The 144,179-nt window shown below is 35.7% G+C and overlaps 4 protein-coding genes across 4 annotated transcripts; 3 read left to right on the top strand and 1 right to left on the bottom strand.

Moving 5' to 3' along the window:
• The first annotated feature begins 10,021 nt into the window (after window positions 1–10,021).
• Window positions 10,022–26,219, top strand: LOC125652113 (uncharacterized). Its single transcript, XM_048881083.1, has 5 exons — window positions 10,022–10,273; window positions 12,699–12,881; window positions 15,133–15,252; window positions 16,376–16,523; window positions 26,089–26,219. The coding sequence occupies exons 1-5, from the start codon at window positions 10,022–10,024 to the stop codon at window positions 26,217–26,219; spliced, it is 834 nt and encodes a 277-aa protein (XP_048737040.1).
• A 2,670-nt stretch (window positions 26,220–28,889) lies between these two features.
• On the top strand, window positions 28,890–42,748 carry LOC125651118 (GATA zinc finger domain-containing protein 14-like). Its single transcript, XM_048879709.2, has 5 exons — window positions 28,890–30,740; window positions 35,218–35,400; window positions 36,422–36,568; window positions 40,344–40,494; window positions 42,543–42,748. The coding sequence occupies exons 1-5, from the start codon at window positions 28,890–28,892 to the stop codon at window positions 42,746–42,748; spliced, it is 2,538 nt and encodes an 845-aa protein (XP_048735666.2).
• Window positions 42,749–51,916: 9,168 nt separating this feature from the next.
• On the top strand, window positions 51,917–60,654 carry LOC125651119 (proton-coupled folate transporter-like). Its single transcript, XM_048879710.2, has 4 exons — window positions 51,917–53,012; window positions 53,105–53,188; window positions 60,000–60,156; window positions 60,567–60,654. Exons 1-4 carry the CDS (start codon window positions 51,917–51,919, stop codon window positions 60,652–60,654), a joined length of 1,425 nt encoding a protein of 474 aa, XP_048735667.1.
• A 13,504-nt stretch (window positions 60,655–74,158) lies between these two features.
• Window positions 74,159–137,157, bottom strand: LOC125652118 (uncharacterized). The gene is made up of 31 exons (XM_048881089.2): window positions 137,018–137,157; window positions 124,880–124,963; window positions 122,249–122,347; window positions 121,687–121,833; window positions 121,164–121,278; window positions 120,931–121,075; window positions 118,848–118,911; window positions 118,441–118,546; window positions 109,302–109,393; window positions 107,722–107,845; window positions 105,492–105,623; window positions 104,690–104,971; window positions 104,096–104,299; window positions 103,839–103,985; window positions 100,924–101,196; window positions 99,126–99,329; window positions 97,734–97,874; window positions 97,473–97,585; window positions 96,441–96,562; window positions 95,567–95,688; window positions 95,314–95,446; window positions 95,082–95,200; window positions 94,853–94,984; window positions 93,885–94,064; window positions 92,963–93,122; window positions 92,746–92,831; window positions 92,495–92,602; window positions 90,701–90,832; window positions 74,903–75,088; window positions 74,602–74,803; window positions 74,159–74,483 (listed from the first exon to the last, which is right to left on the bottom strand). Exons 1-31 carry the CDS (start codon window positions 137,135–137,137, stop codon window positions 74,180–74,182), a joined length of 4,578 nt encoding a protein of 1,525 aa, XP_048737046.2. The 5' UTR covers window positions 137,138–137,157; the 3' UTR covers window positions 74,159–74,179.
• Window positions 137,158–144,179: the final 7,022 nt, after the last annotated feature.

Genomic DNA, 144,179 nt, shown 5'->3' with positions numbered 1-144,179 from the left:
GATGGAAAATAATATTGTCATTCGGACCATACAGCTTTAAGTAATTTAGTACAATACCAATGTATGAATTATGGAGAAATATAGGAGTGATTGTAATATCAAAAAATTAGTTTACAATCAATCAAAGTAGACAACTAACGCGCTTTTGAAAAGGAACTGGGGGAATTGACAAAAGGGAATCCCAACATAAAGCCCACGTACACTCTGTCATCAGCAAAGGAGACCACAGCCAGTTCCTCATCCGACGAGTCCTTGCAAAAGGAAGCTGAGCAACCCAAGTGCTCCAAGGAACCAAGAAAACGCCCAAGGTCTGACATTACAGAGTTTTTGCGAGAGGAGTAAGATAGTCAGGACCAACGATTAAAAATGTTTATGGATCAAATGATGGCAATGCAGGAAAAGAAATTGGAGGCATTTAGGGACATTTTCGGTGCGAAAAAAGACTGAAAATTGTCTTGGATTTCTGAAAGTGTATCGTGTATAGGAATACTTTTGAAACTGTAATTTGTCTAAGACTTCCTGAAATCTTTTAGTTCATATTCAGACGGATAGTCTTACAGTGTATAGAAAGTTTGAAGACTAATTTTTATGCACCCGTATCGAAATATTGGGGGTATGTAGTTTTTGGTCGGTCCGTCTGTTTGTATGTCTGTCTGCAAAAACTTTAACATTGGCCATATCGTTTGACTGGTAAGTGATAGGGCTTTCATATTTCATATGTGTGTTTCTTGTGACAAGACCTTTCTATTGGTACCTTGATTTTTGACCTCCTGACCTTGACTTTGACCTACTTTTTAAAAACTTTAACATTGGCCATATCTTTTGACTGGTAAGTGTGATGGGCTTTCATATTTCACATATGTATTCCTTATGACAAGACTTTTCTAATGGTACCTTAATTTGATGCCAAGGTCTGTGACCCTTGTCACCTTGACTTTGGCTTTTATCCTAAAATGAGCGTTTTTGGACTTTGCTGCTTATGGGGACATCGGTGTTTCACAAACACATCTTGTTTTATGTGTGTATTGGAATGTATTTGATTTCAACAAAGATGCAGAGTTGAAAAGACAGAAAAAAATGTGCAGACTTGTACATTTGATATTTGTTTATATGCTTTCATTTACAAACAATGCAAATACAGATATTTAACTTGTTTATGAGTCTTCTTGATTTTGGTAAGAAAATTATTGGTCAGCCACACTGCTTTAAAATTTTTAACAGTTTAAGGTATACCCATTAATATAACTAATTATTTCCAGGATGCAATAAGCGATGTGCTATTTGATTTCTCTTGACCACTCCAGCAAGGTTCCCGATATCATTAGGCACAACTTGTTGTTGATCTTCATTGTCTTCAAAGTACTCGGGTAGTATGTCTCCTTGACGAATGCATATATTGTATAAAACACAACATGCCATTATCAGATCACATGTGTGCACAAGATCTAAAACAGTAATGTGCTGTAAGCGTTTAAAACGCCCTTTCAGAAGCCCAAAAGCTCTTTCAATTACGACCCTTGTACAAGACAGAGTGATATTATAATTTGTTTGTTCTCTTGTTAATAGTCCGACACGTTTAAATGGTGTAAGTAACCACTCTTGGAGTGGGTATGCTGAGTCAGCAATTATATGTTTGCCCTCACAGAGTTGTGGACCACTGTCCCACAAATCAGAGTTCTTTAAAACACGGGCATCATGGACACTTCCCGGCCACCCTACATAAGCATGTGTAAAAAGTAAATTGGAATCGCACTCGCACTGCAGCTGTAAAGAATGGAATCCATTACGATTAATATATTGTTCAGGGTGGCTTTTGGGAGGGGTAATGCGAATGTGAGTTCCGCCAAGGGCCCCAATTGCAACAGGAAAGCCTGCTTGAAAGTCTAGGACAGTGTTTGGGATTCCGTCTCTACTTGGCCATTTTATTACCCTGGGTCTTATAGATCGCATTGGGTCAAATGCTGTCTGACGTGTTTCATACCGATTGTTAAGCCGTTCTTGGCACACTGATTTTGACTGCGGATAACTCCGTTTACTTGATCAGGATATAGGGCTCACGGCGGGTGTGACCGGTCAACAGTGGATGCTTACTCCTCCTAGGCACCTGATCCCACCTCTGGTGTGTCCAGGGGTCCGTGTTTGCCCAACTATCTATTTTGTATTGCTTGTAGGAGTTATGAGATTGATCACTGTTCGTTATCTTCACCTTGCATATAAGGGCCGCTATCACATTTCGTCGTGCTCTAATCACACTAAAATCTATGACGCCAAATCGATCACCTGTCACAAGGATAGTTGATTGAGTGCCAAGATACCAAAGTGTGATCAAAAGCTGTTTTTCTGGAGAAAGAGGAGGTCTTCCTCTAAGGGGATCTTCGTATGCAAGTTGAACTCCAATTTCTTGTAAAATTGCATCAACTGAAGATCGTTGAAGTCTAAACATTCTTCTAAAGGTTGTGTCATCATACCCAGGAACTGCTGTCTCTATATATAAACTCACTCGTACTCTTGTTTGTCTCTCAGCACTTAGAAAATTAAAAACAAATGTGTATATTAAACGAAAGAACCAAATGAAATTTTAATACTGGGAAAATAATAAAGCACAAATATATGTGTACAAACTGTATATTACCTGCAGGCTGCCAAAGATAGAAATGGATTAATAAGGTGTTAAATGCAGCATATATTAGGTGCTCATCTCCAAAGAGGATATCTTCAGCTGCTGTTAGAGTTTGGGCGTCCATATTGTCAATTTACACTACACCAAAATTGCACTTGATTATGAGGTGTAAGTCGACTACACCGGGTGTACACCGGTGTAGACAAACCAAGCGCGCCCCTAGTCTCATGGTGATACACGCATGTCCTATGGTATGACTATGTTAAAACCCTATAATCAATTTTGACCTTGAGGTCAAAGTTCAAGGTCATATAGAGGTCATGAAGGTACCCGACACATCGTCTCATGGTGATACATGCATGTGTCAAATATGGTATGCCTATGTCAAAGAACAAAGAAGTCATGGCCCTGACACGAATCAATTGTAAAAACCTTTAATTTTGACCTTGAGGTCAAGGTCATAAAAGTACATGACACATTGTCTCATGGTGATACACTCATGTGTCAAATATGGTATGCCTATGTCAAAGAACAAAGAAGTTATGGTCCGGACACGAATCCATTGTAAAAAAAAAAACAACTTTAATTTTGACCTTAAGATCAAGGGTCAAGGCCATATAGAGGTCATGAAGGTACTCGACACATCGTCTCATTGTGATCCACCTGTGTGCCAAATATGGTATGCCTAAGTCAAAGAACAAAGAAGTTATGGCCCGGACACGAATCTGCACAGACAGATATCTTTAAACTATCTCTTATTTCCTACATGTAGTAATGTGCAGGATATGGTATGAACAAGCAGTGAAATAACAAGGTATAATACGCATTTACTTGTATTCAGTCCCCAAACGTAAAAGTTTTATTACTTACATTTTACTTAATTTGTGTATAAATCGAATTTGAGTGGTGAATCTGCGTAGCAAAAACTCACTGAGTACATTCACTTGTCTCACCCCCAGAATCACAGGGGCTAAGCCCGTTTTGGGCCCGAACATTGTGATACCATAAATATAGAAAGGGGTCTAACTCTGACCCAGATAAAAAAAAATCACTACTCGCTTTAAATGCATAAAAAGTCTTAAATTAGGTACATTATGCGTAATTTCCCGGTTTCCTTTCATAGATTAATGTTTTAAATACTTGCATGCCAAATTTCAACTCACAGGTTCTTAAAATAACAAAGATATACGTCATCGTTCTTTTGATTTCACTTGTTTACTTTTACTAGAACATTTACCGGTCCAGATCACGGAGTCGTTTCTCGCCAATGACAACAGCGAAATTCAGACTAGTGTGGAAGATTTCGGACCTGTCAATTAAAATTTCACATCAATTATACGCTACTTACTTTCTCATACCTTAATAAAGTTCTCTACGTTCGCTGTATCTGGGTCGCTTAATTTACAAAACATCAACTTCTGACTCTAACTGCCATTTTGAGAAACGCACCAAAGACCCGAAATATCTAAAACTTTAAAGAAGGGGGAAATGGGTAAAAATAATCTAAATGAAATAAAATACACAAACACAAAAAATTAAGAAAGCCAAAAAATAATGTTCAATTTCTTTCTTTAGGTGCAATTTCACAAGAACAATGTTTTAATCAATTTTAAGGTATTTAAGATTTTAAGTCTAGCGGGTATTTAGTGCTATCATTAAAATGGCAGATTTTGTCAACAGTTGATGCTGCTGAGGAAAAATAAGTCGTGGAACGTCTACACGAAGAACATTATTAAAATATGAGGAAGTAAGTAGCGTATAATTAATGACAGATGTGAAATTTTAATTGACAGGTCCGAAATCTTCCACATTAGTCAGAATTTCGCTGCTGTCATAGGCGAGAAACGCCTCCGTGACCTGGACCGGTAAATGTCCTAGTAAAAATAAACAAGTGAAATCGAGAGAACGATGACGTATATCATTGTTATTTTAAGAACCTGTGACTTGAAATTTGGCATGCAAGTAGTTAAAACATTAATCTATGCAAGGAGACCGGCAAATTACGCATAGCGTACCTAATTTAAGACTTTTTAGGCATTTGAAGCGAGTGGTTAGTTTTTTATCTGGGTCAGAGTTAGACCCCTTTCTATATTTATGGTATCGCAGGGTTCGGGCCCAAAACGGGCTTAGCCCCTTTGCCCAGATTGTCAACAAATTGATTCGTGCCTTATGTAAGAGCAGTCTCTAAAGGGAAATAACTCGGACACATCCAGAAAACATGCGTACAAGTGTAGCACCACGCGTACATGAGCACTAATATTTCAACAATGCGTATTGCATATCTTCATGTATAATGTATTAAGGTATTCAATGGACATGTATAACAAAAAGAAGATTGAACAATTTTGAACGATTTTAATCAAGATAAATGTTTATTGTAAATAAGGTTGAAAGTGAAAAAGTCCAAATTCATTTGAATAGTAATGGATTAGAAGCCGATTGTTTTAGACTTGTAACCTTTTGGAAGAGCTATAAAATTAAGAAATATCTAATTTTAAAAAAATGTCTTCGGGAAATGATTAATTTCATTTCATATTTCTATATAGTGAAAATTTATGTCACTTTTTACCAATATCTGAATGAAAATGCAATTTCTTTTAGAAATATTTTAATAAAACATGCTCTTCCTATACTTTCAATGTAGAATAAATTGAACAGTAAGAAAATTTTAGAAAATTCCTATGGTGGGTTATATTTATTTGATAAACCATGATTAAATCACACCATCCATTTATTAGATAGGCAATATAATTGTTATTTATCGAATACATTAATTTCATTAATGTATTTATTTCATTTTTACAGATGCATCGAGACGTATGTAGAGTGAGCCGATCTCAGTAAATCTGTATGCAACTTGTCGCGATTTCGTATAGTGATATGAAAGAGACAGTTTTCCGCAGACACTGGCAAAGTCTTTGTGAACCACCAAGAAAACTATCACTACCAACACGATCAAATTTCAACCCACATCTTTGCATATCCACACGTAATCGATTGAATATGTTGGTTATTGCAGGTAGATATCTTAGATCGACGCGTGATTTACAGCATACATGTATGTTACATAGTAACGTATAATCTGACAGTTAGGATTTGATAGCTACTGATGACCATAAGAGGACAGATGAGTTTGCCTTAATCACTTTTGATACATACGTATAAGAAATATTACACTAGTATAAACATTATTCAAATGTTACCTTGTATTACGTCAAGTGAAAAATACAACAATGAAGGGAACACCGTTTTTCTTTGTAGACGCTTTTTGTATGTTTCGAACAAGGATAAATTCAGTCGTGACACAACGTGTCGTAGATTTCGCGGGACGACTTAAACCGCAGAATTTCTTCGACGACAGCGTGCAGTAATAAATAAGTAGACATTGTCCATTAGGTATTCATAGTTGATCAGGGAGAAAAAAAATGCCGAAACATGATCCTGACACTTTATGGCAAAATATCGATATAAATAAATACACTAATATCCGCCCCGTGGTTCAAATCTATCATACGTATGACAAACAATGTTTCCTGTCCACATGTAATTAAGAAACGCATATGGTGCGAGGATGTGCTTAAAATTCCAAATAATTGTATTCTGAGAGTTTGAATGGTATCTCCAATCATGTTGATAACATGTTTCTTTCGTTTTATTCTTTTTGCTGTGGTGTGCTTTTGTATCAATGGGATTTCAACTGCCACAGCACCGTTAAAACCAGCAAAAAATAAGATTCACAGTGGAAGTAAAATGAAAAATTTCAAAGCATATAAAAGTGGTGATCTAAAGACCAATGTGGCAAATGATCAACATATGAACATAATGCCGGAAATTCTTGTTCTGGATTCTCCTCCTCAAGAATCATTTTCTAAACCGTCTCCACTGAACGAAGAAAAATCATTTACACGAGTAAAGAGACGGAAAGCGATTCGACATAAAGCAAATGAGGTGTATTCAAAGGAAATGATTGCCAATCAGAAGGTTAAAGATAATGATCTCGCCATTTCATATATACCCGACCGAGCACGGGCCTCTATTACCAGGAGCATGCATCAAATAGTGGTAGAAAAAGAACAAGGTTTGAAACCAAAAATTGAATACAAGAGTGTTAAATATACCATGATGCCAGAGGAAGGAGGAAACGAGATTCAGACATCACTGAGTAAGAAAGATCTCCAGACGAAGGAACAGGACTTTGCTTCTTCTGTTAGTAAGTTTTTAATTAAACGAAAATATCTAATTGGTTCTCTTGCTGGCATGGCGGCAGACAACAAGGCTGTTCAGTATATTCTAGACGGCCAAACAGTTTTTAACGATAAATATCTCACATCAACTGCTGATCCTATTGCTTTTAAACAAAAATCAAACCAAAAATCTGTGAACAAATTAGAAGAAGTAAAATTAATCAAGACTACATCAACGAAGAAAAAATATAAAAAGGTATACGACCCTTCGGTAAAGAAGTCGAAAAGAAGAAACATTGAAAAAACATCAGAGAAAAGAACAGACAGATACAATGTTGATATGAACACTCTTTTTGACAAGTCACCAGTCACTAGATACGACAAAATGTCAATGTTTGATAAACTAAAGTATTTACAACATGTAAACGAGAAGAAAGCGAAAAACAAAGACGATGCTGTCATTGATAAAATGAAAAAGAAAACAAAAAAAGTGAAGAAGGAAAAGAAGATGGAACAGATACCGGATGTTTTTGTCACTAGAAGAAAGAGTATAAGACCAAAACAAGAAGCAATACAATCCAAAGAAAAACATATATATCAGAGTCTTCCATTAAACATTGAAATTGACACCAAAGACTGGAAAACAAATTACCGTAGGAAGAAGGATAAGTTATTAAAATCGATGCTGGAGTCCACGAACAATATAGAAAACATTTCAAAAGATAAGAAAATCAAAGTTAAAACTGTTAAAGAGGTAATTCAACAAGGGAAAACACACAGTTTCATGATTAAACCGAATACTACCATTGGAGTTGGAAACACCGAAATTACTGTTGGTATCCCCTCGTATGCATCCATTAGACGGCCGAAGAAAGAGGGGAAAAGATTCGAGATTAAGACAACTGTACAAGTCAAAACATTAAAACCCCCATCAACATTGAAAGTGTTTCGTTCAGATGAAATCCAGAAAGTGGTGGACGCAGTTACAGTTTCAAATACAGCAAAATCTAGACTTTCAAAAGTCAAAATACCAAAGACCAAAAACGATTTTCCACCACGAAATGTAAAGTCCTTACCATCACCACCACCACCACCAACCCATTTTCCTTTAAAAATTGAATTCGTGACTGCAAAGCCGCCTTCAAAATCACGAATCAGTAGAAACGAAACTGTTCTAACGACAACAAAGGCTACTCGAAAGAAATTCATCACTAATGGTCTAATAGACGATCCTAAAAATAACCGAATAATCACTTCGTCTGAGAATTTAAATGTGAATTTAGACCATTATGCAGATTTCACAAGGACAGGAATAACAAATGGAGAAAACAATATTGTCGTGGGAACTTTATCGGGTATATCAGACAGTGCTAATGCGGGTATGCTAAATCTAAAGGTTGATACAGTTAAAAGGGAAAATTTTACTAAAACGACCCAAAGTAAAAGACTACAGAGAACCGGACAGTCATCGCCTAAATCAATCGTATCAGACGTAAAAACGAGTCTAGCTAAGATGAAGAAACATAGAAAAGGCATGCCAGATTTCTCAATATCACTTCTTGCGGCCCATGAGGTAGTAAGAACAACACCAGCTGAAGTCCGAACAATAAAGCCGACATTGAAAACTCCAATGAAGAAATCTCCCCGTTTCGTGTTAAATAATAATCAAAGTAGAGGAAAAAAATTCGTGTTTAGTTTCAAGACAAACAAAAAACCGAAAGTGAAGATACCAGAAGTACCGAGCATTCCTTTCCAACCTGCGTTTATTTACAAAGACACGGCTGAAATTCACAGGTCTGAAAATTCTTTGTATACGAATAGTATTCACGAGAAACCAGGAAAATCTCAAGACACTTACTTCAAGCATAACATCATGGGAGAAAAACAAAACGACTTTCGATGGCCCATGCCACCTCCGAACGATACCATTCAAGGGATTCCTGTCACACAACCTCCACCGGAAGTAACCACCCTCGGAATGATAATATCTGGGGATTTTGTTTCAAGTTTTGCTGAACAAGCTTTCAAAGACGTCAGCTCTTCTAATAACATACTTAAACAGATGCCAAAAAGATCCAAACTTCGGTCTGGTAAGTTTGTGAAAAATGACTTTCTTTTTTCAGATCAGTCTCTTTTTACACCACCTCCTAGAGCAATTACAACTATGGATGTTGCTTTGGCAATTAAAAGAAGAAACGGAGTATACAAAACTCCAGGTGTTTATTCTAGTGATATTCAGAAGGAAATCAAAGCATTGTTAAATTCCACGGAAACTGTTCAGCTTACAGATATACCGGGTAACGTAGAAATTCAGACCTCCACTGTGGCCTTGCCGAGAGGGAGAGATAATTTTGTTCCTAAAGGATCTGAAGATAGACAATTTGTATACAAAGCTGAGGCACAGGGAGGCAAAACCAAAAAGGAAAAATTAGTTAAAAAGAAGCCCCAAACACACGAATCAACAACATCTGTAAATAATATGGCGGCAAGTATAACTGGGTACGATATTGGGTTATCTCTAAAAAAAGACAAATCCAAGAAACCCGTTCTTTCGATGACCCAGGCCACAAGAGCTTTTGAAGTGACCTCACAGTCTCCAACACAATATGTCGTTGTAGCAAAGAAAGCAGTTAGTAACACAGACAGCGTGCATTCTCCTTCAAAAGAAATTAAAAATGTTATTCTTCCAACTACTGCGACAAAAGAAGTTGTATCCGATAAACCAACATCAACTACGACAGAGCCAACAGTAGACAGATTTACAACCGTATTGCCAACAGAAGCGCCAAAGCCAGCAGTCAAAATAACCTCAACACCAACGCCAACAAAACAAACCCTTTCCAAATTGTCCAATTTAAACCTCGTAACAAAAAGAACACAAGATGCATTCAGTAAAATAAATGAAGTATTCAAAGGTGCCCCAGAGGGCATATTAGCGGTTTCAAAAACAGACGCTTTCAAGAAATACAGGAAGGCTGCAACAGAAGTAATTGAATTAAAAAAATCTCCAACCATGGTCCCAGCTGTAGGAATTATTAAGCCTTTAAGGAAAAGTGAAGCAATTTACAAATTTTCTCAATATGGTAATCAACGTAAACAAGCGATTGTGGAGGATAACGCGATTAAAAGAGAGATTAAAAAATTATTAATCCAGCAGAATACTATTTATCCTGCTACCTTGCAGAACGGAATGACGTCCAATAAAAGGGTGACTCCTATGATGGACCAAAATATATTCAATAAAAACAATATAAATACAAACTCTCGGGGAATTCTATACAACACACCGGAAATGACATCAATGATTATCTCAACGGAGAGCATTCTTCCTGAACAAAATAATGCATATATTCAAAACTACAACTTCCCTGGAGCCAATCGGCAGTTGTATGCAAATTCAGCAAGATACCCTTCGTACCAGAACAAAAGTCCAGTTACCTTACCAACTCCTATAAATCCACAACCAAATGTAAGTTTTCATAAAGATTCTTTTATGTAAGGAATATATGCCTAGTTTGTTTTATTATGGGGGTATGAAAACAATTGAAGTTTGTATAATCAGCGAAGACATTTATTTCTTGTATCTATATTTTGTAATGTAACATGTTTTTTAAAGATAATTATGTAGTTTTTTTTATGTCCGCATGCAAGGTCACATACATATCAGTTTGCAAGGTCACATACATGCCAGTTTGAAACATTATAGATTTATTACTGACAAAACATCGATAAATATAAACATTCTTCACAGAAATTTTGGGGATCAAATGTTGCGTTCAGCAGAGTGAATTGATATAGCGAGGTTTTCTCTTGTGCATTAGCCATGTTTACGTAAGGAATGAAGGAACTTTATATTGTATTGAAATAACTTATGTCTTTCAAAACACATTCGAAGTAATTTGTCGAATAATTCTAAGGAATTTTTATATGACACAGAACAATATTGAGTAACAACAAAATTGGAATTGAGGATTAAAACGTATTCTAACGTCTTTTTCTAGACGCCGTATGGCGCGATATGACGCCAACACAGTTTATACGATATAAAGCAAAATGAACCAATGGAATTAGGTTTTATAAGTGAAATTAAAGAATTCGTGATTGATTGATTGATTTTATATTGTTTAACGTCCCTCTCGAGAATATTTCACTCATATGGAGACGTCACCATTGTCGGTGAAGGGCTGAACAATTTAGGCCTATGCTCTGCGCTTACGACCTTTGAGCAGGGAAAGATCTTTATCGTGCCACACCTGCTGTGACACGGGACCTCGTTTTTTATGGTCTCATCCGAAGGACCGACCCATTTAGTCGCCTCTTACGACAAGCAAGGGGGTACTGAGGACGTATTCTAACCCGGGTCCCCACATTTGTGAAATGAAAGTAATTTCTACTTATTTCATATGAAATAAAGTGCGATGGGACATGCATTTTAAATCGCCAAGCAATTACTAAAAATCACAGATAGTTCAAATTTTAGTCGTATCAGATAAGTAGAAATTATTTTCATTCCTCATAATTTTCTTTATGAAAAACACATTCAATGTTATTTGACAAATGATAATTTAAAAATGATTTTTCTTGCGGAGCAATATTACTACAACAATATAATTAGGCTCGTTCCTTTAATCTCCGACGAGCAGAGAGATTTGCGAGAGACAGCCGAGCGTCTTGTTGAACGAGACTACAACAGAATAGAAACAGGAGACAAATGTTATGTTTCGTCATACATGTTCTGTACCAAGGACGTCAAAATGCGCGATTTAGCATCAGCACTCAGTTTATAACGATAACCAAATTGCGTTTTACAAGTGAAATGAAAACCTTGTATAAATATTGCAAAAAGTACCTAGACACGATTTACAACAGGATTTAAAAAAAAAACACTAAAAAAAAAAAAACCCATTTAGAAGTAAACTGATCTAGATTAGAACATAACATCATACTATAATGAGGATTATGGTGATATATTCTTTCATACCATGGATTCAATCAAACAGAAATCTATTGAATAGAATGAAATGTACCTTTTGAAAAATCTTTTAGAAAAGACAGAATTATCAAGACAATTTTATTTTAAGTTTTTACATATATATGTGAGCCACCACGACAAAACCATGCTTTTTTCTTTCCGTTTTCCATTCCGCATTTTAGCAACACCCTTACCAGTGCAAACAATCGGTGGGAATAAGATTTAATAAAAATTTCACTTCTATTTGATGAAAAGAGTCTTTGAAATACGCTTACCATGAGTCAAGTATTATCAGTAAAGTACCAGGCGAAATAATCTGTAACCAAAACTTAATTAGTTTTAAAATCCGTTAATTGATTACGTTTCTGCACTTTTGTCCCAAAATTCATTAGAGCACCTAAGATGTGAAAATAGTACTCAGCGACTGTTATTAATTTGTTGTCATGAATATAATGAATTTATTGTAGAAGTAAATAATTTCTATTCTTATAGTGCTTTTTGTTCTTAAATTAAATAAAAGAAACAATAAACGTTATAAAATAGTACACACGTAACGTTACGTAAACGTAATGCAATTTTCAGAAGGAAGGTGTCAACTTTGCAATGTCATAACTCTATAAATATAAAGAGTTTCACTGAAATATTTCATATTTTTATTTGTTGATATAAAACCTATCAAAAAATGTTAAAATCTCATTTTGTTGAAAAAACTCAACAAGCCTGGTTTTCTGGTGGCTCATCACATATGCTTTACATATATATATTTATAACAGCGTATAGTTTTATTTTGACCACCAAATATTGTTGAAGTAACCGGAATGATTGTTGAAAACTACAGCCTCATTCGTTGTATGATGCTAAATGTGTTTATGCAGTTTATCTATTAAGTAAAACTTTATGCATATTTTACAATTTTATTCAGGTGTATCAGCCTGCACGTGACTTAAATCTCCGACTATCATGGACCACAATTTTACCTACCGGAAGTACGATGGATGAATTTGCTATCATAAAGGATAATGAAATGTTAATATATGTTATATCCGATCAAATTCCTCATCACAGTAACCTTGACAAGTCATCAACCCTTCTGGATTTCACTGTTGTAAGTACATGGATATTGTAAATTTGCTAATTTTGATATGTTTGTGTTTCGTAAACATACCGTTATGCATCTTGTGATAGAACTGTTGTCGCTCGTTATGATAGATGTAGCTATTATCAAAGGTATATCCATTCTAGGAAATTTCATCTGTAACAAACAATTAAATCCAATGTAGATGATAATGTAGTTCCACTCCAGCGGCGAAACTCGTATTGTACATTTATGTATTTGTATTCTTTACGTTTTATTTTCATCCTATTTCAGTTTCTACCGCATACCATCTAGCATCCATTAATAGCTTGCTTTATTTTCTGATTCATTCCACTTCCATTTGAGGTTCACTAATTCATGTTTCTTCTTTTCCAAATTGATCTAACACAAATCCCATATAATTATGAAAGAAATCGTTAGAACTCAATCACCAATATTTCGAAAACAAAACGAAAGCCAACATACAAGAAGGCAGTTAAGATAACAATACAGAACGAAATGTAAAGCACGTTACAAAACGAAAACGGAACCCAGCAAAGGCGAGAGAATTTTGGGCAAAGTAGCGATAATGAAGATTTGGCAGGATATATTGGATGCGTGACAAATTTTAAAATAATTTTTGATTTAATAATTAAGAATTTGCTATACTTTGGGAACATTTTCGTTTTTCGATCCGAATTTTTTTTCTATCGTCCAATTATACCGTAAAAAATGTTGTGTACAGAATCGAATGGGATTAAATACATGTGATATTAGCATTTCTAAGGGCTATCAGGATTTGGTCGATAAGATAAAAGTTATCCAATGGTAACGAAAGATTTAAGTACCAATAGATTAATATATGTGTAGAATTTGCTTAGAAATACTTCCGACTAAAATTGAGTCCGAACGAGCTCCTTGAAAAATGGCGTTTTGATGTAAGAGTACGAGGTAAATAAGGAGCGAAGGAACGTTAACCAGGGCTCTAACTTGTAAGAACTTAACCAGGGCTCTAACTTGTAAGAACGTTAACCAGGGCTCTAACTTGTAAGAACGTTAACCAGGGCTCTAACTTGTAAGAGTAATGCAATTCAAACACGCTTGTTGCTTGCAAATTAAGATAGCTTGAAGGTATGAACAGTTTCTGATCCAGTGAGAAGCTTTCCGTAAAATTTTGAATATTTGAACATAGTATAAGAAGGCATGCGTACGTTGTGATTTTGTACCTAGCGACTCCTCTTCCTATCTGCAAAGAATCCATGTTCGTTTTCCAATGAAATCTTGTCATAATATTATCAAGTACTTTATGATATTGTTATTTGACAAACATTTCCTGGATGTTACGAAAGCTATTGTCTTGTATTTGATTTATTAGAAAAACAACTTAATTTATTATGCTCTATCTCGACTCTATGATTGGTGCATTTTTCAAACATATTAACGCAACATTTTCAATGAGGAATTATATTATCGCCTTGATCATCCTTTACAGACAATTCATTATCAATTGATGATTAAATTCCAATAAATGTTCACGTGCATTATGCATGTTTTTCAAAGGGATTAGAATTCGTGATATGAGACATTTATCTTAACTTCCAAATTACAGTACTGAAAATTGCAGCTATAAAATGTTGTTAACATATTTGAATCCCAAATGTGAATTCATCGATATACTGGTTCTGATTAGATGTGTCAACGAACATTGAATTGTTGAATAGGGTGAATAGGGCGCTTTCTTCATCTGCGGAAAGTATTCGAAAGGACAAAATCACCTTCTTGCCAATCTATTATAAATAGATGACCTAAATTTTAAATGAATATACATTACCAAAATTATTATAGCAAACAACATTTAATTATAATACATTCCTTTTTACTATTGTAAATCAAAGTTTTAGTTCAGTAAAACAGGGTGTTTAAGGTATAATTTGTTGAGATATTAACTACTAAGACAAATCATCCAAACTATCACCAACCTAATTTCAAATATTTTCACTCAAATCAATCTGATTCTTCTACAATAAGAAAACGAATGAACGTGCTGCTTGCTGTAATTAATTGTAATATACATATTTTCTTATCATAGTAAATCAAACCACCATAAAATTGTCGACTTTTTTGTTAAGGTAATACCAACTGTTCGTATTTTTACGTTATATATCATAAAGTACTTTAAATGGCGAGTATCTTTTTGACTAATGCAATATCATTTTCTAGAATAGTTGATAAGATATGATATGACAATTTGCAGACTGCTAAACTTAATTCACTTTTTAAGGGTCACATGGCAATGAGATTTGATATTCTTGGAACCAACGGTCAGATATGTTTTGTGACGCATACATCAGCCAAATTCCAGAAAACAAAAGAAGCACTACAGAACAGAGCAGTGACGCAGGTAAGATTTTACAAACGAAATCAAGTAGTATATTCCCTAATTTTAACGTGTAAGTAAATTGTAATCAGTGAAACAAATGAACATAATAATGTGAAGAGATTTGTTAAATAATGAATTTGTAAATATATCTCCTCTCTAGAATCATGTAATATTAATACCAAACAGCCCTCCTAGACAACGAATCTAAATTCTGTAGCTGATTTCACACCATTAACACTGCCAAGATGCATGATTTCACGAACACAACGTAACTTGTGACTAGTAGACCAATCTGTTTAAAACAAAGTGATGCACCAATGGTAAATCATAGAGTTGTATTCTACCAACGAAACATGCAATCTTTGCCTGTGTATTCTATTGTAAAGAAGGAAATTTTGAAGTGCACGTCAAATGAAAATGTAAATCATAGAATTTTGTAATTACAATGAAGACAAGACAATATTATTGAACCCTATAGGTTTGTTTCTTGATGTTCATGTAGAAATTTTAACTGAATCTCCAAGATGAAAAAGTGAATATAACAAACAGTGATCAACCTCACAATTCCAATAAAAATACCAAATTAAGAATATGGTAAACATGACCTCTGGACGCACTAGAGGTGGGATAAGGTGTCAAGGAGGAGTAAGGATGATAATTATAGCTATTTAACCATTAAGCAAAATATCTAACTGAATAATTACATGTACGACCGGTAAATAGTGTCTTTCATAACAATGAAAACGACGACACAATTTGCCAACAAATATTTTTAAAATTCTGATAATAGTATAACCTGCATGTACAAAATGTAGCGGTACAATTTTTATTCGAATTAGAAAACATTTCCTTTAAACTACTGTAGTTTAATTGGTTTTCATGGGGATCAAAGTTAGTCGTTTTTTCATACATGTATAATGCATTTTAGTTGATGTACACCCGAGAACAAACACCTTTCCCTCTTTATTAGATATATTATCAATTTGATGAGTTGATTTAGTGGTATTAATCAACCACGAAAATTTATGTTCAACGAATAAAGATGAAACTCAATAATTAAATTATGGCCGTTATTTAAGTTGTTCAAAAAGAATGATATTTCAAACAACAAGATAAGTAAGATATTGCTTTGTCTTAATACCAGGTTGTGAGACTTGCAGATCCTATACAACTGTATGCAGAGCTAACAACTCACGTATCCCAACATGATCTTCATAGAGTAGGCGGACCGGCCTTCTACAAGTTCTGCAAGGCGGCAATCAAACAAGACAATGTTTATGAACTTGTGATGGGTAAGTGCTTGAACGAAATGAGGACAAATAGATACTGTTGGTAGATAATGTCATTTCACAGCGACTTGTAGATTTTTTCTCTCCACGATAATAATTATGCTACAGTGAAAAGAATCCTCTGCTTATTTGTGCATAGAACTCCACCTCGAAGTAAATTCCAGTATAATACAAGTTGTGAAACCAGATTTCTCACATATAATCCACAGCGGACAAATTTCATAAAATCTGCATACATTTTAGTTAATGAGGATAATAATGACTATCTATTGCTTGTCAAAAAGAAAAATAATCACCTTGTGTGTGAAGATGCGGATATTGGTACGTGTGGATGTATCAATAACCCATACATATGATCATGGTATAGATTTCAAGCAAAGGTAAAACCTCGTAATAGAGAGTCAGCGTTCCTTACTTTCATGATATTACGTAAAACAATTTTAAGTATTATACATGTTGTATATTAGAGGAACAATTCAACTTCATTTATTGCGACATCACACATAAAAAGGATGCACTTTGAAGTCGAATCTTATAGGTGAAATGAAATTACAAACCCTACCTTTCAATTATGAAACACATTGATCAGTCGCGGTTTCTCATTGGTTACAGCGTTCTTTTCGTAACCAGGGAAACGTTAGTACGAATCCCGCTGGTGCCATGACCGTGTCAAGCCTTACATTAGACGTAAACATAGGTAGTGATTGATCCTTCGCCAAAAGTTCGCCATTTAGAAGTGAGCGTCACGAGTCTCTATGACTTTGAAAGCGGAGGTCTCGTGTCGCGGCAGGCGTTGGCACAATAAAGAAGCCTCGATGCTACGGCCCAGAGCGCTTAGCATACATGTAGATCTAACTTTGTGGTACTTCACCTCGAGTTGATGACGTCTCAAAAGTGAAAAAATGGATGTAAAACAAACAAACGAAAAGAACATTGTATTGCAACTCTAAAAGAATCAGTACCTGTCACAGTATGGGAACAGTCGAATACAACCTATCATTGGGTCAGATGCTCACGTGTTTCATACTGATTGTTAGGCCGTTCTTGATACACTGATTTTGACTAGGATAACTCATATACCTAATCAAGATATAGGGCTCGCGGCGGATGTGACCGGTCGACCGGGGGTGCTTACTCCTCCTATGCACCTGATCCCACCTATGGTGTGTCCAGGGGTCCGTGTTTGCTTAGCTCTCTATTTTGTATTGCTTATAGGAGTTATGAGATTGATCACTTTTCGTTATCTTTACCTTTCACTGATAGAAATATACAACACACATAGGTATGTCTATACTAATTATTGGAGTTATTGATTTAACAACATTCTCCATAATTATCGTCTCTGTAATTCCACTGTCGGGTGAGATTAATTCATACAATGTAAGAACTTCACAGGTAAAATCTATATTGCTGTTGTATAATCAGAGGGATTTTACTTTTTATTCGTAATTGAAAACGTTGATTGTCCTCCAAAATTAATAAAAACAGGTTCATGTTATGGTCACATTAGAAAAAAACTTTCTATAAACATTCTTTATTCAAGATAATTCGATAAGTTACGTTGCTTTTCAACAGTATACTTAATGTACATATCTATATACGACTGGACATTGGATTTGGCAAATTCTTTATGAATTTATAAAAAGTCATGGTGCTCTCAAACAATGTTTTAACGTTTATTCAGATATATATATTTTTAATTTCTTTTATACGTTTTGTTAATGTTTTGACGTTGCTTTCAATACATAAACAGCAATTTTGTTTTATCCAATAAACTGTTTTTGAAAAAATCTAGGAACATTAAGACCTTTGTTTTTATCCAATATTTCCTAAAATTCTCATTGTATTCTTATGAGGTAGAATTCATTCAAAAGCTTCAAGAGAAGAAAAAATATCTTGCTGTGGCCTTCAACTCGACATTTACATGTAGATATATCGACGACGTTTTATTGATGAAAAAAGCAATTCCATTCATATATCGATTCGATATATCCCAGTAAACTCGATATAAAAGACACCACAGAGTCTTCCACATCTGCTTCGTACTTAGATATTTTATGTAACATCGATATTAACGGCATACTAACAACTCAATTTTATGACATACTGGATAATTTCAACATTTCCTTTATCAACTTCCCATATTCATGTAGCAATATTCCATTATCAATTTATCACTTGCATATGCTGTTCATATATTTTAACTGATTTGATACGTAAGAGCTTGCTCTGCGTACGATCAGTTTTTAAATCAAGGCAGGCTACTGACAAACAAGTTGATGGTACAGGGTTTCAACAGTCTCGTCTAAAATCAGCATTTCGCAAATTGTATGGTCGTTAAAACGATCTAGCTTGCCAATACAACAACCTGTCATTAGGTCAAATGCCGTCTGACGTGTTTCATACTAATTGTTAGGCCGTTCATGGCACACTGATTCTGATTAAGGATTACTCCGTGTATCTGGTCAAGATATAGGGTTCACGGCGGGTGTGACCGATCGACAGGGGATGCTAACGCCTCCTAGGCACCTGATCCCACCTCTGGTATGTCCAGGGGTCCGTGTTTTTTGTATTCTTTGTGGGGATTATCAGATTTGATCATTATCTTCACCTTGTCATACATGTTTTAGTAATCGTTGTACACAATTATCTGTAAATGATGTAGGAACTTATCTGTGCGGAATTAAAAAGAACTAACGCTGAATGGCACGAGAGGGGCTCGAACTCACGACCTCCCGGTTACAAAGCGAACGATCTACCACTGAACTACTGCTACTGGTATTATCGTCAAAATTTTCCTGACGTAATAACTAGATAATGACGACATTATATCATTAACTGTTTTGAAAAGAGTTAGTATTATATATTTCTATTTCCAAATGAATTCATGGGGCATAAAATAGTTACTATTAAACGTTTTTCTATATGAATGCTGAGTCAGGAATTGAGGCCCCTGGGCTTGTAAAAAAGTTCATATGCTGAAAATGAAAATTAATCTTTACCAATTCCCATCACTTCTGAACAACTTAAGCAGACTGGACTTTACGAGAACCCTCTCAAAAATCTCGAACCCTGGGTCTAGGTTTCTGTTACGGGATGGGGCTATACATGTATTGATCATCTAATTACAATGCAAAAAGATCTTCACTTTCGATTATCTAGCTGACAATATGTATGAGTAGTTACATTGAACAACTAGGGTAGTCCACAATTGTGAATTACATTATCCTTGATCACGGGTTCTGGATACATGAATGAATAAGGTGAAGATATGAATGATTGATCTCATCATTCTATAAAGAATTGTACAAAATCGAGAACATTTACAAACACGGACCCCAAGAACCACAAGAGTGCCTATGAATAAGTATCACTTGTTGACGGTCACACCAGCTGTAAACCTCCTATCTTGATCAACTCGTAGTCACAATCAGTTTGAAAAGGACGCCTTTACATTTGATATGAAATACATCAGACAATCTATAACACATTTTAAAAAATATGCAGCACATTGTGACACATCTTAAGGTCTTGAGGAAGAGTGGTAAGTTCACCAAGCGGAAGAATAAGAAAAAAGCTGGTCACGGTACATATCATTGAGAAAGTATGAAATAGCATACTTTAAAAATGTCATCCTCGTGAATTAGCGTAGGGCATAAGTTGATTATCGAGGAATCAACGGATTTTCAAATGGAAAAATTGGGGGTGTGGGGGGGGGGGTGTGCTGTACAATTCAAATGTTTGACTCTGGCTGTGGGGTTTGTATGACAAGGGATGTCTATTTAGAATGTAAGACGTCTAGTTGGAAAGAGGGAGTTATCACAATACATATTGTCTTCTGGTACGTATTGTTGCCGGCAGCACATATTTTCGCATGTGCTGAGGCAAGGCATATTTTTGCATCGTGGTACATATTGTCGTTGGCGACAATATTGTACAGTAGATATATTGCCATCCTTTAGAATATCTTGTCGCCAAACTTGATACATGGGAAAGAGCGGAGGGAACAACATAACTACATGTATAAGTATTTCTGTAGAGTTTATTTAGCCGTGGTTAAATGCGAATTTGGAAATTTTATGCTATTCCAATATCGATTTTTAATGGAGGCCGTGGTCACCATTTTGTCAGTATCAATAAATGATTACATGAATAAGTGAAGATAACGAACAATGATCAATCTCAAATCCTATCAAGAATAACAAAATTAAGAGAAGGGCAAGCATGGATCCCTGGACATACCAGCGGTGGGATCAGGAATAGTAAGCATCCCCTGTTGGCCAGTCACACCCGCCGTGAGTCCTATATATTTATTAGGAATCAGTAAATGAAGAACAATCGCAATAAAACACGTCATAAAGCATTCAACAGTGATAGCTTGTATTTGTAAATTAGATCGTTATAACGATCATAGAATTTGCAAAATGTCGACTTTAAACGAAACTGGTGAAACCGCAGACATATCAACTTCTTTGTAAGTAGCCTGTCTCGATTTTAAAATTGATCATAAACAGAACATGCTCTTGCGTATCGAATTAGTTGGTAGACATAGACACCATATGCAGATAATAGATGAATGCTGCTACACAAATATGGGACTTTTACGATGGAGAATCTGACGCCATAGCGTTTGTGATAAAACTGAGTTGTTAGTTTGCCGTTTACATCTATGTTTAATAAAATATCCAAATATGAAGCAGATATAGAAGATTCTGTTGTGTCTTTTATTTCAAGTTCACTGGAATACCGGTATAATGAATAGACATTTGAATGAAAACGAGTATTGTTACATTGTAACAGTTAAAACGTCGTCGATATATCTAAATATAGAATTGCAGGCCAAAGCAAGATTTTTTTTTCTATATACAATAAGTGGCAGAATATGTCTGAAGTTTCACCTTCATAGCAGTTAATATTTTCGTGAGGTTTGGCAGGAAATTTACATGTTTGAGTGTTAAAAACCTGTTTATTTAAAAAATGTATGATTTATGCGAAAATAGAATATTAAAATTCATTTTAAATAATTGGTGGTATTTCAATACACATGTAACATCCGTTTAATAGTTTGATATGAACATATTATTGTTTTAACAAACCTGTATCAAGAGTCAGGAAAATGCTTAAAGCGTTTTAGTACCATGCATGCACCATAGAACTCTCTCCCTTTCGTTCTTTTTCTCTCTCTTAAAATATCCAAACATGAATTAGATATGTAAGACTCTAAAGTGTCTTTTGTATCGAGTTCACTGGGATATATCGAATCAACATTTGAATGCAATACTGTAAATTGATAAAATGTATCTAATTGTCGAGTTCATGGTTACAGCAATTTTGCTTTCTCCTCGTGTAGAACCGTTTGAATAAATTCTGCCTCATAACAATACAAAAACAGGTTGGCTAACATAAGAGCACGATTCATGTCCACTGGAATTCCAACAGACTGTTATAAAACGTAATTAACAAAGACTACATAGCTATTGTCAATGAGGAAATACAGCGTCTTTTTCACCAAAATCAGCTTCAGAGTACTTGTATGTAAAATCAAAATGATGTTTAAGAAAAGATATTTTTTGGATGACTGATCACAAGATATGTATATTTCCCCAAGTTCCGTTTTTATGGAAGCAGCAGCTGTCTATGATGCCAAAAAGCCTAGTCTTTAATTTATCGTTATAAGTGGTAGTGTAAAGTATTGAAGAAAAAAAACGTACGTTTATAATGCTATTGATTTTGGAAAACTTATTCACTAGAATTTGAGAATCCACATTCGATTTACACAACTTCTCGCATGTCTTTGGGGAGAATACGACTATAGTTTCCTCTTCACAGCAGTTAATAGTAAAGATAGGGGCTTAGTAGAACATATACTGGATCCTGCAATGTACATACAATGTGCATCTTTGTAAGGGTTGCCGTAAAATTTTGGATTGCAGTATAGGTATTGTAACTCAAATTCATTCGTTTCATTGACTGAGTTATTAAAGGTCACTAGGTGTAATTTCGTCAATAAAACTTAAATTCAATGAAAATTGCTTTATAATATATATTTCAGTAATAACACCAGTATTTAATTATTTCAAACTTTTTATACCTCAAAACAGGCACATCAATATGTGATATTGGTGATTAAATAATAATTGCCCTGCAAGCCAATAATTCTTCCTTATATATTTTTTACACTAAAAGCATCTAACGTAGTTTTGTTAGGTTGTTTTGTACAATATAAATATTTTTATTAGTCATTAATATATATATTCCTTTGCCATTGAAAGATTTTGAAAAAAATGGTTGCCATCCCTTTCACAGCTAATGCCCGTTTGAATGTTTTTAAAACTGAAACGTGATTTTTACGAATTTCGTCTTTGGATAAGGAACTTGGTGTATACTTGATTTTTAAGAATTTCGTCTTTGGATAAGGAACTTGGTGTATATTTGAATTACCAAGTGTGGAATTAAAGTCAAAGATTTTTTTTAAAAAATACAGTTGTAATAATAAACCTTACAAAGAAATAGGTTTTTACTGCCTTTATCAAGTAACAAGCAAAGGCTACTTGGCAAGTCATATTAACTAAGGAACATAAAGCCATTTATCAGCTGGAACCAGTACACATTCCTCATGTAACCTATCTAATTCTTTCATCACTTTTGATTGACTAAATACAGAACAAAAGACGGTGTGCATGTTCGTTTTAACGTGTCTTATACGAGATTCTGATATTCCTCTTATACATTATGTACTTTTTATCCATTCTGACAAAGTTTAAAGTTCTTCCATTTCTAATTTAGCCTATCGTCTGGCATTATCTTTGACATAATTCATAAAAGAAATGAAGTTCTGTCTCCAATTGATAGACCGGTACTCTCTATATTTCAAACCTTTTAAAATTAATTAGTGACTTTAGGTCGTCATTTTCAACTAAATATACATCGCCAGTAATGACATGACCAGCTGTACTATAGTTAGATAAGAACATGAGGGATTATTTTGTATAAGGTCGCCTATTTCTAAGCACTGTAGAGATGTAATTGAAAAGTTTGGACGCAATGGTAGAAGTACATACATTTTCTAGGAAATACATGTTGTGGACTTGAGCTTGAAATTTAATGGAATTTTTTAATGTCCCAAGAATGACGGCATCAATTCCTTTGTTAGTAAATTTACATTTAGGGAACTGAAGGCGTGATTCTAAAGAATTATCATCCGTACCTTGCTTTGGTTTAAAGAGTATATGATGGATATCATACAATGAAAGGCGAAGATAACGAACACTGATCAATCTCATAATATCCCACAACTCTGTCTGTATTCTGGTGTTGAAAAATCCAAGTATAGACTAGTGGTTGGCTTCTTCAAATACCCTATTCAAAACTTTAAACCAGCAATTATAAGGTTTGTGCGAATATGATATAGATCTATCTGTCTGTTGACATAAGATACATGCAAAAGTTTATATCAAATGATACAGCGTTTATATTTTGTTTGATGTCCATTATGCGTCGTGTTCATAAATTTCTTAGTTTGATTCCATCAGAAATAAACGACTTTAAAATCTCTATTTCATCAATTGATATACATTTGACTTGATGAATTACAAAGAAACTGAATCAATAATGAATGATACAAAATAGAAAACTCAACAGATGAAAAATTTAAAAATCCTATCCTTGAGGAGATTACAGCATACACTGTCCCAAGAAGTTATACGGGAACGTAGAACCAGGGGGCGGCCTCCTCCCCTATTTATTTGGCAACTTAATTTTTCCGTTAATTTTTACATGCAAAATTATTTGCATATGCAGTGTAAGATATTTGATGACCCCCTCCCCCGAACCTTTTTTGAGAGTAGTACTGAATGGTAAGAATGTAGACTTGAACTCATGAATTGAACCCCCATATAATGGATGACAAATACTGACCGTACACCCAATATTTAGGATTTTAAGATTTGTTTAACTGCTCAAGAGTTTTACACAATTGTGAAGTCAAATTCTCTGTCCCCTCCCCCTCCACCACTTTGGAAAACGATGCTACGTGTCGTGTCTGGTAGATAAGACAGTATCTATTATATGGGTATCAAATGACATTGCAATGCATATTCTTTTTTTGTTATTGCCATGTATTTTAAAAGTAGTAGATAGTGATCAATCTCATAACTCCTGTAAGCAATACAAAATAGAGAGTTGGGCAAACACAGTCTCACGAATGTACTGGTTTTAGTTCTCTACTTATTCTTTTAGATTGTAGTTCTCTGTTGTACCTGTAATAATTTTCTTGGGATTTCAATTACTCATATTCCGATATATTTTTACATTGTATGATTAGGTCAATCTAAAATGATATTTTTAAAAAGAAAATTACCAGGGCAAAAAAGTCAATTGGCCAACCTATGTCTGATTCACCATTGGCCTCTTAAATTTTGTTTCAGTGTCATCTTTAAAATTTTGAAAAATGTTAATGTTTTGAGACAAATATATTACTTTTCTTCGATGGTTCATTGATATCATATACCATAAGCCGGAAGATATGAATTGCAACGGCTTTGTTCTAAATCACACAATGTAGTGAAAATACTTTACAAATGTTTGATTAGCTTTCACCATTCATTGTGAAAGGCAAACTCTCTAAGAGGGTAAACAACAAAGAGACAACATTTTAACAATCGTCCACTGGATATTTACTTTTATTTTTTACGTACTTGGTGTCAGATGGACATATTCCATTATTCAAAATAAGCACAGTAATTAAATGGTCACCAATAGCAGATACAACAAAAGAGTTCAGTTCTTCTAATTCCGATCACTGGACAAAAATATACCACAAGCGAACCCCCAAAACCACGAAGAGCAGCGTTGATCGTCCCCGTGACATGTTTATTGTTATCAAGTATAATGAAAACGGTTTTATAACAGCACGGGATATGCTGAGGTCTGGTATTACATGGTATTGGTGACCAGAGAACGAGCAAATGTCACAAAAGGATATTCTGAAAAGGTTTATTGTTGATAGTGAAAATTACTGCGTCAATATGTTTTGATCAAATGGTTTGGAAATCGAGATTATCTTTAGAACATTTGAAACAGTGTCCTCTCTCTCTCTCTCTCTCTCTCTCTCTCTCTGTATGTGTGAACACATCATATTAAAAAAAATTAATAAACAAAACACTTTACATAAATGATGGAGAGGATAAAGTTGGATTTAAAAATAATTATTTGAGTTTCAGATAATTTATTACAATGTATAGTGTATAGTTATTCCTAAAGTTTGTCTGACTACTCCAATGTGAATTTTCTTGTCCCTGAATCATTAAAAAAAAACGTGTTTCGTATTTCATTTAGTAAGGTACAGTTTAGTATGCTTTCCGCGCCACATATTACATGATAGTTTTCGTGTAATGTCGATCTGTCCAAAGATAACCACATATGTACATGGATGCTAATTTCATTTTTCTTTAATTATAGGACGAATGATATTAAGGTTAACTACAATTATGTTTCCATTGTAGTTATAATAGTAGATGTACGTTAATTTCAATTAGAATGGTCATCGAAATATAAATACTCTTTACAGAACCAACCGGAAATGTTGGTGGTACTTCATTCACCGGATCTGGACTAGTTTACCCTTCGGAACCCGGACTGTCAGTGCCAATTACTGTTAATGTAGAAAGCATGATTAATTTGAAAAATAAACGTTTTTAATATTATATTTGACTGTTTTGTTACAACAATCGTGAAAGAATTCCACTGTACATATTTTTGTCTATATATTTTCACAATCCGTGATCTTTGTTGTATATCATTATATCATTATAATGTTTTGTGTTTCTTGTATAATTATATGTAATCTCTGCAAATAACCACATGTAATGACTAGATTGGATTATGTGTTTGCGATTATTTATTGCATGTTTGTATAAATCATCTCTGAAAAATATTTTATTGTAAATACTTTGATTTAAACACGGACAAATTATATATTTTGCTGTTATTAGACATAGCATTGATTAAGCATGTACACCTCTATACATGTAACTGATTAATGCTTTTAAAGACTAAACGATTAATATCACTAACAGAGTGCTATATCAAAAAGCTGACGATTATTATCATTTCCAAAGTGCTATTTCAAAGATCTGGAAATTGCATTATAATTTTTGTCGTCCATGTCGTTTTCTATTTGCGATTTCCTTTTCATCACAGACATGACATGAACGTCTAAGACTGGCCCCAAGTACCAACAAATAAGTAAACAATGTAGACTTTGAAGACTGGTTCAGTACATGTAGTGCTAAGTAAATATTTAAGGAAAATTCGCTCATCAATTGCACTTGTTGTTCTATGTATCCTTGATTTCAATTTTTTGAATATCAAGATATCTTGATGTTAATTTCCATGAAGTTTGAGACTTCAGAGTTTGGGACTTCAGATTTTTTTTTTTTGCTAAAAAGAAATTCCATGTGTAAAATCCTTCAAACTGTAACGTGCAAAATAATCACAAATGATACAAAAAGTGATAAGATGAAACATTAAACTTTCGATTTGTTGAATCAGACTTTTTTACTTTAATTTATGGTACATTTATAATAGAAATTCAATAATGCTAATTATAACAAACGTACAAAATAAAAGAACATAGATTCCTAGTTTTTTCTTCGAGTTTTGTAAATAGCTACACGTACATGCATATGTGTAGCTTATAGAAATATACTTTGCGAAACTTTCTTAAGATTGCTATACTTTGGAGTGATTATCCGTTATACAATATATATATATATGTATATATATATATAATGAAAATCAGAATGACACATTCCATAAAAAACAATAATTCACTGCTAACGCTTTCTCCATGTCTACATGGTTCATCAGGCACTTCAAATATATATATAAATGTATATATATATATATATATATATATATATATATATATATATATATATATAACTTGGATTTTTTTTAATGAAATACTTGGAGATGATGTTTTCCCGGCCGAAAATTTTTTCTCGTCAAATGTTGACTTGTATTCACCTTGTTGCTAGCATTTAAACAGTCATGTGACAAAGTGAATCTCCTAATAAAATCTTCCCAACTATTTTATGTAGAAAACACATTTTCAAAAGAAAAAAACTATTCCGAAGAGGCTATTTCTTGGTGATTAATGAAATAAAAACAATTAATGTCAACTGTGTCTTGTTTTGATGTATAACCAACTAGAGAGAGAGATAAAATGATTGAATCAATAGCAAAGGTGAAGATAACGAACAGCGATCAATATCATAACTCCTATTAAGAATACATAATTACGAGGCAAACACGGACCCCTGGACAAACTAGAGGTACGACCCTTAAATTTGCGAAATGTATTGAATCGAAAATTACATATAACATTTACAGAAAATTGTTGCACTAAAATTTTAATTATTGGTCTTAGAATAGTTTTGGATTTTGCGAAATTCTTATTAATGAAATATTACTTCATAAGAAAATTGTATTTTGTAAACTCGTTTTGGCCAAGGTCTATTTTGATTCGTTCAACATACCAAAACCAATGAGACTGTCTCATTCTGTCTCCAATAAGAGATGTCATCGGTCAGTTCTGGTCGGACGTCAGTTGTGATCTGGCGATCGACCATATATCATTAACCCCTTGCCAAACTCACGACATCATAAAGGCATTATAAATGAGAATAGGAAACCAGAATGATATATCAAATTGTATGGTCCTTGCTTATAACGATAACACTTATTACAAGTGTATAGAGAGCGATATTTAAAAGATGTACATTTACTTATATACATGTATGATAAAAAGTGTGGCCCAAATGGCTCAATTATAAAATAATTCCAAACGACCAGAAAAGACAATTGTTCTCAAAAGCATTAGCTTATAGTTACGCGTGCACGTAATAGATGATAACACATAAATATGTACGTAAATCAATATAATGGGGTTTTCAAATGCTATTAGTAAAATCATAATGGTTTTTTTCATACTCTTAAAACACGTGATTATTTTGTTGAAAAAAAAACCCCATGAGAACACTGGTCTTGACCTCATAGTCATGATAAAGTAACTCTGACATATTTAAGACGATTGTAGTAGAGAGGAATTCATAAGAATGGGTCAAGACCTATAAAAGTCTGACGTGAAATGACAGTCTCTTTACTCATCTGTCAGTTGCTGTGACGCATGGGATGATCCATGAATCTGTAACTAGAATCAAGCACATTATATCATGAGCCAAAATTTATGCATTTTGTGAAGTTTCTATTGAGCACGTGTAGGAGTTTATATATCCTTTTCTTCTTTGATATTTGTATATGTATATTTTCTCACAAAACTGACGAAAAAGGATTAAATTTTCAAGAATGCCTCGGACGCTGTTGGTGTTGTGTGTGATATTTATCATCAAAAACTGTTACTCTCAAAACCAAAATAATTTTCGAAGTGGACCAAATTCAAATTCTAACAATGGAAAAGGAAATAATTTTGGACCAGGTGCTCAAGTAAGAAATAGCCCAACAAGGCAAGGAAATAACAATGCAAAACTGTCTGCGCAACAATTAGGAATGTTTAATGCACAAAACAGTGGAAATACTGGCGATCATCCTGGAAACCAACAAGCTCAGCAACCAAGGGGTAACAAAAATAATGGACCAATGTCGACTCCATTTCAAAACAACGGACCTCCCAACCAGTCTCCAAATCAAATAAACATTGAAAGTTTAAAACTTCATTTACGTAAAGCTCAAAATATGCAACAAAATTCAGGACGAAATTCTAAAATGAATCAGCCGAATGGACCCAATGGAGGCTTTAACCAAATGAATCAGCCGAATGGACCCAATGGAGGCTTTAACCAAATGAATCAGCCGAATGGACCCAATGGAAGCGCTAACCAAATGAATCAGCCCAATGGACCCAATCGAGGCTTTAACCAAATGATTAAGCCCAATGGACCCAATCAAGGAGCTAATCAAATGAATCAGCCCAATCAAGGCGCTAACCAAATGAATCAGCCCAATGGACCCAATCGAGGCTTTAACCAAATGATTAAGCCCAATGGACCCAATCAAGGAGCTAATCAAATGAATCAGCCCAATCAAGGCGCTAACCTAATGAATCAGCCCAACGGACCCAATCGAGGCTTTAACCAAATGAATCAGCCCAATGGACCCAACCAAGGCGCTAACCAAATGAATCAGCCCAATCAAGGCTCTAACCAAATGAATCAGCCCAACGGACCCAATCGAGGCTTTAACCAAATGAATCAGCCCAATGGACCCAACCAAGGCGCTAACCAAATGAATCAGCCCAATCAAGGCTCTAACCAAATGAATCAGCCCAATGGACCCAATCAAGGTGCTAATCAAATGAATCAGCCCAATGGACCCAATCGAGGATTTAACCAAATGAATCAGCCCAATAGACCCAATCGAGGCTTTAACCAAATGAATCAGCCCAATGGACCCAATCAAGGCTTTAACCAAATGAATCAGCCCAATGGACCCAATCTAGGCTTTAACCAAATGAATCAGCCCAATGGACCCAATGGAGGATTTAACCAAATAAATCAGCCCAATGGACCCAATGGAGGCGCTAACCAAATGAATCAGCCCAATGGACCCAATCGAGGCTTTAACCAAATGAATCAGCCCAATGGACCCAATCGAGGCGCTAATCAAATGAATCAACCCAATGGACCCAATCGAGGCTCTAATCAAATGAATCAGCCCAATGGACCCAATCGAGGCTCTAATCAAATGAATCAGCCCAATGGATCCAATCGAGGCTCTAATCAAATGAATCAGCCCAATGGACCCAATCGAGGCTCTAATCAAATGAATCAGCCCAATGGACCCAATCGAGGCTCTAATCAAATGAACCAGGCAAATGGACCCAATCGAGGCCTAAACAATGGGAATGTCAATAGTTTCAGTGAGCCCACGGTATCACAGAATACTGGAAACGGAAATGCGAATATGAAAAGAAACTTCAGAAACATGAAATCGTCTTTCCAATTCCGTGCCAATCAAAGGAATTCAATTCCAAATAATAATCAATCACAACAAACCATGCTAAAAAATACAACGAATCGTAATGCAGCAAACAAAAAGAAAAGTAACAAAGGAAATAAGAAAAACATGAAGAAATCACGTTCAAACAGCGGGAAGAAGATGACCAAGAAACAGACACAAACAAATCCAAACAGCGGAATGGTTAGTGGATTTAATTAAGTCGTATATGTGTAATGCAGTATTTATAGTCTAGATATTTTAAAGAACAATAATTTCTAGGGATTTTGCAGGTGCTTCGGGTTGATAAAAAAGATTTTCTTTTCATGAAGTACGAACTTGAGTTGTGTAGTATTGTGAAAAATAGGGGTCATAAAGCTTGTTATTGATCTAAAGTGTGTTAAAACATGATATTGTTGCACTTAAATTCTACTTTCGATTTATTTGCATAAAATAGCTATGTCTGTTGGTACAGAGTATATGAAAGTAAGTATACGAAAATAATCATTGCAGTGAAGAAATACAGTCATGTCTGCTAACATCATAAATGCGAAAATATTTTAAAACTTGTAGATTAAAAATAAATAATGAACGTTTTATACTTGAAATATGCAAAACTTCTTTAAAGGTTTGAGCTGGAAATTTTCAAATTTTATTTTTCTATTTTTATTGTTTGCAATGCTTAGCTAAAGTAATTCTAATGGTCAACCAAAATTTGAATATCAGTTGTTGAGTTAGAAGCGAGATACAGCACTAGCAATTCTTTGAAATGTAAACAAGGCTCGTGCCATGCTTTAGTTTACATATAAATGGCTTAATAGAAAATAGCATGTTTAAAAAGAATGAGATGTGCCAAATACTACAGACTATTTAATTGTATTTAGAATTAACATTTGAATTGAAAAAATCTGTTTTAAACGAACTTTTACTTGTATATTTAACCTATGTAAACAAAAACAAAGCAAGAGCCTTGTTTACATAACAAAGAATTGTGAGTTCTGTACCTCTCATGTACCTTGACAACTAATATTCAAATTTTTGCTAACCATTAGAAATACCTTAGTTAAGGATTCTAAACATTAAAAAATGGAAAAATAAAATTTTAAAATTTTTGGTTTAAATCGTGTCTATGTCCCTTTAAATATAAACTAAGAATTTAAACGAACAGTCTAGTAGTATTGTCAGTTTTTAAAATTCCACATAAATTTCAACGTTTTGCCTCAAAATCTGTGATGGAACATAAAATAATGGGCATTATAGTTTGAATATTTTATATAATTGGCAAATAACTCCAATTTTTTCGTACAAAATTTTGGGTAATTAATACAAACATTATTTTTTAGAATCGGTGTACTGTTAAAACATATATAAAAATCAAACCAATGAATCAACAACAGAATCGGTGTACTGTTAAAAATATATATATAAACACCCAACTAATGAATCAACAGCATTTGAATTACAATGTAGTTTCACGTTTCTATTCGTTGAACATGTACCACAAATAATAAAGCTGAAACACATTCAGGGACAACACTGTACTTCCTCTCTAAACCCTCTCTGCATTTGATGACATGCAAATTTTCAACCGAATAGGTAAAGTGATAAATATACATTTGGACTAATAAAATTAGCATCAAACTAGACTACGTACCTGCATAATTAAATTATCTGACGGAATTGTGCTCAAAAGCCATGGAGCTAACTTCCTTAACACAATAGTTTGTTACAACTATGTACTTTTACAGCCTTTTTACAGAGGTATCAGACAAAACGGGAGATAATTCATCAACCTTATATATACATGTATGATTATCTTTTTTGACTTTTAACTCCAAATTTCACTCAAGACCAGCAACATTACAAACACAAGGACTTTTCTTCATAAATTTAAATGTTCGATTTTTTTAAAAACAAAAATACTTTCAAACCCTATGTTTTCTCCACCTCAAATTAAATACATGTGTTTAATCCTTAGAGTGTGTTTTGCTGTTTTCCGCCATACTCAACAATTTTTCAGTTGTCTGGTGGCGTCCAGTTTTATTGGTGGAAGACAGAACCCAGATATAATGTACCTGGGAAGAGACCACCGACCTTCCGAAAGTAAACTGGGAAACTTTCTCACTTACTGGAGCAAGCGGGATTCGAACCCGCGCCGACCAGGGGTGTTAATCCTTAGATATAGCGGTATACATCTAAAGACAACAAATATGTACTTGTATTATTGAATGTCATAGACTAACAAGATCATGATAGTGATTCAAAATTCTTCGACTTTAATAGCATATTTCATAACAGTATGTAAAGGTCTTGGTACGTGTATGTACCTTTAGAGGTCTTTACGAACTCTATTCTAGAGCGTATGTATCATTCTAGTGTTATCAAGTTTTCCATTCACCAAACAAAAGTTTTGAGTACGTTATATTATCTAAACAAAGTCTAATAAAAGTAGTATAAATTAGACTGTCTCTCTTTTCCACTGGACTTTTGTTGTAGTATTATAATAAGTAGATAAAAATATGCAATGTATTAAATATTTCGAGGGACATATATTTAGATGTAATGGCGAAGTAATTACAAACAAATCTTCAGACAGAGTGTCTCTCAGGAGGAATCGCCATAATACACGTACACAGTGTACTCGTATACATCAGATTCCAACCTTGCATAAAATAACAAAGAGTCATAGAATTTCAATAAATGTTATCAAGAAAGATAGAAAACCCCAAAACTAACAAAGTCGTATTTTAGAAAAAGCACGCACCTAAAACTTCAAGCTTATTCTATTGTATCTTCAACATGTTAACTACGCGACGCTCTCTGTTAACGATAGTGTTACATGTATTTGGCCTAGAAAACTAACAAAGGTTATGCCTAAGGATATGGAATACATAGGTGATAACAATTAGTCCGGGCATGTTAATTATGACAAGGCATTTTCTGTCAGGGTTGTTACCTATTAGAGTTATTCGTCTGAAAACAATTAGTCATTAGCAAAATAAATGTTCGTCGCGGCAATCAAAGAATTAATGATATTCGTGGGAGGAACATAAAACAAATCAACAATTGATGGATTTTTAGAATTTGGAAGTATCGTGGATTAGTTCATGTATTGATAGTATATAATTATATATATATATATATATATATATATATATATATATATATATATGTGTGTGTGTGTGTGTGTTTGTGTATATATGTATATATATATATATATATATATATATATATGTGTGTGTGTGTGTTTGTGTATATATGTATATATATATATATATATATATATATATATATATAAAGCACATAAATAGCAATGAACTCTTAAATGAACATAACTGTCCTAAGTGAAGAAATATTTAATATAAAACACAGAAAATTTCACTTTATTTGGATACCCACTTCCGCCCCTACCCGGGGTTGAACTCACGACCTGCGGAACCAAATATCCTAGCAGCATGTAACCAGCGCGCTAGACCGCTCGAATACATCGAATACTTGCCTAGATGGTCGAGCGGTCTAGCGCGCTGGTTACATGCTGCTAGGAGATTTGGTTCCGCAGGTCGTGAGTTCAACCCCGGGTAGGGGCGGAAGTGGGTATCCAAATAAAGTGAAATTTTCTGTGCTTTATATATATATATATATATATATAATTCAAACAACTTTGATTTTAAAAGTACGCTGTATGTACAGTTTGAATAGCACTGATATCATGATTTTTATGAGAGATAGAGAGAAGACTAAGTACGGTCATTTATTCAAATAATGAGTTCCAGTTACTCCAGCAGGTATCGAAAAAATCCTTTTCACCATTTTTATAAAAGAGATACTTTTGAGTCTCATGAAAAGGTTTATGTGGGATACCACAAGTCGTTTATACATTTAGGCACTTTTTAGTACACCTTATTGAATAAATGTAATATTTAATATAGAGAAGAAGTATATTTTGGACTGCTTTATTTATGCCAAACAATCCAAAAATGGAATTACTTTTTGTTATAGGCATATGAAATTTTGTTTTATTCTGAACGTAATGCTCAAACTCTGATGAAAAATCCTGCACACAGTCACACTACCATAAAATGTGTATTAATGTTTCTTCTATTGTAATACAAAGGGTACAGTATTTAAATTCTGGGTTTTTAATCTTAAATAAAAACGAGTTTGTTGCGAATATCCTTTTTATAATCCTGAATTAGAACCACTGTAATTAATTTTTTGTTGTTGCGATTTTAAAAGGTAACTTTCCATTCTTCCTTACTTAGATCGAAAGTTTCATTCGACTTCTCTGTGCATGTTGCTCCAGGGTTGTTTTGATTTAGAATTTCATAAAATGGTTAAGATTTGTTGCGTTTTAGTAGAGTATACATGTGTATATACTTGACTGTAATTGATAAACATTTAGTTGATATCTAAGGATATTATCCTAGTAAAAGCGAATTCTGAAAAGAATAGATAAATAGATTATAAAGTGATCATAATAATGGTGTCAAAATAAATTTTGTCCAGCTTTTAATGAATTTATGAATTACTATTTTCCACACTACATTGTAGATCTTACATGTAGCTTTCGAAACCGTTTCCTGTGTTTTAGAAAAACCAAGACAACATACACTGTATTGAAATATTGTATTTCCTAAGCATTGCTGAAATTTAAAAGAAATATTTGAAAATGCATTTACAGAACTCAACGCCAAAGAAAATATCCCCAAGAAAATTCTACTGGAAAACTATCTTCCCAAGCGGCACTGCGTCAGAAGAAAGCGCTGAAGTATTGTATAGCACTAAACTGGTTCTCATCACTTCAGAGAATGCACCGACTATTGACGAATTCAACAAAGGAGGCATTCTAATGGATTTTAGGAGAGTAAGATCTGTGATTTGAATCATGAAAACTAAATATTACTCGACCTGTCCTAACGGGACTAATAACAGTCCACGGGGACCATCCATATTGGAGCACATCTGCAATATTGTATAGTTGAAGACCAAAGAGACAGGGGGTTACACATTATTCATGTTTCACCTGTATACACTAAATTTCTTTGACCTCGAATTTATCAATATTCGAGGTGTAAAAAGGAGGGTGTGTAAAATTGAGTAATACAGCATACCTCCTCGTCATCAACTTGAATCTACGCTAGATTAGGTGAAATCAAATAAAAGATGGATGAATAAATAGAAAGACAGGGTGAAATCAATCACCCAAAATGATTGTGGGTTAGATAGTGGGGAAATAATTTTAGAAATACCATGAAAATATAATTACTGTTGGCTATAACTTTCTCAAAATTGAACGAATAATCTAAAACAATAAGTACACTGTATACAGCTTTGCATAGTGTACATTTCACAAAATGTCCTAGAACTAAAAGGTTAATGAATAACCTGGAAAATCTCAGGAAAAATTGTGTCTACGAACGGAGTGAAACTAATATACCTCCACCACATTTTCGTTAGCGGGGTTTTCACTATGAAATGATAGTTACGCTTTTATGAGAGATGTTAGATTGATTGCTTGTTTGTTTGTTACGTTCCGTCGAGAATTTTTCACTCGTGTTGAGACGTCATCAGCTGTAGGTGAAGTACCACAAATTTAGACCTATGTTTTGCGCTCAGGACGATAGTAGTGAGGGAATTTTAATGTGTCGACGCCTGCCGCAACACGGGACCTCCGCATGGCCTTAAATGCATGACCTTACATGCACATAACAGTTAACCATTTGCACTATTTTAGGGATCTTGATTACATAAATTATGATTACGGCAAGCATCTTCAAAGTCCAAATGACAAGAAACATATTGTCTCAACTACAATGGCGTAACAATAAAAAGAATATTCCGTATTCCGTTCATATTGTTTGATGCATTACATGTAAAACTTGTAGGGAATGATGGCCATTCGGATGGATGTGATTCCAGGCACAAACTTCCCGGGAATGCCGTTTAATGGACAAAGAGCATGTTTCCTTATGAAAAATATAACAACATTTGATCAGACTGTAAAAGAACTACACAACAGAGGGAAGACAAAGGTATGTTATCGTAATAGTTAACAACACTCTTCCTAATATTCCTTATCTAGTTAAATGATTAAATCATATTGACTATGGGTTGATTTACTGCATCCCGTTTTATACACTTGATTTACCGTATCCTGTTTTATACACTTGATTTACCGTATCCCGTTTTATACACTTGATTTACCGTCTCCTGTTTTATACACTCAAATTTACCGTATCCTGTTTTATACACTCAAATTTACCGTATCCTGTTTTATACACTCGATTTACCGTAACTTATTTTATACACTTGATTTACCGTATCCTGTTTTATACATTCGATTTAAACAATTTAACTCTGGACACGACAAAAGTCCGGACTTTCGCCAACCCTTTTATTAAAGATACAAATGAAACCTTTACAAAAAATGATGGGATTTTACTATATATATGTGTGTGTGTTTAATAGGAATTAACATAGACAGATTTAAATATGTACTACATGTATATTATAATTAAATTGCACTGATTACTGTTTTTGTTTCACTTTGATACCTAGAGAACTTTTACGTAAAACTACATGAAACATTGTAAAATTGTGACGTTATGTTGCAAAATTGTGACGTCCATAAAAATCCGGCCCAAAACAATCAAATTACCGTAGTCTGTTTTATACACTTGATTTACCGTATCCTGTTTTATACTCTCGATTTACCGTATCCTGTTATATACACTTTATTTACCGTATCCTGTTTTATACACTTGACTTACCGTATCCTGTTTTATACACTTGATTTACCGTATCCTGTTTTATACACTCGATTTACCGTATCCTGTTATATACACTTTATTTACCGTATCCTGTTTTATACACTTGATTTACCGTTTCCTGTTTTATACATCTGATTTATCGTATCCTGTTTTATACACTCGATTTACCGTATCCCGTTTTATACACTTTATTTACCGTATCCTGTTTTATACATCTGATTTATCGTATCCTGTTTTATACACTCGATTTACCGTATCCCGTTTTATACACTTTATTTACCGTATCCTGTTTTATACACTTGATTTACCGTATCCTGTTTTATACACTCAACTTACCGTATCCTGTTTTATACACTCGATTTACCGTAACCTGTTTTATACACTTGATTTACCGTATCCTGTTTTATACATCTGGTTTATCGTATCCTGTTTTATACACTCGATTTACCGTATCCCGTTTTATACACTTTATTTACCGTATCCTGTTTTATACACTTGATTTACTGTATCCTGTTTTATATACTTGATTTACCGTTTCCTGTTTCATACATTTGATTTGTGTTAACCGTATCCTGTTTTTGTCCCCCGCCGCAACGCTGAAGGGGGACATATGAATACCGGTGTCCGTCCGTCCATCCAACTTGACTTTGTGGACGCAATTCGTCGGCAACCATTCAACGGATTTTATTCAAATTATGTAGGATTGTTTGTCACTATATGTAGTTGGGAAAAGAGTACCAATCCATTTCCCATAGACCTCAATACTAACATCTGTCCCTATCACTAATTCACTATATCAATTTTAGACAAATGACCGCCAACATTTCAAAGTTCATTCCAAGTACTAATAAAAAACGACAAAAAATATGTAGGGTCTTGTTGCTTTTATAGGTCATATTTGTACTTTTTTTTGTATATAACACATAGCAATCTGCAGTAAACTACACCCTTCATTTCAAACACACCCTACTGTGGTAATTTCCTCAGTAATTTCTCGATTTTGCGGTAAAAATTTTCATCCCGGCAATTAATTTAAACTTCTATATTATTTCTTTTAAATCCAAATAATTTCACTCTTGATATTAGCCAATCACGCTATGCCTAAACATTTATACCTCCGCTCAATCTTGGGTAAACTGCGTCCGGGTTTCGCATCCTCTCATTCCAGTTGATCTTATTGCGCCACCATTTTGATTCGACAAATTTCACAGGATTTATGGGATTTTGTTGAACTTGTACATGCTACAGTATAGAAACACGTTATGGACGCAACTCCTCGGAAACCAATCAAGATGTTTCGTTCAAATTTTGTAGGATTGTAAGTCACCATAATATGTTGTACCGTTGAGACGAACGAAGGCCATTAACATCTTGCAACACGACTTATAGACATTTTATTCGCCTCTTTATTTAACGCGGGAAATATCATGCGGTGGATGTAAACAGTTACATTGTGACGTCATATTAGCTGCAATTTTCTTCTTCTTTCAAACCAAGCAAACACAAAACGTTTGAAGCTATGAGAAGTCTTGTCTGGAATTTAAAAACGTTTATGGTACTTTCTAAACAATCTAATTATTTTAATTACGGGATTGTAAATGAAGTATACCGCAGTGACGGCGACATTTTTCCAGAAGCATTATGGGTGATACTCATCTTTTTTCAACCGATAAAGAGCAAATCATGCGACTCATATGTGTTATCATTGGAGCGAGCTCGCTGTACGGATTTAGTTAAAATTTTGCGGGATTGTTAGTCACAATATGTAGTTGATCATATTACATCACGATGTTGATTCGAGAAATTTTACAGGAGTTATTGGACTTTTGTATTTCAACTTTTTTGCGGCGACAGGGGACATATGGCTACACGTAGCAATTTTGTATACACTTGGTTTACAGTATTCCTGTTTCACACTTCTGCTATATTCCTCACTCTTTCATGCACACGACAAAACCTGAAGTGGTATTCATTTAACCTATAAACTATCTATTATGCGAAAAATGTAACGTCCTATAATATGTATACGGTGTGACCGTTGGACCGAGCGAAGCATGTACGTAACTCCGTGTCCCGAGTGGTAATCATAATTCCGTTAAGTACGGTAGATTATGATTCATTTAAAAATATATATTTTGAATGAAATTTCCTTGCCCTAAACACCCAGTAACATCTCAATATTAAAGGAGATTATATGGGGACAACAGTTTTACATGATCCGCCTATTCATTGAACGCGGGAAATAAAACGCAAGGTGACGTAAACTGTGCATTGTGACGTCACATTTAGCCTCGACTTTTTTCTCTTTTTCAAAGCAAATAATTATAAACAACAATAATACATTCCGTATGCAATGAAAAAGGCTGTTAAAACTAAACAAAATTAACCAATAAATTCAAAATGGTAAAAAAGTAACCGTAATTTTATCGTATACTCTTATTCAAAGAAACTCATGAACTCGTTCATCTATTTAGTCGTATTACGGTTTTATATGTATTTATTTGCTAAAACCTGTTACAATGATAATTATACTATTCACTTTGAACAAAATGAGTGTTTAAATTACGAATTGCACGTTAGAGTCTTCTATTATTGGCATTCAAAATAAAACACGAATAACTGTTGAAGCAGGTAATGAAAAAAATAAATGGCGGCGCCCATATGGATCACGAAAATTTCGGTGAACGTATATAGAGATTATCTCTTTTTCTTTTGCTGATTTTGACTTTTTTCTTTTACATACGTGTTACCTTTAGAGCCTTGCTTCGCGGACGGGCCTTCGGCCCGTCCGAGCTTCGCTCGGTATCATAAGCCTACATGTGGGAATACTAAATCAGAATATATGAATACATGCAATCAATATATGCAGAATCTGATTTACCTTTAAGTTTGGCTTTAATAATGTAGTATAGGATCTTACCCCGTCAAATAAGGAGAGCGTCAGTGATTATTTTCTTCCAGATTCTGATAAATAGTACAGTTGGGTATTCAATAGAAGAAAGTTTAAATATACTGAAAATGCATATTTGAATCACAGAGAAATCTGGAGCTTGGAGAGATGATGCACATGGTTGCAACAGTAAAACAACGGTTAGATGGACCTAGCGTCCGCAAAAGGGGCGGGGTCTTCGTCACCAGGTACTGTCAGGACGCCATCAACAGCAATAACGTGTATCTTTTATTACCAGGTAGGTAACTCTTTCATACTTAAAAGTGTAACAAGATTAATAACTTTTCTTATAATGTCAACAACTTTTACAAAGGAAATGCAATTTCATTAAAAAGAAGTTTGGTTCAACGAAAACTGTCCGCTAAGCAGACATTCCTCCGGAATGTTTGCTATATGTATATAGTAACATTCCTCCTTGGAACATTTGCTACTAGTATATAGTGAACAACCCCCCTATACTTTAGTATTCTATATTTAATTATCTGAGTCGAATTAAGGTAGACTTTTATATTCATTGTATAGGGAGAACTTCTACTATGATAGCAAATATTCCCCAATGTTACTATTGCTAAGAGTGTGTTAAATTTGAACCATCTACGGTTAGATGGAAATATCTACTATACGGAAAAATAGTAAACCTTTCTCGGGGGTGTTACAATATAGCAGATCTTCCGGGGTATATTGTATTAGAGGGCCGGAGAAACTTTTCTATTACACACCGGTGTCCTGAGCTACATGTATATTTCAACCTGAAATTGTATGACAGTTTGGTATTGTTACAATTTTCAACTTCGACAAAGTGTGCATTGCATTATTCCATGTGTTAAACCCAGAGAAATCAGCAGCTTTATATTGACAAGCTGTGTGACACGGTGGGTGTAAATAAAGATTAAATACATTGTAAACGATTTGTTTTGAGCAATGTAAAGTTTGGAAGTTGCACTACATATACATGTACATCCATTATTATCATCACCTGTCTTAAAGTTTTAATCTAAACTACATTAATGTATTATTGTTACCCGTTAAATTTGACTTTTCCAACTGTGTTAGTGCTGTTTATCTTACCCCTGATTCTTCTATATGTATTAACTGTGTTAGTGCTGTTTATCTTACCCCTGATTCTTCTATATGAATCTGTCGTCACCAATTTTTACCTCTGTTGTCAATTACAAAGGTGTTCATGTATCGCAGTTTGATTGTTTAGTTTCTATCAAATTCAAACAAGTTTGATGAAAAGGTGAAGATAGCGAACAGTGATCAATTTAAAAGACTACAATAAAGAATATAAAAATTAATAGCAGGGAAAACACGGACCCCATGGCATATTAGAGGTGGAATAATGAGCCTAGGAGAAGTAAGCATCTCCTGTCGATCGGTCACACTCGCCGTAAGACATATATCTTAATCAAGTAAACGGAGTAATCCGTAGTCAAAATGTGTAAAGAACGGCCTAACAATTGGTATGAAACATGTCAAACAGCATTGACCCAATAACAGGTTATATTGGTAAATTGATCATTATAACGACCCTAGAATTTTCAAAATGCTGACACGCCTGTAACATTAAGGCATGTCGGTAGCCTGTAGGCAGAACAAGCCCGTGTGTATCAATCAGTTAAGAGACATAAACACAGGATGCATGTCAACATAATTATTTTGCATGTCAATATAATGAAGTTACAGGATATCATAAACACAATGCTTGCTAACATAATCATTTTGCATGTCAAGTTTATTATTATTCTTGTCATGCAATAAGTTTGCTAACATAATTCTCTTACATTTCGACAAAACAATTTTGCATGTCAACATACTGATGATTGATTGTACATTGTTTAACGTCCCTCTCGAGAATCTTTCACTCGAAAGGAGACGTCACCATTACCGGTGAACAGCTTCAAAATTTAGGCCTATGCTTTGCGCTAAGGATGTCATAAACATAAATTTTGCATGTCAAGTTGCATGTCTACATAAATAAGCTGCATATCCACATAAGCAACTTGGATCTCGCATGCCATATGTGGAGGGCATTCAAATATTTGTAGGATATTTGAAAAGTTTAATCCAATCATAATTCACTAGCATGTGAGCATAGGTAGCATGTCTGCTAAACTATCTTGCATATTGATATACTCTGTAGAAAAGCTACTCGTACATGGGGCGCAGAAATAAACCATCATATAATATCATATTCAGTCCCTGTGCATTGCAATTACTAAATGTTGAACAGCTTTAGTGTTTCTTAAACTTTAATAATGAAAAACTATGTCCTTAATTCAATAGAGGCAGCGGTAGAGATGAATCCGAAGACATTCCAGGTGTCAGGTCTTGTCCATGCAATGGAGCCACTGTACCCCATCCCTGTCAATATCGGTGTGGAGCTGACGATAGATTTTGGACCTCCACCAACCATGACACCTGCCATGAACTTTAACCCTTCTACATCCGGGTGGGGTAGCGGATGGGGGAACAATGGCGGTTGGGGTTAAATAAAGTTCGAGATATTAGTTTTCATTGTTATATAAATTTGAGTAAATACAAATTGCATATTAATAAAGCTGTTTTATTAAATGTTGAGGGTTATTCTATGATGAATTGCCGATTCAAAGGGGTTGTTGGAAGGCATCACTTTGCAGTGACCGCCTGCATACAATTATCAGAATATCCCAACTTTTGCATAACATTGCCAATGAAATTATAGGTCATCTTATGCTGCATGATGCTGAGTTTGGACAAACAAGTTTTCTTCTTGCATTGTCCAATTGGATGTTTTCAGTTTTAGTAGTAAAAAACGATTTGATACTTCAAGTATGAATTATTTACCAAACGTCATGTATGGCTAGCCAGATATTGTAAATATTTAAAGGAATGTGACCTTCACATTGGCAAATGACCACAGCCCGGTTCAGGATCAAGACAGATAGTTTATCTTTTAAAAAGAAAACTATCAATCTAATTAGAATTAGATCTTCCATCCGCTCCCCAGTTTTCGATACGTCGCGTATCGAAAACTGGGGAGCGGATGGAAGTTCTAATTTTAATTAGATTGGGAAACTATGTGCCAGATGTGAGTTTTTACTGGTGTCTGTGTAAACAATAACGGACTGCAACATTTCGCCCAGCGTCCTCGACGATGGCGAAACTACGTTGGATCAGGGTCAAACCTCACTAATCATGAATGCAAAGGTGAATATAAAGAACAGTGATCAATTTCATAACTCCTATTAGAATTACAAAATAGAGAGTCGGACAAACACGGACCCCTGGGTATATGGTCTAGGAGGAGTAAGCATCCCTATCGACCAGTCACATCCGCAGTGAGCCCTATATCTTATCAGGTAAACGGAGTACTCCGTAGTCGGAATCAGAGTGTCAAGAACGGTCTAACAATTGGTATGAAACATGTCAGAAAGCATTTGACCCAATGTTTCTCTCATGACCGAACTCATGACTTTGACCTTATCCAGTTCCAGACAAAACATAGTCTCTGTTCTTAAAGCTGTATGGTCCGAATTACAACATTTTTTTTTCATCTCGTAAAAAGGCTATTAAATCATCGTATGTATGTAGTTATGAGGTTGTATGACATACCATACATTATTTTACCTGTTTTAACCAAAATTACTCGATTTTCAATCGATGTTTACAAATAACCGCGTCATTCTGCCATTTCAAGTGACAGTCACGTTACCAGTTCAAACTTTCAGATGATCGGTGGTCTTATCTGTGTAAAGCTGTGGTTTTTGTTATAACAGTACCGTGCCATAAGTTTAATAGAAATAAAAATGTATCAAATACTTCTTAGTAATCCGTTGTTTTACGCTCTATCAGCCTTAAAACTAGACAGTTGTGTATGAGTTAATACATCATGTTGGGATTCCTCTGACGCGCGTGGATCTATTTATAGACGTCTAACACTGTATAATTTATGTGTTATCTGGAACACCTCGGACCTTTCACCAAAAACACCGTGCTTTGGGTGAAAGGCCCGAGGTTTTCCGGATGATTTATATATGTACCACACTATATTTACTTTCTAAATAATATTCTCACTGTTTTCTTTTACATGCAGATGTTTTCAAGCATGTAATTAAGGGAAAGTCAATAAATTTATAAAGTAATTAATGTGCTTTAAAGTAATCATGTACAAAAATAATACATGAACATCGGGTCATACAGCTTTAAGCAACTTTAGCGCAAAACATGATGTGTCTCTGCTACAAAACTATCACCTGGACAATTATGTCTAACGTTTATATACTATTGTCAACGTCTTTGGCCACATACTTTTGATGCGGAACACACTGGTTATGAGCAACCCATGTTCTACTTCTACGCATGGACTTCTATACGTCAATCAGTACGATGTGGCCAGGGAAAATTTTCATTCATTTTGTGGCATTGACCTGTAATATAACGTCTGGTCATAACGTTCATTAAAGCTGGGTACCAAGTTTGAGCAAGATGTTGATGACTAAAGAGTATTTCGAAAGCAGAAATAAATTCTTAAATACGTACATATTTTGTTCCGTCCATCATTTTTTCATTTAGATAGCCTGTTGTACTATATTCATACATACCCTACATGTGATTGTTACAACCGAATGAGCTTGACTCGACCGGTGCACATAGTAATGTACATATGGAATAAGGTAAAAATAAAACCACTTTTGCAAAACGCCATGCATCGCCCAAAGTTACAATAAACATGACGTAAACCAGTAATACATTATAAAAGTTATGAGTGCTTTAGACGAAGTGAATCTTGCATACCTGTACATGTATGATGAAAATGTCAGAAATTTCTACTTTGCCGGTCCCAAAACTACGCGATTGTGCATGTGCAGTTATTTCCCTTGCTGTTACTAAGCAACCAAATCGCTATTTGCATTTTCGCCTTGGGTGCTGAGACGTGGAATTTGCCAATGCTTCGTGTAGTTGATTTAATTTAGAAAACCTTGAGGCGTTTAGGCGTAATTAAGCAAGGGTGAGTGGGTTTGGAGGTGACAGCCCGTGACAGGTCAAGCTGATCATGTGAGTTAAACTATTTAAATGTAAATAAAAAGATGATAATAAAAAAAATTGAAACGAAATCCGACGGCGCTTCGTGTAATATATACACATTAATTAGAATGTACATCGGCGTGTAAGCGTAATTAAGCGGGGGTTGAAAAATCTTAATAAGCTGAGTGTTTGTATTGAAGAAAAACAAATCAGTTATACTCAAGACAAGGAATGATTTTGATATCTAAATATGCCATATACAGTCAACTCTCGATAAACTGCCACCTTTTGTTCTTTTGATATTATGGCGTTATAACGAATTTGGTGATGGCTTAAATTTCCGCCATCTTGAGGAAAAAGAGTTACTGTTCAGTTATACTCAAGACGAGGAGGAATGGTTTTTATCTTAGATTTCATGCTTATGAATATCAGCTACTTATGCTGTACAATTTAAGGAAAATTGCCTATAAATTTCAAGTATCCTTCAAAAATCCAAAAGCAATATTAGCTCTCATTTTGGTGTCGAAATATTTTTTTTTGCAAAATTGTGATTTACTGTTTCAATGACAAAAACTATAAGGTTTATAAACTTTTATTATTGATATTTGTGTTAGAAAACCTATCCCGAGACTCTGAATGAAGTAAAATTACATTATTGTCTTCCCGTACAAAAATTGATTTCTGTATAACGCTATATATTCATTAGATTGATTTGATGATTTCCGCCACACTCGACAATTTTTCAGTTATCTGGTGGCGCCTAGTGCTATAGAGAGAACCCAGATACTATGTACCTGGGAAGGGACCACCGACCTTCCGAAAGTAAACTGGGAAACTTTCTCACTTACCGGCGCGAGCGGGATTCGAACACCCGCGCCGACCAGAGGCCCGCTTGTGTTTTGACCGTATCAAACCTAAGACTAAGCAGGAAGTAGTATTAACTGCTCCTTCACCAAACGCTCAGTATTTATGAATTATAACATCGCAGGGCCTTGAAAAGCTGAGGTTCCCTGTCAAGGCACGTTGGCCGGATAAAGGAAGTTTTACTGCTACGGCCTAAATTATCATCTATAGCTCTAAATTAATGGCATTTCGTCTACAGTGACTTCTTAAGCGGAAAGTTCTGAAATTGTTTTATATCTAATTTTGTAAGTTTCGTATTTATGTAACGTAGCTTAAGATTGTTTTGCAATTTTTACGAATTTTTCGAAGTGGTGCCTCTTAAAACTGAGAGCTATCACTGACCAATTAAATCAATTGATTACTTATGAAGTATTCAATTCATTCTGGCCAATTTTTCCTTTGTTTTCAAGACATGGAACCCCCCCCCCCCCCCCGTTTTTATCATGCTTCATTGACCACCTTTTTGCTATAGTTAGTGTTTTTTAAGCATTTGTGCATGTTTTATTGGCTGGGCTACTTTGTGCCATGTGACTAGTCAGCCTGTTTTAAACTCTATCTAGTCAATTTGTAGTTAATAGTCAATTCTCTGATGCAAGCCCAGCCAATTAATTGATATGTAAGATTATGTAATATGCAATTTTAGTTGCTACATGTAGTCATTTGATATTTTAAGAAATGACAAATACATAAATGGTACTCTTTCTAATAGTTTCATGTGTAATATATAGCAAAATCAAGCTGTAAATTTACCAGAATGTTTTTCTTGTATTCTTTGGGCAAAATTGTGGATATTAATACATTTATAAGTCTGTGCTGTTCACCGGCCAAATTCAGTAAGACTGCCGGTGTTCTGAATGCTTCCCTATTTTAATTACAAACAACGCACTGTTGGGGAGTTTAACCCGTTATAGTGCATGGACGTGTAAAGGTCTTTTCATCTCTGCTAGTTTTAGTATATTTCTCTCCCAAATCTGTTAAAATTCAAATGTTTGTTACTGCCACCGCAATGAAGTTCTGTTTTAATGTTGCTCTTCATGACTCTCTAAAGAAATCAAAATATTTGTTATTTGAACAGAAAGATCTTCTACATAATCAATAACGTAAGATAAGACAATCATATCAAATCAGAAGTAAAAAAAAAAAAAAACCCATGCTGTTTCTGTAGTAAATGTTCAGAACATTAGTTGCTACTGCGCTAAAAGTATGTCAAACAAAGTCTATGAAAGTATGAAGGCAAGAATCAACAAGATTTTCATACAATGAAAAGGACGATCCAGTGGAAGAACTATCAAAGGTATATGGAATATTTCATCCATTGCCAGAGGCTCCTAACGATGAACAAAATCTTGTAAGTTTTAAAAGAACTTGTGCCCAATCCCTTTGTCTTTAATATCTTGACAATAAAATGTGTTCAATTAACAACAACTTAATTTTGGCGACTTCGTGGCAGCAAGATACGACAATGAAAATCAATGTACATTGGGTAGGTACTCATGCAACGAGATGAGGTAGAATACGAAGTTTCTTTCATGGAGCAAAGGAAGGGAATATAAAGATGGCCAGCAAAGTCAGATTGCATATGGAATCCTGAAAAAGATGTGCTGTGTAAAATCGAGAAACCAAAGTCTACAGGGAAGTCCCAAAGACTTAACAAATTGTATTCGTCTAGTGAAGCATAAATCGAACCACTTTTGTTAAAAAAAAAATGGATTTGTTTGATAAAAAAAATGTTCGTTACTGTTGAGGCAATTATTACAATAACAGTTTCTTTTGTTGCAAGCAAATTTTGGTTTTTGTGGTATTCATTCGAATATTTTTTCTATACGCAATAAATAAATTTATAACGTAAATTGATGGAGTGAAGTTGTATTTTTAAATGCGATTTACCAATAAAATGTTCGTTATCGTTCGTATCTTCATTGTAACATAGGTGGATATTCAAAACAGAATCAGACAAAAAAGCAAAACAATTACACTGTACCTACATTTAATAAATTCACAAATATTTCTGTAATTGGTGGCATGGTTCCACGTGTCTCAATATTCTTTATTTGTAACATCTTCACATCCTTTCTACGCATATTCAATAATCTGGAATCAACGAGGAACATGCAATTCATTTTCTATATAAGCGAGATACTTCATTATAACATACATTTATCGTTGAGAAAACCATTCAAAATATAAGCACTTTAGATTCTTGTCTTTCTGAAAAAGTACACAATTCCATCATTTTTGGGCGTTTGATATCGTCGATTGTCCCTCCTTAATAAATGTGGGTGTGTTATGCTTGGTTTGTCTGCTCTAAGGTCCGTTCTTGTTTTATATTATTTGACCTACCTTAAAGGACTGTCAGGTTTCGATATCTTCAAAGTGATAAACATTCCAGATACATGATATTAATCGGATCGAGATTCTTCGTAAGGTCAGACATTTAAATTACTCCACAAGAAATTTCGTATGGAAATAGATCTCCTCGATACAACTTATTCTTTGATAGCTGGAGGATACAATTTAACACTTTAGTCTGTGCGGTCAATCTATGCAAACTCCAACCTTACTTTACAATTAATGGGTAGTTCGGTGTTGGTATCCATATATCACGGCAGGATTCGAACCTTTGTCCCGAATATGATCTTCTAGAGTCGCTACTACAGACCAGAGTCAGACCTACAAATGTAGATTCGCCGCAATGAAGCAAGTTAGAGTGTATACGCAATCTTATGAATGACAGTTTACTAATGTACTTCATTAAATTGACAATCTTTTTCATACGCCTACTAAATGTAAATAATATTGAATTACAGTGTAATAAATTTTAAATATCTCACTCGTATTTACAAATAAGTCGTTAATAACCACCTGCACAAGGTCATCTTGCCACATACCATCACATCATAGCAACTATTAAATTTGAAATCCCTGGGCTTTCTTTGGTCTGATAGTGCCACTGGTCACGGCTTGTAGGTGTAGGTCATAATGTTGTTTTACACAGACCGTCCAGTGGCAGGTACGTGAATCTATTTTGACCAAAGATCTGCAAGAAGTCTTTATAATTTAGATTAAATAAAATTGAAATAATTCATTAAATGCAAAATTACAATTGATGGATGAAATACTATTATATGAGTTTCGGACCTGAATATAGATACGAGGCCAAATAAATAAAGATATATAAGCACTAAAATGACTAACGACACGAACAATATGGTAATGACAAATTTTCGGGTTGATAGAATATTTTCATAGAAGCTAAATTCAAATTAATGTAAGTACAAAGACAAACTAGCACTAAAACTAATCTAAACTAAAAGGTAATAATAAAATACTTTGAACAGTTGAATTACATTTATAGTTAACTACAGGATAGCAGTACTGTAGATAAAAGTATATTGTTTACGATAAGAAATAATAGCTTTTAGCACACATGAGCTGAGTTGGTTGTATATTGTTTAACGTCCCACTCGAGAATTTTTCACTCATATGGAGGCGTCGCCATATACGGTGAAGGGCACATGTGCTGAGAGTTGAAGTGTGACCGTATTCAAACTTTTGCATTTTCTACTTCGTTACGAACCATTGACTGAATATCAACTAATTTATCATAAATCACCAAATTTGTTAACACCACGATGGCTAGGGAAGGACGGGGCCACAATAGGATATTCAAATTTGACATGGTAATGTATAAGAAATTTTCATACAAGATAAACAAGTGTATGGTTTGTCAGATCAATAACCAAGCATCGTCGATTCAACTTTGTTCCGATTTTACCCAGAATCCATTCAGCACTGTCCACAGTATGGTTTTGGAGTTTTGTCAAGGAATACATAGGAATATGTCCCGAAGAGTAGCATTTGTGTAATTAATATGCAAGCATTTTATTTGATGTTCTACGTTCTATTTGAGAATTCTTCACTCTTATGGACGTAACAAACTGTCGGCCAAGTATCACAAGTTATTTACCAATATACGACAATTACGACAGAGTGGTCTTTATGGTGCCAACCCGTGTCATGGGACCTCTGTTTTTAATGTCACGTCTAAAAGATCTTTGATTTTCACTTCAATTAAATGAAAACGAAACACTGAGAGTTTTGTTGTTATTTTATGTCATATTTGGGAGTAGGGATGTCACCAGCTGTAAGTGAAGTGCCACAAATTTTAGCCAGTGCAAGACCCTCAACGCCATATTAGTGAGGGAGCTTGACATTGCCAACATCCACAGAACCTCTATTCTTAACGTTACACCCGAAAAACTCTTGACATTCACTTCTTTTGCTAGACACTTGGCGAAGGAACTTTGATTTGTATGTTAAGGTCTTCGCAAAAATTGCACTCGTATAGGCACGTCCAACAACTGGCGAAGTACAATAAATTTTTACCTTTGCTTGACATGGTTGATTGTATTCCGCGCGATACAATTTTTCTGAAGAAAATTTATCAATAACGAATTGTTACATAACTTGTATCAACATTTGAAGGGTTTTCGCAGGAACAAATGTATACTAAAATGGTAGTTCTACGTTCGATAGAAACAGAGAACATTGACACAGTTTTCTGTTTTTAGTTGAAAACATTCCAAACGCGAAAACACTGTGTCAATGTTCTCTGCTTTTATCGCACGTAGAACTACCATTTTAGTATATAATTGTTCCTGAGAAAATCCTTCAAATGTTGATACAAGTTATGTAACAATTCGTTGTTGATAAAAGTATTCCTTATTCGTTTGAATTTTCCCTCGTGTTGGCCTTCGTTGACATTTTGCCGGGCAATAGTCATGCCAAAGTACCGTGATTCGCAATTGTAGATTTGTAAATATACATTAAAGATAATCCAAAAAATGTTATTTTTCGTCTGTGTTAAGTATTAGTAAAAATTACGTTTTCTACGATTGTAAGAAATATACATTACATAAAAAATTCACTAATTCAAAACATCTCAAATTTTTCTTTTACTTACATGTACATGTATATAGAAATAATGATCTAATTTTGTATGGGAAATATGATTATTGTTCAGAAATTTTACATAATTTTCACAAAATTTGATGAAATAACACACTGTTTTCGAATCTAGGATTAAAGTTAAAGTTATTAAAGCATCGTAATCATGATTGTTGACAACCAATTCCCCCTTTAAGTAAATGATAAGGAATATATTTAATTTTTTTATTTGATGCGATCCAAAACTTTTGTCATTTTTCCATACAATAACTTCTATAATATATTGAGAGTCCTAAGTATGGTCTTCAGTGTTATGAAGTTTTGGAGAGAGATAGTTTAAACTTGAAAACCATATATAATTCACGTTATGTACTAATAAAAACTCAGTTCATTATTTAACAAAATCATACCATTAAATGCATAACTACGTACAGGTTCTCCATAAATTCACAAAAATCTCCCTCCCCTCCATGGTAGCACCATTGATAAGAATGCTGTATTTCATGTTCAAACCAAAATTTTTATTATTCTATAATATGATTAAACGTCCTATATGTATGATTAATTCAAAGTAAATATTAACACCCCCCCCCCCCCGAATTCAGTGAATATTGTACTTTTAGGTAGCTAATTCACCTTATTAGATATTGTATATTACAGTTTAGATTCAATGTGTAATAGTACATGTAAATTCAAGGTAGTACATAATGAATTGTCATACTCAACTAAATAAATACTCCCCTTCTGCAGATTTCTGAGGCTTAAAGCTGACCTGGAGCAAAAATAAAGATTCGGTCGACACCATGACGACGAAGAAATTAGATGGCGCCGCAGCATCGCGCAGGAGATATCTAATTGGACCTATATGTTTTGTACATGTGTTTACATTTGGAATCTACAACAGCACGACTGTTCTCTTCTTCCCAGAGTATGTTGGAAAGTTCCTTTATCCCAACACCACCTCTGAAACCTCGGCCGATAGTTCCATATGTAACAGCGACAGCAATTCCACAGACACCGAGAGCGAGAAAGTCATTCAAGCCGAGGTAGCAAGGTTTACGATTTACGCGTCCTTGTGTGTGGGGATTCCTTGCATAATTTCGAATCTACTTCTTGGAAGTATAAGCGATAGATATGGCAGAAAGATGATGTTGATGATCCCCACCATTGGGTTGCTCTTGGTGGAAATGTCAACGGCCATATTAATGTATTTGGATGTACATCTCTACTATTTACTGATTCCCATGGTTGTCCAGGGCTTTGTCGGGGATACATTTTCACTGATACTATTCGTTATGTCCTATGTATCCGACATAACAGAAAATAACAGGTCTAGAACGTTTGGTATTGCTATCATGGAATGCTGCATAGGAATGGGAGTAGTTATTGGTGGTATAGTATCCGGTTACATGATCGAAGCTTTTGGCTATATATGGCCTGTAGTGACGTCCCCACTTTGCAAAATCATCAACATTTTTCTCATAGCATGTCTACCAGCAACTGACGTCCAAAACAAAAGCACTGATCCATTGACTTTGAAGACTGTTTTGGACTTCATTAAACAGTCACTTGAGTTTTATTATTCCAAGAAATACCGGGGCCTTCGATGGAAGTACAACATCTGCATTGTTGTTTATGTCATGGGATGTGTCTGTCTAATTGGTCGGAATGCAGCCGAAGTCCTGTACATCATAAGCCCTCCTTTCTGTTTAAGCCCTGTGCTTGTTGGCTGGTTCCACGCAGCCCAACAAACCGTGCAACAAGGCATATCGATGATCCTCATACGAGTCTTTCTGATATTCATGAATGCAGAGGCAGTGTCAACCATGGGCGCATTATCCGGAATTGCTGGTTTTATTGTTCAGGGGCTTGCAACATCTAACACTGTGCTATTCCTGTGTAAGATTCCCTTCTCAATTTTGTATTTAGTGAATATAAGTTTTGATATGAATCATGAATTTTGATGATTTCTATTTAATATTTTGATATAGCCCTTGTTGTCGGTTTTGGGATGGCACTTGGAATTCCGACGATGCGAGCCATTATGTCTAAAGAAACACCAAGTGAAAGTCAAGGTATGCAAAAATTTGTAATCGTTTCTCGGGTTATCTTTCATTCTAAAGATACATACGTTCTAATAACCAAGATCTTTCTTGTTTCCAAACTAACATGGTATCTATAGTGGTGACATACATGCATAATAACTTGTGATCTTTACAATATAATCTTGAGTGACCTTTGTCTGAATGCCATTTGCATATTACATGCACTTATTTGTGTGATATATGATCAATACCTGTTCAAAACTGTTGAAATAAAGAACTTTTTATACTTGTATAAGGTATGTTTCCAGTGACCTTGACCTTTCCAAAATGACCTTGGTACAAAAATCCGTCTCAATTTACATTTGTGATCAAGTTTAGGACATGGAAATTTTTACATAAAAATGTTTTATATATTCTGAGTGACCTTGGCTTTTCCAAAATTCCTTGTCTCAAGGAACTTTTTTGATTAGTGGCTAGTTGTATTCGGCACGTTCGCGCGTCAATCGTAGTCAATGTTTTCCAGTAGAATTTTGTTGTGGTAATAAACACTCGAATGAGCTTGATTTTTTTATTAACTTTTTTACGGAGATTACTTACGCAATATTTCATTCACTGCCAGTGAAGGGCTGCAAATATTAGGCCTATGCTCGGCGCTTACATCCTTTGAGGAAGGAGGGATCTTTGAGACGTCACCATTGCCGCAATTTTATGTAAGATTTTACAACACATTGGTTTCCGCTTTATGACATAATTATTTCCTAAATAAATAAGAGTCCCTCCCCAGGGTCTTATATTAATCAACCGTCAGATCTTTAACAATTATCATGTACATAATTCATACTCAAATTTTTTTCAATATATTTACATTTATTTTAACTCTCGCCCGGGCCCATCCCCCCTCTTCGCTCCTTCAACACAATTGCTCAAAATGCCATGTTAAATCGAAACCGTGCATATAAGACCCTAACTGGTACTTGATATATTCGGAAAGGTGTGATTTTAGATAAACTGCCCAGTATGTGCACTATATATGAGAATCATATACATGTACATTGACGTACATACAGTGCGTTAGAATAAATCCATGTTGAACCACAGGCCATGTTAACACCACCACCCAAACCTTATTTTTTCTGATCTTGGGTCAACAAATTTGAAGGTGTTGCATGTCTGTTACACCCCAAATCGTCACCGGTGACGATTTGTTTTTTTTATGTAACACCCCAAATGGTCGCCCGTCCCAAATAGTCGCTGGCGACAATTTGGGCATAATCTCACACCCCAAATTGTCGTCCCCTTGCTGCAACTATTTGGAAACATCATTTACATACAAACTGGCCCTGTTTGTTAACGCCTTCTCCTCTCCTTATCTTTCATCTTCTTCTGTGGTCCAGCTATGACCGCAAAAGGTTCTCTGGACCCTATATGCAAAACATTTTAATGTTCTACTTGTTCTGTTGTATGATTTTTTTAAAAGATTTATTATGATCACAGTATTTGTTATTGTTGTTTTGGTTGGTAGTGGTGTTGTTACTATTGAAAGAGTTGTATTTGTTGGTGGTGTTGTCATTGTTGTCTATATGATGTTTTTTCGTCCAGTCTTCCAGAGAGAGAGAGAGAGAGAGAGGTCCTACAAATCATTTTGCCTTTTGTTGTAGGGTCATTCTGATGATCATGGGGTTCTTAGGTCTTGTGCACCGCAGATTTGTTAGTGACCTCAGATTATGTTTGATTACGCCTGTTAGCCGCCGTTTGGACACTCGTGAAAACCCCATGAAACACCCACCCTTCCTCTTTATTTTTCAAAATTTTTGTTTGTTAAACACGTTGCTCTCTCTCTCTCTCTCAATAAGTAAATGAACACACAAGCAAATAAATGAAACCTATATGCTTAGTCCCATATAACCTACATACAAAATTTCAGCTCAATCGGTTCACAAACACCAGAGTGACAGTCGAAAATAGTTCGCAATGATTACAGCTCGCGACGCTTTGAGCTCGCGATCAAGAGAGTTCATGTTATGGGAAGCACATGCCAGGAACACATGTAACCCACACATCGGTTCACAAACACCTGGCATATTGCAGAGTTGCTGAAAATTGTGCACAGCTCGCGGCACTTTAAGCTCTCATTCGAGAATTCTTATTTTTGGGAGGAATGTCAGAGGGTCACTTGTAATCTACATACAAAATGTCAGCCCAAATGGTCGACAAACACCAGAGATAAGAGTGCGGACAGACAGACAAACAGACAAAGTGAAACCTATGTACCCCCCCCCCCCCCGATAAGAAGGGATACAATAAAATAACTTCTGTATAATCTACCCTAACACGTCAATAAAATATTGGCGGGCGACGACTAAGGACGGGCGACGATTTGGGTGTACTATAGTACATGTACATTCCAAATCGTTGTCCCATATCGGGGCGACGATTCGGGATGGGGCGACGATTTGGGGTGTACACACGTCTCACGTTAATTTCCCTAAAGGTGTTGCATGAAAGATCGATAAAATTAAGTTATTCAAATATATGATGAAACCAATTGGAACTTATGTGTTGATTCAAACATTTTTGAAAATAAGTTTAAAAGACGTGTATTGACAAAAATTAGCCAAAATAATTCGAGTTTAAATCAAGCAATAAGCGATTTATATGATTTTTAGCGTTGAAATGGAGGGGTATCCCCGAATTTCAGAAAAACTGCCCCCGTGAAACAAAATAATTCTAGTATGAATATGTTCTTTGAGTTTTCCACTAAAAAACTGTCGCTTTGAAATTTTGTTTCTTGGGGGCATTTTTTGTAAAATTCAAAATATCGAAACGACTTCTCTGATATTGTTTTCAACTTCCCCTGTAGGTTAATTTTCCTTAGAAATGTATGGTCTAATGCGGGGTTCAGTGGGTAAGGTCGTCGAATTTTATAAGCAAAGATTTGTTCTTTTTTTTTTTTTAAACGACCGGGTTCGAATCCCCCACGAACACAACTATTTTTTTTCATATTACGTTTTCCATCTAGATTTGTACTTAATTGAAACACACTTCTAGTTTTTATAAATGTTTCAGGTCAAATCTCTGTTTATTACAATGTGCCGAGTTTGATGTAAGCTTCCAACCACAGGGGCATCTTATCCGCTCTGTTTTCTATCACACATACATAAATACACAAGGGAAGAATCGAAAGTAGCACACGATTTGTAAACAAAGTCATAAAACACCTTACTTGAAAAAAGTTACACAAATCCTCGTATGCACTAATGCAAATGATGTCCTAGAACTTATCCAGACTCAAATATTCCAAATATTCCCAATGTAAATAGTTTTTATCCACATAAAATCCCAGCTTGCTGCACAGTTTTGAACTCTTAGGCCAAGAAAAGATAACTCTACTTCAGACGACAACTTCCGGTATTTGGAATCTATATTTGAGTAGCATAAAATCAAGGATCAATAAAGTAAATAGGCGTTAATTTGTAAATCAGTGTCTGAAAAGAAATATTGTAATATAATAGGCAATTATACAATAAATTTTTCTTTAACTTTGAATTACAAAAAATAAATGAATAAATTAAAAAAAAACAAATAAGAAAAAGAAACAACAACCAAATATGAGAAAGGAACTTGACTTTATATTACAAAAGAAAAGCAGATTTTAGAAATGTATAACGTGTCTTCAAAAATTATGAAAATAAATCATCTGTCCTCAACTGTAATCTGTCCCTGTCTGGTGCTATTTACCCCCCCCCCCCCCCTTCACACAAAATAAAGAGTTTTTGAGTTATGTAATTTTCCTTTTTGAAGGTAAGGAAAATAGGTAATCTGTCTCTGATCATCGTGGAAATGAAGAATTTGCCCTTTAACGGCATGAGAATAAATGAATAATCTAACTTTAAAAATTGACAGCCCCCCCATCCCCCCCGAATTAAATGGTATTATACCCTTATATGGTTTGTATGAATATATAATAACTGGGTCATTCATTTAATTACCATAACATGTGAAAAACAGATGAGCAATTAAAATAATTTTCCTTCACATTGAATAAAAAAATTCAAATATGGACAAGAACTTGAAATGAATATATGTATATATATATATATATAATCCAGAAATAAGTATAGAAAAATATATAGGCCTACAAGTTAGTAGCATAATAAAAATATCACAAAGCCGACTGAGCATACTTGTCTAGTTTCAGGAGTTACATGTAAGTATTTAATTTCAAAACAATATATTCTTATTATATATAAATTTTATATAAATGAATATATTGAAATTTATACAAATTAAAGAAACTAGTATTTTTATTTATTTATTTTGTATTATTATTATTATTACTTTTTTCTTCTTTTTTTTTTTTTATTGTAATATAAAGTCAAATTCTTTTCTTATATTTTATCCCCCCCCCTTTTTTTTTTTTATTAAACCCGACTGTTTACCAACAATTGTGCAATGAATTACGCTAATTGAATTACAATAAAAGTATGTCAACTCCATGCTTACAAAAAGATAGATATTTTTTTTTTTAAATATTGATAAATATAACCAAAAACCGGAAGTTGTCGTCTGAAGTAGAGTTATCTTTTCTTGGCCTAAGAGTTCAAAACTGTGCAGCAAGCTGGGATTTTATGTGGATAAAAACTATTTACATTGGGAATATTCGAGTCTGGATAAGTTCTAGGACATCATTTGCAGTAGTGCATACGAGGATTTGTGTAACTTTTTTCAAGTAAGGTGTTTTATGACTTTGTTTACAAATCGTGTGCTACTTTCGATTCTTCCCTTGTGTATTTATATATGTGTGATAGAGAGCAGAGCGGATAAGATGCCCCTGAGTTCCAACCTGGACACTGTTTAGTGTTTGAAAGAAATTCGCTGTAAAAACGCCGAATACAGCATGCAATACCCGTGTTGTAATAGTCAAGGTTGCTAACGAGAACTTGTATGCTTTTCTGAGTGAAAGGTGGTGACACACATGAAAGGCATAATATGATGTCTTTCATGAAAAACCGTTGTGAACTTTGCAAAGCTCTGAAAGGAAAAACTTTTAGGCCAAACAAGGTAAATGACTGTTACACAAATTGAGTGGATAAGATGTTATGTATTCCAGAAGCATATTGCTATGGTGAATTAAAGTTTTCAGGTGCACGTACCTATAATTTTGTTGAACTTTATTAATGCCTATTAAACTTCCCATATTTTGTTTGTGGTCAGAGTCATGTACAGTTGCTAACTGTTGGTTGAAGAAAATAATACATGGAGTATAAGAGCTTTTAGACTGTAGTAGTGTATATAGAATATTAAATATCTGATACGCTCGTAACATGTAACCGTATGCATTGTTTCTGATACCCAGAAGACCCCCCCCCCCCCAATTTAATTTTCACGATTTCAAAACTTATGTTTATACAACATGTATAATGCATTGACACATAAAATGTATTAGGCTTGCCCTTAGTACTGGGGAATATTACAGGTATTTAAATGGCAAACACGCAACAAGAGTATAAATATGGATGAAGGTCAGTTCTACGTCACGAGTGCTCCAATTAGGGAAAATTCCCGCTTCGGTGCAACACCCTCTTTACATATATTTTCCGTTTACTTATGTTTTGTAAATACAGTCCACTTCACTTATATTGAAGTCGGTTATATTGAAGTTAAAATAAATCCCCCAGTAGCAATATTTGTGTAGTTCAGCATTGGTTATATTGAACTTTGGATATAATGAACAATTCAGGTCGGTCCCCTGAATTTCATTATATCCGGAGTAGACTGTATACATTAAGGAGGTACGCTACACCAGAGGAATTTGATATTGATGAAAAGTGAAGGAGATGTACATGTACAACAATATTTTGAAATTGAAAACTTTCAAATTCACCTTATTTAGTCTAAAATGCAGTTTTAGTAGAAATCAATCTGAAATTTTTTTAAAACCCCTGCTGGACTCGAACCTGCGATCTACAGTTCAGCAGTCTTCGTGCTAACTTATTGAGCTACTCAGCTAGGCTATATTATTTTGAATGAATAGACAAATATTACTGATATTAATATTTTCATCCATGTTTGAAAAGGAAGTCAGCCATTGTGACGATGTAGAGTAACTCCTTAAAGATTGTCGAAAATGCTATTTTCGTCTCTGTTGAAAACCTCGTTATCTGTGATTATATTTCGTCTTACGGTCGCTGAAAACGTGATTTTTACTAATACGTAATGGAGACGAAACATTACATTAACAAATCAGAAAGTTAAAAAAGTGTGTAGATCCAATATCCAATAAAAATAACCTTGGGGGTGTGTTGCATGACCCCGTGCCCCAAGTGCATATATTAAACTAACCCTACTGTGATCTAATTCTAGTGAAAAATCGAGCCCGATACGTGCGATTATAATTAAGCGATAATTTTTCTTCAAAAGAATACAACTACCCCGATTAATTATATCAATTTCTGATGAAGGTTTAGGAGATATGAAATTGGACGGACGGACAGACATGACGGTGCCTATATGCTCTCCCGAAATATTTCAAGGTAGCATTGTTAGAACTCTGATGCTTTCAACCGAAAAATGAAAGCCCATTTGTTAGAAAATTTCTACCATTTTCAACATGTAAGGATATGGAACTTGAACAAAAGGCTGCATCCCAGTCCTATTAAAAAGTGTTTCAATAAATACTGCCACCCAGTACACGGAATCCTTCAATCCAAGACTTATTAAAGTGTTTGAAACCCCACCGCAGGTTTAGGAATTATCCGTTCATATTATTTCATGTAGTATTGAGAAGCACTGCATGCAATACTAGGTATAATTATTCTATCACTAAGAAATGTTGTTGCAGGTGCTTTGTTCGGTGGCATGGCAGCTGCACAAACCGCCGGGACTTACTTTGGGTCGTTGGTTTTTGGAGCCATTTATGAAAGCACAGTGTATTTATTTAATGGAACAGTATTCATGTTCATGGCTGGATTATGCTTCATTTCATTTGTGCTGTCCATGTAAGTATTCAATGCAAAATCTATTTATTTGAAAATTTACACGTATATGTACTTTATATTGAGAATTCATAATTACCTGGGTCCGTAAGTTTTCATCAATGCCACATTACTACAGTCCGACATGTAAACAAAACAAAACTTACTTCTAGTTTACATTAAACGATTGTCTATTACCAGCAAAGAAGAATATAAACCACCAGGCAGGATCTGTTTAATTTGATTTTGTTTTCAATTTGAGCAAGGGTAGATACCTATTTGATCAGAGTTGGACAACGTGAATTAGAAATACTCAATTCCAAATTCGATTTTCCACAAGATCAGTCATCTTAAATGTACACACCGAATACCAGAATATCGTGAAGATCATTACCACTTTCATTGCTGTAAATGAACAATATGTTATTTTGCAGTTGCCTCGTTATCATTCCAAAGTGTAATTCCAACGAGAAAGCAAATATGGAGAAGAAAGATGAAAAACTGACGGAACACAAACTATAAATTGAAGGATAGAGACAACAGTGACTTTAATATATTGTATATAAATGTACAGCTTGTTGTGATCAAATCTTTCCATTACAAATAAATTTTAATAGAAAACAGAAGGAGAGACAAATATGGTAATTCCTGTTGGTCCGACATATGTTGACCTGTACAAAATGATCTTGGGTGACCTTTGTCTGAAAACCATTTTCTTATTACTAATTAATGTGATATTAACTTCATCGAAAACACGGTGTTTTCGGTGAAAGACCCGAGGTGTTCCAGATGACGCATATATTATAGTGTTAAGTGTCTATAAATAGTCCCACGCGCGTTAAGGGAATCCCAACATGATGTACATGTATTACTCAGACGCAACTGTCTAATTCTAAGGCTGAAAGAGCGTAAAATACGATCGGGGCTGGAACTGAGTTATCCGCAGTCAAAATCAGTGTGTCAAGAGCGGCTTAACAATTGGTATGAAACACGCCAGACAGCATTTGACCCAATGATAGGTTGTATTGACGAACTAGGTCGTTATAACGACCATAGAATTTGCGAAATGCTGACTTCAATCGAGACTGTTGAAACCCTGTACCATCCACTTGTTTGTCAGTAGCTTACCTCGATTTAAAAACTGACTATACGCAGAACAAGCAGAATATTTAGTCAATCGTATGGCATAATCTTCGACAGAATTCATAATAGAGATGAAGTTCTGTCGCCAATTAAAAGATCGAGGTTCTCTGTATTTAGGACCATTTAGAATAAGTGATTTGAGGTCCTCATTTTCAACTATATCAACATCACCAGTAATGACATGTCCAGCTGGACTGTAGTTGAAAGAAGACGAAGAACAAGGACACGTTGGTGGATTACGTATAAGATGGTCTATATTTAGGCACTGCAAAGTTTGTTTATAATTAAAAAGTTTGGATGCAATAGTAGAAGTATAGCTGTAGGGAATACAGGGTGTAGACTTGAACTTGAAATAAGTTGGAATACACGACTGAACCCTTTTATGACGAAGAATGTTGCTTATGTTAACGGCATCTATTCCTTTCTTTGTAAATTTGGGCTTAAGGAACTGGCGGCATGATTTGGAAGGAATGTCATCCATGACCCGTGCTGGTTTAAATAGCCTGTGATTGGCAACATCCATAATCATAGAGTTTAGTCTATATTCAGCAGGGTTGGAAATTCACTGAAAAAGCAGTCAGTCACAGGGCTGGCTACTTTTAAAAGTTACCAGCCCTGCTCAAAATCTGCCAGCCCTGATAAAAAATATTCATTATTATGAATGTACTATGAATAAAGCTTAATATTAATATTTCTAACACAGGCCCCTGGAAATTTTCACCTTTTACAAAGTATTTGAAACAATATCTTAGCATAATGCCATTATCCAATCTGCAAAGGATGCAATTTTTAAGTTTTGCATGCTTAAACATTAAAGTATTCATCTGTATAAATCCTCTTTTATAAGCCTGCTAACAATGTCATAATCATGTAAACTTTCGCATCATCTCGCGGATCTCGCACTTGCACGTTTGTAATAATGCCGAACGTAATTTATACTGCGAACGCTGATTGGCTATAACATTCAGACAGACCAATGAACGAATATATTACAATTCCTACATCTTACATGTACCTTATTCACAACGATACCTAATCTAACAACGGATTAGTCTCGTGCAACCAGACGCTCTGCTTTTTCCGCTGCTCGTCGGAGATTTACGGAGACAGCCGAGTGTCTGGTTGAACGAGACTAGCAACGGATAGCGTCTGTACATTTTTGTGAATGAGGTAAAAAAAACAACTTAAAAATAGAAATTATCGGTTTAAAAATAGGAACTGGCTATTTAAATTAGCCCGACCACCGGACTGTCATCTAAAGTTTTGTTCCCGTCCGCCTGAGAAACAGACCGTCTCGGGCGGTCGGGCGGGCTATAATTTCCAACCCTGTATTCAGGTGTTGAAAAATCCAATTATAGACTAGCTGTAGCTTCTTCAAATAACGTATGTAAAACTCTCAATGGAACAGAGTAAAATTTTGTACGAATATGATGTGGACCTAATTGTCTTTTGACGTAAGGTAAAAGTGAATCAAACGTGACATCATTTATACTTTCTCATTTTACGGGGGATTAGACAAATTATGATACATTACATCTTTGACAACCAGGCCTACTGTCACGGTTGAATTTCGAAACAAGGGCCGGACCGCAGGCCTTATCGGTCACCTGAGTACTACAGTGTAGTTTTAAATATCACTAGTCTCAAGGGCTATGAAATCTAGAAAAAAATCCTGTTATATATATTCAAACTAAATTAAAACATTCAGCAACAGTATAACACAACATGTGTTCTTAAAACTTCAATGCCCTCAAACGTGCATACACTGATGGAAGGCTTTACATAATGTATGTATTAACATTAAACGATATGACTAATTTGGACCTACCCTGTAGTCAAAACCCTGGGGTTGCGAAATTCACCATTTTCACCCTCATCCTTTTCTGCTATTCCTAAAGATGCATTTTAGATTTATTTGGTATTAGCAAACTTAAAGAAGTCCTTCAAACCCTGAAAGCAAACCTTTACCCCTAGGATCATGCATGACATTTACAATTTTGGTAACGGACTATCTACTCCTACTAATTTATAAATATCCATTTAGTTTCAATTTAGTATAAATGGCATTAAAGCAGATATCGTTTATGTTTTGCATATATAAACTTTTGCATATATAATGGACTATGTTTGGCCCCACCCTGGAGTCGGAGCCTCTAACCTGGGCTGGGGATCGATCTTGAAAATTATAATTTTGGCAAAGGCCTTCCTGCTCTATATCACTTTGTATTTAATTTTTCTTAAAGATTTGCAAGTGTAGAGAATATTTTTGAAAATTGTTTTTTTTTTGGGCAGTTTTTTAAAGGGATTTTCCACACCATTTTGGGAATGGGGCCTGGGCCTTTAGAATTGGGAATTTTAGAAATTCAGTTTTACAACATATTTCTTAAAATACACTTTGTTTCAATAAAAAGATGAACATTTTCTCTTCATTCATGGAAATTTTTCTTATCTCAACATTGTGTTTTTCATTGCAATCAGGGTTAAATGACACTTAAAACTATTTTTCAATGGTGCATGGACTGACAGAACACCAGATTTCAAATTTCCAAGTGGCCCTAGCTTCTAGATCTCTCAGATGGTTCTTCAAAAATGTCAGGAAGAAAAACTAGACAGCATCTTCCCCATGTTACTTACACCATGGCTAATAATATTGTCTATTTATACTTTTGAATACTACCTGAATTTTTTTTCAATAGGAAAAAAAAATCAATCAAAGGGAATGTTAAAGAAAGGAAATTAAATTAAAGTTGAATTAAATTTAGATTTAATCATGGAGTTTCAATACATATTGTATTGCTCTGAAATTTAATTGACATAAACAGCCCAACCATATATAAATTATTTTGATATCATGATCTAGTTCATCATGAAACTCTGTGATACTATCTATGCCAATACACTTGTTCAATCAGTAAGAAAAGCACCAGGCTTGGGAAATTATATTTTCATATCCAATAAAATCATTTTGTAAAGTAAATATATCTCTAAATATACATATGTTAATATTAATGATAAAAATAAGCTAAATTTGAACTAAGGCTGCTTTATACAATGCAGCATACAATATCACCATTTAAGATTTTGTGGTGAAGTGTGCAGCTTCAAAGGATTGATTTTCACAGAAAGTACGCTGGAAATACATTCGGACTTATATATGATATTTACCTAATAACTCTCAATAGGTTAAGGAACAGGGTTCTATAAGTGAATCAACAATATAGCACGTATTAATCAAAGAGATGAATGGAGGAAATTCAGGTTTATCAAACAGTTGCCGATATTTTTAGGGTATTTTAAAAATGAATTATGATGGTAGTGCTGCTGAATTATATTTATGGAGAAAATTTGAAGACAATAGAATCATATAACATGTATTTTTCAAAGAAAATGAACAATTTAGTTAATTACTGCACTTTGAACAGGTGGACTGATGTTCTCTTTAGAGAAGTGGAGAGGCATATTAGCCTTTATCGATGATGCCTCTCGACTTCTCTAAAGAAAATAGTGGACTGACGGACCAAACCCTTCCGATCGTTTGGTGTTCTCAGGCCTCCGGTCCACAATCTGTATCAAACCAATAAATATATTTTTTCATTTGATAACTCTTTCTCTGAATCAATCCACTTTCCCTTGAAAATATCGCAAAACAAGACAATTTTTTATTTGACTTGAATTGGGAATTTTTGTAGACAAATTGGGAAAAAATACTACTATTTTTCATTGGGAATGGGGCCGAATATCGGCCCCCTACAACAGGGCGGAAAATCCGTTAATAATTTTTACCCCATCCTTGAAGCGTCGGGTTGCAGGAATCCTGAAATTTACAATTTATGTCCCCTTGTCCCAAAGGGGAATCATATCAAATTCGAAAAGAATTGGAATGGTAGTTATCAACAAGAAATTAAAAATGTTTATTCTTCACATACTTAATACCTAACCCTTTGACACCACCCTAATACCAAAACCGCTACCCCCTGGGATCATCAAATTTACAACTTTGGTAAAGGACTACCTGCTCTTTCTATATATCCATTTAGTAAAATTTCTATATATCCATTTAGTAAAAGGTGAAGATAACAAACAGTGATCAATCTCATAACTCCTATAAGCAATACAAAATAGAGAGTTGGGCAAACACGGACCCCTGAACACATAAGAGTTGGCACCAGGTGCCTAGGAGGAGTAAGCATCCCCAGTCGACCGGTCACACCCGCCGTGAGCCCTATATCTTGATCAGGTAAACGGAGTTATCCGTAGTCAAAATGACTGTTCAAAGAACGGCCTAACAATCGGTATGAAACACGTCAGACAGCATCTGACCCAATGATAGGTTGTATTGGCAAACCAGATCGTGATAACGACCATAGAATTTGCGAAATGCTGATTTTAAAATAGACTGTTGAAATCCCTGTACCATCAACTTGTAGCTTGCCTCGATTATCAATAGCACCAAAGAAGATGTTATTTAAGTGTTCTACACATAATCACCAAGAACTAGGTACGGTTTCATTGGTAATAAAGCCTAAATTTTCTATATTTTTCAAGTTGTTTACTTGAAATAAATACTAGCATAATCACAAAGTAGATGTCAAGTGTAAACGATAAATCCATAAACAGAACCTCGAAAAGCGTTGCGAAGCAACTTACGTAATAGCTATTTCCACCATATTTACCGAAAATTCACAATTTGGGGGCAGATTTTACCATAAAAATTAAAAATATATGTAGGCCGCGGCCCTCGAGCAAAACAAAACTTGATTTTAATTAAAGTATCTTGAACAGGAAATAAACGCAAGCACAAATTTATTTGCTGGAGGCTGGCACTGGTAGTACATTTTTCCCGTTTTGTGACGATTTCTGGTGACGGATTCATAGGGACGTATCAGACGATGCAGATGTATTCACCTTGTAATCAGTAGGCCGACAGGTAAGAAAAATACACCTTCAGCAAATTTCAACATCATATAATTAGATATTTCATGATTTTTAACAAAAATTTGAGGCTGTAATCAACACATATCACATCATGACATGAAACGTTAGTGATTTCCCCCACTAGGCCTACCTATTGTTAGCAGCAAGAGCTTGCCGATTCAGTACATGTACGAATAATTGATGTGAAATTTTAATTGACAGGTCCGAAATCTTCCACATTAGTCAGAATTTCGCTGCTGTCATAGGCGAGAAACGCCTCCGTGACCTGGACCGGTAAATGTCCTAGTAAAAATAAACAAGTGAAATCGAGAGAACGATGACGTATATGTTTGTTATTTTAAGAACCTGTGACTTGAAATTTGGCATGCAAGTAGTTAAAACATTAATCTATGCAAGGAGACCGGCAAATTACGCATAGCTTACTTAATTTAAGAGGTTTTGGCATTTGAAGCGAGTGGTTAGTTTTCTTTATCTGGGTCAGAGTTAGACCCCTCTCTATATTGATGGTATCACAGGGTTCGGTCCCCCAAAACGGGCTTAGCCCCTGTGCGTTATACTGTATTTGAAGTTACGAGTTCAATTAAAACAAAAAAATCATTTAAAAGTTAAGAAATACAATATATATTATATAGAATTGAAAGTTAAATTATGTTTTATCGTTATTTTTTGTTGGGGGGGGGGTGTAAATCTATCTATTGGTAGAAAGATCCCCCAAAGCATTTGCATCATACTCTGAACATTACCTCCCTGGACAGCGTTTGACGAGCAAAACTGTTAAAAAAAAAGATTTTTGAAAAAAAGGTACTAGAAGTGTCAAAAAGGGCTGTTTACATGGGATTATGGAAATTAGCTGCTCTCCCAAATATTTTACTTCGCCCGGTAGTCTTTGTATGCTCTACATATGGAACAAACACAGTAAGGGATCTGACATTCACAGAATTCGTTATCCATTTTCTGAATATTTGAAAAATGAAGTGTACATTATGTGTACCAATTTGTAACGAACGGATTTGCCTGAGTAGAACTTTGTTCTGAACCATTTGTTTCCATCCTATCTATTTCAGACCCAGATGAGTCTTTAAACATCAGTGTTGAAACTCCACTGGATTCATCTTACACAAGATGAGAAACTATAGAAACAGATGTGCTGCGATTGATTGATTAATTGATGTTTTCCGCCACACTCAACAATTTTTCAGTTATCTGGCGGCGCCCAGTTTTTATTGATGGAAGAGAGAACCGAGATACAATGTACCTGAGAGGAGACCACCCACCTTCCGAAAGTAAACTGGGAAACTTTCTCGCTTACCGGCACGAGCGGGATTCGAACCCGCGCCGACAGAGGTGAGAGGCCTGTGATATTGAGCGCGGTGCTCTAATATGCTGCGAGATCGAAATATAAGACACTTCTGCCTCTTACTTAGATATTTTATGGAAAGTAGATATTAACGGTAAACTAACAACTCAATTTTATGACAAACGGGTGATGATTTCAGCTTCTCCATCGTCAACTTCCCACATTTATGTAGCAATATTCCATTGTCACCTGCATATGGTGTTAATATCTCTCAACTGATTCGATATGCAAGAGCATGTTCTGCGTACGGTCAGTTTTTATATCGGGGCAAACTAATGACAAATAAGTTGACGGTACAGGGGTTTCAACAGTCTCGTTTGAAGTCAGCATTTCGCAAACTCTAAGGTCGTTATAACGATTTAGTTTGCCAATACAACCTATCATTTGGTCAAATGCTGTCTGGCCTATTTCATACCGATTGTTAGGTCGTTCTTGGCACACTGATTTTGACTACGGATAACTCTGTTTACCTGATCAAGATGAAAGGCGAAGATAACAGTGATCAATTTCATAAATTCCATGATCAACACAAAACAGACATGTGGGCAAACGCGGACCTCTGGCAACACCAGATATGGGACCAGGTGCCAAGGAGGAGCAAGCATACCTCGACCGCCCACACCCGCCGTGAGCTCAATATACCGATCAGGCAAACTGAGTTAGCCGCAGTCAAAAACAGTGTGTCAAGAACGGTCTAACAATCGGTATGAAACACGTCAGACAGCATTTGACCCATGATAGGCTATATAGGGCTCACGGCGGGTGTGACCGGTCGACAAGGGAGTTACTCCTAGACACCTGATCCCACCTCTGGTATATCCAGAGGTCCGTGTTTGCCCAACTCTCTATTTTGTATTACTGATAGGAGTTACGAGATTGATTACTGTTCGTTATCTTCACTTTTTATCCAAGATATTACAACTTGGTGTATATGATCATTATGATGAAAGGAGTATGCCTATAATTGTTTTTCAATGTCAAAAGTCAAGGTCGTAGTATTACTACGTAGGAAAATTTAAACCGAACCGTAAGCTCCAGGATATTACAACTTGATATGCCTATTCGTTTTCAAGGTCAAAGTATTACTTTGTAGAAAAATAGGGCACCGCTAAACAGGTACTTGATACGCTCGCATACATTATTGACCCAGCAATTTGAACAAGTAAAGAAATGATTATCCACAAAAGGATTTCGTCGGAGTTGCAATAACAATGTATTTTCCATTAAAAAATGCGAGTTTATGGCTGATGCGAAATCCATTCCATTTCCTACATCTAAACAGCCCAAACTCCACAGAAAATGGCTTGAACTGTCAAGGCGCCCTGATTTCAACCCCTCATGTCACGACAGATTAAGCTCCAGACATTTTGTAGATGGTGAACCAACACCGTATCATCCTTACCCCGAGCTTTTTCGGAATAACAACTACAAATGTTTGCAGGGAACCCGGGCAACGTCTTCTATCGAGAAAAGATTTTAGTTAATCAGCGGAACCAAAGTACAGATGCTGATGTCATCGATATTGGACGGCCGAGGACGACGGGTTTGCAGGCCGACCGTCGAGGGTCCGATCTCTTTATACAGGCATGTACTCGTAATTATATAAGGATCAAATAGTGTAGTAGATTTGCAATTATTTATTCTTGATTTTAAGAGTGATTGCCAAGCTGCTGTGAAGGTTTGGTACGTGTAAATTTTAGAACTTTTAATAATACTTTTGCAGGATGATGAAGGGTAAACCTTTTCCCCCTCCCTGTTGAGGGTGAAATTGTCTTGCAATCCATTCCCTCAGTTGAACAAATGGCAAGTCTGTTGACTTGCACACAGCACTTGAATTATCAACAGCTCTTACGAATGCAGAACTTATCACTTAATTGATAGATTTCCATTTCATTCATTTAGTGCCCCATGATTATGCATATTGTACTGCCAGTACTTAGATTATCAATTGTTCTTACGAATGCATAACTTATCACTAAATTAAGTGCCCCATGATCATGAATATTGTACTGCCAGTGCTCAAGTGCATTCCCAAACCTCTGATGTACAATGCCAGACAGACTTAACACTGCAAGACTTGGAGAATTCTGAGGCTGAGCTCAAACACTTGCGAGATACATTTAAGGACTAAGATGACTTGAGGTGGTACCTGTCTGTTGCGAAGATGACAGAAAGCGATAGCTCTGTGAAGAGTTACTTTGAGCTGTCATCTGTACTGACCCTTTTTCAAATCCTTGGTATATACATGTATAATTATGCAATGTATTTACTTTATACAATATATGTATCATATACATATTTATAATAGACGTGGTAGATAAAATAAGATTACACGTATGAGATTTTTAGTATGCTTTTATTCTAACTATAAAATTCACGAAAATGAATTAATTTGAATATATTTGCATTATTTCCCCTGTTATACATGCTCATAGAATTACAAGAGGCCCACAGGACTTGCTAGTCTCCTGTCTTAAGTATTAGTTAAAAGTATCACTAGCCCCAAGGACTATGAAATCTAGAAAAGAAATATTATATTCTGAATATCTAAGCTAAATTCTAAGGACCCAGGGAAGCAGGAGTCCTGAAATATACAACTTCTGTCCCAAAGTTGCTTCATACCAAATTTGAAAAGAATTAGAATGGTAGTTGTCAAGAAGTTAAAAAGGTTCTACTGTTAACGCACGACGGATGACAGGGGGTGCTTACTCCTCCTAGGCACCTGATCCCACCTCTGGTGTGTCCAGGGGCCCGTGTTTGCCCAACTATCTATTTTGTATTGTTTATAGGAGTTATGAGATTGATCACTGTTCGTTATCGTCATCTTTCATGACAGACACATATCTATGCAATAGGTCACCTGAGTTTACTCAGGTCACCTAACAACTACTACAAATTAGAATTTTAATCAAACTTAAGAAGTAATTCAAAAGGATACTATGTCATGTATGAATGAATGTTTTCTATCTGTTTTCACTTTAACAGCTATACTTGACAAAACAACACCTACAATGATGAATTGGAATGGTGGGTCTGGATGGCGTATTGGAAGGGTGGGTCTGGATGGCGTATTGGAAGGGTCGGTCTGGATCAAAGAATTCCACAGCTGAGAATCCTTACAAGAGCTCTGAATGGAATAGGAAGCTGACCCGTTTTCACAAGATTTTTGTCACACTTTTACGACTACGCCTGGCTTTACCTACATTTGTTGTTGCTGATAGCTTTGGTATTTCATGTAGGCCTAGAAGGGTGTCACAAACTTTTACAACATGGATTAATTGAATATTGCATTTTCACCACTTTTGAAAAGACCAAATTCCATCGATCGAGACGTTAAACAATATACAACAAATTGAATATTGTTTAACGTCCCTCTCAAGAATATTTTACTCATATGCAGACGTCAACATTGCCGGTGAAGAGCTAAACAATTTAGGTCTATGTTATGCGCTTATGGCCTTTGTGCAGGGAGGGATCTTTGTCGTGCCACACCTGCTGTGACACGGGGCCTCGGTTTTTGCGGGTCTCATACGAAGGACCGACCCATTTAGTCGCCTCTTACGACAAGAAAGGGATACTGAGGACCTATTTTAACCAGGATCCCCACGGGATTACAACAAAATAACTATGAATATTTACAGGTAGAAATTCTTTTCTCTTATTATTGAAAAATTCACAATAAAATACTCGTATATGTAGTGAATTTCATCTCAAATTTCATTTGCATTTCAGAGATCATATCACCTATCCGATCTCATGATCTATGCTAATAAATCTGCCACATTAAACTGGTAATCTGTGATTGACACATCTAAAATTACTTCAAACAATAAACAAGATCACAAGGCAATAATTTTACACATGTTTCTACAATATCTAATCTAACATCTGCTTTAAAAACTCTATAGTTCATATACTTAGAAGAATAATAAATATTAGATTCTACATAATTTTCACACAGTCATTATTTGCGGCAAGTCGATCACTCCAATAATTTAAAAGACCATTTTTGTCTAAAATATCCTTAATGTGTAATAACCAGTCTGAATGGGATCAGGTGCCTAGGTGGAGTAAGGATACCCTGTCGACCGGTCACACCCGCCGTGAGCCCCACATCTTGATCAGGTAAACGGAGCTATCCGTAGTCAAAATCAGTGTGTCAATAACGGCCTAATAATCGAATATGAATGACGATACTTCCCTGGTTTTAAGAAAAGAGATAATTGCTGATCGTGACTAGGACGTTGGGAATCATCACTTTTACGTATATTCAGGTAACGTTTGAAATATGCAGGAAACCTTTTTCGCTGTTTTCTAGATGTTGGAAAAATTGGAAATAAATATGGTCATGCCATGATGCAGTATCGTTTAAAGGTTTGAGTACTTTTACCCCACGCAACGAAGTTATGGAGGATATAATGTTTTTGACCCGTCCATCAGTCCCTTTTTTGTCAGCGCAACTTCTCTGAAACCGCTCAACAGAATTTCTTGAAACTTTGTAGTTAATAAGGATAAATTATGTAGATGTGCATTTTCCCCAGGAAATTCGGATTCAATTAATTCTTCTGGGAGTTATATCCGTTTTGAACTTAGAATTTCGAGCCCGTCTGTCCTGTTCTTGTCAGCGCAACTCCTCTGAGACCGCTCGACAGAATTTCGCGAAACTTTGTAGTTTTTAAGGACACACTACATGTAGAAGTGCATATTTCCAGGAAATTCTGATTCAATACTTTTTCTGGGAGTTATGCCCCTATTGAACTTATAATTTCGAGCCCGTCTGCCCTGTTCTTGCAGTAATGTATATCATTACCATTCATTATGTGAGGCATTGTCAAGCAATGTTGGAGCTTTGTCAGAGCAACTCCTTTGAGACCGCTCAACAGAATTCTTGAAACTTTGTAGTTAATAAGGACACACTATATAGATGTGCATATTTCCAGGAAATTCTGATTCAATACTTTTTCTGGGAGTTATGCCCCTATTGAACTTATAATTTCGAGCCCGTCTGCCCTGTTCTTGCAGTAATGCATAGCATTTTCATTCATTATGTGAGCCATTGTCAAGCAATGTTGGAGCGCTGGTTATGTGAGCTTGCTTCAATTCTACTTTCGTTCATTAATCAAATGCGAAAAAGCTTGGTATGTGTGTTTTTGAAGGAAACGTCAAGATCTTTGTTTTCTTGTTTAATTTTTATAATCTGGTGACATGTTATTCATGAAAAATTCTTATTAGCAACTTCGTTTCCATTTTCTTATAGCATTCCAAATCCATACAAAGTTGGATGCGTAGCATAAAGATTTTGAAACAAAGGACTTCCATCATTTTCTTTTCTTGATTGAGTGTTTACGGGCTCTTGCTTGGTATATTCTCAGGTTACTTATAAAATTTTGTTTTCACATTAGTTCTAAGGGGCCCCCGTGGCCGAGTTCTTAGAGCATTGCGCTCAAAATCACATGGCCTCTCACCTCTGTCGGCGCATGTTCGAATCCCGCTCGCGCATGTAAGTGAGAAAGTTTCCCAGTTTACTTTCAGAGGGTCGGTGGTCTCTTCCCAGGTACATTGTATCTGGGTTCTCTCTTCCACCAATAAAAAAAAACTGGGCGCCACCAGATATCTGAAAAATTGTTGAGTGTGGCGGAAAAACATCAATCAATCATTAGTTCTATTCAAAAGTATCCGTCGTATTTTCTTTTGTCGGTTCTTCAATTCGTTATACTGGTTTTTCCCCCCTTCTAATTATTTGGTTTGACGAGTTTTTATATAAGCAATTGTTTGGAAAAATTGTATGTTACTACATTTGGTAATGATGAAAAGTGATTGATTGAATATTGTTTAACGTTCCTCTTGAGAATCTTTCATTCATATGGAGAAGTCACCACTGCCGGTGAAGGGCTGCAAAATTTCGGCCTATGCTCGGCGCTTATGGGCTTTGAGCAGGGAGGGATCTTTATCGTGATACACCTGCTGTGACACGGGAACTCGGATTTTGCGGTCTCATCCGAAGGACCGCCCCATTTAGTCGCCTCTAACGACAAGCATTGGGTACTGAGGACCTATTCTAACCCGGATTCCAAAGTGAAGATAACGAACAGTGATAACTTAATTCGAAAAAAAAAATACAGAGTGGGGCAAACACGGAGGTCCTGCACACCAAGAGGTGTGATCAGGTGCTTAGGAGGAATACGCATCCCCAGTTGATCGGTCACACCCGCTTTGTGCCCTACATCTTAATCAGGTAAATACAGTAATCTTAGTTAAAAGTAGTATGTAAAGAACGGTCTAACAATTGATATGAAATACGTCAGACAGCATTCGACCTAACAGCAGTTTATATATTAGATCGTTATAACGACCATAGAAATTGCGAAATGCTGACTTTAAACGCGACTGTTGACCCCTATAACACCAACTTATTTGGCAATAGTTTACCTCGATTTAAAAGCTGATCGTACGCACAGCATGCTCGTATGTAAGTAGAGGGGTATTGTTTTGGTAAAAAAAAAGTGAGTGTCAATAAATTTGAAAGCAAGCCTTGAAACAAGCTTTAGATAGACTACACACTAAACTTAGAATAAGTGACAGAACAAAATGCATATTTTAAAGTATTTTAATCTACTGAATGAAAGCAGTTACGGGTATGACTCTGCAGTTGGTGCTAATATCCTTGAACGAGTAATCAGACAAAACTTTCCAACCAGAAGTTGTGGATTTCCTGCTCACTGACACCATCACGGAGCCATATGTTGCTCCTACATCGGCCTTGTTGCATCTTTCATACGGAATTTCAGCGCTAAGGGGAAATACACCAATCATGTCTCCTGACTGAACCTCGATCTGGTTATCAAGTGGCACCTCATATGTACGAATTCTTTCCACATACGTTTCCGAGACCTCATTCTGACCAATCAGTGTGTAGCTACAGTAGATCCAATGCAATCAACATTTCAAGTAACGTCATATTTTGAAATCTTTAGAACTCTGTTCATTAACATACTTGAGAAATGTATAACATGGGAAATAAAGTGTAAACAAACGTTTTAGCTGTCGAAGTTGGCCTCCAAACTTGTAGAGCAATGATGCCGTTTGTCTCACTGTAAAACTGCCATTTGACAACCCTTCCGTTTTTATTTATGCGCATCATATCATTAACACCAGTGTAGGAAAACTTGGTCAGTAAAGATTTACCAAGCTGTAGTAGGGGTGCATCGTTATTAGGTTCAGGCATTGTATCGGAAGCTGTGATTATAAAGAATGTTTCAAACTGATTTTTAAAGATACCATATTTTGTCCGTTCAGTGACTTTATTTCATGTATTTTTAAAAAGGGAAATCTAACCTTTGCATACTGGCAGGGAACCGGTAAATGTCCCATTTCTGAGGCAGGCTCTGTGGAGATTTCCGTCAGCGTGAGAGAAACCAGATTTACACCTGTATTCTAACACGTTTCCGATGGACAGGGCGGCAGCAGACGTGAGAAGTTCAGTGTTGCTATATGGGATCACGCTGGGTACAGGACAATTGTCTTCAATTACCAAAAAAAAAAAAATCAAATCAAATCAAATAGTTCTATTATGATAAATCACTAAAACGAAATATGCAACAAATATGTTTTTAAAATATATCCTCCTTGGTGCAAAATTTATAAGGGTTATACGCACGTATCATTTAATTGATAGTAGTGCCAAATCAATTCAAGATCAATATCCTATGTCCAGAGTGGATTAATCTGACCTTTTGTTGTCTAAAATATATAGGTTAATCTACTCCCTCGGATGTACCAGTGTACTAAGTTAGGTGTCAATCAAGCAAACGATTCTTACAATATATTAGTCATATATTACTGTGTCAAGTTTGACCTTTAATCATGCGAACCCAAAACCAATAGGGGTCACCTACGCCTTATGATGTGTACCAAGTTTGATGTTTATCAAACAAAGGGTTATCAAGATATTGAGCAGACAGTATCTTCCCATGTCCAGTTTGACCCTTGACTGTGTGACCTCAAAATTAACAGGGGTCATCTATTTCTTCTGATGTACCAGTGTCCCAAGATTGAAGTTTGCCAAGCAAATGGTTCTCAAAACATTGAGCGGTCAGTATAGTCCTATGTCCAGTTTAACCGTTGATCATGTGACCTTAAAATCAATAAAGGCCATTTCCTCTTTAAAATGTGTCAGTGTTTCAAGTATGATGTCTGTCAAGCAAAGGTTCTCAAGATATTAAGCCGACAGTATATTCCTATGTCCAGCTTGACCTTTAACCATGTGACCTCAATAGGGGCCATCTACTCTTTAGGATGTACCAGAGTACCAAGTTTGATGTCTGTCGATCGAAAGGATCTCAAGATATTGAGCGGTTGGTATATTCCTATGTCCAGTTTGACCCCACCTTATAATCAATAGGGTTCATCTACTGCTGTACCAAGTTTGCTGACCGTCAAGCAAAGGATTCTCAAGATATTGAGAGGACAGTATATACATAATATGTTCAGAGAAAATTGACAACTAAGTTTGAAAATGTTTAAACTGCATGACTGGTTGTTTTCATACTAAAATGATTGAAATAAATTTACTGTCGAGCTCGGAAGTTTTATCAATAAACATCACAATGAATGCAGCCACTCTAACATTGAATGTGGTGCCACGATTCATGAGATCTTCGGTTCGCTTAAATTTGATGCTAACATAAATCAGTTGACACTACTATCATTGCCCATTACAAGTATATGTATCTTTGAATTTGAAAGGTCCATTTTAAAGGTCCACACAACTGTAATAGGATACCAAGAAGCCGCAATTACAAAGACACCGACTTTTTTCTAGGCCCACGCTGTGGACTTTCAGTCCTCGGAACGTGAGTTTTTGACCTGTAATGGTCTGCTGTAGGAATATTTGAATAGTGTGAAATATCACTGTTGACATTAGATTGTATTTCTAGTGATATTTTGGTCGTTTTTTAGTTAATATACTCAATTGACCGACGGTAGAAAAGCCAGTTTTACAGAAATTATGCATTTAAACCTGTGACAGTTTACGAACTATTTGCTGCTAGCGCTGAACATTGCATCTGTTTTTAAAGAAGTGCTAAGGTCCATACCACTTTGAGCCGAGTGACTGCATAGAGGAGTTGATAAAATCAACTCCCAAAAAATATCAGATAACATTTCTAGCCTTCTGATTGTTTCCGTATAGGAATACACGTACTAGTGGTATGTGTGGGTTTGTATGCCCCCTCTCTCCTTTTCAAAGAATAGATGTATATTGCTTTGCACCTGTCGGTCAGTATGTATGTCGGTTGGTAGACCACATGTTGTCCGCTCAATATCTTGAGAACCATTCGTTTGATCATATGTGGGTTGGTTATGTGTAGGTCAAGGGTCAATCCACTATGTATATATCATCAAAATTAGCTTCTCCATGACACTGTTGTAAAGAGGGGAAAAACCCCTTCATATTGTGCATATAAAGTTTTGACCCTTCACCTAAATATTTGAAATCGTTTTAATCTTTTATCTAACCAAATAGAAAATGTTCATCTCACTGTAAAGCATAAGAAATTGGTCCAAATAATTTAGCTAAAAATGTAACCTTTGATTGCAACGTTTGTACGTGGCCAGTCTTTAATTTTGAATTTATTGTTCACTCACCAACCAAGTTATTGATTCTCCTCTTTGTACAAAGTGTACGCCACAATTACAAATTTCAGACAGTCAGAATCTGTTGCATTCTAACTATTATTAAATTACTTTCAGGAAAATACCAAGATATGTTGTCAATGGTTAATTGCTGATAAAGTGTATACTGTATGTTTATTTTTCTATAAGTAAGTTAATAAACATGCACCCCGCAACATTTAAACATACGACAATGACATTCACTCCGTTATATAAATAACTGTAAATAACAGCAAGTATTCAAATGTATGAAATCGCACATTTGTCGTCATTAAATAGAGTCTCGGTTTACAGACGTTATTGTATGTACATGTTGTCACCTTCGTATAAATTCTCCGTTTTGAAAATTATATCCATTTAGTCAGCTATGTGTTATTATGTACAGCGGTACAGTGTAACTTGTTAATTCTGTCTTCTTTTCTGTGGGCTTCCTTATAAGTTCATCTGAACACTGAAAATAAGATACTTGTAAAGTCAATGCATCTTTTAACTATTCCGTCATTTCATAAACCAGAGTTATCGTTCGCAATAGAGTTGTCTTTTCTTTAGAGCAGGTACACGGCCATTTTGGATGTAAACATAAGTTGCTCGGCACGATCAAGACTGAGAGAGTGGTTTGTTTTGTTTGTTTGGATACTGGGTAAAGATTATTGTAATTTCTTTCGTTTGAGGAGCGAATTAGACAGAAATCAATTTGTAATGAATTGATTATTCCGGATATTTCAAGTTTTCAATTCGAATACCTGTATAGGTATGTCCAGTCATGCAGTTCAATAGAACTGGTTTTAATCGAGTAACGATGTAAAATCAGTTTAGGACGACACGTAGAGCAGACAACACGTTTAAATTTTTATACTATTACTATTTTGTATTTACATTTATGTAATTATAGTACGTTGTATTGTTACAACATTAAAAGCTGCTGCGTGTCGTTGCTAGTCCATTTAGTGTGTTATGTTGTTTTTATTACTTATATAAAAAATGAATGGGTTTTAAAGGAGAACTGTGCCATTAAAGGATGTCACAATACTACGGGCGTTATAGGAAAGTTCGGCAACGCTGTAAAACTACACCATCTTCCTAAAAAACAGTAGCTGAGGAGTGCTTGGATTCGGGCCATAAGTAGATCGAATTACAAAGGGGATCGTTATACCTACGTCTGCTCTGACCATTTTCCAGATGGGGATGGACGTACGTGGAAGCATGAGGTCCCAACACTGTTTCTCCCCCAAAGGACAGAAAAAAACACAAACAACGAAGAACAAAGAACAGCACACTTAGCACAGAAATGGAAACTAAACTTGAAGTAGGCTGCTATTTAACCCCGATGTTACTCTATAACCCATTATGATAAACTCTAAGAAAATGTTTTCTGAAGTCTGATACTTGTAGATTGATAAAATGTGAATGATTTATAATTTACTGATTTAAATGTCTATCTCAGTATCTGACAATAACAAGCCTGTCATTTACACAAACATATGGAATGTATGTATCACTATTTACATTATTTGAAGGATGTTGGTGCAGAAACTGTATCTGGAGACCTGGTGTTTAGCACGTGTACCTTACCAATTTTAACGGATCACCAGTAAGAATTATTAACAACTGATGTTATTGTTATTCACATCATATGATGATCAAAAGGTTTAGATCAATCTATACTTTCTCATGATTTGTGTCTGGCTAATCAATATGTGGCTTACTGTCTTAATAATTCTTATTTCTGGTTTCAGCTTTCAAGATTATGAATTTTTACAATATATATAAATAAACATTATATAATTGTAAGTGAACTTGACCTATTATTATTAATGTAAAATGTATTGTCATTTGTAAGTATTACTTGAATGTATTGGCGCAATATTTTTGCAAGTTGCCATGTACGAACTTTGTTGATTTATAAGTATTTCACTGTTTTAAAGGTATTCTGTTCAGTCGGAGGTTGATGAGAATGAGGTGAAGTGTGAGGAATCGTTTACCAGGGCTTCTACACAGAGACAACAATGCGGGATCAGTCCATACATGTTATACGACCAGAAATTTCCGTAGAAGACATTCAGAACTCGGACGACAAAATACAGTTTTATACTGGTTTTCCAGATTTCGATACATTTAAAGCACTTTTTGAAACATTGTGTGAATTTGGTATGGATGATAGGGAGTATGATCAGCGTATGAAACTGAGACTTGTAGATCAATTTCTGTTAGTTATGATGAGGCTACGTTTAGGTCTTCTTGTTAAAGATCTTGCATACAGATTCAAGTTATCTAGTCCAACAGTGTCTAGGATATTTTCTTGGTGGATAATCTTCATGAAACAGTGTCTCTCTTCTACTGTGTTTTCCTGCTTGTTTAAAAAAAAAGTCTGACACGCATATTGTATTACATCGAGGTAAGCTACTGACAAACAAGTTGATGGTACAGGGATTTCAACAGTCTCGATTGAAGTCAGCATTTCGCAAATTCTATGGTCGTTATAACGATCTATTTCGTCAGTACAACCTCGCATTGGGTCAAATGCTGTCTGACGTTTCATACCGATTGTTAAGCCGTTCTTGGCACACTGATTTTGACTGCGGACAACTCCGTTTACCTGATCAGGATATAGGGCTCACGGCGGGTGTGACCGGTCAACAGGGGATGCTTACTCATCCTAGGCACCTGATGCCACCTCTGGTGTGTCCTGGGATCCGTGTTTGCCCAACTCTCTATTTTTTATTGCTTATAGGAGTTATGAGATTGATCACTGTTCGTTATCTTCACCTTGCATTGCAGAGGTAATTATCCAGACACCGTCATCATTGGAAAACATTCTACATGAAATTTGTTATGCAATGTTTGAATGTCAAATTAAATTGCAAATAAATATGGAACTTTTTAAAAAGTGAATCCCCAAATTCCTCATTGAATGGGATTTCTACCACAATTACATCCTGCAATGTATACAGTACAAGGTGACACAATTTGTACTGGCATACACCCATCTGTCCCTGAATTTGGGTGTAATACCTGTGATTTTGTTTCAGTTGGATTTTGTTGTTTGCATCTAGATAGCAGCAACAATCTTTTGCTTTACAAGCTTCAAGTATAGTATTATTTCTCCATTTAGATGGACATTTGATTTCAACCAAATATGCATTGGTTTGTTTCTGCACTTTACCATCGGGGCTCGCACCAATAACCATAAATGGCTGAAACACATGCAAGCCACTACTTCTAACAAATATTTTCTGTTTGTGATGTAGGCGCATATGGGCTTCATATAGCTTCTTTGCAATATTTTCATGTTTTAATCCCCATTTAATGGCTGCGGTGCTTACTTTATCCCTATTCTCACCAATAACCTTTTCAACTAACTTATCAGGATTTGTACTTTCTTTTCGTTTTAGCACATCATGGAACATTGATGCAGTTAAAGCTGTATGGTCCGAATTTTTTCCATCTCGTAAAAACGCTATTAAATCATTGCACGTATGTAGTTATGAGACTGTACGACATATCATAAATTATTTCACCTGTTTTAACCCAAATAATTTGATTTTAAATCGATGTTTACAAATAACCGCGTCACTGCCATTTCAAGTGACAGTCACGTGACCAGTTCAAACTTTAAGATCATCGGTGGTCTTATCTGTGTAAAGCTGTGTATTTTGTTATAACAGTGCCATACCATAAGTTTAATAGAAATAAAAATATCAAATACCTCTTAGTAATTTTTTTGTTTTACGCTCTTTCAGCCTTAAAACTAGACAGTTGCGTATGAGTTAATACATCATGTTGGGATTCCCCTGACGCGCGTGGGTCTATTTATAGATGTCTATTATGGTATTATTTATATATGTAGCCACTATTTTTACTTTTTAAATAATATTCGCACTGTTTTCTTTTACATGCAGATGTTTTCAAGCATATAATTAAGGGAAAGTTAATAACTTTTTAAAGCAATTAATCTGCTTTAAAGTAATTATGTACAAAAATAATACATGAACATCGGGTCATACAGCTTTAATATGCCTTTACGTGCGTCAAACCACAACATGTTGTCAGATTGACCCCTCGTTCTTATTTCAATCTCATCGCAGATTTCACTTGAAACCATCATTTGACTAGTATATGAAGTAGCAACTTGTAGAAGACATGCTTGTATATTGATAAATTTGTCTGATTCATAACTAATCGTTTCTGAAGTTTCTACTTCTTCCTTTTGCCCTACATTCAAATCATCACTAATTTCAATATTGCTATCGTGTGAATTGTTAATGAGATGATGAATAACGGCGTTTTTGTTTTGTAATCTACTGCATAAACTTTCACAAAATGACATACGGTCATTTGTTTTCAATTCAACTCTGTTGCGATTTAGATTGAGGTCTTGTTTATATTTTTTGAAGTTCATTTGATCTATTGTTTTCCATTCTTTGGTTCTTTTTGAGGGTCTATTCCAGACACATGACTTTGATGTAAATGGCTGATTACTGTGGTTCTCGTGCATTTCTTCCAAACAGAACAACAGACCAGCGATGTGGGTGCACCCCTCACAAAGACTAAAATAGAGTATTTTGTGAACTGCAGAATTCGGTTTTATTTACGATGATTAAACTGCAAATTCGTAGGTCAATTTACTAAGTGTTCTTGTCATAATTCAAATTATAGAATTTCTCAATTTAATCTTATATTCTCGCATATATATATATATATAAATCAAAGTACATAAAATTGTAACTATTCATTTAGTAGATAATAACAGGCACATAGTATCACGGAGGGGGACCCCCCTCCCCCTTTCTGACAAGGGATGGAAGGAGTGAATGGGGAAGATGAATGTTGTATAATATTGTTTTTTTTAGAACTATGCTGGGTGACAAAAAATGAAAATAAACAGATTGTCATATATCATACACCCAACTGATTTGTTTTTCTAAAAGTTTGGCCCAATTTCGTAACATTGGATGTGCCGCAGAAATCCAATTTTGCATGATTCTTACGTGGAATAGCACTTAAATTACCACTGTCAAGATTTTTCATACAATGCCTACCCCTTGGAAAAAGGATATTACGTGCCTGTTCATGTTGATTTATAACTACCCCGCAGGACATATGCAGCTGGCTGTACGAATCGTCATAGGTTCCTGCTTTGCAAGAACGACCCACTGTGTGTAGATTTCTTGTTTCATGGATGAGTGACATTTGGAACGCACGTAGCACAAAACATGATCATCTGTTATTTTATTGACCATTATTTTGTGTATGTATGTATTTTTCTTTACAGAACTTGTGTCCTTGTATGTATTGTCGGAAACATGCCATTTTCTGACTATCACACGTTCTATTACTACTCTTCACAAGATAATTCTCGATATCGTTTTGAGCGACTGGCGGGTTAATTGTGTCCGAAAAATCACGGAACCAGCCATCTGTTAGTTCTATAATTGACGGTATTACGGTCGTGTCGCTGGTAGCTTTAATGGTGGGTGTGTCCTTCACGTTTTCAACAGTTTGACATAGGTCCAACTGATTGTTTTCAAAAGCCCTTCTTTCTAATTCATGTGATCTACTGACCTTTAGGTTTTCAGATTTTAAATAAATCTTGATTTCTTCTTTTTTGTAATTCAAAATATCTTCTAGTGTTGTGTCAGACGATAAATTCATGTTTAAATTATTTCCCGCACTGTAACTATTTGCACCTTTGAGAGTACATAGTGTATGAAAAGGGTGCTACATGTATATAAATATGGTATTATTTATTATTATTTGCATTTGATCGGAAGTGATGTATACCTGCTCTAAGGAAAGACAACTGTTGCGAACGATAACTCTGGTTTATGAAAAGACGGAATAAAGTCGAGTGAATCAAAACTATGAATTAGTTATCCCATAACCTTTAACAATACCTTTTAAGAATGAAGTTACAACAAAATGTGTTTGTGAGACACTGATGCCCCCGTATAACAGCAAAGTAATTATGATATTCAAAGAAAGGTCTCGTCACAACGAATACACATGTGAAATTTGAAAGCCCTATCACTAACCATTCCAAAAAATATGGTCAATGTTAAAGATTTCAAAAGTAGGTCAAACTCAAAAGTGAAGTAAAATAATTTCTTACCTACCGAAAAGGTCATGCGAAAAGATTTGGTTGGCTGTTTGTTAAAACGGTCCGTCAAAACGAATACACTTGTGAAATACGAAACCCTTATTACTAACCATTCAAATTATGACCTATGTTCAAATTTGTAAAAAAAAAAAAAAAAAAAATTTATTGAAAGTCAAAATTTAATATTATTGAAAGTAAATATTAACGACAAACTAACAACCTACAGAATGATTTCAGCTTCTCCATTGTCAACTTCTAATATTTCTGTAGCAATATTCCATTATCACCTGCATATGGTGTATTTATATCTCAAATGATTCGATACGCAAGAGCTTGTTCTGTGTATGACTAGTTTCTAAATCTAGACAGGCTAATGAAAAGACTCGTTGATGTGGAGGGGTTTCAACAGTCTCGTTTAAAGTCAGCATTTCACAAATTTTACGGTCGTTATAACAATCTACTTTGCCAAACCAACATATCATTAGATCAAATGATGTTTCATACCAATTGTTAGGCCGTTCTTGGTACACTGAGTTTGACTATGAATAACCCCTTTTACTCGATCAAGATATAGGGCTCTTGACGAGTGTGACCGGTTGACAGGGATGCTTGACCGGTCGACAGGGATGCTTACATCTCCTAGGCACCTGATTCCACCTCTGGTATATCCAGGAGTCCGTGTTTGCCCAACTCTCTATTTTGTATATCTTATAGGAGTTATGAGATTGATCACTGTTCCTCATCTTCGCCTTTCGTTCAAAAGTTATGGACAAGGTTTTCAATAGTAGGTTAAACTCCAAGGTTAGAATCATGTATTTGGACCTAAAGATTGATTGAATATTGTTTAACGTCCTTCTTGAGAATATTTCACTCATATGGAGACGTTACCATTGCCGGTGAAGGGCTGCAAAATTTCGGTCTATGCTCGGCGTTGATGGCCTTTGCGCAGAGAGGGAACTTTATCGTGACATACCTGCTGTGGCATAGATGTCGGTTTCTGCGGTCTCATCCAAAGATCGCCCCATTTAGTCGCCTTCTACGACTAGCAAGGGGTATTTAGGACCTATTCTAACCCGGATCCCCATGAGAGAAGTTTGAAGTCCTTCCGCCATTCATTCGTCATTCGTTAATTAAAGGAAGGTCACGTGAAAGGGAATAATACGCATGCGAAATCCTTTTTGCTATCCGTTCAAAAGTTAAAGACAGGATTAAGATTTTTTCTGACACACAGATATACGGACAGACCAAATACCGTATCTCCGATTACGGGGACATAAAAGTAGAAAGCCGCCTGACATATTCACAAGATGACACAGTTTTGGACAAGACAATTTACATGTAATTTCGCAAATGTGGCAGACGAAAAGGCATAATTAAAAAAACTATTTCAGTTTGATTTTTAACCTGTTTTCAATAACAAATTATTTTCAGTCTGAATTTCAGATATATGCATTCTTTTCAAGTGTTGAATTGGTCCATATGTCTCTGTCCATGGAAATCTTGGACATGTAGAGAACATGACAATCGTTTACCTTTCAATCCATTAATTAACATATTGTATTACTATTGAACACCCCCTTCCCTTGCGGTAGTCTCGAGGTAGAGCGTTCGCCCCGCATTTGAAAGGTCGGAGGCTCGGCATCAGGTGTGAATGTCACAGGTAATATACCGTATAACGGGTTATTTTTGCGTATGACAAATTTTGCGAAAATACCATAAAACACTGTTATGTTTTATTTGCGTAGTTCGTTGTTTGCGATTCTCCAAATTACAAGTTAATTGACACTTGACAGGTTTGGACTTTGTACATAACAAACATTACCGTTAAACGCGTGTTGTCACTCAACAAGTAAAACAGGTGCGTGTACAGAATGATAATGCCCGACCACCGTTTCAGATAATTAAACTCACGAAGTTATTCTTATCTTGTAAGATATGGTATACAATCGGTGTAAATTTTATGCGAATTTACTTGTTTGCGATTCAAAAATACTCGCAAAGAAAGCGAAATTTTGATTATCACGGGGAAAAAAAACCGTTATACGGTATAAAGTACCTTTTAACGAGTGTATCTTCAGATATCAGACGAGGGGGCTTGTCCTCCCGAGTCTGATATCTGAAGATGCACTCGTTAAAAAATACTCTATGTGTTTTGTATCATTGTTCTCAGGTACTGAGTTACCCATGATCTATCAAAATTTCACATGAATAGAACGTGATTAAACTATTTTCTCATGCACCGAATTACCATGATCTATCAAAATTTCATCATACCATTTTTCATGACCAATGAAAAAAAGAGCAAGTGATTCGAAAAGTATAGCGCGCTGCATTTCTTGAACTCTGTCCCTCGCCCATACATGTCTGAGCGTTATGGATGACGGTTGCGATTTTATGCTATCGCAGTTCTTAGACATATCGGAATCGTAAATTACGGTGGAAAATTGCTTAGGTCAGTTAGGATCCTCAACATTTCACAATCTGTCGATAGGTATCTCGAAGATGAAGAGATGAATATTCTACACCCAAGGACTTTGATACTATAAATTTTGACTTGGGGAAAATCACTAGAACAAATGGATGGTGACATGAAAATGGAAACTTTTGAATGTGTTAACGAGTCACAGCATCGAAGGTTTGCTGAAGCTGTGTTAGACGATGATTTGCAGCAGCTAATTGACTCAGACAAATCCTAAGACTTGGAGAAATACGAAATGGGTTTGTTGAAATGTTCAATAAATGGCACGCATCACGAGAGAATGTAGCATGAAGGAAATGAACGCAGAAATGCTGAATTACTGATTTCAACGCTTTGTTTTGGAGGTACTTAAACAGGACAGCAGTGAATATCCACCGGGTACTCTCTATTTCATTGTCAATGTGTGGATTACTGCGTCACTTCCGAGAGGAAAACATTCACAATATGAATTTCCTTGATGAACATGACCACCGATCTGCCATTTTCTGCAAAGGTTTAGACGCGCGCATTAAGGAACTGTTATCAAAGGGCTCAGGGACCAAAGTGCGACAAGCTGATCCAATATTGCCGGAAGATGAGGAGAAAATCTGGAATCCAGGAGTATTCCGGTCGCACTCTTCTCAAGCTCTACAGTACACAGTTTTACAACTGTAAGATATTCGGTCTGAGGGCCTTTGCCGAACACAGAAATTCAGAGTGTTCCCAGTTTGAAATCAGACAAGATGAGCAAGGAAAATTTATTCGATTTACGGGCATATCATCTAAAACATACAAAGGAGGACTGAAACATCTGCAAAGGAGAATAGGGCTTGCCAGGACTGCGGTTTAACAGGCTTAGCAAAATCTGGAGAGACAGCCACCTTGGAAGAAAGACCAAATTGAAAACATTTATATCAAATGTTGTATCAGTCTTGTTATACGGGTCAGAGACATGGAAGGTTACAAAGGGAGATGAAAGAAGTGATTCCTCCATTCATGCCTGAGAAGGATATTTTAAATGTATTAGCCGGAGAAGGTCGACAACATCAATTTGAGGAAAAGAGCAGAGATGGACAATATCAGTGTCTTAGTGAGAGTGAGAAGATGGACCTGGATTGGGCATGATATAAGAAAAGATGCACATAACAACTGCAGAGTAGCATTGACAAGGACACCTGAAGGTAGAAGGAACAGAGGTTGGCGAAAGAAAACGTGGAGAAGGACGGTGGAGAGAGAAAGAGAGCAACTAGGGTTTACAAACTGGACTGAAACAGCAAGACCTGCACAAGACAGGAGAAATTGGAAAATGCGTGTTAGAAGCCCTATTCTCCAGGAGGAGAGAAGGAACTAAGTCAAAAGTAAGTCATCTAAAACATAAAAAGGAGGACTGAAACATCTGCACCTGACCAAAAAATACTTGAAACATTACTGCCTAGAAGCTAAATTGTCTTTATTATCATGCGCGGATCTAAGGGGGGGGGGGGGGGGGGCTGGAATTTCCGAAGCATTTACATGTTTATATTATACGTTATTAGTCATATAATTTGTAAATGTCCAACATATGCCTTTATTTTCGTTGTTAAAGGGACTGATTCACGATTTTACCCAGTTTTGTTTTTTACTTTTAATGATCAAAATCTACTGTCTAATGTGTTTGAAAGATTTCTCATGAAAATCAAGGTTATACATCATCACAGACGCTCATTTTAGAGAGTTTATTATTTGTTTTGTAAACAAAGATTGCGGTATGCTATTGTTTACGAAATTTTCAAAAGAAATGGATATCGATCAAAGTATTATTATATCTTAAAGTTTCATATTTCCAGCATTTTTAAGGTGAAATGTGTCATCTAAAAGTTAAAATTTGTGACTATGCAAAATTAAGATGCATTATATTACAAAATCAATATTTCACTTGTTTGTTTGTATACATAAAAAGACTCGAGCCTGTTTACATAACACATATTTAAGGCTAAAATATTGCTTTCATTCTTGCATTCAGAAGGTCAAAATTTTGGCTGTTAACATTAAATGAGTTATATTTCTAATGTTTAACATCAAAAATGAAAAATATTTCTATCAAAAATCGTGAACCAGTCCCTTTAAACATCTTTGGGTACAGATTTCGCATAGTCAACTATGAAAGGCGAAGATAACAAACAGTGATCAATCTCATAAAAAGAAAACTGGTGTATCAGGAAAAAATGAATAGCTGTCATAAAAAAAAGCTCGCAAACAATGATACAAGTCCTTGAAGATGACCTTAAATACGGATGTGTGACCTTAAATACGGATGTCCCGTGGTACGCTAAAGAACCCACACTGCTCACTGGCCATAAGAGCCGAACGTAGGCCTAAATTTGAAGCCCATCACCGGTCATGATGACATCTCCATATGAGTGAACAATTCTTGAGAGGTACGTTAAACAATATACAACCAACTATCTACAACTCACCGATCGCGGAAGTTCAGTGGTAGAACGTTCATTTTGATCAATAGGTCATTTAGAGTGCGAGCCCCGCTGGTGTTATGTGCATTAAACAAAACACAGGTTTTAATTGCTCCCTCACTAAATGCTTGGTATTTAAAAGTGAGAATTAATCACGGGTCTTTCGGATATAACTTTTAAAAAATGAGGGTCCGCATCGAAACAGGCGTTGGCACGTTAAAGAACCTTCGTTGCTCTAAATTGGTATGTGTGGTACTTCACCTACAACTGGTGACGTCTCAAAATGAGTGAAAATTTCCGGAAGAGACGTAAAACAGACTGAAACAAACTGTGTTTGGGGAAAATACGGGCTATCAACCTGACTTTGCCAATTCTGCTTTTTCAAAGTGCAAACATTTTCATGTACATCTGGCTTTCCACAATAAAATTCTTATAAAATCCCAGCGAATATAGGTTACCATACCCATGGTACCAGAAACTCGAATCATCACTTAAAAACGGGACGCATGTCCATGATCCATCTCCATGCTAGATCTTCAGAGCACTTGGACTTAAATCCTCCGCCTATTGTTCTTAGCTTCTGCAGTTTGCATTCCTTCTTTGACCAAGGGGAGCCGCGATTGTCTAAAGGTCAGAGCGTTTGCCCCGCATGCGGGAGGTCGGGGTTCAAATTCCGGCTGCGACATACCTAAGTCGTTAAAACAGGTAGTGACAGTTCCATCGCCAAACGCTCGGCAGCAAGTATGCATGTCACGGGTCCTCGGAAATGACCTTAAAAACGGATGTCCCGTGTCTCAGTAGGTGTGGCACGCTGCTCAATGGCCGTAATCCCCGAGCATAGGCCTAAATTTGAAGCCCATCACCGGTATTGGTGACGTCTCCATATGAGTGAAAAATTCTCGAGCGAGACGTTAAGCAAAACACAATCAATCGATAAATAATTCAATCATTCACCCTTTCGATATATTGTAACACCGCGATGTTTGTAAGTAGCTAATATAGGGATCTAGGCACAAGTCATCGTCGGAAACCCACGGTCTGTCGCACTAAGTTTACCTCCCGTGGGACAAAACGCTAATATTTTCGCAGGATTTATTGATTGATGTTTTCCGCCACACTCAACAATTTTTCAGTTATCTGGTGGCGCCCAGTTTTTATTGGTGGGAGAGAGAACCCAGATGCAATGTACCTGGAAAGAGACCACCGACCTTCCCAAAGTAAACTGGGAAATTCAACCAATGAAAAAGCCCCTAATTTTCAGTGTTATGGAGCTTGGTAAAACATGCTTTCGAAGCGAAGATCTTGACTACGTTTAAGATGGACAAGCTACAAAGCTTTCAGCGAGATGCTTCATCTGCATTATTGAAGCGGATTGATTGAATATTGTTTAACGTCCCTCGAGAATATTTCACGCATATGGAGACGTCACCACTGCCGGTGAAGGGCTGCAAAATTTAGGCCTATGCTCGGCATGGCCTTTGAGCAGGGAGGGATCTTTATCGTGCCGCACCTGCTGTGACACGGGAGCTCGGTTTTTGCGGTCTCATCCGAAGGACCGCCCCATTTAGTCGCATCTTACGACAAGCAAGTAGGCACTGAGGACCTATTCTAACCTGGATCCCCACTGAAGCATTGAAGCGGATGGTGTATTTGTTTCTATATAGACTGGGGAGGAAAATGCCTGTGCAGTTACCAAGTGTTTACTACTGTGTACGATTCTATGAACAGGTTTACATGTTCAGCACTCGTAGTCTGGCCACTTTTATCCATCATATGGGAGCAATGTTTTTAACAGACTTGGTATTTCATCGGTGTATAGGCCTATAGGTACGTGTATGTTATATTTACTTGCGTATCAAGTAACTGCCGTAATCTGTTCCACTTGTGTTGTCGGCACAATTTGAATAAGCAATTATGACTTTCTTTACATACCTCTCTCGTGTAAACACAATTGAAGTCTCACCTACCATAATTACAATATGACATCTGAACGGGATTGTAAGATCATATTTTGGTTTAAATTTGCATCTAATTTTTAAATTGTAGCATGAGTGACTGATTTTATTCACATGTTATGTAGCAGTGATGACAATAAACATACCAGTGGCGGATTAAGGATTTTCGAAAGCCGGGGAGGGGGGGGGGGACATGTGAAAGGGAAGTAGTAGCCAAAATAATCAGCCATTTTGGGTACCAAACCTGGAGTTTTCATCTATATATCTTTGACAGTGGCACACAACAAATCACACACTTTCATGGGCGCCGTCTTTACTGCTGACAGAGTTCCTAGAACATTTACGGCGATTCCCATTGATCCTCGATAGGTCACGTAAAGTCATGCATTTTAATGAGTTATGCGAAAATATCGGCGTTGTGTCCCACGGGAGGTAAACGGAGTGCACCGACCGTAGGTTTCCGACGATGGGTACACGTAATGGCATGAAGTATAAAATTACCTTGTACACTGTTGCAATATCCACAAGTTTCAGGACACGTATGCCAAACAAAGTCAGCATTAGCGCATGCGTGGGGATCCTGCTGTATGTACTGTTCGCAGTGTGATGTCGCGTCCTCACATATCTGTCGAGCTATTGTAATGAAAAATCATTGTATTGGTTACATGATAATATCCATATGTGTAAGGGAATATGGGTTTAAGCTATTTTGTACACAATACGGTTTGGGGGTGGATTTTTGAAATAATGTTTATAATAATTGCGCATACATACATGTATGATGATGCCCTGTGCGTGGACATTGGTGGCTAGTAGTGCAGCATCCCCTTATCATTATTGGTATTGACAATATAAGCTATGTTGATGTTCTATTTTTTGTATGTGAACAATCATGTATATTGCATATCGATATTCCGTAAAGCTACAGTCTAAGACAGATGTGTTGATGTAAATCATATCGATAACTTAAAGTGAAAGCAAGTATTACGATCATTATAAATCACGTAACTTCTACTATTACATGTTGAAAGTTAACCGCCCGCCACCTTGTGTACGAAGGATTGCATCACGTGATATTTTGTCTATAGATATTATACCATCTCATAGTGAACAGTAGCATTATCCGATTGTTTAGAAATTTGCATTTATTTTATATGGTGTAATTCATTTGCAACGTAGGTGACCAAACTACCTTGAACTTATTGTAATGGCGGAATGTATCATTTTTTCTGTATTCCTACGTATAGGAGTGTGGTTCTCCGTTTTATTATAAAGAATTATGTTGACTTATATTTGTATGCAATCATATTAACTTTGAATATAATTTATCGTATGGGAATTGGGCACTTTGATATTATGTACTTTTCTATATCTGAAGTTTCTACTTAAATTAGTACGGAGATGCTCTAGAAAGGACAATTATTCATAGTTTTTTCGGTCATATCACCATTTTTAGAAAGTGAATACAGCGGGAAGTTTGCCAGTTTCATCATCTTCGTCTGTCTCATTTCAAAGAATCAAAACATTGAACATTTACTAGGTGTGACAATGTAAAACTTATATGACATATTGAGGTAGCTTTAGAGCTCTCCACCACACGGACATCACATTCCACAATGATGTTTATTAAGAGATCATTTTAACCCGACATGACATTATTACAGTGTATCTATTTACATTACTGACTGGAGGAAAGTTCAGCAAATAAATTCATACACTGATATAAATTTACCTAGTTATCATTAAGAAAGAAGGAGCGAGGCGATGTAGTTAAGAGAGTATATCTTATTCGTTGATTGGCATTATGACAGGGTGTCAAAAGGCGTACAGTATTCTCTGATGCTAGATACTATGACAGTAGCCTGCTGGATAGCGCGTTTGCTTCGCCAACGGAAGGTCCCAGATTCGATTCTCGATCCGGCCGCCTCGTCAGACCTAAGGCAGTGATTGTTCCTTTGCCAAACCTAACGTCTGGTATTCAAAGTGAACATCACAGGTCTTTTGGATATGATCGTAAAAATGGAGGCCCAGTGCCATGGGTATTGTTGGCACGATATCAAAAGCTTTCACCAATACGGTCTTGAGAGTGATGCATACATGTACATCAACATCTGTGAAATCCCATCGCAGCATGCGATATCTTTATACATGTATTTGTGCAAAAAATCTTGAAAGGGCAGTACAACAACAAACTGTGCTAGTTGAAAAACAAAGTATAAGAAGCATTTCCATTTTCTTTAAACTGTTAATTGTTTAAGCTTAATATTTCGGGCTTTAAGAAACAGTAACATATACCTTTTGGTGAATATGAGCAAACGTAGTGGATATAGTATGCCGACCCACAGCTAACTCCTCGCCATTTTCCAGTTTTCGCTGACATATACGCACAGCTCTTTGAAGCACCTAAACCACATGAAATTTTAGTACGTTTATTTTAAAACCTTTCAACAGATATATTTTATGTACATTCTTATTTTTATTGAGAAGGGCATGCATAAGATCATACAGAGAACAAATTATAAGAGAAAAGTGTCTGATATACTGACCTCGCTTATAGTTAGACCATTCAACTTGCTGTCCATCTGACCAAAACCCGTTTTCTATACCGATCCAAAAGTCTACACCATTTTGTCTGAAACAAATTGAAAATCGGATGGAAAGTCATTGATTAATTTTATATGCGTGTAAATTAAAAGTTCATCTTGAAAGAATAATTATCTGAAAATATCGATATCAAGCATTTTTCTGTAACGGAGAACCTACACCAAACTTCTCAAGAAATTGTTTCCTTCCGTGTCTTTACTGGACGTCAGCGTTGCCTTGTTTTCACCTACACAGCGTGCTACTGCAGTGGTACGGTCCACCTCCTCCTCAAAAACTTTATAACACTGACCTTGGTAAGGCGTCCATCCAGTTTTACAACCTGTAGTCGTAAATTAATCAAAATGTGTATATATGTCGTTTTCATTTTATTTATACTTTAATAGTAAGACGAGATTACCAATGTATGACGCAGCATGTTAAGTGGTGAATTGATTCATAATGATCTTTCATATCAATTTGAAAGTTTTAACAAATGCTTCGCTAGGAGATTTTTCAAGAATACCATTAGCTGTCGAACTTTTGCTTTTCAAAGTCATGTTTTGTCGATCATTACCAAAATGATTGATAACAGCTTTTCATTACATAAAAATTACCGATATGTTAAAATCTAAACATTCTGTGATCTTCTTTGTATATACAAACAATGGCGGAAATATTGAATAGAAGAAAATAAAGCATTTCTGAAAAATCTTATCTAATTTTCACAGAGTTTTATCATACGTCGCTCTATTTTGTCAACTCAAATATACGATTTTCTTAATTTAAAACTATTTCAGAATTTTGACCATGGTTCAGAACTATAACGTGAATATCTCGCAAAGTCGAATTATTAACGTTAAAATTTCCGTACATGACGTCATCATTTATTTGAATTCATAACGAAATGTCACGGTCACCAAACACAGTTAAATTTCTGGTTAAGGACTGGCAAATAATAACAATTGTATCAATTAACAATAGTTAACCCCAGCAGCCAACTATATAATTTTCATATGATACATTGACTTTTGTAACATATGCAAAGTGGGAATGACTCGACAGTTTGTTGATAGCGAACATAACCACGTATAATTCTACTTACGTCCACAAGCAAACCCAGCATTCGACCATGATCCGTCAGCTAAACAGGTTATTGTTTGCTTCTCGAAGGCGTTTGTTTTACACATGAAATCTACCGTGTCACCCACGGAATAATTCTCTTTCAATATACCACTTGTTGAATCTGATGGGATGGTTGGTTTATTGCAATTTGTATATCCAACTGGAAAATTGAATAAATGCACCGTAAGATTCATCTAGTAACCACAAAGAATCAATTGCCCATATTTTATCAAGATTTAAACCTTATGGTATAATACTTCAAACAATAATCAATCGCAGTTGCTCAGTGGTTAGTAAGAGTATTAGCTTAGTTACATGTACTGAGAGGTCGTGGGTTCAAGTCCCTTCCGCAAACGTCAAACGTAAATTATGTATTGACTGCAGCTACGCCAATCGCTCGTCATTTATACATGAGACATACGTCTCTTGGATGAGGCCTTTTATAAAAAACCTTAGGTTCCATGTCACAACAGGCGTTGATACTATATTTAGAGTGTGTGTCTGCTACCTCTCAGTACTGTTAATTATGAAATTTACGCGAGGAATTTATTATCGCGTACTTTCGTGAGAACCAGCACTCGCGAAATAAAATAATTCGCTTTTATTTTTATATTGCTAAAATACATGTAAAAACTCTTGATTAACAGAGTTTTCACGATTTGACGTGTATGACTCACGTCGTGATATTAAGTACTCCCGTAAAATAAGAAATATACAGATGGACATAAATTAATTATTTTGAGTTAATTCACCTAGAGATGATTACATCTAGATGTGAGTGAAATATTCCGGAAAAGTCAAAACACAAAGTACAAATGATAATGACTTTCTAGAAGACTATTTCAATTCATTCTAATTTATTTTGGAGAGTTTTCAAAGATTAAAAAAAAATATATAATTTATTTGCATAAATAAAGTGATGAAGAAATGACTGTATGTTTCATTTACCACCATCTTCATGTTGACTACCACACATTCTGCACGACATTCTACAGCCTCTTGTCAATTCTGGTTCTCGATGACAGTCTAAAATATCTTTTGTTCTTTCAGCACAATCGTCAAATATATCGTAGCACCTTTCTGTAAGTTTTGAAAAGCATTAAAAATGTATGTTGCTTTATTGTGTTTCAGCAAACGTGTGGGTCTGGGTAAAAGTGATACTTGAAATATACTCTACCGATTCCACACACATCACAATAGTCTCTAGTACACAGGAACTTATTGGTGAAACACCAAGGTCTAGTGCCGCGGCCAGGATTCCGACAATAATTACCAAGTAGGTCATCGTCTAGATCCCTGGTGTTTAGATGCATGAAATATTAGTAACCAACTCCTTCTTGTTTTGTATTTTATTGAGTAATATAAATGGATTTTATAGAATTTTATTACCAAAATTCATATATACTTACTCAGGATTATATGTATTGCTTGAGCAATGTTTCATTTCCGACCATGGTAAACATTTAGCAAATCGTCGAGTGATATCAACATTTCCTCTGTAATTTTCTCCATCATTCGTATAACAGAAGTTAATGTCATTTTCTACGAAGAAATATTAAATTTAAATCACCTGAAGAGGTCAGACATTAGTAAATCAAACAATGGATTACTAATTAAGTTTCTGAAACATGATAACATATTTGTAATATACTCTATGCATACGTTCTAGAAGTTTAACTTCCGCAGAAAAACCCCGTCCATATTGCCGTAAACTGCTTTGAAAGGTCAGTCCTAACTGGTTTTCTTCTGAAAGAACGGTCATGGGGAATCTGTCTCCGCAAAAGCTGCCAAATACAAAGTATCTCACAATAACATTTAAATCGTAGTCTTTACATATTTTGAATTAGAAATAATTTACTCTGAATTTAGTACATTTGACAGCATCTCGGAGATCCCGAGTTCTATTTTTGATACCGTCAGCCGCGTCATGCCTAGGAGTTCACTCTTCCATCACTATTATTACCTGGTATACGTATTCACTATTAGAGGTGAAAGTCACGAGTCCCCCGGATATGACCCTAAACATTCTGTGTCACAGTAAGAGTTGGCACTTCACCTACAGTTCTTGTAATCCCTATATTAGTGATTTTCTCTCTCTCGAAAGGTCTTATAATAACAAACACTTAACTTTCACAGGTTACGGTACATGTAGCTCTACGACGCTCGCTTCGGAACCAGTAGGCCCGGATTTAATTCTTCCATGCAGGTGTCGTGTTATATCTTAGACGTTTAATTTAAATGAAAGGTGAAGATAACGAACAGTGACAGTCACGGGTGTTTTGGATATACGGTAGGCGTTGACACGTTAAAGAGTCCTGAGCGCCATGCATAGATTTATGACACTCTACCTGAAGATGGCGTATCTACACGAGTGAAAAATTCTCTTCTGGGACATAAAACAACATAGAAACAAAACACTTAAATTTGTACAATAAAGTCTTTAAAATGATGGTAAAAAGGTTATTTGTGTACAATTATTGTATATTATATTGCGTTCCAATCAATTTTATTACATTCATCAAGGAAAACAACTTACCTCAGTCCAAACTGACCAGGAAGTGAATGTCTAATTTCTAATCTGTCATTACAAGTTCCTTCGGGGTTAGCCGCAACATCAAATTCGTTGAATTCAAGTTTTAACTTGAAACCTTCTGGTGCCTGTAAAATTGAAAATACAATCTAAAATATTCGTGGACAGCTTATTTTTAATGCACTATAGAGACTAACTGATCAAATTACTTAGAAGGTAAGTAAATCTAGGTTATGCTACATGTACGTGTAAGGTATATTATACCATTAATATGTAGAACAGGAAGTGTTCAAGGAGCGATGCCTATTTACAAATATTCCATTTTATTGCTTCTGTAGTAATTCTTCTGTTAAATCGCTAATGGTGATATTTTTTAAAAAAATGATTTTATATTGTTGACAGAACATGTTGAGTAGGTTTGCATAAAAAAAATTTAAAAGATGTTCCGAGTCCGTAGTTATTGTTCAGTACAATGTTAAAGGACTTTATATTTGTCAAGGAATTCATTATCTGGAAACTGCATTATGCTGAAGCATCACTATGTATCAAAAACAATGCACTCGTTCTCTTCATTTGAACATCTGTCTCAGAAAGAACATTTTGGTAAGTTCAAATGTTGTTTTCCTTTTCGAAGAACTTTGTCATCACAGATTTTTATTCACATTTTAATGTCAAAAATACAATGTAATACTATATAATAATCAAAATCAACCGATATGTTTGCACAGTTCCTCTGAAATCCCCAGGGGTTAAATAATCCTATATCATGTTAACACATACACATATGCTCCAGATATCGATGCAATTTTAGTTGTAGAAATTGAACCTGAAAATTACACTCCCTATGAATGAAAGATTCTCGAACTGGACGTCAAACAATATACAACCAACCTACCACTGCAAACACGTTTTGTCTAGCCCTTTAAATGTAAATTCATTCCTTCATGCAATGGTTTACGGATATACTGACGATAATATTCCAGTAGCATGTTTTATATACTGACGATAATATTCCAGTAGCATGTTTTATATACTGACAATAATATTCCAGTAGCATGTTTTTCCTCCAGGGTATGGGTTAGGATACCCGGGACTTGAAATGTCTGCAGACGTCTGTCCATCTTTAGTTAAGTGTATTGTATCGCCACAGTCTGCAAATACACAACTTGCTTATCTATATACTTTCTTTGAGTCTTTTGATAGTAGGTACATGTAATTTCGTATCTGGTCGAGTCGTAAGTTACTTTAACCTTTGCTGAAATGTTATCAGCAATTCACTCATCAAAACACTAAGCTTACCATATTGAGTTGGATAGTAGTAACATATGTAGATATATGTCTTTTTGTAACGATTGGTGTATATATACGGTATGTGTCCGGAGGACGTTGGTGCTTTAGATTTAGTTCCAACGGTAAAATCACTCTCTTCAAAGCTCATGTCTGCAATCGACACATACAAATGTAGAATAGTGGTACATGTACATTACATGAGAACAGAAAATGGTAAATGTAATAGAGAAAGTGTGTATTTGCTATTTTCTTTAAAACTGAACTGTGTAAATTGTCGTACAATCTAAATAAGAAACTGCAGAACTACAAGATCTTTCGTACAATTTAAAGAAACAATACAGCTCATTTTGCGCAAAATCATGATAAGAGACTTTTTTCAGAGCTTTCTCAAATTTTGTTGCATAGTTAAAATGTATGAACTGTATTCGAAAATAACACTTATCTACAGTTGAAAATTCTCGTTTTAAGGCAACAATTTATACTTTTTGATAACCTATACAAAAAACTTAAGTCTCCTCCTTCGGTCTTCAGACGCATGCGAAAAGACGGTAAACAGTGCAGCATGTCGTCCAGTGAAAGAAAGTGTAGAGGATTGACCCAGAATGTTGACAGATTTTGCGATTGATTGATTGAGGTTTTATGCCATTTTGGCAATATTTTACGGTGGTTAATTAATTGAAATTTGTTTGGTTGTTAGTGTTTGAGTTTTCCTGACGGCCCCCAGTGAGCCTTCTCTTTTTCGAACATCAGGGAAACGATCTTTTGCGTGCCAAAGGGGTTGTGGTCCTTGACACGGGACACCCTTTAACGTTCATCCGACGGACAGAAATGTTAGAATACATACAGGCTTTAAAAAATCATGAAGACATTGCTATTTTTATCTGAAAACGTCACGTTTTGGTTAATAGGAACACGGAAGGGTTTCTGCTAAAATAGTGATTTATAATTACTTAATTATAAGAAGCAGGGAATAATTTCATGCTAGAAAGGCGACTGTGGACCCCCTAAGGGGTACTTAAATAATTTTCTATGCAGCGCTATAAAGTTTACTGTCATTCAAAATCACGTGATGTAAATATGCATTTAAAAGTCCGAGTCAGTATGAATAGCCCCTTGAATTCCGGATGATCTTAAAAGCTCAGTTGAGAGCAAATTCAAATGTTGCATTCAAATTGTTTAATCTTGTCAGTGTTGATATGATTTTTATCACTTTATCAATACGTGTGTTAAAAAAACAATCTTGATTAAAATGTGGAAAATGAGTTATCGTGTCTCTTTAAGAGACAAATGTTGAAAATGCTTAAAATGTAATTATTGTGTGTAAATTGGTAGTGACTGATTATTTAGGATTCGTAACAAAACAGTTAACTATAATACATGATGTACCTCATATATATTTACCTTCAACATTTTGACAAGAAGAGGATTCTTTGAACATTATGAAAGATTCTTTGTTAGGTAGTTGAATTGGATTCCGAGTAAATCCATCCGATCGGCAGCAGAAAGTCAGGGTCATGTGATCAACGAAGGAACCATCGGGAAGGGAACCAGCCACATTTTCTGGCGGTTGACTGTCCACCAATGAAACGTGACCTTCAGAGAATCCTATCGCCCAAGAATAGAAAATATAGTCGTTTTCTGACAAATTGAAATGAATTGACACTTCAATAATGTACACATTAATATATTCCAAAAACATTGTTAACCTCGTACATGTATATTTTATCACTTCCATATTTGCAATGAAATTAATTAATACGGACTTTCAGAAAATTTAAAAGGAATTTTAGAGCTATTCTCTTTATGGTATGTAAACTGAAATGTGTAATGATAAGATCCAAATGCATGCCAATTTTAACAATACATTTCTCGGGATACTAAATTCGTTTCTACAAACTAAATTGGCTGAAAGGCGTAATGATTTATATCAAATGGCAGTAAAAAAAATATCTTACCCCCCAGAGAGAGAGAGAGAGAGAGAGAGAGAGAGAGAGAGACGTTAAACAAGATGCAATCAATCAATATCCCCAGACTTGTTCGAACCGTTGCAAGTCTAATCACAGAATCTCTCAAAATTACGTCACTGTTTGACGTCTACTTGAAAATAACAACTAGGACTTTTTTATACGATACGAAGGGCTACATGAAAAAAAATTATCGATTGATTCATTCATTCATTGCTTGATTGTTTTACGTCACGTCGGGAATTTTTCACTCATTGAAAAACAATATTAACGTTGTATGCAATATCCAAGGAAGATCATTTGTTGATTTTCTGGGGCGGCCCGGAGTGATTGGGAACGCCAAAATGGTCTAGGGCCCCGCAGTTCAAATTTGCAATGTGCCATTTTCAGATTTGATGGGCCATCAACAGATTTTGAAGGGTCATTTTCAATAAATAACAGATTTGCAGTTTCATTTTCCCCTTCTCAATGGCATCATTGCTTTTATCGGTATCTGACGACGGTCTCTCATGGTTGTTCTTCAAACAATGATATTCGGTGTATCAGAATACATAGGAATTAAAAACGAAAGTACAAAAATAAGTAAGTCGTACTCAAATCACTTCTAGATTTAAAAAAAACGTAAGTTACAATCGATAAATTAATGAATGCGCACTTTGGCGCATTGATTAAATAATGTAATGCGCCAATTTTCATGTGAATTGGACTATGGCGCATGGCCTCCAATCACTGTTTCACCAAAGTCTTGTATCGATAAATTGTGACTTGCATAATGTTACATAATGCTTTTAAGACTTACAGTTCAATTCGTTAACAACATTTTCTGAAAAATTACTAACATTTTACATCAATACTCTTGGTTGAATACCGGTCGTGATAGCCTCTTAGTAGAGCATTCGTTTTGTAACCGGGAGGTCGTGAGTTCGTACTATTGCCTCGTCAAATCTAAGACGTATATATGGATAGTAATTGCTCCTTCACCAAACGCTCGACATTCAGAAATGAGGACCACGAGTCTTTCAGATACGACCTTAAAAACGGAAGTCCCGTGTCGCGGTAGAACTCTCACTGCAACGGCCGTAAGCGCTTTAGTGTAGGTCTAAATTTGTGGCACTTCACCAACAGCTGGTGGCTTCTCAATATTAGTGAAAAATATTAACGAGGCCCAACAAATCCTAATTTCATAGTTAATTATACTACATGTATATCAGTTACAAAGCCTAATAAGTACATACCATCAGGACACACTCCCCCGACTCGGAGGATACAATATGATCCAGGGCTCCACATTGCCCGGTCTCCAATTGGGGTAGTTTCTGTCTTTGTACAGAACTTATAACGTAGAGCTTCACCCTCCGACTTGAGTGCAGTGTCAGTATCAGACGAAACAAAAGAATATTGCGAGTATTCGACAAGTTGTCCAGATTCAAATCCTGTTGGGCAACCTAGAGCTGTTTGAATTAATCCAAAAGACTCCTTCGGCCATTTTGAGTAAGAAAGTGATTCGTCTAAAATATTGAAATAGTACACGTATTTAAATCCATGATAAAGATAATAAGTATCTTTTTCTCTTAAATTAGGATATTGATGACACAGACACAAACAGTTTAACTAAATTTTAAAGACGTAGATACCCACGAACGTCTACTCATTGAAATTATCGAGTTTATCATGGAGCAGTAAAAACGTAAATTCTGTACGAGAGTCAGGAATGAACCACACACACATCAAACTTTGTTATCTCGAACTCGATGGGACCAAGGAAAACCCTAACACTAAATCTTCAAACGTATAACATATACACTGCAAATTACAGGTTTATTGTTTTTGGCTTGCTAATTAATGTTTTCTAGGGAACGAATCGGACGCGTCCTATTCGTCAAACGAACAGATCCACAACACGCGAAGTGATCATGGATGATGTACATGGTAATCATTCTCAAAGGCTTACGTATCGAGGAGGACTTATTGATTAGCATATAATATGTACGTCTATTTAGTGTACATCTATAGATTTAGTGCTAGTTTGGGGGGATTTTTTTTGTACACCCATATTTTACCTATGTGAAACTTTTCCGTTTGACTTGAAGGGACAAGTCGTCCCGAAAAAATAATTCTTCGTGTCATTAGTCATTTTCATGCTTTATTTAATTTTGGTATTTGACCTTACATCCACTTAGTGGATCTTACACTTTTTAAGTATCGGGTGATGTTGAAGAGAGAGAGAGAGAGAGAGAGAGAGAGAGAGAGAGAGTAACCGGTTATTTGCCTGTTTTTAAATAAATATTTTCAATTCATAAACCTCCCTACATCGTCAGAATTGGGGGGGGGGGTGGTATTTTATTTTTAACATATAGGGCTCACGGCGGGTGTGATCGGTCAACAGGGGATGTTTACTCCTCCTAGGCACCTGGTCCCACCTCTTGTATATCCAGGGGTCCATGTTTGCCCAACTCTCTATTTTGTATTGCTTATTGGAGTTATGAGATTGATCACTGTTCGTTATATTCGCCTTTCATATTTCCATGATCTCGATCTTGACGTTGATTAAATGTGAAAAATTCAAATATTGATTAATGAATATGAATGAACACTACTTCAAATGCAACTTCGGTTGTATTACTAGAACAAATGTATTGACAGGTAGCAATGTGTCGGTCTCGTAATGACACTGCGCATGTCTCACTTTTTTCAAACGATGGATGTGGTTGGATGGAGTATTATGCATGGGAGTAGAAAAGAACATTGGGATATTTACCCTTTTAACTCGGGTAAGAACCGAAGTCGCCCATCATCATTTTGCTTGCCCGATAGATTTCTTCGAATTTGAATACATTATATGTATTTTAGTACGGACGCTTGTTTCTCTGGTATTGAGATAGGAACTTCAATGTCAGCATGCTTGATTCGTAAACAGTTCAACAGTTGTTGTGTCTCCGGTATAAGTCAATTCAACTTCACACAAAGTTGACATTTAACAGCTTGGATTCGGGATTTGTTAAAAATATTTCCACACTTGAGAGGATGGCGCGGTGGTTTGTTACGGTAGCAGGTCGTTCCGTCCCACAGTCGGTCCGTCCTTAGACGGTCCGTCCCATGGTCGATTCGGCCCATTTTGCTTAGTCGATCCGGCCCCTCCAATTTTTTTTTTATCAAAGATATAATAAATGATTATTACTGAAGAAAAAGGGAAGTTTTTTCCATATATATTGCAGTTAATTATCAAAATTAGATAACTGCCAAAGTTAGACGTGTAAATAAAATTGTTTATACAACCCTTAACTGGGATTTATAATTTTTGTTTGAAGTGCTTACAGTAACCTAACTATTAGAATTTTTTTTTAAACTCCAGAAGTGCGAAGAATTGCTCATGATTTGGAAATATAATGTGGCAGGTATAGAAATATTCCAATAAATGACAGAGTATGTAAATTTTGTCTAAAAATAAAAGGTATTCTTTGTATTGAAAATGAAGCCCACTTTATCAAATATTGTGATGTGTATAATGATCTTAGAAAAATCTGTCAAATATCAAAACATCTCTTGTTTGTTTTTGGGAAATACTGAAAGCTTATTTCAATATGGAGGAACACATACCTTAAATGTTTTGGCAAAGTATGTTTTTCTTGCTTTTAAAAGAAGAGACATTTGTTACAATAAACAGTCTCAAGAAGATTAATATACATTACCTGTGATAAAGTCTTATTAGTCTGCAATCAAGCCATAAATACCATAGAGCATATTAAAGGATGACTACCTAATGACAGAAGATGTCAGCGGCACACAAACCATGAAGATGAATTAAACCAATTTAGTACTGTAAATAATACTTGAAAAAATATGATTTTTTCTGGGCCGGATTGACTAGGGGACGTATTAACTAGGGGACGGATAGTCTAGGGACGGATCGGTAATGGGACGAATCGACTAAGGGACGGATTGATTATGGGACGGAACGTCTAGAAACCTTTGTTACTAATAACAGAGACCATGACTTTCCGAGTACTCGAGTATTAATTTTGTATTTGATACTCGGACTTTCCGACGAGTACTGGAGTAACCAATTACTCGTCGACAATCTTAATATATACATATGTATACTTTTAATACATTTAATATCTTTGTAGACATCCGTTGAAACAATACTCACTGTAATTGTTCGGTGTATAAAAGCAGAAATCTATTCTATAGTTTACTATGTACGAAATGGTTATGTGTGGTGTATCCCCAGAGGTATGGAACAACTTTTTCCTCTTTTTGTTTTTTATTCTTATATATTGCTTGTTTGAGATCATTCCTGCAAAAGTGAAAAAAAAATAATAATCAAGAATATACTGAAAGTAAAGCTCATTTCTTTTCCGAATTACATTCTTAAGTATAAAATATACGAATACTCAATAGCAAAACCTGACACTTCCTGACAAGTTGAAGAAGTTGGAAACAAAATAAACGGTTCCTTTGAAGGAAGAATTATGGTCGCACGTGTAGCTCCATCACTTCGGCAACAAAAGTAAAACCGTGTGTCTCTGGAAAAGTGACCATCAGGAAGAATGCCGTAAAAGTCGGAGGGTTTCCTTCTATCGTCAAACTGTATATACCCCTCACTGAATCCTACAACAGGTACAAACTGTATATACCCCTCACTGAATCCTACAACAGGTACAGCACTTGAGTAGTGATCTTGATTATCACTACCGTAAAAGCAAACGTAAATTTCCTTAATTTATTTAACGTTCATAATTGATACACATCCACTTATGTCATATATATATATATATATATATATATATATATATATATATATATATATATGTGATTGGATAGGATCAGACTACTGAATCACCTAGTATGGAAATACAAATTTCGACCTCGACAGGACAGCCAGCCCTTACCCTTGCAAGGATAATCAAAATGGTTGATATGGTTTATATTGATGATATATATATATATAGTATATAACTTCAATGCGGTGTCTTTAGATGACTTTTATCTAATTTTTACCACTTGGACAAACTCCTCCATGACGATAGATGCAATATTTTCCTTTAGGCCAGTGTGGTGAAATTCCGTTTATACTTGTTTTCTTTTTGGTACAAAATTTGTACCGAGTTGAGGTGCGTTTTGACATTATGTCAGCACTAAATTTAGAACTTTGACGAGTCAATCGGGTCTTTTTGTGACGCTGTGTGAAACCACCTTCATAAAAACCACTCGGACAGCCGGTAATCTGAGTACTGAGGAGAGTGAAGGAATCCGGCGGCCATGTAGTTGCAATCATTCGATCTGAAAGCATTGAATGAAAAAAATATTTTGAAATGAATACAGTAATTGCCTTTACGTTTTAGGTGTCACTTCATCATATTAATATGCAAACAGACATGTGTACATGTAGCCTACATTTATATTCTCCACAAGGTAGTTTTACACTTTTCACTTAATTTAGATTTAGTGCTACATGTGTATATCCCCCTTTCACCTGCAAATAATCTATCTAGTCTTAATTACTACAGTGTTGTAGTCCCTTACCGGTTTGTAAAACCGAAGGGGACTATAACTTTCTTCTCCATTGTCCGTCCGTCCCTCTGTCTGTCTGTCAGTTTGTCCCATTGGTTTTTCAGACTTTTGAATTGTTTTCGTTATGCTTGCGTGGATTCATTGACTGATCGTTTATGGTTTTACGCCGTTTTTGGTATCATTACAGCTATTTTACGGCGGTTAACTAACTGAAATATGTAAGCGTACTCTTTTTCAAAATTTTCATTTCAAGGACACATATCATGTAACCCTTCAAAGAGGAGCATACCTCCGTCGTATCGTGTGCTACATCCTGTGGCAGGATCTAGTCCCTCCGGACAGCGACAGGTACATTTGTTTTTTATAAAGGCCGGGTATCCAGAGTTCTCACAGGTTAGTGAAAAACTGCTACACTTTATACCTATCAATAGAAAAGATATCGATAAAATTACTACGTACACATACATGTGTTGATACCTAAAATAAACGTCGACATCCATGTATTTTGTATTCTATAACGTATATTTGACTTCGTGGTGCTAATGACATTGGGATACCTTGCAGACGTAATTTTTGCTTATTTTACAACTAAACATAAGCCACGTGCAATATACTTTACCACAGTTATTGCAAAGATCAAAGGAATGCCGCGTTCATTATTCTTCAGTATACTTTCAAACGCAATACATGTAACTGATCATGAGAAAATTGATACGCATCTCGCCTACACTTCGTGATTTGCTAATAAAACAATGAAATCGATAACTGATAATTCAATTTCAGAATCATAAAAAGTAATTTTAAAATATATGTTGCAAAACAAAATTTATAAATGACCGGAGAGCATTTGTCATTCAATCGTCTCCATTCCGAGATCGATACACATGTAAACAAACGCCGTTGCACAACCAAGTTTATCCTCTTCCACGAAAGTGTAGCTTTCTTGTTGATATAATCCGTCAATTATCAAACTTAATACAAACAAAATAGATCTATTATACTCCTACCATTTCACCCTTTTCGTCAGCTAAAAACATGTAGGCCTAGTCCATTTCGAAAACTACCATGATGTCACAAATTCGTAACTGTATAGGTAAAAGATCTGCGGTATATTTCTGAGCCGTAGTAGAAGAAAAGTTTCTGAGTATGATGCAGGATAACTTCCGAGGTCGGAAAATGTTGTTTGAAATATAAACGCCTCGGCTTTATATTTCAAAACAACATTTCTCGACCTCGGACGTTATCCTGTTATACACACGAAAACACGATGTCACAATATTCACAACGGTAAAATACTTAATATTTAGTTATTATTTACTGTAGTATAAAGGAATACCAATTAAGGGTGCTGAAGTGAGCTCATATTCTCCGAAAACATCAGCCATACTGTACATGATCCAATTTTAAAGGAACTGATTCACGATTTTCCTCAAGTTTTGTTTTTCAATTCAAATGATCAAAATCTACGGTCTAATATGTTTAAAGTTTCACAAAAAATTAAGGTTATATGACAGAAGTTCATTATAGAAAGTTTAATTATTATTTGTTTTCAAAACAAAGATTGATGTGTGTTATTGTTTTCAAAATAAATGGATATCGATCCAAGTTAATTAATATATAACACGTATACTTTAGGTAAAATGTGTCATTTAAAAGTTAAAGTAACAGTGTAAAATTAAGATACTTTCAATTGACGTCTCCATATGAGTGAAAGAATCTCGAGAGGGACGTTAAACAATATACATGTACAATCAATCAACAAAATTAACAGTTCACTGGTTTGTTAATTGTTTGTATACATAAAAAGACGAGTCTTAAATTAAATAACACAGAGTTAAGGCTAAAATATTGCTTTTATCCTTGCATTCAGAAGGTCCAATTCGTTGTCAACATTGAATAAGTTATATTTTTAATTTTTAACATAAAAAATGAAAAATATTTTCTGAAAAAGTGAACTAGTCTCTTGAAACTAATCCAGTGAAAGACCATATCGACACTTCGAGGTCCCCCGCCTGTAACATCTAAATGTTTTTGAAAAAGCATTATACATGTACATGCAGTTTTCATGCTTGAGAGTATAGATTGTTGCGTTTAGATAAGGTTGTTGTTAAACACCTGCTTTACAGTTTTTGAATTTCGTCCAAGACCCTATTGAATTTGTCCCTCAAATATGACCATGACTTGATCTTTGGAAAAGGAAAAATTGTCGTAGCTTGATTTAGCGCAAATTAAGTCCTACTTATAACATACATTCTTTAAATGCATACATTATAGACATACTGGATGTGCTCTGTTATTATGACTCTCACATTTGGAGGCGATTCTCACCTTGATTTCTTTAAAGTCTTGACTCTTATCTAATAGAAAATTAATGGGAATACACAGCTAGTCTGAACTGTTTTTGAATTAAGCAAAGTAAAACTATCCATTATTCTTCACAATCCAAGCCTCTGTCTGCAAGCTTAAATTTCATACCAGCGATTTACCTACAGAGTAAATATATTCACCGATATCCATACCTTGACACTCTGAGATTTGCGAAACTTCATTGAACATATAATATTGGTAAGGATCAAGTTTCTTCACCAGGTACTCCAAGTCTGGATCAAAGACTGTCATTGTCTTTCCTCCATTCGAGAAGGTCTGTAACAAACAAAAACTTCTTTTAATTATTGGCGAAAATACTGAATTTTTATACAAAATTTCGAGTAAATTAATTAAAACTTTTTTAAGAATTGGTGTTCTGTTTGGAAAAATATATCAACCAAGTTAATAAATTACAACATTTTAACTAGTTCCAAATCTCAACTACCTGTATCATAAATTATAAAACTGAAATACATGGATGGGGTATAAAAATAGACGATACATTGGATGAAACAGAAACTGTAATATCATGCAGAATTAGAACTTTTTGATTAGTGAATCCTTCCGCCACAAAATATAGTCCCTGTCAAACCCTTACAAAATTTGAATTGACACAAAACATTTCAACTGAATAGGGTTCAGCAATAGATATGTAATATCTTTGCACAAATGGGATCAGTATTGAACCAGTGAATACTTAGTTGTAGCATCCTGCGCAGTTGTACTCAAAAGCTCAGGAGCTAACTTCCTTAAAATTGCATGGGAAAGAATTTAGTAATGCAGAGCTCTAATATCCTATATTATTTCTCATGTTGTTTAGACATTTATTCACAAACACATAGGTCTACATATAGGAGCTTATAATTGCTACATGTATTTAAAAGTTAATGTCATTCCTTGGCTTGTAAGTACATTTTTAAGAATCATGACAAACAACACTCTTTAAGATACAATTTTCTGTTTTATTGTTATATTCATGGGATAAAAAACCCCATCCTGTGTTTTATTTGAGATATTTATTCCCATTCATGCTCAAATAGGATATTTACTGCCATTTCATGTTCATTATGGCACATATCCTCCTATGGGACATTGTATCCCATATTAAGTTTAAATATGGGAGTTAAAATCCTTTGGGAGGAATTATATTTTTTCTCCCATGAGATTTTTCGTGGGAGTGAAAATCCCCCCAAGTGGGAGTAAAAATTCCACCAAATCCCATGGGATTTTTTTTATATTTCAGGTGAAATATCTTAAAAACTACAATAGTTACAAGTGTAAATGTTGGTGCATGTCTTGTGAACATAAAATCCCATCTTTTTATGCAAAGGGTTTATTTGTATCCTTAATAAAAGGGTTGGCGAAACTCCGGACTTTTGTCGTGTCCAGAATTAAATGTCGCACTGTTAAAGTGCAAGTACAGATTTTTCATAGTTTGGAAATGACATTTTGTACAGTAGGATTTCAAACATCGTCAAAGTACTGACTCTGAGGTGGGTGGGGCCCTCTTTTCAAGAAAACACTCTCTTCTGTAGTCCTAGGCTCTTCCAGGTGCATGGAGAGATGACTAGTCGCATTATATATCCCATTTAAAAAGAATATTTGTACTTGTATGATTTTACTTATACCCAGCCGAGTACGATTATTCATTCACACTTGTATCTTAGCCCACTCTCTCTGGAGTTTGTGAACATTTGCAAATTGTATAGATTTGTTAAAAAAACCCACTTACATACATTCCGTAGTGCATTACACTCGACAAATCATAACGTCCAAACAACTGGCTGCTTTTGATGTTCTGCACGTAGTATTGATCGTAGTGTTCTAAAATAAATTGATACTTGTGTAGAATACGTACTCGATTTCACAATGCACATGTATGCATTGTATATTCTAACCGGAACGTACATGTGTATATGATGTGATAATATGAAATGAAAATGTGGAGAACTGTAACTACTCACTGTAAAGAATCAATTCAGGATAACAAAGCAAAAACCTAGTGGGCTGGATTCCGTTTTAGTCTTTACGGAAAGCTTATCCATATTTGTTCTAGTTCATGACTTTGGGGCAAACAAATGCAATTAGTTGTTTTCACATATCGCAATGCCTTTTGTATGTGGGGATATCGGGGAAACCTTTTTAATGTATTTCTCGCTATGATGTACATGTAGCATTTTAAAGGGATATGGTGTACTAAAATTGACGGTTTTTGGTAGAGATATAAAGATCTTTTATCAATAAGTGGATTAAAAATATTTCAACACAGGATATGCTTTGTATTTCCATAAAACCCGGCTTCCAAAGTCGCTTATCATAGCCAGCACACCACATGCGGAGGTGAGAATACCAAGATATATGAAGAGTATGTCAAAAGTATTCAACATATGATACTGATAAATCAATATAGGAAGCAAACACAAAAAAGAAATAGCAGAAAAATTTCGCTATACATGTAAAAGCTTTTTTTTTTTTTTTTACCGAAACCGGCAACTGATAGTTGAGTCCCGTGACATGTAAACATAATATAAACAGAGCTTGTGCCTTGTTTTGAAAATGGAAAGTTTAGATGTCTCAAATACATATTTGCGTATGTTTTTTAATTTTAGGGTTGTTGCTATGTTTTACACGAATCAAATACTATCGTATGATCAATTAAATATCTAAATAATTATTTGTTTATACAAATGCATGTCCATTCCCTTTTAAGTTTTTATTTCCAAATGATATTTCATATTTTTGTAATGGTAATATCCAGTCGGTTGGCAAAGAACAATTTCCCTTTGCAAACTTTTATACTTGGCACATGTCCTTGAGTTAAGTAACACAGACTTAATAAGGTAATTTTGATGCAAAGCATCAAATCGGCTGCTAAAATTTAAATATTAGAAGCTACATGTATTTCCAAAGAAACACACGGAAATTGTAATATGAAATATCTAATTATACCCCATGCAAAAAAGTTGCGGAGGGTATATTTTTACCCCTCCGTCAGTCCCTTTTTTGTCAGCGTAACTCCTCCGAGACCGTTTAACAGAATTTCGTGAAACTTTGTAGTTAATAAGGGCATATTGTGTAAATGTGCATTTTCCGAGGAAATTTTGATTCAATAATTTTTTTCGGAGTTATGCCCCTTTTGAACTTAGAATTTCGAGCCCGTCTGCCCTGTTATTGTCAGTGCAACTCCTTTGAGACCGCTTAACAGAACTATCAACTAAAACTTTGTAGTTAATAAGGACACACTGTATTGTGCCCCTATTGTACTTAGAATTTCGAGCCCGTCTGTCCTGTTCTTGCGGTAATGTTTAGCATTACCATTCATTATGTGAGACATTGTCAATCAATGTTAGAGCGTGGGGTATGTGAGCTTGCTCACTTCTGCTTTCTTTCATTTAAAAATGGTATCAATCCCAAGAAACAATTTACTTTGAGTATTCAAAAAGCATTAATACTATCATTTATGTACATGTAAGAGCATTTAAGAATTTCAAAAACAAAGTTATACATGTAATTTGTAAGGCTTCAATATTGGATGCGTCCGATTAAAATTGCAGCAGAACGTAAAATAAACCATTTTAAAATCAACAGCACCTGTTGATTTTAAAATCTCAAAAGATCTTAAACTTATCAATGCTACAGTATATATATCGAGGAAGTTCAAAGAAAACATATATAAAAACAAGAAATGTTTCAGAAACATGTATGTCCTCCGTGGTGCAAAATTCAAAAGGGTTATACACATGTATAATTTAGTTAATAGTAGTGTCAAAACAATTCAACATATTGAGCAGACAATATCTTCCTATGTCTAGAGTGGATTGACCCTTGACAATGTGACCCCCAAATCAATAGGGGTCATCTACTCCTTAGGATATACCAATGCACCAAGTTTGGTGTCAATCATGCAAATGATTCTTAAAATATAGGAGGTACTATATTACTACGTCCAGTTTTACCCTTAACATTTGACTATGTGAACACAGAATCAACAGGATTATTATACTCCGCTCGATGTACCATGTACCAAGTTTAATGTCTGTCAAGGAAAAGGTTCTCAAGATATTGAGCGGATATCTTTCTATGTCGAGAATGGATTGACCTTTAACTATGTGACTTCAAAATCAATAGGAGTAATACATTCCTTAAGGTGTACCAATGTACCAAGTTTGATGTTTGTCAACCACAGGGTTCTTAAGATATTGAACGGACAAAACTTTATCGATCGACAGGTGCAAAACAATATGCCCCCTCTTTCAAAAGGGGGTATAAAATATGAACGTCACCCAAGTCTGTCTATGAAAAAGATGCTAGGCACAGGAAGCCAACTACGTTACCAAACATGATTAGATGAAGTTTAAAAACTGAAGCATTATTAATTAACAACTTAGATTGCAGCATGTGTACTTGAAAATTCTATTAGTTTTACACCAGATTTCATTATTGAAATATAATTAAACACGAGACGTTCCAGGGTTTTTGTCCCCCATTAGGGCGATCTAGGAACTTAAAAGCAGCCAACAGACCTCGATCTGATTTTTTTTATCCACACCCTCTAAATTGAAATCCTGAATCCGCCGATGCTTATTATAAGGTAAATTGAAGATGTTGAAGTACCATCATGATGGTATACAAATGAAGCAAAAATGAATATTATTAGATTTTGGGTTTCAACAGAATGCATTGGCAAGGCATATCCTCACATCCTAGATCTGTGTCACGTGATGATGGCGGTATTATTTGCTGGAGTGTGGCCTGCAACTCTGATTTGCAGAAATAAAGCAAAAGATACATATATAAAAATATTTGAAGCTAGAGCATATTCAAATCAAATTAACTTGTTTTTATGAATTCATTTATTAAATATCTGGAAACCCATAATGGGTAGCTTCTATATTTTACACATTGCCATTCCGCTACAAAAGTTACTGTACTAAAACAATTGTATAAAATCGTAAATTCGAAAAATTTGTTCAATAATGAATAAAAGTTAAACATATTGATTGTAGTTATCAACACTTATGTCCATATCGTTTTAACCATTTTTTTTAAATTCAGAACTTTTATACATGCTATTGATAAGGAATTATTCTATCGAAACAATGAAAGATGATTTATTATTGCGCACTTTCTAACACAACCACAAAAAGATCGACCGCTTCTGCGGCGGATGATCATTGATTGACTTTTAACGCCGTTTTGGCAATATTTCAGCCATTTTACGGCGGTTAAATAATTGAATTATGTTTGGTTGTGAGTGTTTGAGTTTCCCTGACGGCCCCCAGTGGGCCTACTCTTTTTTGAACATCAGGGAAACGATTTTTTGCGTGCCAAGGGGATTGTGATCCTTGTCACGGGACACCCTTTAACGCCCCATCTGACGGACATAAAAGTTAAAAATATATAAAGAGGTTAGAAAACAAACAATTCGTGTATATAAACAGTTGTATTATAAAAGTTTTAAAAATTTTCTTTAAAAGTCGCATTCTTGTAAATATTGTAAAATATAATGATTATCGATATTTGTAAAAAGTTCTTTCATTGATTGAACACTATTAAAAAGTTCATTTCGTATGGGCGTAAAATCACTACATTCTAAAAGAATGATGTATAGTTAATGGACAGTCACAAGATATGCATTCAGGCTGAGGTTCTCTGTTTAGTAGGTACGAATTGGTCAATTTTGAATGTCCGATGCGTATTCTAGAAATAATCACTTCGTCTTGGCGTTTCATTACGATGTTACACGAATTGTTTGCTTTGTTTTGAATAGAATAAAGTTTACTTGTGTCACAGAAATCCCAATATATTTGCAAAAGAGAATATACATATAGTTTAATGAAATATTTAAAATCAGTGTAGGGAATTTTGAAGTGTACAAAATCACCTTGAAGTGCATTTTTGCCGCTTTGTCTGCTTTGGTGTTGTCATGGATACCAATGTGACTTGTGACTTGGGATCCAGCAGAACTCAACTATTTTACCTTGTGTAGTTAAAAGGTAGTACCGGTGTAAGATATCTAAACTATATGGATGATAAATATTCACGTTGTTTATTGACTGACGACATGATAGGGAGTCTGACAATATAGTAAAATGTTTGTCTTTAGAAGTTTTTATGTATTCAAACGCAAGCTGAATACCCTTTGCTTCGGCGGTATAAATTGTTGCTTCATTCGGAAGTCTTGCAAAGAAAACGTCGTTTGTGATTACTGCAGCATATCAATTGTAGTATTTTGGATTGTTTTACGTCGAATAATTTTTGTAATTTTTGCTCGGCAGAGCACTGGCCAGAGGTCCCGGGTTCAGTCCTCAGCAAACTAGTTATATTCGACGCGTCCGTGTGTCAGTCGTGGTCAGTGTTTTACAAGGGTTTACTGAGGACCTATTCTAATCCGGATCTTCCAGTAAGAGGAAATAACGGCTTTATTTTATGATAATGAAATAATTAAAGCTGGGATAACAGGGAGAGATATTTATCGTGCCACAGCTGCTGTGACATGGGACCTCGGTTTTGTGGTCTCTTCCGAAGGACCGCCCGTTTAGTCGCCTCTTACGACAAACAAGGGGGTACTGAGGACCTATTCTAACCCGGATCTTCCAGTAAGAGGAAATAACGGATTTATTTCATGATAATGAAATAACTAAAGCTAGGTTAACAGATAATTTACTTTTGAATATAATTAAAAGTTTGTCTCATTATTGATTTAAATAATAAGATGCCAGTTGTAAGATTAGATAAATGTATTAACAGTTGTAAGATTAGATAGATGTATTAACATTTGAGTGCTCCGGTCACTCAGTCTTTGTTAGTTATAATATAATAAAGCAAACACAAGATGTTCAACTTATTGCCTTGAAATCAATAAAATGCTTTCTTTGGTTTGTCAAACGGGATACAAATGTTGCTGACATTGCAGACAAAATGCATATCAGACAATGTAATTTTTTCTGCAGTGTTCGCGACATTCATCTCCCGTTTAAAAAGAAGAAAGACATTTTATTTATATTTTCTGTGTTATTTAAAATTACTGTTAAGTACGTAAGATATCGATATTATTGACCTGCAAGTTATTAAAACGTAACAGCTGAAATATTTGGTAACGACCTCCATATCTGGACGATGAGAATGGGAAATAGAAGGAAGGGCGTGTAATCGTGTAATATAGGTAAGTGTTATTTATTATTCTAAATTCAACAATGCTGTGAAATGCGTCGGGGAGTTTGTGGAATGTGTACTACATATGCCCGCGGACAGATAGCAATAAAAACCGGATCGAACTAGATTAAAACAAACAACCTTTTTATGCCCCCTTCAAAGAAGAGGGACATATTGCTTTGCACCTGTCGGTCGGTAGACCACATGTTGTCCGCTCAATATCTTAAGAACCATTCACTTGATCGTAATGAGATTTCATATGTGGGTTCGTTATGAGTAAAAGAGGACCCCTATTATTTATTCAGGTCAAAAAGTCAAAGGCCAATTCACTCTGGATATGGAAAGATACTGTCCGCTCAATATCTTGAGAAATTTTTTCTTGACAGACATTAAACTTGGTACAAGGATATATGGTGAGGAGTAGATGTCCCCTATTACTATTGTGGTCACATGGTCAAAGATCCATGGTCAAACTGAAATAGGAATATGCTCAATATGTTGAGAACCATTTGCTTGACAGACATCAAACTTCTTAGTACACTGGTGTTCCCGTGGGGATCCGGGTTAGAAATTAGAATAGGTCCTCAGTACCCCCTTGCTTGTCGTAAGAGGCGACTAAATGGGGCGGTCCTTCGGACGAGACCGCAAAAACCTAGGTCCCGTGTCACAGCAGGCGTGACATGATAAAGATCCATCCCTTCTCAATGGCCATAAGCGCCGAGCATAGGCCTAAATTTTGCAGCCCTTCACCGGCAGTACGGACGTCTCCATGAGTAAAATATTCTCGAGAGGGACGTTAAACAATATTCAATCAATCAATCTTACACTGGTACATCTTAATAAGAAGATGACCCCTATTGATTTTGAGGTCACATGGTCAAGAGTCAAACTGGATATACGAATATACTGTCCTCTCAATATCTTGAGAACCCTTTGCTTGACAGGCATCAAACTTGGTCCACTGGTACATCTAGGAGAAGATTACCCCTTTTGACTTTGAAGTCACATGGTCAAGGGTCAACCTGGACATAGGAAGATACTGTCATCTCAATATCTTGAGAACCCTTTGCTTGAAAGACATCAAACTTGGTAAACTGGTACATTTGAAGGAGTAAATGACCCCTACTGATTTTCAGGTCATGCGGTCAAACTGGACATTGTGATTTATTGTCTCCTCTATTTTAAAGAATTATTTTGCTTGATTGACGCCAAACTTGGTACACTGGTACAGCATAAAGAGTAGAGGACCCCTATTGATTTTAGGTCAAACTTGGTACACTAGTACAGCATAAAGAGTAGATGACCCCTATTAGGTCACATGGTCTATCCACTCCTGACATAGGAAGATATTGTCTGCTCAATGTTTCTGAATTGGTGATACTACTATCAACCAAATGATGCATGTTTATAACCCTTGTAAATTTTGGACCATTGGGGCGTATATGTTTTACAAATATATCTTGTTCTATTTGGATCTTAACAGACGTTAATAATAATAAAAAAATACACATTCTACGAATCATTCCATACTTTTAGTGGTTGCCCCAACCACTAAAAGTACTCTCTTTGGCGGTTGCCTCATGATATTCCCGCGCCCTGCAATTTCTTGCTAAATATACACACTTAATCAAGTCCATCCTCATGTGACTTATCAATATTAATGGTTAAAAGTGGAAAAAACTTTATTAATTTCCACTCAATATAATTTAATTTAATTAATAACCAACGAAAATGTATATGTTGCCACCTTTTTAAAGATGTCAGACATACAAAAACAGAAGTATACAAATGTACAAAAGTATAAAAACTTGTTGAAATGACAAACTTTAAGTATCAACAATTTAAGAAAAAAATGCTAATTCATAAATATGTATAGATTAATTGTGGATATTAGGAAAACCAATGTATAATAGACATCCATTAGAGGAAGTTCCAGCATAGGAGTTATTGCCCTTGACAATTTTTTTTAAAATCATGAATAATTGATTATCTATGGAAAATATAAACTTTTTTAGTATTAATAGTTTACCAGATTTTTTATTATATCCAGTGAATAAAATTCCTCAGAAAGATATATTTCTATCATGCGCAAAGTTTAATTTATTAAGATTTTTGCAAAAACCTATGACATCACATGAGGATCGATCAACCTTAACAATACCCATTCCATTTAATTGCTTAAATTGAAAAACCGGGTTGTAAAAAGCCATAATATAACCATACACCCCCCCCCCGTCAATATTAGCCACATCGCAAAATCATCTACTTGGTTACATTGTACATTTGCCTATGTCTAATTATTAACAATGATAGGGCTAGTTGTTTGAATTGAAAGAGAAGATGCAAGTTGAATAAAACGAATAAATGAATTGCGTAATGATATTTTAGAATCGAATAATCACGAACGTATACATCTCCTTACACTTCTAAGTCACTTTGTACGACTTCATTGCTTTCACACTGTACGCCTACTTGTCAAACACGGACATGAAAACATGGTTGTGGTACACAGTGTTCTTCGATTTACGCATAAGGCAGGGGCTAACAAATCCCATTGCCCGACGCCCGGGGCGAGTGATTTTTCCAATCGGGCAAGTGAAAAATAAATACGAACTTGCACGTGGGCAAGTGATTTTTTAAACCACAACTATCGGTTTTTGCATTGGAAATGAAAGTAGATTTTCGTACGAGTTAACAATTGACGATTTTTAGCCACGGTCTGAAGGTCAAGCGCGTAAAAAACATTTACGTTTGACATTGCGGCTCGGGTCCAAGCATGGACAAATTCATAACTAAAGTCAAGCGAAAAGGCTCGGAAATACGATGACTAGCAATTAGTTGACGTTTAAAATAACAATGCAAGTCCTGGACCTTCGGTATCAAAGCATGCGGAATACGAGAAAACTCAGAGGAAGCGGTGTTACATGAAATCATGGAAAGCCGTGGGTGAAATATGATGTGGAAAGTAACTTAACATACTGTACTATTAGCAGGGAGATTCCAACTGTTGGTAACGCTAAGAACAATTTGTTTTTAAAGGATTGCAAACTCTTTTGCGCGGAATCCCCGAAGTCTCGCCAAACCAGTGAAGTCCACGTGTTTTGCACAACTTACTATCGCCAGATAAACGCGATTTCCGTGGCTAAGAATATGAAGTTGGAGAAAAGTGAAATAAAGAACACAAATATTGTATACATTATATTAATTTGGGTGTTAATTAAAATCTCTACCACAATGAGCAATGTTGGTGGGGCAAGTAGATTGAAAGGTTGGACAAGTAAATTTTGCCTAACCACTTGCCCGAGGGGCAAGTGCTTAAACAAGATATTTGTCAACCCCTGCATAAGTGTTGGTTTTTCGGACGTGTAGTTGGCCCAATTCTATATTCATAATACTGTATCGGGGTTGCCATATGTTTTGTTTGTCACCGGAAACACTTCATCGGAAGTGACAAGAAACGTGACAAACAGCCCCAATTTGATGTCACAAAAATGTGTTGAACGACGGACAGATGGAGTGACACATCAAGAAGACTATGGTGACTATTGCATCTTTGATGATGAAAGTAAAAAACAAGTCAATTCGAAAATTTAGTAGATGAGCAGCTCTAGCGCATTTTTTTTACTTGTCTGTGTATGCTCCAATGAAGTATTAACCACTTGAGCATTGATATTTTCTATATAATTCCTAATTGTTTGCTAATTAATCAAACTTACCTTCCAGAATATTACCATAGTGTACATCCAAGTAGTTATGATGTAAGGGGTTCCTTTGCTCATGATGTAATCCAAAAACATGGCCAAGTTCATGAACACAAATATCCTAAAATTGCATCTCTATATTTTTAAAGTCTATATCTGATATTTTTGGGAGTTTCAAAATGTATTCTATCATAACTACTATTTAAAATGATTTTGTAAGCTTGATTCATTACATTCGTGTGATATTTTTAGTTTGGTGGTTAAAAAAATCCCATAACTTTTAAATCATTTTATTTACTTACATTACCACAATAACAACTTCCGTTACTGGAACAACTTACGTCACCATTACAATAACTTACGTCACCATTACATCTTACGTCACCACTACAACAACTAACATCACCACTACAACAACTTACGTTACCACAACAGTTAATATTTTGACCATTCTTGCTTCGTTTATTTCCAACTGATGACCAGCAGCTAAGGAAAACATAAAAGATGAAAATTGAAAGAAAATAACTTATTTCTGAGTTACAGTTGAATCTCAAGAGAATAGTTTTCAGCAAAATAGTCAAACCATATTTCTTTATTTATGAACTGTGTTTTCTATCATCCAATCATACTCTAAAAATCATATACATGTAGATCTCGATCTCTCTCTCACACACACACACACACACACACACACACACACACACACACACACACACACACACACACACATATATATATATATATATAAAAGACAGAAGTGCCAGAAGTATTGGAACCGTCATTGAATGGGGCGTATTGATGGCTTTTTCATCTCTAGTAAAACATTTTGTTTTGTTTTGACATGACATTTATGAAATGCTGTATGTTTGTTTGTTATAAGTTCATTCTTGTCTAAAATTTTCATATAATTGTTAAGTAATTTTTTCTCCGGCGGCCCACTTTGAAAAAAGATGCTACACTATGTACGTACTTGTGAGTCGGACGCCGATATAGCACGAATAGTAAGAGCTCATATAACGTCTTCCCAGCGAAAGCTTTAACCATGAGCCACCGCGACTGGTTATTTATGAGATATCACTCCGTTTACCTGATCAAGATATAGAGCTCACGGCGGGTGTGACCGGTCAACAGGGGATGTTTACTCCTCCTAGACACCTGATCCCACCTCTGGTGTGTCCAGAGGTCCGTGTTTGCTCAACTATCTATTTTGTATTGCTTATAGGAGTTATGAGATTGATCACTGTTCGTTATCTTCCCCTTGCATTAGTGAGTAGAAAGTTTTAAAGTAAAATATTGCAAATTGCAACGTCTGTGGCAAATCTATTTAGAATACTACTGTAACAATTTACTAAATGATAAAGGAATAGCTTTATATAAGATATACGAATATCTTTTTTACCATCGTTCGTATTATTTTAATCGAAATGAACACGAGCATGGAGCAATATCCAACGAAGCATTAAAAGTATAATTTTGGTACGCAACATTTCCATCTTTGAGAACAACATTAAGAACAAATTCTAATTGAAAAAAAAAACCAAATTGCCAAGATTCTTGGAATTACATGTATTAATCTATCTATACAACAGATACAAGTTTGAAAAATGTATTGCGTATCAGAATTTAGAAATACAAAAAATTGAAAATACCTGGCATATACATGTATGGATACTTTTTGACAGCATAAAATTTTTATAATTTTGCTATTTTAAGCAATATTTTTTTCTACTTTTGAAGCCACGTGTACTTTTATCTATTTACTCGAGCTCTGTATTGTTATCATTTTTCTCTTACAATTATATTAAAAATGCAAGCACTTACCAACAAAAATATGAGTGTGAGTGTGAAAGTGGTTAGAAAAAAATGACAAATGTTCTTTTGTCTTATGTCGATATTTGTAAATAAAAAATTAATAAATTAAAAAAAAAGAAGAAGAGAATTCTGAATGTCAGATATCAATGCGAGTCGGGTCATTGAGAGATTAGCCTAATGTAATCTCTCAGTAATCAATAATGGCTTTGAAGGTATGGATTTAATCCCAGAGATCACCAGCACTGTATATACTGTGTTTTATTTAAGGTTACTAGAAAGAGCCCTTACGCAGATCATGTATATACATTTACTCCCCTCTCTCTTTGTACATGTAGTAATAGCAAAAGTAATCTGTATTAGATTGATTGATTGTCTATTGTTTAACGTCCCTCTCGAGAATATTTCACTCATGGAGACGTCACGTGACCACTGCCGGTGAAGGGCTGCAAAATCTAGGCCTATACTCGGTGCTTATGGCCATTGAACAGGTAGGGATCTTTATCGTGCCACACCTGCTGTGACACGGGACTTCGGTTTTTGCGGTCTCATCCGAAGGACCACCCCATTTAGTCGCCTCTTACGACAAGCAAGGGGGTAATGAGGACATATTCTAACCCGGATCCCCATGGGACAATTTGTATTAGATATATTTTAGTACATATAGATTCAAGTCTTTTACTTCCATATGCTTACCCTTCATCAAGTATGTGATTTAGGTAGTTGTTGTGACCCAGCTTGTAGTCCCTTTGTGTTGTTTCATTGTATGGAACGAAACGTATGCAGGTCCAGTACTCATAATGATTGTGAGCTCGCATTCGCCCCATCTGTTTATCCTTATCTGTAAAATAATATTTCTTTAAATGTAACCTAACATTGGTCTATGTTCATAAAAAGGGTTTTATTGGTGACAGAATTCAACCACTCACCGGCCATTATTTCAATATCAAAGACATATGGAACAATCCCAAAGTCCCAGACACCAGCATTTTTATGAGCGAATCTTTTATCCCTCCTTGTCTCCCCGTTCGTCGGAATAGACATCTGTGGTGAAATTCAAGTTTATGAATAAACAGATGAAGATAAGGAATAGTGATAAAGTTCATAACTCCTATAGGAAATACAAAGTTGGGCAAACATGGACCAGGTGCCTAGGAGTAGTAAGCATCTCCTGTCGACCGGTCACACCCGCTGTGAGATAGATATTAATTTTCCGCTATTATGAATAGAAAACTGAGAAATTTAATTACTGCGATGTCAAGAAATTATGGTATGATAAGATGTATGCAGCTGTGATATTTCTTTGCTAAATATAAACACCCAAAACAGTTTCAATTTTCAATGATGTTTTGGGAGATCATGATTGAAATACTGATGCCTTTCTCAACAATGTAATCGGTTCAGACTTTAAATGATATAGTATATAGAACATAAACCGGCCATAATGACTACCTCACATGGTACACCAGGAAAAGGGACATCTTCAGGCATACGGCCGTGTTGCATTGCTATTTCCTGTTGACGGTGGTATTCTAGACACTCCGTTTCATTTCTTTCCAGAGTGTCGTCTTCATCAGTAATATAGATATTAATTTTCCGCTATTATGAATAGAAAACTGAGAAATTTAATTACTGCGATATCAAGAAATTATGGTATGATAAGATGTATGCAGCTGTGGTATTTCTTTGCTAAATATAAACACCCAAAACAGCTTCAATTTTCAATGATGTTTTGGGAGATCATAACTTTAAACGCCAGCTCAATACAGGAATATTAATCAGATGAAAACATATACATTTAGCTGGCTATCGGTAGCGTGAATTGGAAAGAAAGTGTTTGCAAAAACACATCCACAGCAACACAATTAGCTAGTGGGGCGGTGAGTTATGATCAAATCTACAGAGAAGCCCTTTGGGATTTGACCACATGACGACCTCACTTCATAGCCCTTTGAAGTTGATAAAATGATTTTTTTTCTTAAATGAGTCGGTCAGGTACAATACATCAACTAACATGATAGCATCGCCACTTGTTGTGAGCCGCGTTGGACTGGCCCTTCTTTCCAACCACATGAAATTCGTGAGCATTATCTCCATCTCCCTCGTTGTCATCCTGCAAAATATCAAGAGTAGAAAATTAAGTTTCAAGAGCAATATAAAAATGCGACAAATGTACATAGTTTGTATAATAACTAAACATTTATTGTTGATTATAGATTAATGAAAATTACGAGATAAAATTTTATTATACATTTCCTAACGGCACATATTGTGTATGATATAAACAGAGCGCTTACTAAGAAATGATATTGTTAATATAATCGTGGAAATTTTAGTGAGACACAAATTTAGGGTAATTCTCATAAAAATGGGTATATATATTTAGCAAGAGCTAATTTTAGCAACTTTATAATTCCAAGAAAGATAACTAATACATGTACGTACGATACGGAATGAATTGTTAGTATATTCAATTTTAGCAATTTCACCTTCGCTAATAATGCCAAAATCAAATCCTCGCTAAAAATTCTACTTATACGAGTATGTGCAGTGCATTGATTATAAGTTAGCTGCTACCATCTTATGGTTAAGAAATGGGCTAATTAAAATATTGATTAGTTTCACCTGTTTGGAGAGTAGACGGTCACATCAGATCGACTATATACATGTAGATTTGATTGCCATTCGTAATATAATTCAATAACTGATAGATTTACTGGTAAAAAGACCACAGAAATTCAGAATTAATCTTATTTAATGTATACGTAATCTCCCCATCTCAATACATTTACTTCGATAAGCACTTTCCAGTTGGGTCATTAGCGGACTCTTCATAGCATGGAGACGTACATATACCCAGTGTAACAAAATATTCTGTTTATAAGCTAAAATGCATGGTTATAATTAGATCCTAGGATTAACAATCTTCTTCATCTCGTTCTAAGCATATACTCTTTTTGATTCATTTTTTAAAGGTATGGTGCGGAAGAGGTAGTTCTACGGGGTAGGTAGCTTTAAGTTTGACAGTAGCGCTCGCTAGGAGAATGTACCAAACAATAGGTCGGTATGCCATTCTCAGTTACTAACCAAATGAACAGTATGTAGATATCCTTAATACTGCGTGTAACAGTTTGTAAAACAGGGTATTAATATCAGTTGTTTTTTGGGGTGTGTTTTTTTTTGGCTCATAAGCGGGTGTGACCGGTCGACAGGGGATGCTTACTCCTCCTAGGCACCTGACCCCACCTCTGGTATAGCCAGGGGTCCGTGTTTGCCCAATTGAATTTTGTATTGCTTATAGGAGTTATGAGATTGATCACTGTTCGTTATCTTCACCTTTCATGCTAATCGATATGCAGTGTCTCAATATCAGTCTGCTTAATACAAATCAGTTGTTGGAGAACCAGGATTATACGCGTTTTGTTAGTATATGTATGATGTTGGCTTTTTGGCGCAAATATAAATCACTGTCTTAAATGGCCATTATTGATACTTTCTTAAAGTTGTGGTGCAGTATTTCTTTGAGGCTTATATTGATATTATATTCATATAAATTATGATGAATATTTTAATGGAAATATTTTTTTTTAATAGAAAGCAAAATATTTGTAATGATATACATGTAGAATGCAAACATGAAGAATACATTTAGCTCTTCATCCCTGGATTTTTCGTGTGTTGTGTATATAATGCAGCTGTGTCATTAAGGCCACTTGCTACATACTTTTTTCAATATGAGATGGATATTAAATTTATGCTTATATAAATGAAATGAATAAATTCAATTGAAACTAATTTTGGTCTAAAATTTCACAACTATATCCAATGCAGTGGGAAAACATTGGATAAAGTTGCATGAAAAGTCAAGATATAGCGAACAATGATCAATCTCATAAAGAATACAAGATTCAGAGTAGGGTAAATATGGACCCCTGGACACACCAGAGGTGGAATCAGGTGCCTAGGTGGAGTAAACATTCATTGTCGACCGGTCACACATGCCATAAGCCCTAGTTCTATAGGTACATGTATACGGAGTGATCCAGAAAGTTTCCCAGTTTACTTTCGGAAGGTCGGTGGTCTCTTCCCAGGTACACTGTATCTGGGCTCTCTCTTCCACCTATAAAAACTGGGTACCACCAGATAACTGAAAAATTGTTAAGTGTGGCGAAATACAGCAAAACAATCAATCAATCAATCATAGTCCAAATCAGTACATGTGTATGTAAAGAACACCTGAACAGTTGTTATGAAACACGTCAGGCAGCATTTGATTTAATGACAGGAGTTCAAACGAGACTGTATTTGTCAGTACCTGCTTCGATGATAACGATGGACATAATCACAATTTTATATCACAATTTTTGAACATTATAGAAGTTCCAAACATTTTAGTAATTTGATGTTTATACTAATTACAACCAGAATAAACAAGAAAATCTACATAACAACCCACGCATCCATTTTTGATTGATAACAAGTTTTTATTGTTGTGCTCAAGAAACTGAAGGACGAATTCATCCAAAATATATGCAAGTAAAATTATACAATTAGCATTGATGTAAACATACCCCGGTATATCAACGGTATAACTTCAATATAATTTAGACGAAATACGCACGGTAGTTAACAGTACAACACTTACATTCTCGTCCAGAATGGGACTGTCCTGGAGGTCAACACTTTCACCATCCAAGTTCTCTTGAGTTGAAAAATCTGCATCTATGAACTAGAATATTAAATGTATTTATTACATAAAACGTAACTTCCATTGATTGTCCCCCATCACCGCAAAAAAAGTTAAAGCACAAAAGTCCCATAACTTCTGTAAAAATTTGTAGAATCCAAATTGCGGTGGAATATGATCAACTACATATGGTGAATAACAATCCTACAAAATATGAACAAAATCCGTTGAGCGGTTTTTAAAGAGTTGTATCCACAAAGTGTTCCTGTAGTGTAGCACGTACATATGTAATGTACGATTTCAACAAAGACTCATAACTCCTGTAAAATATGTCGAATGAAAATGGTGGCGCAATATTATCAAATGCATAATTATGTTGAAAGGTGAAGATAACGAACAGTGATCAATCTCATAAATCCCATAAGCAATACAAAATAAAGAGTTAAGCAAACACGGACATACCATAGGTGGGATCAGGTGCCTAGGAGAAGTAAGCATACCCTGTCGACCGGTCACACCCGCCGTAAGGCCTATATCTTGATCAAGTAAACGGGGTTATCCAAGGTCAAAATCAGTGTGCCAGGAACGGTCTAACAATCGGTATGCAACACGTTAGACAGCACTTGACCAAATGATAGGTTGTATTGGCAAACTATATCGTTATAACGACCATAGAATTTGCGAAATGCTTACTTTAAACGAGACTGTTGAAACCCCTGTGCCATCAACTTGTTTGTCAGTAGCTTGCCTCGATTTAAAAACTGACCATACGCAGAACAAGCTCTTCTGAATCGAATCGGTTGAGAGATATAAACACCATATGCAGGTGATAATGGAATATTGCTACATAAATATGGGAAGTTGATGATGGAGAAGCTGATATCATCCCGTTTGTCATAAAGTTGAGTTGTTAGTTTGCCGTTAATATCTACTTTGAATAAAATATCTAAGTATGAATCAGAAGCGGACGACTCTGTGGTGTCTTTTATTTCGAGCTTGCAAGGATATATCGAATCGACATATGAATAAAAGTCATTATTGTTAATAGAAAAAATGTCGTCGATATATCTAAATGTCGAATTGAAGGCCAGAATTGACTAACAATCCTACATTTGATCAAAATCTGTTGAGCGGTTTTTAAAGAGTTGCATCCACAGTGTTCCCATAGTGTAGCATGTACGAATTCACCAAAGTCCCATAACTCCTGTAAAAATGGTGGCACAGCGTGATGACTAACAATCCGTTGAGCGGTTTTGGAGGAGTTGCATCCTGTTACACCCCAAATCGTCGCCTGTCCCAAATCGTCACCGGCGACGATTTGGGCATAACCTCACACCCCAAATTGTCGTCCCCCTTGCTGCAACTATTTGGAAACATCATTTACATACAAACTGGCCCTGTTTGTTAACTCCTTCTCCTATCCTCGTCTTTCTTCTTTTGTGGTCCAGCTATAACCGCAAAATGTTCTCTGGACTCTATAAGCAGGACATTTTAATCTTCTACTTTGAATTTTAATTGTTCTGTTGTATATTTTTTTAAACATTATTATGATCACAGTATTTGTTATTGTTGTTTTGGTAGGTAGTGGTGTTGTTTCTATTGAAAGAGTTGTATTTGTTGTTATCATGCCTCTGATAAAAATCTTGGAATTTCATTGGCTGAAACATACGACGATGTTATGTCTCTTACTAACTATATATTTTCAATATGCCCCGTCCATGTGGTTTACTGACCACGTATGTATACCACGACGTCATGAGAATATGTATTCCCCATCCATTCTCTCACGGGGATGGGGGGGGGGGGGTGGGTGGGGGTGGGGGTGGTGGCTCCATGGCCGAGTGGTTGAAGCATCGTGCTCAAAATCACACCGCCTCTCACCTCTGGTCGGCGCGGGTTCGATTCCACTCCCGCCGGATAAGTGAGAAAGTTTCCCAGTTTACTTTCGGAAGGTCGGTGGTCTCTTCCCAGGTACATTGTATCTTGGTTCTGTCTTCCACCAATGAAAACTGGGCGCCACCAGATAACTGAAAAATTGTTGAGTGTGGCGGAGAACAGCAAAACAATCAATCAATCAACTCACCAGAGGGCGCGTTACACAAGCTTCACTTACATATAGTGCAAGTAGCGCATGGAACTCCAGTTAGAGAATGATACCCCGTCATTGGAGTCAGCACATATTATGACGTCATAGGTATACGAAAACTTTGAATTTAGTTTGTTGAAAAAACTTGTTTTTATCCCGTTGTTGATGGTTTAAATGTTACAGCCATTTTTCCATTGGTGTACTTTTGATAAATTTTCTCAAGAATACACACATTGCAGTCATTTATTATGACAATTGTACACATGTACATTAGAAAAGCATCAAGAATGAATAATGTCAATATGCCTTTAATCAATGTATAGGTAAAATCATCCTTAGGATAACGCCTCGCCCAATATGATATTTTTCAAGGACCCCATATATTTTCGTAGTACCCATCTAAGTGTCTACATAACTAATATTGATGGTGGTGGTGGTGGAATTTTTTTGTCCAGTCCTCCAGAGAGAAAGAGAGATATGTTCGACAATAAATCATTTTGCCTTTACTTGTAGGGTCCTTTTGCTGATCGTGGGGTTGTTAGGTCTTGTGCACCGCATATTTGTTAGTGGCATATATTGTATTTGATTATGCCTGTTAGCTCTCATTCCAGAATTCTCATTTTTGGGGAGGCATGCCACAGGGTCACGTGTAATCTACATATAAAATTTCAGCCCAATAGGTCGACAAACACTAGAGATATGAGTGTGGACAGACAGACAAACAGACCAAGTGAAACCAATGTAGCCCCCATATAAGAGGGGGTACAATAAAATAACTTCTGTGTAATCTATCCTAAAAACGTCAATGAAATATTGACGAGTGACGATTTGGGGTGTACAATAGTACATCCCAAATTGTCACCCCTTATGATAAGCAATCTTGTCCCAAATCGTCGCAACGGCGACGATTTGGGGTGTAACATATTCTCTTTAGAGAAGTCGAGAGGCATAGCCTTCATCGACTTCTCTTCGCATGCATTCATATTTTGATTCTGGAAAACGTGTAAATGCCGGAGTCGGTGACGGTTTATGCTTCGACCGACTTTTCGACTCAGATGTGCCTGGATTTACGCAATAGACAACTTGTTTTCAAACATTTAGCAGTAATGCACAAAACCGTCACAAGGAAATCAACACTTACTTGCTTTTAATCCATTTTCAACATGTCCCCTGTCCCGGGTTTAAATCACAACTGTTTACTTTCTCTTAACTGGTCCCCTATTTTGACAACTCCCAAGACCAGTTAACGTAAACCCGGGACAGGGGACATGTTGAAAATGGATTAAAAGCAAGTAAGTGTTTGGGTCAAATGCTATCTGACGTGTTTCATACCGATTGTTAGTTATATGTATGTCGTTCTTGGCACACTGATTTTGACTACGAATAACTCCGTTCACCTGATCTAGATATAGGCCTCAAGGTGGGTGTGACCGGTCGACAGGGAATGCTTACTCCTTCTAGACACCTGATCTCAACTTTAGTATATCCAGGGATCTGTGTTTGCCTTACTCTCTATTTTGTAGTGCTTATAGGGGTTATGAGATTGATCACTGTTCGTTGTCTTCACCTTTCATAAGCTTTTACCGTTACTATTATAGTAAATCAAGATTTCTAAAATTTATCAAAATTAATTGAAATATCGTTTTCTTAGCTACAGCAAATTAAAGTTTGAAAGTCTTAACTATATTCAATCATCATTTTTATTTTACATGTGCTGATGCAAATTTCAACGTTTCAACATTTCCGCTGAAGTTAACCGTATTAAAGCATTTAGAAGGTTAATCAAAGGCATAATGTTTAAACGACAATAAAGGAAAATATATGTCATTATGGTAAGTCAGATTTTCACTTATAATACATGTACTGTACATGCACCATTAGTATAGTCAATTTATGTCTCCAAATGGTTGCCAAAATTGAAAAGAGGAACCAAAGAGAAAGAAAAAAAATGGAGCGCAAAAGTTCACAATTTCTTGCATCAACTATTCAGTTATTTCAGCTATTTGTCAAAGTATCAAAGTTTTTAACAATTATTATTATACTTGCATGTAAAATACTCGAATCTGATTGGTCAAGAAACATTTGAAAAAACATATTGTTACCCTCTGAGAACAGAAACCACGCGTTCCGCGGTAGTATCTAGCAACGGGTAACGCCTCGGTTGACAATGGTTTTCTCGGGGTGAAATGTTACTCTCAACTACATGTAAGATTCATTATTATGTTATTATGATGGATTTTATTTCATTATAACAAAAACAAAAAAGATAAAAATCACAACGGTAAAGTTTTACTACAGTAACAGAAATTTTACTCAGTAAAAGAAGTTTTTACAACAGTAAATCAAAGATTTTTCTATACAAAGCCATTGTTTACTTTCAGACTAGTACATCATGGTAAAATAACTTTCAAAAGTTAACGTTTATTACAGAAAATCAAATTTTCATTGTATTGTGAGTTTCAAAATCATTAATCAAAACCTTTGATACTTTGACAAACAGCTAAAATAACTGAATATTTGATACCAAAAATCTGTGAACTTTTGCGCTCCATTTCTTTTCTTCCTCTTTAGCAGTAAGAGGAATGACAAGCATGAATGAAAATCTATACTTCTAAATTCATAAATTTTGCCAATGAACTCCGAAACGCTTACTCCATAGTTACTGCTTGAACCTTTAATATTGTTTCATATAAGAGGTGAAGTCCGTCCGTAGAGTACCTGTAAAATACGAAACGAAATCTATCGAAACGGAACGAAATCTACCGAAACGAAACATTGTATAACCAAACACTTTCAATTATAGTAATTAAAAATGGTAATCTCAAGCCCCTGTGAAAGTTACCACATCTAAATGACATTCGCCTCCGCGTCAATACAGTTTTAAAAGTTGGAAGGAGGGTGGGTTAGTAAGTACAAAGTACATATCCAAAATTAAATCATAACATGTGCAATTACTTTCGGACCCAGAAATTTCAGGATGAAGATTACAGTCTCACAGATCGGAGGTCTGGGGAAACACACTAAACGAGGGGGGGGGGGGGGGGGAGGGGGGGGGGGGGCAAAAATACATGTTTCAGTAATTTTGTTCTATAGACAAATCTCGGTATATATGTGGATATTGTGTATTTGTATGAAGTATATTAAATAGGGGATTCTGAATATGTCTTCCCGTTCTCTGTAATTTCTGCTTCCCTTGTTCATAAGCCTTTTGATTTTACAAAATGCTGACCTCCCCCAAATATTATTACATGAAATATTTTCCATTTTCCGTTTTCAATTTCCGGTTTAAGCAACATCCCAAATATATAAAGTTATCTTTAGATTTACTGCATATCAATAATAATTTTTAATAATATATATCTTACCGAATTGTATTCGTATAATATGGTACTACTTAATTTCTCCATTATTAGAAGTACTCGCACCCCAGCAGTTAAAGATAAAATAAAAGGTTAAATGTCTTCCTGCTTTCAACTTTCTCAGACATCAGCTTCTTCAAACAATGTTTGATGCTAACCGATGAACTTCTTAAAAATGTATCAATCAACCCGAAAGACCACATCAACAGGGAAGCGAATTTCATTTATATGTGGTAACGTTTACAGGGACCTGAGATATGATTTTTTAGGTCACCTGAATCATTCAGGTGACCTATTGCTATCTGTTTTTGTCCGTCGTCGTTCGTCGTGCGTTAACATTTGAACATTTTCAGCTTCTTCTCTGAAACCCCTGAACCAATTTCAACCAATTTTGGCATATGGCATCTGTGGGTAGAGGGGAACAAAAATTGTGAAATTCGTGGTCCCTGCCCCCCCCCCCTGGGGCCTGAGGGGTGGGGCAAAAACCATCAAAATGAGTGTAATTTTAAAAAATCGTCTTCTTTACTCCTGGACATCAAGAAGCCAAACTGTGGGCATAATTATAATGAGCGTTGAGCCCTCTACCAAAATTGTGAAATTCATGGCCCCTAGGGCAGGGGTTCTTGTGTTAGGGTGGGGCTCTATTGGTCATATAGTGAAAATGTAGAAATTCTTTGAAAATCTTCTTCTCTGTCTCTGGGTATTAAGTAGACAAACTAATAGCATGGTAATGATGAGCAAGGATGCCTCTTTAAAAATTGTAAAAATTCATGCCCCCTGGATCAGGGGTTCTGGTGCTAGGGTGGGCCTCTATAAGTCATATAGTGAAATGCATTATTTCTTTGAAAATCTTCTTCTCTGTCCTTGGGTATTAAGTAGACAAACCAATAGCATGGTTATGATGAGCAAGGATGCCTCTTTCAAATTTGTGAAATTCATGGCCCCTGGGTCAGGGGTTCTGGTATTAGGGTGGGGCCCTATTGATCATATAGTGAAAATGCATTTTATTTCTTTGAAAATCTTCTCCTCTGCTGCTGGGTATTAAGTAGACAAACTAATAGTATGATAATGATGATCAAGGATGCTTCTTTCAAAACTGAAATTTATGGCCCCTGGGTCAGGGGTTCTGGTGCAAAGGCGGGGCTGACCACATAGTTATTCAATGTTTCTTCCATCCAAAAGTAAAATTCTTATATTTAAACACAAACCTAATTCAAACATTGGAAGGTTGTTACATGATACTCAGGTGACCTATAAGGCCCCTGGGCCTCTTGTCTAAGATCATGATCACACAGTTCTGTTTCATTTCGGTAAGTTTCGTTTCGTATTTACAGGTACCCGAAGTCCATAAGTTATGATAGAATCTTACTTGATTAATTAATATCGTGAAATCAATCTAAAACCCTACTTTCTTTTTCGACAACCTACCCTGAAATAGCAAAAATGAGAGTAAATTGATGGACACGCTTTGGCAGTTCTAAGGCAGGTTATTTTTTACAAGACAACTTAAATGATTAAAGTAAATCCTTCGGTTATCTATGCTTGATTTTGATCTTACAGAGGAAATAAGTTTTGATAACTGTTGAATAAATAAAATTTTGAATTCAACCCCCCCCCCTAAAATTTTCAAATTTAAGGTAAATCGTGGTATCTTGTTTAGAAAAATATACTAAACGATAAAAGAAGCAATAATTTCTTCCACTCCCGGAGAAATAAATGACAAAATCTTTTGATTTCTTGAAAATTTTAATATTTTATTGGGAGAACTTAACTTTTTCCCAAAAATCCTTTAAATTTGTGTCATTTTATTAATTTCACCTTTAAAAAATGATAGAAAATAGTGCAAATGACTAAATAGCAGACATATTTCAAGCCCTATAAAATCTGTATAATCCAGGAGCTTCCGGGGACTGCGCCCCCTACACCCCCAACTGGGCTTTGCCCTGGACCCACTGGGGCCTTATAGCGGCCCCCAGACCCCCTGCCTCATAAAGTGGCGCTCCCCGTAACCACAATTCCTGGATCCGCCCCTGAACCTTATGGAAATTTCTAGAACGAAGCGCCCAGAACGAGGAAACAACCATACATCTGTACAACCAATCGCACACTCTCGGGTCTTTTCGGCAAGCCATTAACAACCCAATAAGTTGCGATTGGAATTGTGTTAGTTACACTTATGATGGTTTTGACTCTCTCTCTCTCTCTCTCTCTCTCTCTATATATATATATATATATATATATATATATATATGTCTTTACATATATAAATAATATATATATATATATATATATATATTCAATAAATTCTTTTTTCTTGGTATCGGGGTAGAATAAAGTCAAAAAATAAAATCCAATACTCAAACTTTTATCTATAGCGCTTTCGCCCTGCAGGCTCGTCAGTAGATTTTTAAACAATGTAAACAAGTTCCATTATGACGTCATCCTCGTGATAATGATTATGACGTCATAATGGAACTTGTTTACATTGTTTAAAAATCTACTGACGAGCCTGCAGGGCGAAAGCGCTATAAATAAAAGTTTGAGTATTGGATTTTATTTTTTGACTTTATATATATATATATATATATATATATATATATATATATATAACCGCCGCAGTGGTCTAGACCTATATGCGGAAGATCAGGGTACGAATCCAGGTTGTGACAGACCTAAGTCGTTAAAACAGGTAGTGACAGTTCCATCACCAAATGCTCGGCATCAGGTGTGAATGTCACGGGTCCTGAAAGATGACCTTAAAAACGGATGGCCAATGTCACAGCAGGTGTGGCACTCTAAAGAACTTCCACTGTTCGATGGCCGTAGGCGCCGGGCATAGGCCTAAATAAGCCCTTCACCGGTATTGGTGACGTCTCCATATGAGGGAAAAATTCTCGTTAAATCAACACATACATTTCTTTTATACATCTCATTCAACGAATGTGTTAAAAAATCCAATCACATAAATACAATTTCGACCGTCTTACTCATCACGAGTCAGTAGTCATAGTTATACGTGTATATACACTAGAACATGCGTTTAAAATCGAATTTAGTTAATAGTCGTGAAGTTGGTCAGTGTACATGTTCGTACAGCAAGGTGTTTAAAATCCTTTCTACACATAAGTGAAGAATTTTACTATTATACATATATAGATGATTGGTTGTCATTCAAGGGCCCCGAGAGGTACAAATAGTAAAGACATGTAGAAATATGCATATTAAAGGATAGATAGCAACAGAAGGTACCAAGGGACGATGCTTCAGGAACGTTACATGTTAGTATTAGTATATTGTACAGGTAATAATTTATTATACTATAACTATTAATTGTTCCATCTCGTACTAAAAGTTACTATCCCAAGAAACATATACAATGTGTAAGTTATAACAAGACTGCTTGTATTATGAATAATTCATACAAACATGTTTATTGTGTAAAGATACTGGGAATTAGACATTATCATATGTGATCCGTCGATAGAAGGTTATCTAAGGAAGTTATCTCCTGAGCTTTTGAGCACAACTGCGCAGGATACTACACTGTACAACTAAGTATTTACTGGTTCAATACTGATCCCATTGGTGCAAACATATTACTCATCTATTACTGAACCCTATCCAGTTGAAAAATTGAAATTAAAAGCGTTTTGCAGGTACTACATTTTATGACGGAAGGATTGATTAATCAAAAAGTTCTAAATCTGCGAGATATTGCAGTTTCTGTTTCATCCAATATATCTTCTATTTTTAGATTCCTACACGTGTATTTAAGTTTTAAAATTTATGATACAAGTAGTTGAGACTTGGAACTAGTTTAAATGTTGCAAATTATTGATTTGGTAGATATATTTTTCCAAACAGAACACCGATTCTTAAAAAAGTTTAAATTAATTACTCGAAAGTTTGTTTAAAAATTCAGTATTTTCGCCAATAATTAAAAAATTTGGTATCTAATTCCCACTTGTTTTAGTTCCATTTTAAATTGCAAGACAAGACCCTGAAAAGTACGTGAAATTTTTAGACATTGACATTACTCCTAATATGCCCTTTTAAACTCTCAAATTTGATATTATGAATTTTTCGTATCTCAAATGCAAAAAGGTTCTATCACTAGTATTAAACTTTTTATTTATCCATAGTGTTAGAAGACATGATTATGTATCCAATTTATGTAATGATTGATTTGTGTTGTTTATGTTGTGTTAACAACAACAGACAAATCTAGTTTAATTGCATATTAAGTGCGAAAAGGTCATGTTTAGAATAATGTAGCTCAATAACAAGCGTTGCGACCCCAGTTTTTCTTTTTAATTTCCTAATTCCCAACAAAATTGACATTACTCCAATTCCCGGTTGCGAACCTCTTTAATGTCACCTTTTAAAAGTCCCAGATCGGGACTTAGGCCTTTGTGTTATTGTGTGCTATTCAACTCCGAAAACCCGAACAGGGAACGGAAAACACCGATTAAGGATCCGAAACTGTCCTTTGTGACTCCTCACAACACATTTCATACATTGACGTCATTGGACTTCTCCATTGCCTCTTCCACTGTACGGTGGTACATGTACTGTTGCTTCAAGTAGATCAAGATCACGGGGATGTTTTCCCCCTCAGAGTCATGAGGAGGTCATCCATCATCCTCCTCTATTATTCTCTTCCATTGTTTCACAATGGGGGATAATCCGGATAATCTTTATATTGTCCTCCCCATTATTTAATCCCCTTATGCGTCGGCATTTGTTTCGTTTAATTCTGCATTGTCAGCCACTGATAGCTGAAGGACAACTCGATATTGTGCGTACTACATATGGAACCGTGTCTGAGAGATAAAATCAGTGCCAATCTATTTTTCGATATTATCAAGATCTGCCGATCTCTGCTATTCTATATGTACTTAGAATGTATTATATGAAGTCATATTACCCCGTTGAAAATTAACGAACGCAGTTGTGGGGTGTTTATCGTTAAAATTTACATCACCGAATTCTTTATAATGAATTATACTTTGAAAAAGAAGAACGGTATGTCGAGTCAGCATGGTTTATCATAATCTAATTGGTTAAAAACCGTTGCACCTAATATCTGAAGTACATTCAATTGGCAAAAATATCTGTAAAACACAATTGTACCCTAAACGTTATTCAGAGCATATACATTTTAACAAAAAAGAAAGTTGGACAAATATGGATCCCTGGACACACCAGAGGTAGGATCAAGTGTCTAGGAGGAGTAAGCATCCCCTGTCGACCGGTCACACCCGCCGTGAGCTCTATATCTTGATCAAGTAAACGAGTTATTCGTAGTCAAAATCAGTATGTCAAAAACGGTCTAACAATCAGTATGAAACACATCAGTCAGTATTTGACCTAATGATTGGTTATATGGGCAAACTAGATCGTTATAACGACTATAGAATTTGCGAAATGCTGACTTGTCGGTAGCTTGCCTCGATTTAAAAACTGACCATACGCAGAACAACCATGTCCTTTATTAAAGTTTATTTGAAGTTCAACAACGTGTAATGTTCTCAAAAATTGCAAAAATCAAAATCCACTCTGTAAAATAAGAAGGTCCTCACTTGAAAACTGTGAAGGAAAAACAGACAAATCATGTAGACTATATGTAATAATTCCTCAAAACTGCCTACGTTCAACAACCTGTAACTTTCTCAAAAATTTAAGAAAATCAAAATCCTTGCCAAATACATCCCTTCAATGCCAATATAAGTACTGTAAAATAAGAAGATTCTCATCTGAAAACTGGGGGAGTTCACCGGACAAATCTTCCACTCTTTATATGCATGTAATATTTCCTGAAAACGGACTAAGTTCAACAACCCGTAACTTTTTCAAATAAAAAGGGAGTGGGTGACAAAACTCCTGCAAGAGAGGTTGAATGGATCAAAATTGCAACATGATCTAAAGTGATTCACAAAGAAGCTACATAACAAGTTTCAGTTTGATGTGTGACAGAGAAATAAATTACAAACAGAAAACCCTGAACGGGCAGACGGACGAATGACGGACGTACAGACATCGCTGTACCAAAATACATTCCGTCTAAAGACAGGCATATATAAATAGAATGCGGCAACTATAACACATTACAGATAATATTAGAAGCAATACGTGTCTAGGACATCCAATAGACATCCTTGCGTAAAACGCTTGTTTTCGATTTTACTGTAAGACTAGGGCACGTTTTCATAAGGATGTTGTATCATGATTGTACACATTTCAAACTTCTTCACCATTTGATTTTAAGTAAGTAAATATTCATGTTTTGTGTTCTTTGATGAACATTTCTATTCGATTGAAAATTGCAAAATAGTCCTTTATTTTATTGAATACTAGTAAACCAAATCAAATGTATCTTATTGGAAGTTCTTGAGAACAGTGTAGGCTTAATCTTAAAAAGGTGTTATGAAAAGAACACATGTATTTTCTTATTTTCTTCTTTTTTCACAATTTGTGCAAGTAAAACGTAATGTTCAGTTTGACTCTGATGGTATTGTTTATAATGTAAAGGTAGATATTTATAGACACCCCCCCCCCCCCATATCTTCACATATTTTTCTTAACCGAAATGCATATAACATACTAACGTATTTTTCCTAATTGTACATGAATGTATTCTAAGAACATTACCTTTTGCTGCTGTGCATCTTGTCTTGGGACAATTTCTAGATCAGTGTCTATTTTATCAGCTATCCCCTGACTCTGTCCCGCTGATGCAAATATCACCAGTAGAGGTAGAAAGCACAGCATGACCGATCAGGTAAGCTGCGATGTGAGAGCCCTGAACAACTCGCCCGATATTCATGTGTTATCGCATTTTGATATGAATAAATACGAGGTTTAACCAATCAATTATCATGCTTTACCTTGCAACAATTCACACACACACACACACACACACACACACACACACACACACACACACACACACATATATATATATATATAATTGATGAAACGAGTCGAGTATTCTCAATCGACTTTAAGCCAAAGGTTTCATCAGCATCGAAGCTAGTCACATAATCGCTCTAATTAGCGCGTAATTATTAATTTTACAGCGAGTTTCAAACACTGCTTAGGTTTTCAGTGTTACTGGTAACGACAATTTGTTTGAAGAAAGTGTTTACTTATAATAGGTATTTTTTAAAATACCTATGCAAATTCAATGTTCACAATCTTGATTACGTTTCAAAAACTTCATGGAACTATAATTACAGGACAACATCAACCAATATAAAGCTTCAAGATATCCTAATCGCTAAAAAGTCACTAATTCTTTTTAAATATATATTATGAATATTTTCCTTATTCATTTTGTTAAATTCCATTATTCACCTGTAATAACACGGGAAGATGTATTGGTCTTGTAAGCGATTGCAGATTGAAATACCTTTCAGTAGAATATAAGTACTAAAAGGTTAACTTTAATGTCACATGACTCACCAACTCGTATGCGATTATACAATTCTTCATTGACATATTCTTAACAATAACATATGAATCAAATAAACGTTCTTTTCATTAAATCAGTGTCACGACGAAGTATTGATCATCTAGCAAAGAGAGTAACACCGTAAACGAATGCATCCGATACACAAAAGACGATGTAATCATTATTTCCACATATTACAGCTGTATATGCAACGTATAAATTTTATATGGTTTTGTTGTCCAGGTGCCAAGCAATTTACGGATATTGATCTGCGTTTGGTCGGAAGCCAAAGGTGATAGACAAAGTAAAGATGTCGATGTTTATTTTTGTGGGTAAAACAGATCGAGAATTTGGAACATTGCCGGTTGTACATTTCGTAGTACATATACAATATATGTGCCAAGTTCCCCATCTTCCTTGCATAATCAGATTACGTTTCCTTGCTGTATCACATACTTGCGTCGCAGTTCTTGCTATATCACTAATCTCGAATGAGATTCGGCTTGGCTGAATATTTGGACTGACGCCTTCACCGAATCTCGGAGCAGTCCTTCATAATTCATGTCTGGAAATTTACTTTCAGCTTCGGCCGGTTCTAGCAATTAATGTGCACTTAGGTGACACTGCTGTTCGCTTCAAATAAGTGATTTGACTGTTAAACTAACTCTCTATCATTATTAATTTTGCATCGTATTTAGTTATTCTTAACTGATTTATTTTCATTTTTCTTCTTATTGTTTATGCTGATTGCAGACGTTAAAGTTTCACACCATTTCAAGTAATTTGCATACAAATAAGATCGTATATTTTATGCATATAAAAGAAGTTTCGTGAGAAACATTTTTTGTTTCGGTCGGGTTCGGCCTGCGGCTATAGCACCATCAAAACCGGAAACTTTAGGAATTGCCTTTTTTTCAACCACTCATAGGATGCAATTTGGGGTGATCAACATTTTATTTTTAAAATGCTTGTTACTCATAATATGATGTTTATAAAACAAAAAGAAACTCATTTTATAATAGTTATTAACGTTTTCGTACGTTGCGTGTTTTCTCGGCTATCAAGAAAATTTTCCCTTCATAGCATACAGGGTTCGAAATTAACTTTTTCAAGCACTAGTCCGTACGGACTAGTCACTATTGATGTTCACTAGTCCGCAAAGCATTTCACTAGTCCGTCCAGTATATCATAAGATGATCTTCATTTTAATCAAACCATACACATCACAGTTGCAAACAATTCAATTTCTGACACCTACAGAAGAAAAAGAGACCACCATATTTTATTTCGCATTCAAAATCTTCAGAAGCATACAATATTAACCTCCAAGTTAATCCTTTTATAAACGTCCATAAGTGCGTTCGAGATCGACGTTGCTGTTGTTTTGGTGCTCAGATCTTAGAGTCACAGGAGTTCGCAATTTTATCAATAAAGTCAATAAAATTCACTCGATTGACCAAGTCATGAGCTATAGACTATAGTGTTATGGACTACTGTGTTAGAGTTGCGAATGACGAGAACATGTGCACACAAACGTGCATGTTCTCAGACCACACTACTTGCAATTCTTGCACCTAGAACACGATCTCGTGATGTGTACTCGGTGTTCGGAATCGGCAGGAATTTGATAATTTGTGCACGTTCGAAGAACGGCGGTCTCGAATGCACTCCATGTGTTTGGAAGATCAGACTGTCGTAGTCATGCAAACACTTGACCATGCAGGTAATCAACCATAAGTTCAAACATCTATGAGACTCAGACAAATATTGCTAGAAATATTTACCAATTCAAGATTGATTTCCGGATGTTCACTAGTCCGTACGGACTAGTGCTATAGAGAGTTCACTAGTCCGACACGTTTTTTACTAGTCTCGAACTTACGGACATGAGTTAATTTCGAATCATGCCATGGATGGAGAACTTGTGCGAAAACCGTATGGTGTTCTCCATATTGGAGCAGTAATCAACAAGTTTCGAGATGTGCGCTAATGATATTATAATGTCCTTGATAAGTAATTGTCTCAATCATCACATGAAAAAAAAACCAACCACCTCATGGTGGCTATTATGCATTGTCATCATGTTTTTAAAATCGATTCGATCGATTAGTTAAGCTTGTAATCCTATTTTATTAATGCAGGCTTATTATTTTTCTTTCACAAGGAAAAAGCCGCAAAAACCCCAATTAGGTTGAAGCGATATTCCAGGAATTCGGCAGTGGCAGCTGGGACGAAGAAGTCTTAATCGTCCACGGGTAGGGAGACCGATCCACCCATTGTAGTTGACCGGGAGCTATTGCAAGACCCTCGGATGCGGCCAGCAGCTCTCTTGTACTGGATACATCACGTCCAAAAGTCGTTACGGCATTGGACATTCAACCAGGTACAAGAATTGCTTCATGTACCGAGAACTGTTCGTTGACAGTATTTATTCAGTTTTAACCAGCTATCTTTTTAGTTCCTTAAAGTCTAAAATCATAAGTTCCTTTTACATAGGCATTGGGCTTTTGCTAGACAGTACATCTCATACTGAATGTACCGAAAGAATATATTGTAATGAAAGGAGGTAGTTAGTTACAAGGAGGCTTGCCAAGCCCACTTTTAAGATTCAATCCACCAGGAGATGGACAGATGCCCTTTTAGTATATGTCAGCATATACACTTTATACTTCAGCCCACCCTTAGTCATTTCAAGGGCTTCTTCAATATATGCATGACATATTATTAGACTGGGGGCATCAAGAGAGGGAATTGAATTTGGGGTGGAAAACTGATGATGAGAAGTCAACTTCCCATATTTATGCAGCAATATTCCATTATCACCTCCATATGATGTTTATATCTCTCAGCTGATTCGATGCGCAAGAGCTTGTTCGGCGTATGATCACTTTTTTAAATCGAGGCAGGCTACAAGTTGATATTACAGGGGTTTCAACGGTCTCGTTTAAACCCAGCATTTCGCAAATTCTATGGTCATTATAACGATTTAGTTTGTCCACATAACGTATCATTGGGTCAAATGCTGTTTGACATGTTTCATACCGATTGTTAGGCCGTTCTTGGCACACTGAATTTGACTACAGATTACTTCGTTTACATGTACATGATCAAGACATAAGGCTCACAGTGGGTGTGACCGGTCGACAGGGGATGATTACGCCTCCTTTGCATCTGATCCCACCTCTGGTATGTCAAGGGAGCCGTGTTTGCCCAACTCTTTATTTTGTATTCCTTATATGTAGAAGTTATGAAATTGATCACTATTCATTATCTTCGCCTTTCATGAGCAATGTAGACTTCGCCACAATGTCGACCCCACCACCTCGTGGTCTACATGTATACAGGTATACATGTACTAAGAGTTGTGGCTGATGTTTATGGCTGTCCAACCAAAGGTAACCATACTAATCCTCATAATAAGTGCTACAATTTCAACATTTAAAGGAACCTGTGATAGACCAGCCTTTCACTATTTACATTACTGCATAAGATGTAGTGGGGCCCATCCATAGTACTTATGCCCTCGCTCGATCTAGTAAAGCTTCCTAATCATCCATTTGCCCTCGGGGTCCAATACAAGGGCATACTCGACCTCGGTTTGCCCCCCCCCCCCCCCCCAATGCAAATACAGCCCAAACCCTGTATCTCAAGTAGACAACCTCTCTCCGGTTAGTGCTATTAATTGCCAATCATCTAGATCCAAAGGGTAATGGAGCTAGTGGGACATTTTGTGTTTAGACTCATGCTGTTTGTTGTTGTATTTAAGCTAAGCACACATTTAGCATAAATAATAAGATTGCAGATTCTATATCTCATAAACAGTGGTACCGTTTCAAGAAGCTGGAACCAGAACAACATACCAGACCCATCCTAGTAGAAATAGTCAACATGAATTACAGATTCGGGTGAATAAGTTGCTAGATGAAAGTTGAAGATAACGAATAGTGATCAATAACTCCTACAAGCGATACAAAATAGATATTTGGTCAAACACGGACTCCTGGACACACCAGAGGTAGGATCAGGTGCCTAGGAGGAGTAAGCATCCCCTGTCGACCGGTCACACCCGCCATAAGCCCTATATCTTGATCAGGCAAACGGAGTTATCCGTAGTCCAAGTCAGTGTGCCAAGAACGGTTTAACAATCGGTATGAAACACGTCAGACAGTATCTGAACCAATGGTAGGTTGTATTGGCGAACTAGATCGTTATAACGACCATAGAATGTGCGAAATGCTGACTTTAACGAGACTGTTGCAACCCTTGCACCATCAACTTGTTTGTCAGTAGCCTGCTTTGATTTAAAAACTGACCATAAGCAGAACAAGATATTGCGTATCGAAGCAGTTGAGAGATGTAAACACCATATGCAGGTGATAATGGAATATTGCTACATAAATATGGAAAGTTGACGATGGAGAAGCTGAAATCATCCCGTTTGTCATATACTTGAGTTGTTAGATGCTTCAATCTTAAAGAATACCAAGGCATCCTATGTAAAAGGGTTAAATCCATTCTGTAGTTTTCATGAGGAATGTGTTTATGGACAATTGTGGCCTCCTTCATTTTATGATATTGTTCAAATCCTTGCTTATTTGTCTTTTAAAATATGTTCATATGCCACTGCTAGAACTTACCTGTCAGCCTTTAGTTTGCAATGCAAAATTTGGCAGATGTAACACAAAATTTCATAGTGGTTAAACTACTTGAAGGTATGAGGAGAATGAGCAAGTCCGCTGATGTCCGATAACTCCGATTGCTCATTACATTACAGTTTCTTAAACAGGTTATTCATATATTGTCATGCATTTGTTTCGACAGTTACGAAGCGAAGTTGTTTCGAGCAGCATACTTGCAAGCCTTTTTTGGTTTCTTAGAGTTGGCGAGCTGTCATGTCGGTTAGGAATGATATTCAATCTATCTTACAAGTGACAGACGTCATTTTCGAATCTAATTATTCCAAAATGTTTTAGCATATTAGGACATTTAAATCTGACCAATATGGGAGGGGTATTTTTCTGGCCATAGATAGGGGTTGGGTATATTGTGCCCAGTTGCAAGTGTGATTGATTACTTGAGGGTTAGACCTCATGTAGTAGGACCACTATTCATTCATTTGGGAAACTCCCGTGAGGGTCCGGGTGAGAATAGGTCCTCAGCACCTTTTTATATAGTATATAACCACTATAAGTTTACAATGAACACAATGCTAATTCATTTACAAATGATACAGTATCAACTGAGGTACCCTCCTTTGACGTTTAAAGAGACACTACAGCCCATTTTGTGCAAAAACGCATGAAATGATAATTTTCCCATCGCTTTCTCAATTTTTGTTGCATAGTTAAATGTATGAATTTTGCGAGAATAACACTTATCTAAAATTTAAAATTTTCGTTTTAGCGTAAAAATTAATACTTTTTGATGGCATGTACAAAAAACAGTAAACAGTGCAGCATGTCATTCAGTGAGATAAATTGTAGTGGATAGATCCAGAACTTTGACAGATTCTGCGAGAAAAGAGGTAAAAATAGAGTGAGATAAAACTCATGAATACGTGAACAAAAAATTACTTTGGGATCAGTATGACCGTTGGAAAACAATAAGCTAGGAGAAACAAACACATGACTCAGTGGCGGATCTAGGATTTCCGAAGGGGGGATGTGAAAGTCAAATATTAACCAAAGTACTCAGCCATTTTGGGTGCCAAATCTGGAGTTTTACTCAAAATTTGTGGCGAAAAAAGGAGGGGGTCCTGACTCCCTCAAAATCTGCCATTGGGACTTTCAAAGACACTTCTTTAAAACTAAGTGCTATTTTTATCTGAACACGACTCGTGTTACATGTAGTTGTAAAAACATGCATTAGTCAATAGGAACATGAAAGGGTTTATGTTAAAATTATGATTTATAATTACTTAATTATAAGAAGCAGGGAATAATTTCATACTTTAATAGCGAGTGTGAACCCCTTAAGTGGTATTTCAATAAAAAAATTTTTTTACACAAAACCTTTCCTGTCATTCAAAATCACGAGCTGTAAAAAAGCATTTTAAAGTCGGGGTCAGCATGAAGAAACCTTTGAATTCCGGATGATCTTCAAAGTGCAGTTAAGAGTAAATTGATGCAACAAAAATGTTCAAAATTGTCAGAATCAATATGACTTCCATCATTTTATCAAAATGTGTTTTAAAAAACACTTCATTAAAGTGTGGGAAATGAGCTGTAGTGTCTCTTTAATGAAAATGTTAGATTATATCCTATTTTCTATTGAAGCATCTTGAAAAACTAAGATTGCCCTCCAGATATCATATTTGAACTATTTTGGAAGGTATATGACAGACGAAGATAACGAACAGTG

Source organism: Ostrea edulis, chromosome 5 (genome assembly GCF_947568905.1).
Source record: "Ostrea edulis chromosome 5, xbOstEdul1.1, whole genome shotgun sequence".
NCBI classification, from domain to species: Eukaryota; Metazoa; Mollusca; class Bivalvia; order Ostreida; family Ostreidae; genus Ostrea; species Ostrea edulis.
The sequence above is the reverse complement of the archived record's forward strand: the minus strand, read 5'-3'. Positions and strand labels throughout refer to the sequence as shown.

Bases quoted from the DNA above. Each gene is read 5' to 3' on its own strand.
- LOC125651118 (XM_048879709.2), top strand. From the start codon at position 28,890: ATGCCTCGGACGCTGTTGGTGTTGTGTGTGATATTTATCATCAAAAAC. The intron at 35,401-36,421 runs GTAAGATCTGTG...TAAAACTTGTAG, and splicing joins TTCTAATGGATTTTAGGAGA to GGAATGATGGCCATTCGGAT. The intron at 40,495-42,542 runs GTAGGTAACTCT...TTAATTCAATAG, and splicing joins CGTGTATCTTTTATTACCAG to AGGCAGCGGTAGAGATGAAT.
- LOC125652118 (XM_048881089.2), bottom strand. From the start codon at position 137,137: ATGCTGTGCTTTCTACCTCTACTGGTGATATTTGCATCAGCGGGACAG. The intron at 118,547-118,847 runs GTAAGTTGTTGT...ATGCAATTTTAG, and splicing joins ATATTAACTGTTGTGGTAAC to GATATTTGTGTTCATGAACT. The intron at 97,875-99,125 runs GTAAATATATAT...TGTCGATTGCAG, and splicing joins TTCTTGTCAAAATGTTGAAG to ACATGAGCTTTGAAGAGAGT.
- LOC125651119 (XM_048879710.2), top strand. From the start codon at position 51,917: ATGACGACGAAGAAATTAGATGGCGCCGCAGCATCGCGCAGGAGATAT. The intron at 53,013-53,104 runs GTAAGATTCCCT...ATTTTGATATAG, and splicing joins TAACACTGTGCTATTCCTGT to CCCTTGTTGTCGGTTTTGGG. The intron at 53,189-59,999 runs GTATGCAAAAAT...ATGTTGTTGCAG, and splicing joins AACACCAAGTGAAAGTCAAG to GTGCTTTGTTCGGTGGCATG.
- LOC125652113 (XM_048881083.1), top strand. From the start codon at position 10,022: ATGATGGACCAAAATATATTCAATAAAAACAATATAAATACAAACTCT. The intron at 15,253-16,375 runs GTAAGATTTTAC...TCTTAATACCAG, and splicing joins AGAACAGAGCAGTGACGCAG to GTTGTGAGACTTGCAGATCC. The intron at 16,524-26,088 runs GTAAGTGCTTGA...TACTCTTTACAG, and splicing joins TGTTTATGAACTTGTGATGG to AACCAACCGGAAATGTTGGT.